Source organism: Giraffa tippelskirchi, chromosome X (genome assembly GCF_054371585.1).
Source record: "Giraffa tippelskirchi isolate mGirTip1 chromosome X, T2T-mGirTip1v1.2.pri, whole genome shotgun sequence".
NCBI lineage: Eukaryota > Metazoa > Chordata > Mammalia > Artiodactyla > Giraffidae > Giraffa > Giraffa tippelskirchi.
Window position 1 is genome coordinate 81,803,356 of NC_137289.1, and position 144,179 is coordinate 81,947,534.

General features: G+C 38.4%; 1 long non-coding RNA gene across 2 annotated transcripts; it reads left to right on the plus strand.

Annotated features, from left to right (window-relative positions):
* Positions 1 to 14,859: 14,859 nt before the first annotated feature.
* On the plus strand, positions 14,860 to 69,868 carry LOC145535562 (uncharacterized). Of its 2 annotated transcripts, none has more exons than XR_014075472.1 (3): positions 14,860 to 15,323; positions 49,090 to 50,239; positions 68,631 to 69,868. It is a non-coding gene; the product is annotated as an uncharacterized LOC145535562 (long non-coding RNA). The 2 variants fall into 2 exon arrangements; XR_014075471.1 differs by having other exon boundaries at positions 14,860 to 14,928.
* Positions 69,869 to 144,179: the final 74,311 nt, after the last annotated feature.

A 144,179-nucleotide genomic window follows, 5' to 3' on the forward strand; every position in this document is an offset into this window, starting at 1 on the left:
ATAGTGGCTGTACTAGTTTGCATTCCCACCAACAGTGTAAGAGTGTTCCCTTTTCTCCACACCCTCTCCAGCATTTATTGCTTGTAGACTTTTGGATAGCAGCCATTCTGACTGGTGTGAAATGATACCTCATTGTGGTTTTGATTTGCATTTCTCTAATAATGAGTGATGTTGAGCATCTTTTCATGTGTTTGTTAGCCATCTGTATGTCTTCTTTGGAGAAATGTCTGTTTAGTTCTTTGGCCCATTTTTTGATTGGGTCGTTTATTTTTCTGGAATTCAGCTGCAGAAGTTGCTTGTATATTTTTGAGATTAATTGTTTGTCTGTTGCTTTGTTTGCTATTATTTTCTCCCATTCTGAAGGCTGTCTTTTCACCTTGCTTATAGTTTCCTTTGTTGTGCAAAAGCTTGTAATTTTAATTAGGTCCCATTGTTTATATTTGCTTGTATTTCCAATATTCTGGGAGGTGGGTCATGGAGGATCCTGCTGTGATTTATGTCGGAGAGTGTTTTGCCTATATTTTCCTCTAGGAGTTTTATAGTTTCTGGTCTTACGTTTAGATCTTTAATCCATTTTGAGTTTATTTTTGTGTATGGTGTTAGGAAGTGTTCTAGTTTCATTCTTTTACAAGTGGTTGACCAGTTTTCCCAGCACCACTTGTTAAAGAGATTGTCTTTTCTCCATTGTATATTCTTGCCTCCTTTGTCGATGATAAGGTGTCCATAGGTGCGTGGGTTTATCTCTGGGCTTTCCATTTTGTTCGATTGATCTATATTTCTATCTTTGTGCCAGTACCATACTGCCTGACTTCAGGCTCTACCACAAATCCTCGGTCTTGTTTTTGCTGAGGGTATAGAGCTTCTCCATCTTTGGCTGCAAAGACGATAATCAATCTGATTTCGGTGTTGACCATCTGGTGATGTCCATGTGTAGAGTCTTCTCTTGTGTTGTTGGAAGAGGGTATTTGCTATGACCAGTACGTTCTCTTGGCAAAACTCTATTAGCCTTTGCCCTGCTTCATTCTGTACTCCAAGGCCAAATTTGCCTGTTACGCCAGGTGTTTCCTGAGTTCCTACGTTTACATTCCAGTCCCCTATAGTGAAAAGGGTATCTCTTGTGGGTGTTAGTTCTAAAAGGTCTTGTAGGTCTTCATAGAATCGTTCAAGTTCCGCTTCTTCAGCCTTACTGATCGGGGCATAGACTTGGATTACCGTAATATTGAATGGTTTGCCTTGGAAACGAACACAGATCATTCTGTCGTTTTTGAGATTGCATCCAAGTACTGCATTTCCGACTCTTTTGTTGACCATGATGGCTATTCCATTTCTTCTAAGGGTTTTCTGCCCACAGTAGCAGATATAATGGTCATCTGAGTTAAATTCATCCATTCCAGTCCATCTTAGTTTGCTGATTCCTAGAATGTCGATGTTCACTCTTGCCATCTTCTGTCTGACCACTTCAAACGTGCCTTGATTCATGGACCTAACATTCCAGGTTCCTATACAATATGGCTCTCTACAGCATCGGACTTTGCTTCTATCACCAGTCACATCCACAGCTGGGTTTTGCTTTTGCTTTGTCTCCATCCCATCAATTTTTCTGGAGTTATTTCTCCACTGATCTCCAGTCACATTTTGGGCCCCTACCGACCTGTGGATTTCATCTTTCAATGTCCTATCTTTTTGCCTTTTCATACTGTTCATGGGGTTCTCAACGCAAGAATACTGAGGTGGTTTGTTATGCCCTTCTCCAGTGGACCACATTCTGTCAATGCAAAGAAATAGAGGAAAACAACAGAATGGGAAAGACTAGAGATCTCTTCAAGAAAATTAGAGATACCAAGGGAACATTTCATGCAACGATGGGCTCAAAAAAGGACAGAAATTGTATAGACCTAAAAAAAGCAGAAGATATTAAGAAGAGGTGGCAAGAATACACAGAAGAACTTTACCAAAAAGATTTTCACAATGCAGATAATCACGATGGTGTGATCACTCACCTAGAGACAGATATCCTGGAATGTGAAGTCAAATGGGCCTTAGAAAGCATCACTACAAACAAAGCTAGTGGAGGTGATGCAATTCCAGTTGAGCTATTTCACATCCTGAAAGATGCTGTTGTGAAAGTGCTGCACTCAATATGCCAGCAAATCTGGAAAACTCAGCAGTGGCCACAGGACTGGAAAAGGTCAGTTTTCATTCCAAACACAAAGAAAGGCAATGTGAAAGAATGATCAAACTACCACACAAAGTAATGCTCAAAATTCTCTAAGCCAGGCTTCAACAATATGTGAACCGTGAACTCCCAGATGTTCAAGCTGGTTTTAGAAAAGGCAGGGGAACCAGAGATCAAATTGCCAACATCCGCTGGATCATCGAAAAAGCAAGAGAGTTCCAGAAAACATCCATGTCTGCTTTATTGACTATGTCAAAGCCTTTGACTATGTGGATCACAATAAACTGTGGAAAATTCTGAAAGAGATGGGAATACCAGACCATCTGACCTGTCTCTTGAGAAAACTGTATGCATGTCAGGAAGCAACAGCTAGAACTGGACATGGAACAACAGACTGGTTCCAAATAGGAAAAGGAGTACATCAAGGCTGTATATTGTCACCCTGCTCATTTAACTTATATGCAGAGTACATCATGAGAAATGCTGGGCTGGAAGAAACACAAGCTGGAATCAAGATTGCCAGGAGAAATATCAATAACCTCTGATATGCAGCTGACACCACCCTTATGGCAGAAAGCGAAGAACTAAAGAGCCTCTTGATAAAAGTGAAAGAGGAGAGTGAATACGTTGGCTTAAAGCTCAACATTCAGAAAACTAAGATCATGGTATCTGGTCCCATCACTTCATGGGAAATAGATGGGGAAACAGTGGAAACAGTGTCAGACTTTATTTTTTTGGACTCCAAAATCACTGCTGATGGTGATTGCAGCCATGAAATTAAAAGACGCTTACTCCTTGGAAGGATGGTTATGACCAACCTAAATAGCATATTTAAAAACAGAGACATTACTTTGCCAACAAAAGTCCGTCTAGTCAATGCTATGGTTTTTCCAGTGGTCATGTATGGATGTGAGAGTTGGACGGTGAAGATAGTGAGTACCGCAGAATTGATGATTTTGAACTGTGGTGTTGGAGAACACTCTTGAGAGTCCCTTGGACTGCAAGAAGATCCAACCAGTCCATCCTAAAGGAGATCAGTCCTGAGTGTTCATTGGAAGGACTGATGTTGAAGCTGAAACTCCAATACTTTGGCCACCTCATGCGAAGATTTGACTCATTGGAAAAACCCCGATGATGGTAAGGATTGGGGGCAGGAGGAGAAGGGGACGACAGAGGATGAGATGGTTGGATGGCATCTCCGACTTGATGGACATGGGTTTGGGTAAACTTCAGGAGCTGGTGATGGACAGGGATGCCTGGCGTGCTGCAATTTCTGGGGTTGCAAAGAGTCAGACTCGACTGAGCGAGTGAACTGAACTGTTTCTGGATCACATCCATGAAGCCATTTTCACGAGCAAAATTATGAAAACTTCCCTTATGTTTTCTCAATGATTTTTACAGATTCAGGTCTTTTAAGTCTTTAATATATTTTGAGCTGCATTTTGGTGTATGATTTAAGATTTCGGAGCATATTCATTCATTTGGACATAGTTATCCAGCTCTCCCAAAATCATTTGTTGTAAAGAATATCTTTTCTCTGTGATGTATTCTTGACCCCTTTGTAAAGTATCCATTGACTGTATATACATGTATTTATTTCTGGACTTTTGATTCTGTTCCAATGGTCTACATGTCTGTCTTTATGACACAGTTTACTGGGAAAGGTCAGTTTTAACTCCAGTCCCAAAGGAAGACAGTGCCCAAAAATATACAGACTACCATACAATTGTGCTCATTTCACATGCTAATAAGGTTATGCTCAAAATCCTTCAAGCTAGGCTTCAGCAGTACATGTACCAAGAAGTTCTAGACGTACAAGCTGCATTTAGAAAAGGCAGGGGAACCAGAGATCAAACTGCCATCATTTTTTGCATCATAGAGAAAACAAGGGAATCCCAGAGAAACATCTACTTCTGCTTCTTTGACTAGGCTAAATCCTTTGACTGTGGATCACAGCAAACTGTGTAAAATTCTTAAAGAGATGGGAATACTAGAACACCTAACCTGTGTCCTGAGAAACCTGTATGTGCATCAAGAAGCAACAGTTAGAGCCTTAAACAGAACAACTGACTGGTTCAAAATTGAGAAAGGAATACCACTAGGCTCTTTATTGTCATCCTGCTTATTTAACTTATATGCAGAGTCCATCATGCAAAATGCTGGGCTGGATGAGTTACAGACTGGAATCAAGATTGCTGGGAGAAATAGCAACAGCCTCAGATATACAGATGATACCACTTCAATGGCAGAAATTGAAGAGGAACTAAAGAGCCTCTTGATGAGGGTGAAAGAGGAGTGTGAAAAAGCTGGCTTAAAATTCAACATTAAAAAAAAAAAAGATCATGGCATCCAGTCCCATCACTTCAAGGCAAACAGATGTGGAAAAAATGGAAACAATGACAGATTTTATTTTCTTGGGGCCCAAACTCACTGCACATAAGGACTGCAGCCATGAAATTAAAAGGTGCTTGCTCCTTAGAAGGAAAGTTATAACAAACCTAGACAGCATATTAAAAAGCAAAGACAGCACTTTGCTGACAAAGGTCTGTATAATCAAAACTATGGTTTTTCCAGTAGTCATGTATGGATATAAGAGTTGGACCATAAAGAAGCTGGAGTGCCAAATAATTGATGCTTTTGAATTGTGCTGGTGAAGACTGTTGAGATTCCCTTGGACTGCAAGGAGATCAAACCAATCAATCCTAAAGGAAGTCAACCCTCAATAATCATTGGAAGTGCTGATGCACCAATACTTTGGCCACCTGATGGGAAGAGCTGACTCATTGGAAAAGACCCTGATGCTGGGAAAGATTGAAGACAAAAGGAGAAGAGAGCAGCAGAGGATGAGATGTTTAGATAGCATCACTGACTCAATGGACACAAATCTGAGCAAACTCTGGGAGATAGTGAAGGACAGGGAAGCCTTGTGTGCTGAAGTTCATGGGTCACAAAGAGGATATGACTTAGGAACTGAACAATAAAAATACTGTTCAATGTATTACAATTTGACATCAAGAGGTGATGCCTACAGATTTGTGTTTTCTCAAGGTTTATTATTATTATTATTACTTCGGGGCATCTTTTTTATGTGGTTCCATACAACTATTCGGATGATTTTTACTATTTATGTAAAAATGACATTGTAATTTTGGACGGATTGCTCTGAATCCATAGACTACTCTGTGTAATATGGACATATTAACATTAACATATTAATGTCATTAACTTAATGACATTAAGTCTTCCAATCCATGAACATGACAGTTCTTTTCATTTTAAGTATCTTCTTTAATGTCTTTAAATGTGTTTTGTAGTTTAGAGTGTACAAGTATTTCACTTCTTTAATTAAATATATCTTTAAATATTTTATTCTTTTTGGTGCTGTTACAAATAGAATCATTTTCTTAATTTGCTTTTTGGATAGTATGTTGCTTGTGTACAGAAATGCAACTTATCTTTGCATGATGATTTTATATCCTGCCAATGTACTGAAACTTTGTTTTATTCTAACATGGTTTTTCTGGATTTTTTGGTGAGATTTTTTGACTCTTTAGTGTTTCTACATATTTGATCATGACATATGCACAGATAATTTTGTTTTTTTATTTCTAGTTTGGATATTTTTATATTATTTTTCTTTTCTCAACTGCTCTGACTAGGGCTTACGGTACTACATTAAATAGAGTGGTCAGAATGAGCATACTTGCCTTATTCTTGATCTTAGAGGAAGAGCTTTCAGATCTTTACAGTTGAATATAATGTTAGCTGTTAGGTTATAATATATGGCTTGTTGTTGTTGCTGTTATAGCTGTTGTTAAGATATATCACTTCTTCCCTTCTTTTTTAGATATGTTATCACAAAAGGGTGTTGAAATTTGTCAAATGGCTTTTCTGTAACTATTGAGATAATCATGTGATTTCTCCCTTTCTTCTGTTAATATAGAGTAGTAAATTAGTTTATCTGCATATGTAGATCCATCCTTATAGCCTAGAAATAAATCCTACATGATGATGGTTTATGATTATTTTAATGTATTGTCAAATTTGACATGCAAGGGATTTTTCAGAATTCTGCATCTATAATTATCAGAATATATTTATTGGCTTATAGTTTCCTTTTCTTTTGTGTCTTTATCTGTCTTTGGTATAATAAGATAGTTTTAGTCTCATAAGATCAGTTTGTAAGTGAACCAATCTTTTTAATTATCTTGAAGAATATTAAGTATTTCCATCAATGCTTTTAACATTTTTAACAATTTTTATTTCACTTTGGAGTATAGTTGATTTACAATGTTGTGTTAGTTTTAGACGTATATCAAAGTGATTCACTGTGCATATATATATATATATATATATATATATACACACACATAAATAATATCCATTAATTTTCAGATTTTTTCCTATATATTTTATTACAGAATACTAAGTAGAGGTCCTGGGCTATACAGTAAATCCATGTTAATTATCTATTTTATATGAATATTAATATATAGTAGTGTGTATACATCAGTTCCAAAAACCTAACATCCTTCCTTCCTCACATCTTTCCCCTTTGGTAGCCATATACTAGTTTTAGAAGCTTGTGGTTCTATTTCTGTTTTGAAAATAAGTACATTTGTATCATTTTTTATTGGGTTTTTGCTGTTTGTATATTTTGGAAGTTAATCTTTTGTCAGTCATTTCATTTGCAAATATTTTCTCCCATTCTCTGGATTTTCTTTTCATTTTGCGTATAGTTTCCTTTGCTGTGAAAAAACTTTTGAGTTTAATTAGGTCCCATTTGTTTATTTTTATTTACATTGCACTATGAAACAGATCAAAAAAGATAGTGCAGCAATTTATGTGAGAGAGTGTTTTGCCTGGGTATTTCTCTAAAAGCTTTGTACTACATGTAGATCTTTAGTCCATTTTGAGTAATTTTTGTGTATAAAGAACATTTTAATATTATTTTTACATGTAACTTTCCATTTTTCTCAGTACCACTTATTAATAAAGTGACTGTCTTTTATCTATTGTATAGTATTGCCTTCTTTGTTGTATATTAATTGACCATAGGTGTGTGGGTTTATTTTTGGACTTTCTAGCCTGATCCATTGATTTATATTTCTATTTTTGTGTCAATACCATACTGTTTCAATGACTGTAGCTTTATAGTACAGTCTGAAGCCAAGGGGCCTGATTCCTCCAGCTTCGTTTTTCTTTCTCAAGTTTGTTTTGGTTCTTTAGGGTCTTTTATGTCTTCATTTAAATTTTAAGATTGGTTTTTCCTAGCTGTGTGAAAAATGCAATTGTTAATTAATTTTTTTATTTTTTTTAATAAATTTATTTATTTTAGTTGGGGGCTAATTACTTTACAATATTGTAGTGATTTTTGCCATACATTGACATGAATCAGCCATGGGCCCACATGTGTTCCCCATCCTGAAACCCCCTCCCACCTCCCTCCCCATCCCATCCCTCTGGGTCATCCCATTGCCCCAGCCCTGAACATAGATGCAAAAATCCTTAATAAAATTCTAGCAAACAGAATCCAACATCATATTAAAAAGATCATACATCATGACCAAGTGGGCTTTATCCCAGGAATGCAAGGTTTCTTTAACATCCGCAAATCAATCAATGTAATACACCACATTAACAAATTGAAAGATAAAAACCATATGATTATCTCAATAGATGCAGAAAAAGCCTTTGACAAAATTCAACATCCATTTATGATAAAAACCCTCCAGAAAGCAGCAATAGAAGGAACATATCTCAACATAATAAAAGCTATATTTATCCTCACTGGTGAAAAATTGAAAGCATTTCCCCTAAAGTCAGGAACAAGGCAAGGATGCCCACTTTCACCACTACTATTCAACATAGTTTTGGAAGTTTTGGCCACAGCAATCAGGGTGAAAAAAGAAATAAAAGGAATACAGATAGGAAAAGAAGAAGTAAAACTCTCACTGTTTGCAGATGACATGATCCTCTACATAGAAAACCCTAAAGATTCTACCAGAAAATTACTAGAGCTAATCAATGAATATAATAAAGTTGCAGGATATAAAATTAACACACAGAAATCCCTTGCATTCCTATACACCAATAATGAGAAAACAGAAAGAGAAATTAAGGAAACAATACCATTCACCATTGCAACAAAAAGAATAAAATACTTAGGAATATATATACCTAAAGAAACAAAAGACTTATATATAGAAAACTATAAAACACTGATGAAAGAAATCAAAGAGGACACAAACAGATGGAGAAATATACCGTGTTCGTGGATTGGAAGAATTAATATAGTGAAAATGAGTATACTACCCAAAGCAATCTATAGATTCAATGCAATCCCTATCAAGCTACCAATGGTATTTTTCACAGAACTAGAACAAATCATTTCACAATTTGTATGGAAATATAAGAAACCTCGAATAGCCAAAGCAATCTTGAGAAAGAAGAATGGAACTGGAGGAATCAACCTGCCTGACTTCAGGCTCTACTACAAAGCCACAGTCATCAAGACAGTATGGTACTGGCACAAAGATAGAAATATAGATCGATGGAACAAAATAGAAAGCCCAGAGATAAATCCACGCACCTATGGACACCTTATCTTCAACAAAGGAGGCAAGAATATACAGTGGAGAAAAGACAATCTCTTTAACAAGTGGTGCTGGGAAAACTGGTCAACCACTTGTAAAAGAATGAAATTAGAACACTTTCTAACGCAACTTTTAATTTAATAGGTATTGAATTTAATCTGTAGACTACCTTGGGTAGTATAGAAATTTTAACAGTATTGATTCTTCAAATCCAAGAACATGATATTTCTTTCCATCTGTGTTTCATCTTCAATTTCTTTCATCACTGTCTTTTAGTTTTCAGAGTACAGGTCTTTTGCCTCTTAGGTTTATTCCTCTTATTATCTTTGGTGTGGTGGTAAATGGGATTGTTTCCTTAATTTCTCTTTCTGATACTTTATTTCTAGTGTATAGAAAGGCAAGCAATTTCTGTGTGTTAATTTTATATCCTGCAAATTTACCAAAGTTATTGATGAACTCTAAGCATGTTTAAGATTTTCTATGTATAGTACCTTGTCATCTGCAGATGGTGAAAGTGTTACTCCTTCTTTCCAGTGTGAATTCTTTTTTTCTCTGTTTGCCCTGGCTAGAAATTTCAAAAGTATGTTCAATGAGTGTCAACAGTGGACATCCTTGGCTTCCTCCGGATGTTACAGGAAATATTTTCAGCTTTTCACCATTGATTATGATGCTAGCTGTGGTTTGCCATATATGGCCTTTATTTTGTTTAGGCATGTTCCCTCTGTGCCCACTTTCTGGTAAGCTTTTATCCTAAATGGGTATTGAATTTTGTCAAAGTTTTTGTGCATCGTTTGAGACGTTCATATGGTTTTTATTCTTTAAATTGTTTCTGTCATAACATGTTACAATCATACTGATTGACTTCTCGATATTGAAAGATCTTTGCATCCTTGAGATAAATCCCACTTAATCATGGTGTAATATCCCTTAAATGTAGCAAACCAAATGTTACAATACACAAAAAAATAGAGCTACCATGTGACCCTGCAATCCCACTCCTGGGCATGTATCTGGAGAAAAACATGAACCAAAAGGGTATATGCACCCTAATGTTCATTGTAGCACTGTATACAACAGCCAAAACATGGAAGCAACCTCAATGTCCATTGACAGAGGAATGGGTACTTAAAGAAGATGTGGTACATATATACAGTGAAATATTACTCAGTCATTAAAAAGAATGAAATAATGGCATTTGCAACAATATAGATGGACCTAGGTGTGGTACATATATACAGTGAAATATTACTCAGCCATTAAAAAGAATGAAATAATGGCATTTGCAACAATATAGATGGACCTAGATGTGGTACATATATACAGTGAAATATTACTTAGTCATTAAAGAGAATTAAATAATGGCATTTGCAACAATATAGATGGGCCTAGAGAGTGTCATGGGCTTCCCTGGTGGCTCAGGTTGTAAAGAATCTGCCTGCAGTACAGGAGACCTGGGTTTGATCCCTGAGTTGGGAAGATCCTTTGGAGGAAGGTTTGGCAACCCACTCCAGTATTCTTGCATGGAGAATCCCCATGGACAGAGGAGCCTGACAGGCTGCATTCCATAAGACTGCAAAGATTTGGACATGACTGAGAGACTAAGTACAAGAGTGTCATACTGAGTGAAGTAAGTCAGACCGAGAAGGAGAAATATCGTATGACATCTCTTATAGGTGGAATCTTAAAAAAAAAAATACAAATAAACTTACAAAACAGAAAGAAACAGACTTAGAAAATGAAATTATGGTTTCCAGGGGGAAGGGATAGTTAGGGACTATGGAAAGGTCATGTATACACTATTATATTTAAAATGGATAACCAAAAAAGACCTCTTTTATAGCACATTGAACTCTGCTCAATATTATGTGGCAGCCTGGATGGGAGGGGGAATTGCGGGAGAATGGGTACGCATGTATACATGGCTGAGTCTCTTTGCTGTTCACCTGAAACTACCATAACATTGTTAATTGACTATACCTCAATACCAAACAAAAAGTTTAGCTTGTAAAAACAAGAAATCTAGCTGTTAACTCTTCTCCAAATATTTGGTAGAATTCACCGTGAAGATGTCTGGTCCTAGAATTTTGTTTGTTGGCAGTTTTTAAATCACAGTTTACATTTCAGTACTTGTGATTGATCTGTTCATATTTTATGTCTCTTCTGGGTTCAGTCTTAGGAGACTGTACCTTAGTAAGGATTTGTACATTTCTTCTAGTTTGTCATTTTTATTGACATACATTTGCCTGTAATATATAATCCTTGTTATTTCTGTGCTCTCAGTTGTAATTTCTCCTTTTTCATTTCTATTTTTGTTGATTTGAGCTTTCTTCTCTTTTTCTTGGTGAATTTGGCTAAATGTTTGTCAATTTTTTATCTTTCAAAGTACCAGCTTTTAGTTGCATTGACCTCTTCTACTGTTTTGTCTCTATTTCGTTTATTTCTGTTCTCATATTTATGATCTTTTCCTTCTGCTAACTTCGGGTTTTGTTATTTTTTCTCTAGTTGCTTTAGGTGTAAGGTTAGGTTATTTCTTTGTGAATTTGCTTATTTTCTGAGAGAATAATATATTGCTATAAACGTCTCTCTTTGACTAGCTTTTGCTGCATCCCATTGGCTTTGGATCATCATTATTTCATTGTCATTTTTCTCTAGGTATTTTTTTCATTTCTTCAGTGATCTATTGGTGGTTTAGTAACATAATGTTTAGCCTTCACATATTTGTATTTTTTATAGTTTTTTTTTCTTTCTTGTAGTTGATTTCTAATCTCAAGTCATTATGGTTTAAATAGATGCTTCATATGATGGAATCCTCCCAGCCTGATCGAACCCAAGTCTCTTACATCTCCTGCATTGGCATGCTGAATCTTTACCACTGTGCTACCTGGGAAGCCCTTCTTAAATTTACCAAGGGTTATTTTGTGGCCCAGTGTGTAATCTATTCTGGAAAATATTCCATGTGCACGTGATAACAATGTGTATTCTATGCTTTCTGATGGAACGCTGTATAAATATTAGTTTACACCATCTGGACTAATGTGTTATATAAGTCTTGAGTTTCGTTATTGATTTTCTGCCTGGATGATCTGTTCATTGGTGTAAGGGGGGGGGTTAATGCCCCCTACTATTATTGTGTTACTGTTAATTTCCCCCTTTATGGATGTTAGCATTTGCCTTATATATTGAGGAGTTCCTATGTCGTGTGTGTGTGTGTGTGTGTGTGTGTGTATTTGTTATACCCTCCTATTGAATTTACCCCTTGATCATTATATAATGTTCTTCTTTGTCTCTTGTAACTGTCTTATTTTGAAACAGATTTTGTCTGATATAAGTATTGCTCTTCTATTTTTTTGTTTCCCTTTGCATGGAATATCTAACATATTTTCCCGTCTCCTCACTTACATTATGTGTTTGCCTGGATCTGATTCGGACCCCTTATAGACTGCATATGTACAGGTCTTAATTTTGCATTCATTCAGTCAGCTATGTCTCTTGCTTGGAGCATTGAATCTATTTACATTTAAGTTGTCAATCACTTCAGTTCAGTTCAGTCGCTCAGTCGTGTCCGACTCTTAGCGACCCCATGAATCACAGCACGCCAGGCCTCCCTGTCCATCACCAAAACCCAGAGTTTACCCAAACTCATGTCCATTGAGTAGGTGATGCCATCCAGCCATCTCATCCTCTGTCGTCCCCTTCTCCTCTTGCCTCCAATTCTTCCCAGCATCAGGGTGGTTTCCAAGGAGTCAACTCTTTGCATGAGATGGCCGAAGTATTGGAGTTTCAGCTTCAACATCAGTCCTTCCAATGAACACCCAGGACTGATCTCCTTTAGGATGGACTGGTTGCATCTCCTTGCAGTCCAAGGGACTCTCAAGAGTCTTCTCCAACACCACAGTTCAAAAGTATCAATTCTTCAGCACTCAGCTTTCTTCACAGTCCAACTCTCACATCCATACATGACCAATGGAAAAACCATAGCTTTGACTAGATGGACCTTTGTTGGCAAAGTAATGTCTCTGCTTTTTAATGTGCTATCTAGGTTGGTCATAACTTTCCTTCCAAGGAGTAAGCATCTTTTCATTTCATGGATGCAATCACCATCTGCAGTGATTTTGGAGCCCCCCAAAGAATAAAGTCTGACACCATTTCCACTGTTTCCCCATCTATTTCCCATGAAGTGATGGGACCAGATACCATGATCTTAGTTTTCTGAATGTTGAGCTTTAAGCCAACTTTTTCACTCTCCTCTTTCACTTTTATCAAGAGGCTCTTTAGTTCTTCTTCGCTTTCTGCCATAAGGGTGGTGTCATCCGCATATCTGAGGTTATTGATATTTCTCCCAGCAATCCTGATTCCAGCTTGTGCTTCTTCCAGCCCAGCGTTTCTCCTGATGTACTCTGCATAGAAGTCAAATAAGCAGGGTGACAATATACAGCCTTGACGTACTCCTTTTCCTATTTGGAACCAGTCTGTTGTTCCATGTCCAGTTCTAGCTGTTGCTTCCTGACCTGCATACCGGTTTCTCAAAAGGCAGGTCAGGTGGTCTGATATTCCCATCTCTTTCAGAATTTTCCACAGTTTATTGTGATCCACACAGTCAAAGGCTTTGACATAGTCAATAAAGCAGAAGTAGATGTTTTTCTGGAACTGATGCTTTTTAACTGTGGTGTTGGAGAAGATTCTTGAGAGTATCTTGGACTGCAAAGAGATCCAACCAGTCAATTTTTAAGGAAATCAATCATGAATATTAATTAGAAGGACTGATGCTGAAGCTGAAGCTCCAATACTTTGGCCATCTGTTGTGAAGAACTGACTCATTGGAAAAGACCCTGATGCTTGGAAATATTGAAGGCAGGAGGAGATAGGGGCGACCGAGGATAAGATGGTTGGATGCCATCACTGACTGGATGGACATGAGTTTGAGCAAGCTCTGGGTGTTGGTGATGGACAGAGAAGCCTGCAGTGATGCAGTCCATGGAGTTGCAAAGAGTTGGACACAACTGAATGACTGAACTGGACTGATTTTAGGTCTCTAGTCTCTTAACTTCAAATGCTTTTCCAATATCTTATGTTAGCTTTCTCCTCTTCTCACAATTTCTGGTTTTGATATCATGTTTGTGTATGGATGATTTACTCTGCTTACTGTATTTTTACCTTTACTGGTGAGCTTTCCCATACATAATTTTCTTGTTTTTAGTTGTTTCTGTATTTCCACTTACAAAATTTCCTTTAGCATTTGTGGCAAATCTGGTCTGGTGGCGCTGAATTATCTTAGCTTTTGCTTATGTGTAAAGATTTGGATTTCTCCATGAAATATGAAGAAAACTCTCCTGGCTAGAGTATTTTTGGTTGTAGGTTGTTCTCTATAATCACTTTAAATATATCATGTCACTCCTTTCTAACCTGAATGACTTTCTGCAGAATAATCAGCTGATAACCTTATAGGGATTCACTTATCTGGTGTTACTTTTTCCTTGTTTCTTTTATTTTCTGTTTATTTTTAATTTTTGCAAATTAGATTAATATGTTTCTTGGTATGTTCCTCCTTGGGTTTATCCTCTATGGAACCCTTGGACCTTCCTGGACTTGAGTGAGTGTTTCATATCCCATTGCTAGGGAAGTTTTCAACTGCTATTTCTTCAAATATTTTCTCAAGCCCTTTCTGTCTCTCTTTTCCTTATGGGACCACTATAATCCTAATGTTGGTACATTTAGTGCTGATCCAGAGGTGTCCTCAATTCTTTTCAATCTTTTTTCTTTATTCAAATTTGTGGCAGTGATCTCAACCCACGTGTCTTCCACTCACTCATTCTTCTGTCTCATTTATACTGCTATTGATTCCTTCTCATGTATTTTTCATTTCAGTTGCTATACTGTTCATCTCTGTTTTTTCTCTAGTTCTGGTTTCTTCTAGGTCTGTGCCTCAGTTACTTTTATGACATCTTGGATCATCTTTACCATGATTAGTCTGAATTATTTTTCAGGCAAATTGCCTATCTCTACTTCACGTAGTTGTTTTTCTGGAGTTTTATCTTATTCCTTCATCTAGAACACATTTCTCTACCATTTCAGTCTGTCTAACATCCTGTGTTTGCAAGCTCCAATCCACGGGCTTGCAGCATTTTAGTTCTTCTTGCTTCAGGTGTCTGTCCTCTGGTGAGTAAGATTGTTCCAATGGCTTGTACAGGCTTCCTGGTTGGGGAACCCAGTGCCTATCCACTGGTAGGTGGTACTTGATCCTGTCCCTCTGATGGGTAGGACAGTGTCAAAGGGTGTGTCTTGAGGTGTCTGTGGGCTCAGAGTGACTTTAGGCGGTCTGTCTGTTAATGAGCTGGGCTGTGTTCCAAATCTATTGGTTGTTTGGCCTGAGTTATCCTAGCACTGGAGCCTGCAGACTATTGAGTGGCACCAAGTCTTAGTGCTAAAATGGCAACATCCATGAGAGCTCATGCTGAGGAATATTCTCTAGGGACCTCTGCCAACAGTGTCATTGCTCCTTCAGTGGGCCACAGCCACCCCTACCTCCTCAAGAGACCCTCCAAAACTTACAGGTAGGTTTGGTCCAAGTTCCTATGTACACTGCTTTGCCCTGGCTACCAGTGTACATGAAACCTTATGTGTGCCATCCAAGAGTGGTGTTTGTTTTCCAGTCTTGTGGAGCTGCTGAACTCAAGCCCTGCTGCCTTCAAAGCCAAATGCTCTGGGGGCTTCTCTTCCTGATGCCTGACCCCTAGGCTGAGGAGCCTGACAGGGGGCCCAGAACTCATTCCTGTGGGGGAAAATCTGCAGTATAATTATTTTTCATTTTGTGGGTCACCTACCCACTGGATATGGAATTTGATTCTCTCTTAACATCTTATTTAGCTTCCTTGTCTTTGGATATAGAATATCTTTTTTTGATAGGTTCTAATCTTTTTGTTGTTGATAATTGTCCAGCAGTTAGTTGTGATTTTGATCTTTTCATGGGAAAAGGTGAGCTCAAGTCCTTCTACTCCATCATCTCATCGCCAAACCTCCATCGTTAATTATAGCAAATAGATGTGTGGGCAAATCTTAAATAAGCCACAGAGTTTTTTTTCCAGTATAATCAGAACCTCTGGCTTAATCATCAATAACCTTCATTGTGAACAAGCCAGTGTCCCTAATGCAGGATTCAGAGATTGGGTTGGCCTGGGCTCCTGCAACCTGGTGGAGTGGGGTTGAAAATCTAAAATTTTGTCATTTATATTTTTATTGAAATATGATTGATTTAAAATACTATATTTTGCTGGTGTACAGTATAGTGATTCCATGTTTTTATCGATTATACTCTAATTAAAGTTATTATAATATATTGACTATATTCTCTGTGCTATATGTTACATTCTTTTATCTCATTTATTTTATAGTTCATAATTTGTGCAGTTTAATCCTATTTCCCTCTCTTGACTCTCTGCCCGACTATCCCCAATTGGTAATGACAAGATTCTTCTCTGTATCTAGCAGTCATTTACTGTCTTGTTTTCTTTATTTGTATGTAATTATTTTTAGATATCACGAATAAGTGAAAATACACAGTACTTGTCTTTCTCTAACTTAACCTCACTAAACATAATATCCTCCATGTCTATCCATGTCATTGCAAATGGCAATATTTCATTCTTTTTATGACTAATATTCCATTGTTTTGTATATACATGTGTGTTTATATGTAGCTCACATATTCTTTATTCATTCATCCGTTAATGGACGTTTATGTTGCCTCATTATCTTGGATTTTATAAATAATGCTTCTTTGAATATTGGTATGTGTACATATTTTTGCATTAGTGATTTTGTTTCATTTGGATATATACTCAGAAGTGGAATTTCTGGTTTATATGGTAGTTCTGTTTTAAATTATTTTTTATACCATTTACTCATAAAGCAATTTGGTGTCAGACTTTTCTTTGTTAGGAAATTTCTGATGGCTGATTCACTCTCCTTACAAACTATAGGTCTTTTCAGACTATCTATTTCCTCATGTTCCAGTCTTGGTAAGTTGTATGTTTCTAGGAACTTATTGACTTCTTACAGGAGGATATCTTGTTGTTGGCATGCAACAGTTCATAGGGATTTCTTATGATGTTTTTTACTTTGTGACATCATTTGTAATGTCTCCTATGCTATTTTGATATTTTTAAATTTGAGACTTCTCTCTATTTTTCATAGTCTACATAAGATTTGTTAATTTTATTTGCTTTTTCAAAAACCCTACTATTATTTCCACTGATATCATTTTTCTCTTGATCCTCAATTCTCTATTTTGCTTATACCTGATCTGATCTTTATTACCCCGCTCCTACTTACTGTGTGCTTAATTTGTTATTTTTCCAGTTTCTTATTTTTATTAATTGAAGGATACTGGGTGTACCACATCATATAAATTACAGGTGTACAAAATAGTGATTCACAATTTTTAAAGGTTGTATTTCATTTACAGTTATTATACAATATTAACTATATACCCCTATGTAGTGCAATATATATTGTAGCTTGTTTTATACCTAATAGTTTGTACTTCTTAATCCCATACACCTATATGGCCCTTCACACTTCCCTCTCCCCACTGACAACCACTAGTTTGTTCTCTATACCTGTGAGTCTGCTTCTTTTTTGTTATATTCAGTAGCTTGTTTTATGTTTTATGTTTCACATATAAGTATTTTCACACATTATTTGTCTTTCTCTATGTGACATTTTTCACTTAGCATGTCCTACAAGTCCATCCATTCTACTGCAAATGATAAAATTTTTCTCTTTTTATGGCTAAGTACTATTCCATTGTCTACTTATAGAAACCACATCTTCTTTATCCATTTATCTGTTTATGGACATTAAGTACTTTCATATCCTGTCAATATAAATAATGTTGCTATGAATATTGGAGTGTATGTATTTTTTTGAATTAGGTTGTTTTTTTTTTTTTCTTTTTCAGACATACATCCAGAAATGGAATTGCTGGGTCAGCTGGTAATTTTATTTTTAGTTTCTTGAGAAACCTCCATACTGTTTTCCACAGTGCTGCAACAATTTATATGCCCACCAACAGTGTAAGAGGGTTCTTTTTCTCCACATCCTTGCCATCATTTATTGTTTTTGTTTTTTATGATAGCCATTTTTGAATGATATGAAGTGATATCTTATTGCGGTTTTGATTTACATTTTTCTGAGGATCATGGCGTTAAACATCTTTTCATGTGTCTATTGGGCATTTGCATCTCCACTTTGAAGAAATGTCTATCCAGTTCCTCTGCCCATGTTTTAATTGGGCTGTTTTTTTGCTTTTTTTTTAAATGTTGAGATGTATGAGTTATTTATATATGTTAAATATTAACCCCTTATCAGTCATATCATTTTCCAATGTAGTCTCTCAAGTTGTGTTTTCATTCCATAGATGGTCTCTTTGCTGTCCAAAAGCTTTTAAGCCTAATTAGGTGTCATTTGTTTATTTTTATTTTTGTTTCCTTTGCTTTAAGAGATGGGTCCCCCAAAATATTGCTCCAATTTATGTCAAAGAGTGTTCTGCTTATATTTTGCTCTAGGTGTGTTGTGATATTCAGTCTTTCATTTAAGTCTTTAATCCAATTTGGGTTTGTTTTTGTATATGATGTTAGAAAATATTCTAATTTCATTCTTTTCCATGCAGCTGTCCAGTTTTCTCATTACTACTTATTGAAGAGACTGTATTTTTTCCACTGTATATTCTTGCCTCCTTTGCCATAGATTAGTTGACCATGTATACATAGTTTTATTTCTGTGTTGATGTGTGTATGTTTTTGTGCCAGAATAATACTGTTTTGATTGCTGTAGCTTTGTAAAATCGTTTGAGATCAGTTAGCCTGATTCCTCCAGCTCTATTCTTTTTCAAAACTGTTTTAGCTTTTGGGGTCTTTTGTGTTCCCATTCAAAATTTACAACTATTTGCTTTGGTTCTGTGAAAAATGCCATTGGTATTTTGACAGGGAGTGCATTGAATTTGTACATTGCGTTGGGTAGTATGGTTATTTTAACGGTACTGATTTTTCCAATCCAAAGCCATAGTATATTTTCCCATCTGTTTGCATCGTCTTCAGTTTCTTTCATAAGTGGCTCATAGTTTTTGGAGTACAGCAATTTTACCTCCTTAGGTAGGTTTATTCCTAATTATTTCATTCTTTTTGATGTAATGATAAATGGGACTTTTCCTTAATTCCTCTTTCTGATCCATCAGTGTATAGAATGAAACAGATTTCTGTGTACTAATTGTCATTTTTAACACCATCTACAAAAAATAAACTCAAAATGAATCAAAGACCTAAATGTAAGACTGGATACTATAAAATTCCAGAGGAAAATAACCTAACTACTTTTTGACATAAATCAGAGCAATATTTTTTAATCTATTTCCTACAGTGAAGGAAATAGAAACAAAAAATAAACAAATGGAACCTGTGTGCTTAGTCACTCAGTCATATCTGGCGCTTTGTGACCCCATGGACTGTAACCCAACAGGCTTCCCTGTCCATTAGGATTCTCCAGGCAGGAATACTAGAGTGGGTTGCCATGCCCTCCCCCAGGGGGTCTTCCTGACCCAGGGTCCGAACCCAGGTCTCCTTCACTTCAGGCAAAGTCTTTACCGTCGGAGCCCGCAGGGAAGTTAAGTAAACTTAAAAAGTTTTGAGCAACAAAGGAAACCATGACACAACAAAAACACAAACAGAATGTACTGAATTAGAGAATATATTTGCAAATGATAAGACTGATATGGAGTTAATATCCAACATAGATAAACAGCCCATGAAATTCAGCATAAAAAATCTATTTAAAATGAGCAGAAGGGTAGTATAGACATATTTTTCATAGAGGAAATGCAGATAGCCAACAGGCATATGAAAAGATACATAATATCATGGGTCATCAGAGAAATGACAATCAAAATCAAGATGAAACTTCACCCTGCAACTGTCAGAATTGCTATCATCAGAAAAACCACAAATAACAAATGTTGGCAAGGATGTGGAGAAAAGGAAATGCTTTTACTCTGTGGCTGAGTATGTAAATTGGTACAGTCACTGTGGAAAACAGTATGGAGGTTTCTCAAGAAATTAAAAATATAAATACCATGATGTATCATTTCATTCCTGGATGTACATCTAATAGAAACAAACAAAAGAAGCACTAATTCAAAGAGATATATGCACTCCATGTACATTGTTGTTCAGTTGCTGAGTGGTGTCCAACACTTGGCAACCCCATGGACTGCAGCACGCCAGGTTTGCCTGTTCTTTACCACCTCCAGAACCTTTCTCAAGGTCATGTCCATTGAGTCAGTGATGCTATCCAACCATCTCGTCCTCTGTTGTCCCATTCTCCTGCCTCCAATCTTTCCCAGCACCAAGGTCTTTTCTAATGAGTCAGTTCTTTGCATCAGGTGGCCAAAGTATTGGAGCCTTAGCTTCAGCATCAATCTTTCCAATGAATGTTCAGAATTGATTTCCTTTAAGATTGACTGGCTTGAGCTCCTTGCTGTCCAAGGGTGTGTCAAGAGTCTTTTCCAATTCAAAAGCATAAATTCTTTGGTGCTCAACCTTGTTTATGGTCCAAATCTCACATTGATACGACTACTGGAAAAACCATAGCTTTGACTATATGGATATTTGTGGACAAAATATTGTCTCTGCTTTTTAATATGCTGTCTAGGTTAGTCCATGGTGTCACAAAGAGCCGGACACGACTTAATGACAAACCCTTTCACTTTCAGGTTAATCATAGCTTTTCTTCCAAGGAGCAAGCGTCTTTTAATTTCATGGCTGGTGTCACCATCTGCAGTGATTTTGGAGCCCAAGAAAATAAAATGTGTCACTGTTTCCATTGTTTGCCCATCTATCTGCCATGAAGTGATGGGACTGGATGCAATGACCTTAGTTTTTTGAATGTTGAGTTTTAAGCCAGTTTTTTCACTCTCTTATTTCATTTTCATCAAGAGGATCTTTAATTCCACTTCACTTTCTGCCATAAGAGTGGTGTTATCAGCATATCTGAGGTTATTGATGTTTCTCCCAGTAATCTTGATTCCAGCTTGTGCTTCATCCAGTCTTGTATTTCACATAGTGTACTCTGCATATGCATTAAATAAGTAGGGTGACAATATACAGCCTTAATGTACTCCTTTCCCAATTTGGTACTAGTCTGTTATTCCATGTCCAGTTCTACCTGTTGCTTCTTGATCTGCATACAGATTTCTCAGAAGGTAGGTAAGGTGATCTGGTATTCCCATTTTTTAAAGAATATTGCACAGTTTGTTGTGATCCACACAGTCAAAGGCTTTAGTGCAGTCAATGAAGCAGAAGTAGATGTTTTTATGGAATTCCCTTACTTTTTCTATGATCCAATAGATGTTGGCAATTTGATCTCTTGTTCCTCTGCCTTTTCTAAATCCAGCTTAAACATCTGGAAGATCTCAGTTCATGTCATGTTGAAGCCTAGCTTGGAGAATTTTGAGCATTACTTTACTAGCATGTTGAATGAATACAATTGTACCATAGTTTGAACATTCTTTAGCATAGCCTTTCTTTGGGATTGGAATGAAAACTGACCTTTTCCAGTCCTGTGGCCACTGCGTAGGTTTCCAAATTTGCTGGCATAATGAATGCAACACATTCACAGCATCATCGTTTAGGATTTGAAATGTCTCAGCTGGAATTCCATCACCTGCACATGCTTTGTTTGTAGTGATGCTTCCTAAGGCCCGCTTGACTTCGCATTCCAGGATGTCTGACTCTAAGTGAGTGATCACACCATCATGATTACCTGGGTCATTAACCTAGACAGCATATTAAAAAGCAGAGACATTACTTTGCCAAAAATGGTCCATCTAGTCAAGGCTGTTTTTTTCCCAGGAGTCGTGTATGGATGTGAAAATTGGACTATAAAGAAAGTTGAGCACTGAAGAATTGATGCTTTTGAACCATGATGATTGATGCTTTTGAACCATGGTGTTGGAGAAGACTCTTGAGAGTCCCTTGGACTGCAAGGACATCCAACCAGTCCATCCTAAAGGAGATCAGTCCTGAGTGTTCATTGGAAGGACTGAGGCTGAAGCTGAAACTCCAATCCTTTAGCCACCATATGAGAAGAGCTGATTCATTGGAAAAGACCCTGATGCTGGGAAAAATTGAAGGCAGGAGGAGAAGGGGACAACAGAGGATGATATGGTTGGATGGCATCACCAACTCAATGGACATGAGTTTGAGTAATCTCCGGGAGTTGGTGATGGACAAGGAGGCCTGGCGTGCTGCAGTCCTTGAGGTCGCAAAGAGTCAGACACGACTGAGCAACTGAACTGAACTGAACTGAAGATCTTCTATGTATAGTTCTTCTGTGTATTCTTGCTACCTTTTCTCCATCTCTTCTGTTAGGTCCGTACCATTTCTGTTTTATTGTGCTCATCTTTGCGTGAAATGTTCCCTTGGTATTTCTAATTTTCTTGAAGAGATCTCTAGTTTTCCCCATTCTATTTTTTCCCCTCTATTTCTTTGAATTGGTCACTAAGGAAGGCTTTCATATCTCTCCTTGCTATTCTTTGGAACTCTGCATAAAGATGGATATATCTTTCCTTTTCTCCTTTGCCTTTCATTTCTCTGCTTTTCTCTTCTTTTTCTATTTGTAAGGCCTCCTAAAACAACCATTTTGCCTTTTGCATTTCTCTTTCTTGGGGATGGTTTCTATCACCACCTCCCATACAATGTTACCAACCTCTGTTCATTGTTCTTCAGGCACTCTGTTTATCAGATCTAATCCCTTGAATCTATTTGTCACTTCCACCATATAATAATAAGAGTTTGATTTAAGAACAGCCTAGTGGTTTTCCATACTTTTTTCGTTTAAGTCTGAATTTGGCCATAAAGAGTTCATGATCTGAGCCACAGTCAGCTCCTGGTCTTGTTTATGCTGACTGTATAAAGCTTCTCTGTCTTTGACTACAAAGAATAGAATCAATCTGATTTTGGTGTTGACCATCTGGTGACGTCCATGTGCAGAGTCATCTCTTGTGTTGTTGGAAGAGGGTGTTTGCTATGACTAGTGTGTTCTCTTGGCAAAACTCTGTTAGCCTTTGTCTTGCTTCATTTTGTACCCCAAGGCAAACTTGCCTGTTTCTCCAGGTATCTCTTGACTTCCTACTTTTGCATTACAGTCCCTTATGATGAAAAGAACATCTTTTTCTGGTGTTAGTTCTAGAAGGTCTTGTAAGTCTTCATAGAAAAATTCAACTTCAGCTTCTTCAGCTTTAGTGGTTGGGGTATAGACTTAGATTACTGTGGTATTGAATGGTCTGCCTTGGAAACAAGCAGAGATCATTCTATCGTTTTTGAGTTTGCACCCATGTAGTGCATTTCGGACTCTTGTTGACTGTAAGGGCTACTCCATTTCTTGTAAGGGATTCCTGCCCACACTAGTCAATATAACGGTCATCTGAAATAAATCCACCCATCCCTGTCCATTTTAGTTCACTGATTCCTAAAATGTCGATGTTCATTCTTGCTATGTCCTGTTTGACCACTTCCAATTTACCTTGATTCATGGACCTAACACTTCGGGTTCCTGTGCAATATTGTTCTCTATAGCACCAGACTTTACTTTCACCACCACAGACATCCACAGCTGGGCGTTGTTTCTGTTTTGGCTCAGCCTTTTCATTTCTTCTGGATCTACTTCTCCGTTCTTCTCCAGAAGCATATTGGGAACCTACTGACCTGGGTAATTCATCGTTCAGTGTCGTATCTTTTTGTTTTTTCATACTGTTCATGGGGTTCTCAAGGCAAAAATACTGAAGTGGTCTGCCATTCCCTTCTCCAGTGGACCATATTTTGTCAGAACTCTCCACAATTGTCCATCCATTTTGGGAAGACATACATGGCATGACTCGTAGTTTCACTGAGTTAGACAAGGCTGTGATCCAAGTGATCAGTGTGGTTAATTTTCTGTGATTGTGGTTTTTATTCTGTCTGGCCTCTGATGGATAAGATTAAGAGGCTTGTGGAAGCTTCCTGATGGAAGTTACTGGCTGTGGGGTAGACTGAGTCTTTCTCTGAAGGGCGGAGCCATGCAAAATAAATTTTTCATCCAATTTTCTGCTGATGGGTGGGGCAGTGTTCCCTCTCTGTAGTTTGGTCTCAGGCCTAACTATGGTACTGGTAACTCCTTCAAAAGTACTTATGCTTGCTCACCATAACTCCCAGGATGTTTGTATTCAGTGTCCCTGACCTTGAGGCAGGCCACTGTCAACCCACTGATCTGCCAGAGATTCCTGGACACTCACAGACAAGTTTGGGTCAGCTTCCTTTGGGGGTCACTGTTCCTTTCTCCTGGGTCCTGATGTGCACAAGCTTGTGTTTGTGCCTTCCAAGAGTCTGTTTCCCCAGTCCTATGGAAGTTCTGTAATCAAATCCTACTGGCCTTCAAAGTCAAATTCCTTGTGGGTTCTCAGTCCCTTTGCTGGATCCCTAGGTTGGGGATCCAGCACATTGTTCTCAGTTTTTGGGTCCTCCGCTCAACGGCTCTATAGTAGGGCTAATGGCAACCTCCTCCAAGAGAACTTATGTCACACACCACACCTGCCAGGTCTGCTGCAGCCAGAGCCCCATCACCACAGCAGGCCACTGCTGACCCATGCCTCTGCAGGAGACACTCAGAGACTCAAAGGCAGGTCTGGTTCAGTCTCTTGTGGGGTCCCTGGATCCTTGTGTTCACAAGGTTTCTTTTGCGCCCTCCAAGCATCTCTAGTGGGTTTGAGATTTGATTCTAAACATGATTTCACCCCCTCCTACCATCTTTTGGAGCTTCTCCTTTGCCCTTTGATGCAGGGTATCTTTTATTGGTGGGATCCAGCAATCTCCTGTTGATGGTTGTTCAGCAGCTAGTTGTAATTTTGGAGTTCTTGCAGGAGAAGATGAGCACATGGATGATGAGCATAAATAATAATAGCAGTATTATTTACAATTGACAAGATACAGAAGCATTTAAATGCCCATCAACAGATGAAAGGGTAGTGAAGATGTGGTGGTGTATATATATATATATGGTGTATACATATGTATATATATATATATATATGCCTCCCTGGTGGCTCAGATGGTAAAGAATCTGCCTGCAATGTGGGAGATTCTGGTTCAATCCCTAAGTCAGGAAGATCCCCTGGGGAAGGGAATGGCTACCCACTCCAGTATCCTTGCCTATATACAGGATAGTACTCAACCATAAAAAGGAACAAAATTTTGCAATTTGCAGCAACATGGATGGGCTCGGAGAGTATTATACTAAGTAAAATAAGTCATACAGAGGATGACAAATACTGTATGACATTAGTGATATATGAAATCTAAAGCAAAGTAATGAATAAAACAAAAAAGCAGATTCATAGATGTACAGGACAAACTTATGGTTACCAGTGTGGAGGAGGTAGGGGAAATATGAGGAGGAGAATAAGAGATACAAACTATTGTGTGTAAGAGAAGCTCAATGATGTATTGTACAACATGGGGAACATAACCAATATTTTGTAATAACTTTTACTGTATAGTAATCTTTAAAATTTTTATAACAAACGTGCATTTCATTAAAAAAGAATATTTGCTTAACTAATGTTTAGAATTCTAAAAAATAAAACAATATCATACTTATGAACAAATTTAACTAAATAGGTGAAAGGACAATATCTTCTTAAATTGTAATACATTGATGAAAGAAATTGAAGATACAAATGAATGTAAAATATCCATACTCATGAATTAGAAGATTTAATATTGTTAAAATGTCCATACTACACAAAATAATCATGGATTCAATGCAATTCACATTAAAGTCCAATGGTATTTTAAAATATATAACCTTATTTTTTGGCCATGCTGTGCAGCATGTGGGACCTTATTTCCCCAACCAAGGATTGAACCCTTGCTCACTGCAATGGAAGTGTGGAATCTTAACCACTGGACCACAAGGGAAGTCCCCAGTGGCATTTTTTATAGGAAGAGAAAAAACAATCTTAAAATATGTTTCAAAATAAAAATAATGTCCCTGAATAGCCAAATTAATCTGAGAAACAAAAACAAAACTGGAAGTATCACAATTCTTGACTTAAACTATATTACAAAGTTATATTAATCAAAACAGTCTCATACTAACATAAAGACAAACACACAGACCACTGAAACAAATTTGAGATCCCAGAAATAAACTCAAGCATTTATACTTAACTAATGTTTGAAAAGGGAGTTAAGAATGCTCAGTAGGAAAAGTAGTTGTTTCAATAAATAGCGTAGAGAAAACTGAATATTCACCTTCATAGAAAAAGGAAAAAAATTGACCTTTATCTTACACAACTAACAAAAATTATCTCAAAATATATTGATGGCTTAAATTTAAGAGCTGAAGATCTAAAAATTCTGAAAGAATCACAGAGGAAAAGTTTCTTGATATTGCTCTCGGCAAAATTAGTTTGGATATGATATGGAAAGTGTAAGGAACTAAAGTAAAAATGAACTATATGAAATTAAAAGCTTTTACACAGAAAAAGAGTCAACCAACAAAATAAAAAATCAACCTATAGAATGTGAGAAAATACTTGCACACCATATACTGAATAAAGAGTTACTATCCAAAGTGTATAAAGAACACATACAACTAAATAGCAAATAAATAAATATATTTTAAAACAGGCAAAGGAACTTAACAGAAATTTTTCTAAAGAAGGTAAATGGCCATAAGGTATATGAAAAGATGCTCAACATCACCAATCATCAGGTTAATGAAAATCAAAATCACAATGATATGTCACTTTACACTTATTAGCATGACAATTATCAAAAAGCAAGATATACCAACTGCTGGCAAGGATACGGAGAAAAGGACCTTTTGTGCACTGTTGATGGGAATACACATTGGAATGGCAACAATGGAAAACAATATGAAGGTTCTTCCCCAAATTACAAATAGAATATGATTCAATAATTGTACCCAGTTCTGGGTACATTTCAGAAAAAATTGAAGTCACTAGCTCAAAGAGATATCTGCATTTCCATGCTCATTGCAGCATTATCTATAACGATGAAGAAATGGAAAATAAAAACTGTTCATTGATGGATAAATGATACACAAAATGTGAACATATATATGTATATATATTTACATTTATATCAGTCAGTTCAATGGTTTAGTCATGCTGACTTTTTGCAACATTTATATACTACATAGTAATAATGTTATTCAGCCACAAAATAGAATAAAATTCTGCCATTTGTGAAAACATTCATGGACCTTGAGTGCACTATGGTAAGTAAAGCTAGTAAAACAGAGAAAGACAAAAACTGAATAATTTCACTTAGATGTGAAACCTGGAAACAGACTAAAGTGGTGGTTACCAGGGACGGGGATGTGTGTGAAATGGAGAGATATGTGGAGATGTTGGTCAAAGGGTAGAAATTTCCAATTATAAGATGCATAATTTCTAGGGATCTAATATACAGAATGGTGATTGCTGTTAACAAAACTCTATTATATACTTAAAAATCATTAGCAGAATAAAACTCAAATGTTTTCACTACACACAAAAATATGGTCATTATGTAAGATGATGGATTGATGTGAGAAAATTCAAACACTTACGCCTTGTTAGTAGAAATGTAAAACAGTACATCCTGTATAGAAAACAGTAAGGTTGCTCCTAAAAAAATTAAAAAGAAAATTACCATTTGATCAAACCGTTCCATCTCTGGATATACAATCAAATGAATTAAAAGCAGGAATTCAAAAATATATTTATATGCCCATGTTCATCACAGAATAATTCACAATAGCCAAAATGTGAAGAAAGCACCTAAGCATACATAAATAGATGAACAGATAAACAAACTGTGGTATATAAATACAATGGATAATTTTTCAGCTTCAAAAATGAAGGAGTTTCTACCACATGCTATAGTATGAGTTAATCTTGACAATATTATCATACTAAGCAAAATAAATCTGTCACAAAAGCAAAAATAGCATTTCCACTTATATGAAGTATCTAGAGCAGTCAGATTCATAGAAATAGAAATTACAATGGGAGCAGAAGGAATTGAGAGTCATTTAATATGCACAGTATTTCAACACTGCAAGATAAAAAGAGTTCTGGAGGTGGATGGTGGTGATGATTGCATAAAAATGTGAATGGGCTTAATGCCATTAAAGTTCAGTTCAGTTCAATCGCTCTTTGCGACCCCATGGACTGCAGCATGCCAGGTCTCCCTGTCCATCGCTAACTCCCAGAGTTTACTCAGACTCATGTCCATTGAGTTGGTGATGCCATCCACCATCTCATCCTCTGTCGTCCCCTTCTCCTCCTGCCTTCAATCTTTCGGAGCATCAGGGTCTTTTCCAATAAGTCAGTTCTTCACATCAGGTGGCCAAAGTATTGGAGTTTCAGCTTCAGCATCAGTCCTTCCAATGAATATTCAGGACTGATTTTCTTTAGGACGGACTAGTATGATCTCCTAGCAGTTCAAGGGACTCTCAAGAGTCTTCTCCAACACCACAGTTCAAAAGCATCAATTCTTCAGCACTCAGTTTTCTTTTTTTTTTTTTCTTTTTAAATTATTTTCTATTTTTTAACTTTACAATATTGTATTTGTTTTGCCATACATTGACATGAATCCAACATGGGTGTACATATTTTCCCCTTCCAGAACCTCCCTTCCACCTCCCTCCCCATCCCATCCCTCCGGGTCATCCTGGTGTACCAGCCCCAAGCACCCTGTATCATGCATTGAACCTGGAATGGCGATTCGTTTCACATATGATAATTTACATGCTTCCATGCCATTCTCCCATATCATCCTGCCCCCGCCCTCTCCCATAGAGTCCATAATACTGTTCTATTTATCTGTGTCTCTTTTGATGTCTCGCATACAGGGTTGTCTTTACCGATTGACTAAATACCATATACATGTGTTAGTATCCTGTATTGGTGTTTTTCTTCCTGGCTTACTTCACTCTGTATAATAGGCTCCAGTTTCATCCACCTCATTAGAACTGATTCGAATGTATTCTTTTTAATGGCTGAGTAATATTCCATTGTGTATATATACCACAGCTTCCATATCCATTCATCTGCTGATGGGCATCTAGGCTGCTTCCATGTCCTGGCTATTATAAACAGTGCTGCAATGAACATTGGGGTACATGTGTCTCTTTCAAGTCTGGTTTCATCGGTGTGTATGCCCAACAGTGGAATTGCTGGGTCATATGGCAGTTCTATTTCCAGTTTTCCAGTTTTCTGAGGAATCTCCACAGTGTTCTCCATAGTGGCTTTCTTTATAGTCCAACTCTCACATCCATACATGACTACTTGAAAAACCATAGCTTTGACTAGATAGACCTTTGTAGGCAAAGTAATGTCTGTTTTTTAATATGCTGTCTAGGTTGGTCATAACTTTTCTTCCAAGGAGAAAGCGTCTTTTAATTTCATGGCTGCAGTCACCATCTGCAGTGATTTTGAAGCCCCCCCAAAAAAATAGCCTGTCACTGTTTCCATTGTTTCCCCATCTATTTGCCATGAAGTGATGGGATCAGATGCCATGATCTTAGTTTTCTGAATGTTGAGTTTTAAGTCAGATTTTTCACTCTCCTCTCTCACTTTCATCAAGAGGCTCTTTAGTTCTTTGATTTCTGCCATAAGGGTGGTGTCATACACATATCTGAGGTTATTGCTATTTCTCCTAGCAATCTTGATTCCAGATTGTGCTTCATCCAGTCCAGCATTTCTCATGATGTATTCTACATATAAGTTAAATAAACAGGGTGATGATATACAGCCTTGACATACTCCTTTCCTGATTCAGAGCCAGTTTGTTGTTCCATGTCCAGTTCTAACTGTTGCTTCCTGACCTGCATACAGATTTCTCAGGAGTCAGGTCTGGTATTACCATCTCTTGAAGAATTTTCCACTGTTTGTTGTGATCCACACAGTCAAAGGCTTTGGCATAGTAAATAAAGCAGAAGTAGATGTTTTTCAGGAACTCTCTTGCTTTTTTGATGATCCAACGGATGTTGGCAATTTGATCTCTGCTTCCTCTGCGTTTTCTAAATCCAACTTGAACATCTGGAAGTTCACGGTTCATGTATTGTTGAAACCTGACTTGGAGAATTTTGAGAATTACTTTGCTAGCTTTACGCCATTAAAGTGTACACTTAAAATGGTTAAGATGTTAAATTCTATATGTATTTTACTACACTTTTAAATAAATTCTTAAAATGTAAAAATAAACTAGAGAAGACAAAAAAAAAATAGAAGACAAAAACCCCACAAAGAACAAAGGCTAATAACAGATAACTATAACATATATTTTAGGTGTTAATTCTACTATATCAGTAATCACTTAAACATCAATGATCTAAACCACAAGTAAAAGACACCATTAAGAATGAATAAAAGAAGACCCAACTGTGTGTTGTCTGCAAGAAACCCATTTGAACACAAAGGCATAGATAAAATTAAAGAAATGGTGGAAGATATACCATGCTTCCCCTGTGGCTCAGTGGTAAAATATCTGCCTGCAATGCAGGAGATGCGGGTTTGATCCTGGGTCCGGAAGATCCCCTGGAGGAGTACATGGCCACCTACTCCAGTATTCTTGCCTGGAGAATCCCATAGACAGAGGAGCCTTCCAGGCTACAGACCATAGGATCGCAAAGAGTTGGACACGACGGAAGCGACTGAGCATACACGCAAACCATGCTAACACTAAATGAAATAAAGCTGGAGTAACTATAATGACTTCATACAAAGCAAACATTACAGCAAGTAAAAATATCAGGGAGAAAGAGAAACATTTCATAATAATAAAGGGATCCATACTCCAGCAAGGCTAAACAATCTCTAGTATTCATTTGCCTAGCAATCGAATGTCAAATAAGTAAAAACTGATAATATTTCAAGTAGAAATAGATGAATGTATTGCTAAAGTTGGAGACTTACACATCATTCTTTCAATAATTGACAGATTCTGCAAGCAGAAAATTAGTAAGGACATAGTTGAACTGAATAGCACCATCAAGAGAGTCTGATTGGTTTATTGACCATTTCATTCAACAACAGCAAAATGTATATTCTTCTGAAGCTGATGTGAAATATTCAACATGATTGACCACATTCTGGGCTGTAAAATACATCTTAACAATATTTAAAAATAGACATAATACAAAATATACTTTCAGACCACAATGGCATTAAACTACAAATCAATAATAACGGAAATATATGAGGAAAATTCCAAAATAGTTAGAGATTGAACATGCTTCTAGATTAAAGTACAGTCGTACATCAGAGATATTGAAGGTTCTGTTCCAGACCACTGCAATAAGTGAAATATTGCAATAAAGTGAGTCACATGAATATTTTGGTTTCCCAGTGTATATGAAAGTTGTATTTAAACTATGCTATAGTCTATTAAGCGTCCATTAGCATTGTTTAAAAAACAGTGCATATATAATAAAAAGTAGAAAAATAAAATTATTTTATTGCTAAAAATTGGTAATCATTGTGTGTGTGTGTGTGCGCCCAGTCGTTCTTTGAGACCCCAAGGACTGTAGCTCATCAGGCTCCTCTGCCCATGGAATTTTCCAGGCAAGAATACTGGAGCAGGTTACCATTTCATACATCAGGTGATCTTCCCAATACAAGAACTGAATCTGTGTCTCTTGCATCTCCTGCGTTGGCAAGCAAATTCTTTTCTTTTCTTTTTTTTCAATATTGTATTTGTTTTGCCATACATTGACATGAATCCACCATGGGTGTACATGGTTTCCCCTTCCAGAACCCCCTTCCACCTCCCTCCCCATCCCATCAAAAGAGGCACAGATAAGGGAATTCTTTATAACTGTGCCACCTGAGAAGCCCAGTCGTCATCTGAGAGTTCAGTAAACCATAATTTTTTGAGGGAAAAATCTGGCCTCAATGTTGATGGCTGCTGACTGATCAGGATGGTTGTTGATGAAGGTTGTGGTGGCTAATTTCTTAAAATAAGACCAATAAAGTTTGCTGCATCAATTGACTGTTTCACAAAAGATTTCTCTGTAGTATGCAATGCTGTCTGATTGCATTTCACTCACAATCAAACTTCTCTCAAAATTGGAGTTAATCTTCTCAAACTCTGCCACTGAATTATTAACTGAATGTATGTGATATGCTAAATTCTTTGTTGTCAGTGTAGTGATCTTCACAGCACCTTCATCAAGAGTTAAATCCATCTCAAGAAACCACTTTCTCAGCTCATCCACAGGAAGCAACTCCTAATCTGTTAGCTTTATCATGAATTGCAGCAATTCAGACACATCATCAGGTTCTACTCTTAATTCTAGTTGTCTATTTTCCCACATCTGCAGTTTCTTCCTTTACTGAAATCTTGAGCCTCTCAAAGTCATCCATGATGGTTGGAATCTACTTCCAAACTCCTGTTAGTGTTGATATTTGACCTTTTCAAATGAATCATGAATATTCCTAATTTCAACTAGAATACTGAATCATTTCCAGAAGATTTTCAATGTGCTTTTCCCAGATATAATAGAGAAATAACTATCTATGTCAGCTCGAGCCTTACAAAAATTTTTAAATAATGAGAATTGAAGTCAAAATTACTTCTTGATCCATGGGCTGCAGAATGGTTATTGTGACAGAAGTAATGGAAACATTAACCTCATAAATATCCATCAGAGCTCCTGGATGAACAGGTAAACAAACTGATATTTTGAAAGGAATCTTTTTATCTGAGTAGTAGGTTTCAACAATGGATTTTAAATATTCAGTAAACCATATTGTAAACAGATGTACTGTCATTCAAGCTTTGTTGTTTCATTCATAAAGTATAGGCAAAGTAGATTTAGCATAATTCTTAAAGGTCATAGGATTTTCAGAATGGTAAATAAGCATTGGCTTCAGCTTAAAGTCACCAGACTCATTAGCCCCCAACAAGAATCAGCCTGTCTTTCAAAGCTTTAAAGTTAGGTGTTGACCTTCTCTTCTCTGGCTGTCAAAGTCCTAGATGACATCCTCTTCCAACATAAGACTATTTTGAAATGCTATTGTTTAGCATACCCACCTTTATTAATTATCTTAGCTAGACTTGCTGGATTCTTGCTGTGCCTTTTGTATCAGCACTTCCTGCTTAACCTTGCACTTTTATGTTACAAAGATAGCTTCTTTCCTTAAAACTCATGAATCAACTTCTGCTTGCCTCAAACTTTTCTCCTGTAGCTTCCTTACTTCTCTCACTCTTTATAGAATTGAAGACAGAAACCTGTTCTGTATTAGCCTTTGGCTTAAGCAAATGTTGTGGTTGGTTTGATCTTCTATAAAGACCATTAAAACTTTCTCCTTATCAACAATAAGCCTGTTTAGCTTTCTTGTTATTTGAGTATTCACTAATGTAACACTTTTAATTTTCTTCAAGAATTTTTTCATTTCATTCATAACTTGGCTAATGGTTTTAAGCAAAAGACCTAGATTTCAGCCTATCTTGGCTTTTGACATGTCTTCCATATTAAGTTTAGTTACTTCTAACTTTTGATTTAAAGTGACATACCTATGATCTTCCTTTCACTTGAGCACTTACAAGTCATTGTAGGGTTATTAAGTAGCATAATTGTAATATTACTCTGTCTCAAGGTACAGAGAGTCCTGAGGAGAGAGATAGAGATGGGGAAACACTCAGATGATGGAGAATTCAAAAAATACACATTTACTGATTAAGTTCACTGTCTGTGGGTGTAGTTCATGGTGCCACAAAACAGTTACAATAGTAATGTCAAGGATCACTAATCAGAGATCACTATAAGAAATATGATAAGAATGAAAAAAAGCTTGAAATGCTGTAAAAATTATCAAAATGTGATGCAGAGACACAAAGTGAGCAAATACTGTTGGAAAATGGTATTGATAGGCTTGCTATGGCTGGGTTTCCACAAACCTTTAATTCAAAACAAATGCAACTTCTGTAAAGTGCAATTAGTTGGAACATGTATGCTTGTAATTGCAAGAGATTGTTTTCTTTTTATATTGAGCTAAATTTAAGTGAAGATAAAATATCAAAATTTGTGAGATTCAGCTAAAGGAACACTTAAGAAATTTATACCCTTAAATGAATATATTAAAAAAAAACATAAAATCGAATTATGGTGGTTTTCTGTGTGTTTGTGTCCCTGCATGTTGGCGAAGCAGGGGATATCTTTGTGTCAGTTTCTTTGGTGCTTGCTTTACATCGATGAATTGCAAATTGTCCTACAAAGCCCTCATATTAGACTGTAGTATTTCTGTAGCTACTGACAAAGAACCAGAGGTAGCTCTAGTTTCATCTTTTTATGATTGGAATATACATAAGAATTTCATTTGATTAAAATTTAATGATTTTAAATATTTTGAAAACCAGTATTTTTATTTTTGCTGTTGTTCAGTCACTAGGTAGTGTCCCACTCTTTGCAACCCCATGAACTGCAGCACTCCAGGCTTCCCTGTCCTTCACTATCTCCCTGAGTTTGCTCAAACTCATGTCCATTGAGGCAGTGATGTTATCTAACCATCTCCTCCTCTGCCACCCACTTCTCCTCTTACGGTCAATCTTTCCTAGTATCAGGGTCTTTTCCAATGGGTTGGCTCTTTGCATCAGGTGCCCAAAGTATTGGGGCTTCAGCTTCAGCACCAGTTCTTCCAATGAATATTCAGGGTTGATTTCCTTTAGGATTGACTGACTTGATCTTCTTGCTCTCCAAGGAACACTCAAGAATCTTCTCCAGCACCATTATTTGAAAGCATCAATTCTTCGGTGCTCAGCCTTCTTTATGATCCAACTCTCACACCCATATATGACTACTGGAAAAACCATTGATTTGACTATATGGACCTTTGTCAACTGCAGGCACTATCTGCAGTGATTTTGGAGCCCACGAAAATGAAATCTGTCACAGTTTCTACTTTTTCCCCATCTATTAGCCATGAAGTGATAGGACCAGATGCCATGATCTTAGTTTTTTGAAAGTTGAGTTTTAGGCCTCCTTTTTCACTCTCCTCTTTCACCCTCAACAAGAATCTCTTTGGTTCCTCTTTGCTTTCTGCCATTACAGTGGCATCATTTGGAGTATAATTGCTTTGCAATGTTGTGTTAGTTTCTGCTGTACAACAAAGTGAAGCAGCTATATGTATACATATATCCCTTCTCTCTTGAGCCTCCCTGCCAACTCCCTCACCCATCCCACTCCCCTAGGTCATCACAGAGCAATGAGCTGAGTTCCTTGTGTTATACAGCACCTTCCCACTGCTATCTATTTTACACATTGTAGTGTATATATTGGAGAAGGAAATGGCAACCCACTCCAGTATTCTTACCTAGAGAATCCTGTGGACAGAGGAACCTGGTGGGCTGCTGTCCATAGGGTCGCACAGAGTCGGAAATGACTGAAGCGACTTAGCAGCAGCAGCAGTGTATATATATCAATTACACTCTCTCAATTCATCCCACCCTCTCCTTTCCCATACCCCAATGTCCATAAGTCCATTCTCAAAGTCTGTATCTTTATTCCTGCCCTGAAAATAAGTTCATCAGTACCATTTTTCTATATTCCATATATTTGCCTTAATATACAATATTTGCTTTTCTCTTTTTGACTTACTTCACTCTGTATGATAGACTCTAGGTTCATCCATATCACTACAAATGACCCAATTTCATTCCTTTCTACGGCTGAATAATACTCCATTGTATATATGTACCACATCTTTTTTATCACTTTATCTGTCGATGGGCATTTAGGTTGTTTCCTGTCCCAGCTATTGTAAATACGGCTTCAATGAATATTGGGATATATCTAACTTTAGTATTATAGTTTTCTTAAGGTGTATGCCTAGTAGTGGGATTGCTGGGTCATATGGTAGCTCTATTTTTAGTTTTATAAAGCACCTCCTTACTCTTCTCTATAGTGTCTATATCAGTTTACATTCTCATCAATAGTGCAAGAGGGTTCCCTTTTCTCAACACCCTCTCCAGCATTTATTTTTGTGGTTTTTTGATGATGGCCATTCTAACAAGTGTAAAGTGATACCTCATAGTAGTTTTGATTTTCATTTCTCTAATAGTAAGGGCTGTTGAACATCTTTTCAATAGCACTTATACCATCTATTTGTTATATTGGTATGACAAACTTTTTTCTGTAAAGGGAGCAATAGTAAATATTTTAAGCACTGCAGGTCATTTCCAATCACTACTGTTATAACTTCTCAAATCTGCTGTTGTATCATGATAACAGCCATAGACAATATTTAAATAAATGAGTGTGGTGCTTCCTAATTAAACTTTATTTATGAACACTGAAGGAGAAGAGGACGTCAGAGGATGATATGGCTGGATGGCACCACTGATATAATGAACATGAATTTGGGCAAATTCTAGGAGATGGTGAGGAGAAGGAGGCCTGATGTGTCCATGAGTTCATAAAGAGTCGAACATGAGTTGGCAACTGAAAACAATATGAACACCAAAATTTGGATTTAATGTAAATTTAATATATAATAAAATCTATTATTTTGACTTATTTTCAACTCTGTAAATGTGAAAATGTAAAAACCAAGCTTAACTTGAAAGCCATGCAATAAACAGGTGGTGGGTTGGATTTGTTAGAGAAATGCAGGAAGTGATGTTTCTATGTTAAACAAAAAGTCATCTTTTAGACAAAGAAGACAAACACAGAGACAGTTCAAAATTAGTCCAAAGATTAGCACTATGAGGAGATGACTCTTTAGTTCCCATGGCCAACTCAAAGATAAACTTACAAGGCCTATGTTTCTACATTCTATATAGATTTTTCCACTTAGAGACAATGCTCAAGGCATGAGACAACTACACAGATCATAGAAGCAGATGTGATAAAGCTAGAAATTAAATTTACCAAGAAACAATATAAATATGACCAGATACACAATGACATATCAAAGGACCTTATTATTAAGAAAATAATATAAACCAAATGTTGAAAGTACTCAAAGAAATATCAGAGCTTGGTTCAGCAGGAACTTACTTCTCAGCTAAGAGCTGGTGGCATCTTGAATAGGTAGAGACACAGTGGTTTTCAGATGTGTGCACTATTACTAATTTGAGGGTCCTAGTCTAAGTCAGTGAGGGCTTTAACTCAAACTTAGTAGATCTTCTATTTCTGTCAATGTCCTCCAGACAAAGACCACTAGGGATACACCTGTAGCTGAAAACTTGGATTTGTTACTAGATGCAGCAAAGGAGAACACACATCATTGAGAATGGCATGGCATCTCAGTCAGAGGCTGTTAGAAAGGACTTTAAGGATTTGGGATTGTGTTAGAAGATTTTGGTGAGGTTTTAAGACAACAGTGTTTATTTTGGATTGGATGCTGTCAGGAAAAGGGGACATTCATCATTTCTGTGATTGACTTAATATTATCTAGAATGAGAAAAGATAAGTATAGGCTAAAGCTAAATTGGGTAAAGAAGCAGCAATCACTCATATTAACTAGGATAAGGGAATGTTTGGTATTTTGTGGCTTGAACGATGTTCACATTTTGTCTGCATACAGACATCTTTACAGAGGGATCTTGCTTTTTACTTGATCCATTATGGTCACAGAGTGGCCTTATCTGTGTAGGGGCTCTTTGACATTGTTTATATTCAACTAGATATGGCCTAACTGGGGTATCAGAACACCTACTAACAACATTAAAGCCTAGCTGAAGGTTTCAGGCCAGCTCCAGGATGTCAGGGGATGTTTTTCTCTTTCTCAAAATCATACCTATGCTAACATCTTTGTCAGTTCAGCGTACCATTAACTGGTGTTCAAGTCTTTGCTGATTCCAGAATAGAATTGCTTAAAATTGATGTTGTTTTGTTTTGTTTTTTTTTTTTTACTGTGATAGTTGAAAGTATATGAATAAAGATTCCATCTATTAGTCTGGTCATAAGTAAAGGCAACAACTTGAGGCTGAGGAAGGGAGAATAACAAGTTAAGTATCAATTATCCACACATCACTCTCCAGTCCACAAAGCAGTGTGAAATTTGGGGAAGGAAAATAAAAGGAGTAAAGATAATCCTGGGCTTCTCAGGTGGCACTAGTGGTAAAGAAATCACCTGCCAATGCTGGAGACATAAGAGACTCGGGTTTGATCCCTGGGTGGGGACAATACCCTGTAGAAGGGCATGGCAACCCACTCCAGTATTCTTGCCTGGAGAATCCCAATGGAAAGAAAAAGTCTGATGGGCTACAGTTCATAGGGTTGCAGAGTCAGACATGACTGAAGTGACTTAGCATTCACACACACAAAGATAGCTCTGAAACAAATATTGTGAAACCTTTATTGATTACCAATTGTAAGAGTCATGTAAGGGTATTACTTCAATATCAGGTCAGCAAATTTTTCCTTAAGGACCAGACAGTAAATATTTTTGGCTTTGTAGGTCATATGGCCTTGCTGTGTTCCAATAAAATTTTATGTATGGTTGTGGTCCCTCCCTGAAGTTTGGCCTGACGCCAATCTATGATATGAGTAATGGCTGTAATGGCGACCTCCTTGGAAAGGATTCATGCCAGAACTGTTGTATCAAGTGCCCCTGATCCCACAGCAAGCCACTGTAGATCAAAGTCTCTGCTGGAGACTCCTGGACACTCACTTGATTACAGAACTTCCCTAGGACTTGGGGAACAGAGTCTTTGAAGGCACAAGCAAAACCTTGTGCACACCAGGACCCAGGAGGAAGGAGCAGTGACCCCTTCTGTCAAGGCTTTGCCCAAAGTCCATCTATTTCATGACTTCCTTGTCTTTCATGACACCATCTCTATTCTACTTTACTTACTTTATTGGATAGGACTTTCCATTCTCTGAACTTTGACTACATTTAAATGTTTATATTACTTTTGATATTTTAATTTCAGGTATATTTGACTTACCTACTGTGTGTTTGTGCCCAGTGGCTCAGTCATGTCTGACTCTTTTTTTGACCTCATGGACAGCAGCCCTCCAAGCTCCCTTGTCCATAGAATTTTTCATGCAAAAATATTGGACCAGTTTGCCATTTCCTACTCTGGGGGATCTTCCTGATCCAGGGAATCAAACTTGTGTCCTCTGCATCTCCTTCATGGCAGGCAGATTCTTTACCACTTCAGCCACCTGGGAAGCCCCTTATCTACTGTACCTCCCACTAGATTTCAATTTCCTGTCATATGTGTGATATGTGTTCAATATTTTCTTTGAATTTAATTGATTGTAGTAGCCATCAAGTCAGGATCCATATGTATGTGGCGTTGGGAAACTTCTGTATTCATTTCATTATTACAGAAGAGATGTAAACCCAAAATGTCTGGAATCTTTGTCTCTGTTACTTTTATGGTATTATGGTATTATTCCAAACTTAGAAAACACTTTTGCTGTCAATTGGAGGTAACTCAGTTAACTCAAGGTAAATGGTCTGAGTTACTATTTTGTATATATCCTAAGATACTTTCTTATTTTATAGTCAAATTATGCAAAGCCTGCTTTTACAACTATAGTGTGATTGCCATGCCTCTATTCACTAAAGTTTTCTTCTATCTGTCTACAGTAAAGGACATGAGATAAATGAACGGAGCTCTAGTTGCAGCTCTGTGGTAAAATGTAGATAATAATCCTTGCCTCAGAGAATTGTTGCAAGAATCAAGGGCAAGAACACATGTGAAAGAAATGATTTTGAAATAAAAAAAAAAACAAGACATTGACATCAGCCATTGCTAAACATTTATCCTTAAGCAAAATATTAGATCATTATAATCCATCAAAGAGTGTACTTAGATTAGTTTATATAAAATTTTCATTTTCTTCCTTGATTGAAGAAGAATATATAGATCCCAGAACACTTGATATGATCAAGTTGTCTGAGCAACCAAAAGATAAGAAATAAACAATTCAGCTACAAAGTGATTAACCTGCCAAAAATCAGTCTGGCTTGCAAACTTGAATTCAGCTTTATCCCAAGTATATTCTCTAGTTTTTTGCATTTTAGTCTAATGATATTTTGAGTACGGTGAAACAGGAAGCAAGTAATGTTTATGCTGAGGTAATCTTTGGTCCTTTTCCTTGATCAGATCTCTTACAGCTGTGGGGTAACTTGTATCAGATTCTCATGGGAAAAAAATGCTTGCTGATTCAAGAAATTACTGTTGAATTTGGCAGCTTCAGATTGTTTTCCAGTAATTCAATCATTAATCTCATCATCTTTATGTGAATTAGGTTTGGTGCAAAAAATATAGAGATTTTAACGTTTATTCAGAATCTTTGAAAGTCAGAGAGAAGACAAGGATGCTGCCACTTTTATTGGTTATATGTGGAAACTGTTTCAAGGTACTTAAATGCTATTCAAGATAGGAGTTTGCTGATACTAAAATATTCACTATATTCCACAACAGCCATTTGAAATATATGGTCTACTTAGGTTCCAGAATGGAAGATTCATCCAGTCACATTCTTTTTTTTTTTCAGCAATGCTTGTTTTTTTTAATTAGTTTATTTATCTATTTTTTAACTTTACAATATTGTATTTGTTTTGCCATACATTGACTTGAATCCTGGTCAACCACTTGTAAAAGAATGAAACTAGAACACTTTCTAACACCATACACAAAAATAAACTCAAAATAGATTAAATATCTAAATGTAAGACCAGAAACTATAAAACTCCTAGAGGAAAACATAGGCAAAACACTCTCCGACATAAACCACAAATGGATCCTCTATGACCCACCTCCTAGAATATTGGAAATAAAAGCAAAAATAAACAAATGGGACCTAATTAAAATTAAAAGCTTTTGCAGTCACATTCTTAATAAAGGATCATCACTGCTTGCTGTCTTCCAAAGTCCTCAACAAGATTTAATTGTCATTCCCATAGAAATTGGTGAATTTAATGAAAATATTAATATGTAGAAAAAATACCAGATCACTAAATATTAATATCATATTGATAATACCCAGTATTGGTGAGGATGTGGGGAATAAACTCTACTCAAACTGTTATGAAGAGCAGTTTGGCAACATCAGGTAACATTTTAAATGCACAAACGCACTGACCCAACAATTCTACTTTTAGAAAATGTTCACTCAAGTGTTCATGAGTATAGAAATGAGAAGATATTCAATAAGATAGTCTTTTGTTGTTGCAAAACAACCTTGTGACAACTACTGCCAGTTTAAATTATTGCAGAATGTAAACCAATGGAACTAATTCAACAAAACTAGTGGCACAGCACCAGCAACTGTTGAAGCTCTTTACATCTATGAGTATATATGAGTCTAGAAACTACCAGATCATATGGGAAGATCAATTAGAAATATTTAATAGCTGCCCTTTTCTTTTATGAGGTTCTGTTTTACTGATAAAGAAACATATATCCAGAAAGTTGTAATTTGTCCATGTGAATTCATGAAAGACTTGGGTCATTTCTGTCCCCATTTTCCACAATGACTTCTGGCTGTGCTGAGAACACTAACACATATATTTTATCACCTGAAAGATCTATTATGGACTAAGGATTCTCAAATCCATATCTCCAGCCAAGAGTTCTTTTCCAAATTTCAAATTCATATGCAACAAGTGCCTGCTGAACAGCTCTACTTGAATGTTTCACACATACTGAAATTCAGTATGTTCAAATTTGAATTACAATCTTCTCCCCAAAACTTTTTTTCTCGTTGTGATCAGTGACACTACTCAGGTCAGAAACCTGAACCTTGATTCCTCTCTTTCTTTTGTTGCTGGTACCCAACTAATCATCATTTTTTATAATTATAATTTATTTCCAAAAAGTCTCTTAAATTCATCTACTTTTCTCCATCCCAACTAACACTACTCTACATCAGGTCACCATCATTCAGCCTGGATTACAGCAATTTTAATCATCTCTAGAGAGAGTCCAACCCAGAAATCTTATTCTTTCCTCTTCTTTTTTTAAATATAAATTTATTTATTTATTTTACTTGGAGGCTAATTACTTTACAATATTGTATTGTTCTGCTTCTGAACTTTCAATGGTTCCAAAATGCTTTTAGGATAAATCCATATTTCCTAATATGGCTTGTAAGGTTCTATATGACTTAAACCCATCTAACCTGTTCAGTTTCATCTCTTATGAATGCTGGTTTCATATACTCATATACAGCTGTAATAGAGACTCTAATTCCAATTCATAGGTTGGGTTGCATGTACCTCTATGCCCCTCTGGCAGCTTGAATCTTCTCTAGCACAGCACTTATGCTACTCTTTTGGCAGTATCTGCTCACTTCTCTGTGTTCCCCACTAGAATATTCAGCTGCATAAGAGAAAGAATCATATCAGTCTTGATATCCCTAGTACCTAGCCTTGTACATAATAGAAATTTAATAAATAGCTGTTGAATGAATAAATAAATTAACTTCAATTTATGGAGTCAGAATCTAATGTAAAGTTGATAGATTTCCAGTTCAAGGCCCAACTTATACATTCATCTATCACCTCCTCAAAAAAAAAATATCTCAGAAAAAAAGGATATCCTCTCCCTAACTTTGTTTTTGATCTAGCAGGCATAAATTGTGGGTATAACTGTTTTAAGGCTGGAAAGACTGATTAAAAAATGCATTTAAGCTCAAAAGAAACTTAATTTTGAGTGATCCACTGGCAAATTTACTGCAGATAAATTCAGACTGCCTCTTCTTTCCCCTTGATTCAAGTCAAGGGAATTTTGTGCATTTCTTTCTGAACTGACTGTGCCTAAGGAGACTCTGTTAGAATAAAGCAGTCTGTCTCTCCTCAAGGTGACTTATATTTCTACCATTTCCTCATAACTCTAGTTCTTTCAGAGAAGCTTCTCTAGTATTTGGTCAGAATTAAACAATAGATCTCTAAAGACAAGTCACTTTTGGCTCAGAGGTGAGTCTTCCAACATTCAAGGAACATCTTTAGGTAGTCAGTCATCCAGATAGAATGAGAGAATGCATTTTCAGCCATCTTGAAAAATATAGAACCAATTGCTCCTCAAAGACAGTTGTGTATAGATTTTTATTTCTGTTTTCTCTTCAAACTTGTAACTTTACCGGGGATTTTGAAGATGTAACATTTGCAGAAAAAAGAAAAAAGCATTGCTAAAAATCATGAATAATTCAGAGCACAAATAAGTCCTTTATACTGACTATATAACTTTGGAAAAAATCACTTAACCTTTTGAATCTCAGTTTCTTCATATATAAAGCAGATAAAAAATATCTACTTTAAAATATTGCAAAAGTAAATGAAACATGGATGTACCTGGTATATAATAGAGGCAGAATAGGTCATCGTCACCACTATCATCATTATCCAGGCATATATATCAGAAATCTTATAACTGTTTTTAATGCTTCTGCCTTCCTTATTCTACATACCACAGCAACCTCCAAGTCCTGCTGACTTTATCTTCAGTATATCTTTCTGATTCATCTCATCTGTTTCCACTGTTATAATCTATCTTCAGCTCCTCATCCTTTCTTTATGTTACAGCAGCCTCCAAAATGTCTTGTCTCCCCTCTAATGCTACCAAAGCCATTTCTGTAAAATTCATGTCTAATAAAATTACTCCCTTTCTTATAGTCTCTTTTTGCACATTGCCAAGCAGGCTTCTCAACTTTTATTCAAAGGACATAGTAAGAAGTCAATGTTTAATTCAGAAAACATGAAGCAGTCTGAACCACAAAACTGCATTTTACAAGTCAGTAAATATAAACTTCCTGAAACTCAATAGACTGTGGGATAGAAAAGATGTTAAGAGGATGACATTTTTAGCCTTTGTGTTATGTTTGTCTGCACAGTTTTGAGTGCTTCTCTCCCTATTTTCTATTTCTCCATTCAGAGCTTATTTACATTTTGTATGTCAAAAGCCAGAACAAAGGCTACACCCTTTGTGAATGTTTCCTAAGTCTCTCAGAAGAATTAATCAACCCTAAAAAACCTAGTTAATGTGTTCATTGTGGGTTTCCTCAAATATGCTTTATATTATGGTTCAATGTATACTGCCCCTTAGACTGTGAATCCCCTAAGGACAGGGACCACAGGAAGCCCAAACAGAATTCTACAGTTTATTTGTTTATATAGCTAATAAGAATAGCCTCACCCCCATATACCCAGGGTGTATATAAATGAATTGATTTGCATAAGAACACTTGTTTGATTGAGACAGAATTAGAGAAGTATTTGTGCATGAAAATTGCAGGAAAAGAAGTCAGAGGACTTGACTGTTACATAAGCTTTGGAATATGTCCCTGAACAAATCGTTAGCTAAGGATTTATTTTTGACACCAAATGTTGTGCCCTCACATGACCTCTGCTAAGCCTTAGTAATGGCGCCTGTATTCATAGTCATATAGTACTCCTAAGTAGGTAACTTATGGGTTTGAAGGCTGGATTGAATGGGATAATCAATTTTTTAAAATTTTCTTTGGATCCTCCCATCACAGAAAGTCCTAAACAACTCTAAGCAAACCATGACTCAGTTTGTCTTTCCATTTTGGTCTAGTAACTTTCCATTTCTTTGTTTCTTTGTGGCTGGCTACTAGTCTCGAGGCCAGATTGAGAACAACAGTAGAAGCTGAAGATTTAGCACTGCTGTGTCATTATGAGTCAATAGCTAGGAAATGAAGAAGCAGTTCATTGGAAAATAGAGAAGTAGTTCACAGGTTTTTCTGTGTACTGAACTCTAAGAAGATTATCTCCTAGAGCTAAGTCTTTGGGTGCTTTCTAAAGTGTAAATAAAGCTTGAGCAAGTGTGGAGGAGTTCCTCAACAAGGTTTCTAGACATAAATGGCTACTTAATGATATCCTTTTTTATAGTTCATGAGGTTCTCATGGTAAGTATACTGGGGTGGTTTGCCATTCCCTTCTCCAGTTAGAACCCTGTATGGAACAACTGATTGGTTCAAGATTGAGAAAGGAGTACAACAGGGCTGTCTGCTGTCACCTTGTTTGTTTGATCTGTGTGCTGACTACATCATGAAAAATGCCCAGCTGGATGAGCTACAAGCTGGAGTCAAGATAGGTGGGAGAAACATCAACAGCCTCAGATATGCAGATGCTACCACTCTAATGGCAGAAAAAGAAGAAGAACTAAAGAGCCTCTTGATGAGGGTGAAGGAGAAGAGTGAAAGAGCTGGCTTAAAACTAAATGTTAAAAAAAACTAAGACCATGGTCTCCAGTACTATTACTTCATGGCAAATAGAAGGGGAAAATGTGGAAGTAGTGACAGATTTCCTCTTCTTGGGCTTTAAAATCACCGCAAACGGTGACTGCAGCCACAAAATAGAAAACGTTTGTTTCTTGGCAGGAAAGCTACGACAAATCTAGACAATGTATTGAAAACCAGAGACATTACACTGCCGACAAAGTTCCCTACAGTCAAGGCTATGGTCTTCCCAGTGGTCACATACAGTTGTGAGAGCTGGACCATAAATAAGGTGGAACACCAAAGAATTGATGCCTTCGAAGTATGGTGCTGGAGAAAATTCCCAAGAGTGCTTTAGACAGCAAGGAGATCAAACCAGTAAATCTTAAGGGAAATAAACCCTGAATACTCATTGAAAGGACTGATGCTGAAGTTGAAACTCCAGTATTTTGGTCATCTGATGTGAACAGCTGACTCATTGGAAAAGTCCCTGATTCTGGGAAAGATTTAGGGCAGAAGGAGAAGAGGGCATCAGAGGATGAGATGGCTGGATGGCATCACGGATGCAATAGACATGAACTTGGGCCAACTTCAGGAGATAGTGAGAACAAGGAAGCCTGGCGTGCTTCAGTCCATGGAATCTTAGAGAGTCAAACATGACTGGGTGACTGAACAATGAAGGTCAGGTGCTGGATAAGTCGGTGAGTGGAATCAGTTCTCCAGGAAGATCAAAACCAAGTGGTCAGCCCAAGGCTAACATGATGCAGGAAAATTCAGAAGGGGGTCACTAAACTGCCATGAAGAGCCAAGGTAATTTAGAAAAAGATCTCAGTTGTAGAGTTAGCACTGATTGAAAGTTTATGACCTGGACTCTGCTTTTATGCTTAAGGTTTCTGTTCTAATTTTCTTTAAAAAAAAAAAAAAAAAGCATGAGAAATAAGGTTGACTCCTTCAGGGTACATTCTTTAACTAAACCTGGACTGGGCTTTGGCAGGCCATAAACAGCAAGAGGTATTGATTGCTTTAAAACAGACTTGATGTTTCAGATACCAGTTTTCTACCTCTTCTATTAGAAATAGTGTTTTAAAACATAAAACATGTTATGCTGAGAGAAAGATTTCTCTGTTTTGAGTATTTGTTTTACATTAATTTCTCTTTAAAAAGCTGAAAATTGTTTCTAAACTTCACATTATCCAAGTTGCTGAGTAACACATTTCTTTTTTTTTTATTTTCCTCATTGTCATGCTAAAAGAAGTGTTCATAATGATATTAGGATCCTTATTTACATATAAATAAGTTTCACCTAAATGAAGCTTGGATCTGGCATAGAAAAATGAGGTGTGACACCATATATGAGATTAATGCTGCCTGAACCTCGTATTCAAGGGGATGTCAAGTATTAGTGGCACTTTGTTGAGGAGATATGGTAGGGGAACTTCCGCTGGTAGAGAAGTGCATGTAAATGTGTGAACAATATAAGCTTGATTAACTTAAAGGAAAGGAAAACAGTAAAAGAGGAATAAAATGCATTTACAAAAAATAAATAAATAAAAAGGAAAAGAATAAGAGAATAATAAAGAAATGAAAAGTAAAGTGATAGAATAGGTATCAATAACTCTGCCTACCTGTGCTTGTTTGGTTTTGGAATTGGTTGCGGCCAGCTGTTCTCTGGATAACAAAGTTGGATGATTAAGGCTCATCCAGAAATCAGAATACCTGAAGGAGTACCATGGGTCCATAAAACTCTCCTCAACTGATCAGGGCTGCCACTGTGAGAGTATAAACTACCATACATTAAACTTATATAGCTCTAGAGATGAATATTTTCACATCTAATGCTAACAGAAAATTCTGGAGGGTTCTCTATGTCCAGGTGTCATCCTGCAGACCAAAGCACCATCAAATCTGGCAGACAAGCCTTGGACCCTACCTCCGCTACATGAGGCATCTTTTTGTTCCTTTCAATTTTATTGAGGTATATAATTGAGATACAGTACTATATAACTTTAAGATGTATATCATAATGACCTGACAAACATATTGTGAAATGATTACCATAATAAGTATAGTTAAATCCATCATTTCATGTAGATTAAAAGAGATAAAAAATGTTTTTCCTTGTGATGAGAATTTTATGACTTACTTTCTCAAAAACTTTCAAATATACTACAGTGTAGTGTTAACTATAGTCATTATGTTGTTCATTGCATCACCAATACTTATTTATCTTATAACAAAGTTTTTACCTTTTATTCTTTTGACATTCTTTATCTAATTCCATAATTTTCCACCCACCTCTGGTAAACCAAATGTCTGATTACTTCTTCTGTAAGCTAGGTGAGTTTTTCAGGGGAGCAGGAGGTTGTTTGTTTTTAAGATTTAATATTTAAGTGAGGTCATACAATATTTGTCTTTCTCTGCCTGACATATTTCATTTAGCATAATGTCCTCAAGATTCGTCCATATTGGCACAAATGACAGGATTTTCTTCATTTTATGAATAAATAGGATTCCATTATATATATATATATATATATATATATATATATATATATATATATATACACACACACACATATATATATCATGTTTCCTTTGTTCATACACTTGTTGATGGATGTCTAGGTTGTTTCTGTGTCTTGGCTATTAAAAATAATACTTCAATGAACATGGGGGTGTGGATATTACTTTGATAGTCATTTTGAGATGGGAATCTGAGTTCTTGTCCATGGAGCCAAAGAATGGAATCCACAAACACACAAGCATTCACTCCCAGTAGCAAGCAAATAGGATTTATTAAAGAGGAGGAAAGTACAAAGCACTCAGCATAGACACTAAGAGGGGGTAAAGAGTACCCACGGGTGGGACTTATAGCAGTTTTTATATCCTTCTTTAAATCACATTATTTCTAACCAATCAATTTAAAGGTCAAGATATTTAACTTAACATCATTATGGCTTCTCTAGATCCTTAGATTAAGTCACCAGCCTTTTTTATGCCCTCTGGCCATTTTATCATGGACCAGATGTATGGACTTAAGATTAATGATCACCAGTTGTTTTTCCATCAAGCATATGGAACAGAGATAAATTATTGCCTTTTCCTGGATCTGAGTGATGATAATTTTCAGACTATAGACACATTCCAGGAATTCAGAACAATGGAACAGGATGTTTACTGAAAACAAGACTGAGCTCTCAGAGTTCTACACTGACTGCCTAGTAATTTGTACCTCAATAAATCCTATTTCTACCTCAGATATATATCCAAAGTGAAATCACCAGATCATCGATTTCCTTTTTTTTTTTTTGGCCTCCAGCTTGCAGGATTTTAGTTCCTTAACCAGGGATCAAACCCAGGCTCCGGCAGTGAAAGTGCCAAGTCCTAACCCCTGGACCACAGGTGTGTGCATAATCGCACAGTCGTGGCCAACTCTTTGCGACCCCATGGACTGTAGCCTACCAGGCTTCTCTGTCCATGGGGATTCACCCTGGGATTGCTCCACAACCCTTATGCTCCACCTCCCACCTGCTGTGCTTCTAGGGGACCCACATCTCTGTCTGGGGTACGTATGGTTGTGGCAAGGATTTTCTGTGTGGTTCTCATTCCATTTAGACTGTCACTGATCAGCTATTTCACTCAGCCTCAAATGTTTCTCCTCTGTCCCAAAAAATTGCCCCAATATGGGGATCAGATCCCTGCTTCAGTTCTTCCACCTGCCAAGGGAAGGTCCAATCACACTAACTCTGCTCTTTACCCCCTACTTCCTTTATCCTACCAAGTTTTGTGTGGTTCTATTCCAGTCGTCAGGTACTCCTACCTGCTATCAGCTTATGTTCTGCAAACTCTTTTGTGTCTGAAGGTGTATTCCTGATGAATCCGTGGAAAGAGATGTATTCCACTTCCATCTACTCTTCCACCATCTTGTTCTCTTTCACATATCTTTTTGAATTACCATTTTTGGTTTTTTTCAGATACATACCCAAGAGTGGAATTGCTTTGTTTATATGGTAGTTATATTTTTAATTTTTTGACAAACCTTGTTACTGTTTTCCACAGTGAAAATTTACTTTCTTACAGAGGAGAATGGGACAACAGAGAACGAGATGGTTGGATGGCATCATTGACTCAATGTATATGAGTTTGAGCAAGCTCTGAAGATGGTGAAGGACAGGGAAGACTGGTGTGCTGCAGTCCATGGGATCACAAAGAGTCGGACATGACAGAGCAACTGAACAACAACAGCCAATAGTGTACAGTTTTCACTTTATCCTTGCCAACATCTATTATTTGTGTCCTTTTTGATGGTAGCCATAGCAAACACCCTCTTCCAACAACACAAGAGATGACTCTACAAATGGACATTACCAGTTGGTCAATACTGAAATCAGATTGATTATATTCTTTGCAGTCAAAGATGGAGAAGCTCTATACAGTCAGCAAAAACAAGACTGGGAGCTGACTGTGGCTCAGATAATGAACCCCTTATTGCCAAATTCAGACTTAAATTGAAGAAAGTAGGGAAAACCACTAGACCTTTCAGGTAAGTCAAACCCCTTACGGTTATACAGTGGAAGTGAGAAATAGATTTAAGGGACTAGACCTGATAAACAGAGTGCCTGAAGAACTATGGACAGAGATTCATGATATTGTACAGGAGGCAGTGATCAAGACCATCCCCAGGAAAAAGAAATGCAAAAAGGCAAAACGGTTGTCTCAGGAGGCCTTACAAATAGCTATGAAAAGAAGAAAAGCTAAAAGCAAAGGAGAAAAAAAAAGATAAACCAATCTGAATGCAGAGTTCCAAAGAAGAGTAAGGAAAGATAAGAGAACCTTCCTCACTGATCAATGCAAAGAAATAGAGGAAAACAATAGAATGGGAAAGACTCGAGATCTCTTCAAGAAAATTGGAGATACAAAGGGAATATTTCATGTGAAGATTGGGCACAATAAAGGACAGAAATGGTATGGACCTAACAGAAGCAGAAGATATTAAGAAGAGGTGACAAGAATACACAGAACTATACAAAAAAATATCTTCATGACCCAGATAATCATGCTATTGTAATCACTCACCTAGAGCCAGACATCCTGGAATGCAAAGTCAAGTGGGCCTCAAGCTCCAGAAGTTGATGATGGACAAGGAAACCTGGCGTTCTGCAGTCCATGGGGTTGCCAATGGACTGAGTGACTGACCTGAACGGAACTGATGTTAAACATTCTGACCTGTGTGAGTTTAAATCTCATTTTCATTTTAATTTACATTTGCTGATGTTAAGTGGGGTTGAGTATCTTTCATTTCACCATCTACATTTTCTCTTGGGAAAAATATCTATTCAGTTAATCTGCCAATGTTTTAAAATCAGGTTGTTTGTTTTCTTCATGTTGAGTTGCATAAAAAAAAACTATAAGCTTATAAAATAAATAGTTTAGAAGAAACTGACAAATTCTTTTTTAATTAATTTATTTATTTTAATTGGAGGCTAATTACTTTACAATATTGTGGGGCTTTTTGCCATACATTGACATGAATCAACCATGGGTGCACATGTGTCCCTCATCCTGAATCCCCTCCCACCTCCCTTCCCATCCATCCCATCCCTCTGGGTTGTCCCAGTGCACTAGCTTTGAGTGCCCTGCTTCATGCATCTAACTTGGACTGGTCATCTATTTCACATATGGTAATATACATGTTTCAGTGCTATTCTCTCAAATCATCCCACCCTTGCCTTCTCCCACAGAATCCAAAAGCCTGTTCTTTATATCTGCATCTCTTTTGCAGTATCACATATAGGGTCATCATTACCATCTTTCTAAATTTCATATATACATGTTAATATACTGTATTGGTGTTTTTCTTTCTGACTTACTTCACTCTGGATAATAGGCTCCAGAATCTGACAAATTCTTAGAGAAGGCACAATATCCCAAATTTGAATCAGAAAGAAATAGGAAATATGAGCAGAAATATTACCAGCAATAAAAATTGAATTAGTGATTTAAAAACTCCCAACAAACAAAAGTGCAGACCAGATGGCTTCACATGTGAATTCTACCAAACATTTAGAGAAGAGTTGACATGAATACTTCTCAAGCTATTCTTAAAATTTGCAGAACAAATTCATCCAAAATTGATCCAAACACTATCACTCTGATACCAAAACCAGACAAAGATATTTACCCACAAATGGAAAAATCCTGAACAAAATTCTAGCAAACCAAATCCAACAAAACATTAAGATCATACACCATAGCCAAGTGGGATTTATTTCAGGCATGCAAGGATTTTTCAATACCTACAAATCAACCAAAGTGATACATCACATTAACAAATTGAAGAATAAAAATATATAATCATATCAATAGATGCAGAAAAAGTTTTTGATAAAATTTAGCATCCATTCATGATAAAAACTCACCAGAATGTGTGCAGAAAGGGAACCTATCTCAACATAACAAAGGCCATCCATGAAAAACAAACAGCTAACATCATTCTCAATGGTTAAAAGCTGGAAGCATGACCTGTAAAGTCAGGTGAAGACAAGGATGCACACTCCTGCCACTTTTATGTAAAATAGTTTTGAAAGTTCTAACTACAGCAATCAGAGAAAAAATAAATAAAAGCAATCCAAACTGAAAAAGAAGTATCACTGTCACTGTTTGCAGATGACATATTATTCACAGAAATATCCTAAAAACACCACCAGAAAACCACTAGAGTTCATCAATGAATTTGGTAAAGCTACATAATACAAAATTAATAGACAGAAATCTGTGCCATCTCTATGCACTAACGGAAATATCAGAGAAAGATACTAAGGAAACAACCATATTTACCATTGCATTAAGTAGAATTAATACCTAGAAATAAACCTTCCAAAGCTGGCAAAAGAACTGTACTCCAAAAACTGTAAAATGTTAATAAAAGAATGTGAAGACAACAAAAACAGATAGAGAGATATACTGAGTTTTTATATTGAAAGACTCGACATGATTAAAATGAACATACTACTCAGGTAATCTACAGATTCAATGCAATCCGTGTCAAAATATCAAAGGCATTGTTCACAAATTTAGAGGAAGTTATTTTAAAATTTGTATGGAAACACAAAATAGCCAAAATAATCCTGAAAAATAAAATCAGAACTGAAGCAACCGTGTGCCATGATTTCAGACTATACCACAAAGCTATAGTAAGCAAAACAGCATGGTACTGCCACAAAAACAGACATATATATTAATGGAACAGAATAGAGTCCAGAAATAAACCTATATATGCATGGTCAATCAACCTATGACAAAGGAGGCAAGAATATACAATGGAGAAGAAAATGACTTCAATAAGTGGTGCTGGAAAAACTGAGCAATTATATGTAATAGAATGAAATTATAACATTCTTTAACACCAAATATAAAAATAAAATCCAAATGAATTAAAGACTTAAATGTAAGAAGGCATACCATAAAATTTCAAGAGGAAAACATAGGCGGAACACTTTTTGACATAAATCATAGCATTAGTTCTTTTGGATTCATCTCCTAAAATAAAGTAAATAAAAGCTAAAATAAGCAAATGAGACCTAATTAAACCTAAAAGCTTTTGCACAGCAAAGGAAACCATCAACAAAACAGAAATGCAACCTACTGAACTTTCTTGACGATCCAGTGGTTAAGACTCCGTGTTTCCACTGCATGGAGGACAAGTTTGATCCCTGATCGAGGAAGTTCCATATAGCATTATATATATAGCAACATATATATATATATATATATATATATATGAGGATAGTTACTTTACAATATTGTGATGGTTTTTGCCATACATCAACATAAATAGGCCATAGGCATACATGTGTTCCCTCTCTCCAGATGGCAGAAGAATAGGATGGGGAGACCACCTTCTCTCCCACAAATACATCAAAAGATCATCTGTATCTGGAACAGTTTCCACAGAATAACTTTTGAACACTGGTGAAGGATCCCAGATGTCCAGAAAGGCAAACCAATATATTTTTGTTATGTATTTATATATATGAGTGTGTGCTAAGTCACCTCACCTCAGTCATGTCCAACTCTTTGTGACTCTGTGGACCATAGCCCACCAGGCTCCTCTGCCAGGGCTTCTCCAGGCAAGAATACTGGAGTAGGTTGCCATGTCCTCCTCCAGGGAATCTTTCCAACCCAGGGAACGAACCTGCATCTCTATGTCTCCTGCCTTGGCAGACGGGTTCTTTACTACTAGCGCCACCTGTAAAAATATATATACAACCTACTAAATGGGAAAAAAGATTTGCAAATGATATGATCTATATGGGATTAAGGTATGTTTTATAAACTTCCTTGTTAGAAATGCTTTTGATGCATGCCATAAATGTTGGTATGTTGTGTTTCCATTTTTATTTGTTTCAAGATACTTTATTTCCCTTTTTATTTCTTCTTTGTTTTTTTTTTCTTTTTTTTTATAAATTTATTTATTTTAGTTGGAGGCTAATTACTTTACAATATTGTAATAGTTTTTGCCATACATTGACATGAATCAGCCATGGGTTTACATGTGTTCCCCTTCCTGGACCCCCCACCCACCTCCCTCCGCATCCCATCCCTCTGGGTCATCCCATTGCCCCGGCCCTGAGCCCTTGTCTCATGCATCGAACATGGAATGGTGTTCTGTTTCACATATGATAATATACATGTTTCAATGCTATTCTCCCAGAACGTCCCACCCTCACCTTCTCCCTCAGAGTCCATAAAATTGTTCTATGCATCTGTGTCTCTTATTCTGTCTCGCATATAGGGTTATCGTTACCATCTTTCAAATTCCATATATATGCATTAGTATACTGTATTGTTGTTTTTCTTTCTGGCTTACTTCACTCTGTATAATGGGCTCCAGTTTCATCCATCTCAGTAGAACCGATTCAAATGTATTGTTTTTTAATGGCTGAGTAATATTCCATTGTGTATATGTACCACAGCTTCCTTATCCATTCGTCTGCTGATGGACATCTAGGTTGCTTCCATGTCCTGGCTATTGTAAACAGTGCTGCGATGAACATTGGGGTACACGCATCTCTTTCAATTCTGGTTTCCTCGGTGTATATGCCTTCTTTGATTCATTGGTTTTTCAGAAGAATGTTATTTAATTTCTGTGCATTCATCTGTTTTCCAATTTTCCTCTTGTAATTGAGTTTTAGTTTCATACTCCTGTGATTAGAAAAGACACCTGGTTTGCTTTCAGTCTTCCTGAATTTGCTAAGACTTCTTTTGTGGACTAACATATGATCTGTTTAGAAAATGTTGGACATGTGCTTGAGAAAAATGTGTATTCCACGGTCATCCCAGACCAAATGCTCTGTATGTATCTGTTAAGTGCATTAGTTCTATATAGTTCAAATATGCTGTTTCCTTATTAATTTTTTGTCTGATCTATCCACTGTTGACAGTGAGGTATTAAATTCTCCACTATCATTGTATTGCAGTTTATTTCTCCTTTTATGTCTGTTACATTTTTTCTTTATGTATTTAGGTACTTCAATGTTGGGTGAAAAACACTGACATATTTTTGGTTGGTCTGACACCCTTATCATTATATCAGTTCAATTCAGAGGCTCAGTCATGTCCAACTCTTTGTGACCCCATGGACAGCAGCACACCAGACTTCCCTATCACCAACTCCCAGAGTTTGCTCAAATTCATGTCCATAGAGTTGGTGATGCCATCCAACCATCTCATCTTCTTGTATAATGAGCTTCTTTGTCTCTTTTTAAAATTTTAAGTTTAGAATATTTTTTGTATGATAGAAGTACAACTACTTCTGTTTTTCTTGGTTACCATATACTTGAAATATCTTTTTCCATCTCTTCCCTCTCTATGTGTGTCTTTAAAGTTTCAGTATAAGCATCTTGGAGGCAGCACCTAATTGGATTTTAGGTATTTTTAAAAAATCTATTCAGTCATTCTTATCTTTTGATTGGAGAGTTTAACATATTTATATCTAAAGTAATTGTTGGTAGATAATGTCTTAGTATTGTCATTTTGGTAACTATTTTCTGAATTTTTATGGATCCATCCTTCTTTCTTCTTATCCTACTGTCTTGTGTGTGTAGTTGTAAGAGGGAAGTTTATAGCAATAAAAACTTACCTCAATAAACAAGAAAATCCCAAATAAACAACCTATCCTTACACCTAAGTCAACTAGAGAAAGAAGAAACAAAATCGAAAGTTAGTAGAAAGAAATATATCATAAAGATCAGAGCAGAAGAAAATAGAGCCGAAAAAAACAAAAAGGAAAGCTCAATGAAACCAAAAGCTGGTTCTTTGGGAAGATACACAAAAGGAAAAAAGGAAATGGACTCAAATCAACAAAATTAGAAATGAAAAGGGAGAGGTTACAACTGACACCAGAGAAATAAAAATGATCATAAGATATTGTCGTTCAGTCGTTAAGTTGTGTCTGACTCTTCATGATCCTATGGACTATAACATGCCAGGCCTCTCTGTTCCCCACCGTTTCCTGGAGTTTGCCCAAGTTCATGCCATCCAATCATCTCATCTTTTGTCACCCTCTTCTCCTTCTGCCTTCAATCTTTACCAGCATTAGTCTTTTCCAATGAGTTGGTTGTCCACATCAGGTGGCCAAACTATTGGCCCTTCAGAATCACTTCCTTGTTGTGATGAAAGGGATTATATAATTCAATGAAGCTATGAGCCATGCCATACAGACCCACCCAAGATGGATGTGTATAGTTGACAAAATATGATTCACTGGAGGAGAGAATGGCAAACCACCCCAGTATACGTGCCATGAGAATCCCCATGAACTGTATAAAAAGGAGAAAAGATAAGAGATTACAACAAGCAACAATTTACCAATAAATCATATAACCTAGAACAAATGGACAAATTCTCAGAAAGGTACAAACTTCTAAGACTGAACCAGGAAGAAAGAGAAAATATGAACACATCAATCACAAGTAATGAAATTGATACTATGACTTAAATCTTCCATCAGAAAAAAGACAAGGACCAGATGGCTTCACAGGTGAATTCTATCAAATATTTAGAGAAAAGTCAACAGCTACTCTTCTCAAACTTCCAAAAAATTGCAGAGGAAGGACTACTACTAAGCTCATTCTATGAGGCCACCATTATCCTCATACCAAAATCAGACAAAGATACACAAAAAATAAAATTAGAGGCCAATACTGATGAGCATAGATACAAAAATCCTCAACAAAATGCTAGCAGAATCCAACAACACATTAAGAGGGTCATACATCATGGTATAGCAGGATTTATCCCAAGGATGCTAGGATTCTTCAATATATGCAAATCAACTAATATAATAGTTGATCCTCTCAGGAGGCGGGCAAGGTGGTCTGGTACTCCCATTGTTTAAGAATTTTCTACAGTTTGTTGTGATCCACACAGTCAAAGGCTTTAGCATAGTCATTGATGCATAACTATATGTTTTTCTGGAATTCTCTTGCTTTTTCAATGATCCAACAGATGTTGGCAATTTGATTTCTGGTTTCCCTGCCTTTTCTAAATCCAGCTTGAACATCTGAAAGATCTCAGTTCATGTACTGTTGAAGCCTGGCTTGGATAATTTTGAGCATTACTTTGCTAGCGTGTGAGATGAGTGCAGCTGTACAGTAGGCTGAACTTTCTTTGTCATTGCGTTTGTTTGGGATTGGAATGAAAACTGACTTTGTCAGTCCTGTGGCCACTGCTGAGTTTTCAAAATTTGCTGGCATATTAAGTGCAGCACTTTCACAGCACCATCTTTTAGGATTTGAAATAGCTCAGCTGGAATTCCATCACCTCCACTCGTTTTTTTGTAGTGATGCTTCCTAAGACCCTTTGACCTCACACTCCAGCTGGCCTAAAACCCAACATTCAATAAATGAAGATCATGGCATCTGGTCCAGTCACTTCACTGCAAATAGATGGGGAAACAATAGAAACAGTGACAGACTTTATTTTCTTGGGCTCCAAAATCACTGTATATGGTGAATATGGCCATGAAATTAAAAGATGCTTGGTCCTTGGAAGAAAAGTTTTGACAAGCCCGGAGAGCATATTAAAAAGCAGAGACATTACTTTGTCTGCAAAGGTTCATATTGCCAAAGTTGTGGTTTTCCCAGTAGTCATGTATAGATATGAGAGCTGGGCAATAAAAAAGGCTGAGCATAGAAGTATTGATGCCATTGAACTGTGGGGATGGAGAAGACTCTTGAGAGTTCCTTGGACTACGAGATCAAACTAGTCAATCCTAATGTAAGCCAACCCCAAATATTCATTGGAAGGACTGAAACAGAAGGTGAAACTCCAATACTCCAATACTTTGGCCACATGGTGTAAAGAACTGACTCATTGGAAAAGACTCTGATGCTGGGAAAGATTGAATGCAGGAGGAGAAGGGGATGACAGAGGATGAGATGGTTGGATGGTGTCATTGAGTCAATGGACATGAGTTTGAACAAACACTGGGAGATGGTGGATGATAAGGAAACCTGGCATGCTGCAGTCCATGGGGTCCTAATAAACTGCTCTTTAGTCTATGAAATTACCTAGCTCATAAACCATAAAAACTAACTATCCATATTTAGGGGCCTTCTGAGATGGTCCACATCCTATCTGTGGAGTGTGTTTCTCCCAAGGACATTTTTGTCTTTTGAGACAGACTGTGTTCCGCCTGTGAAACGTGTATCACTCTGAATAAATCCACTTCTTACCTTAAAAAAAAAGGAATAAATGAGGACAGCAAGACTGTAAAAGTTCAATATATAAAAATCAATTTTATTTTAATATGATAACAATGAATGGTCCAAAACTGAAATTAAGGGAAAAAAATATTCTATTATCAATAGTATCAAAAGAATAAAGTGCTTAGGAAGAACTTCAACAAGATGAAGATAAGACATATACACTAAAAAATATAAAGGATTGTTGAAGGACTGAAATAAATGGAAATTCAATCCACGGTAATGGATCAAAAATCAAAATTGTTGAGATAACAATATTGTCTAAATTGATCTACAGAATGGATATAATCCCTAACAAAATGCTAAATAACATTTTTGGAAAAATGGACAAGTTGTCCTAATATTTATATGAAACCCTGGCAGACTAAGAATAGCCAAAACAGCCATGAAAAAGAAAAAGAATATTAAAGGGCTCACACTTCTCAATTTGAAAACTTAAAACAATTCATTTTTCCCTTTTTTTAATTTATTTTTTGATTAAGATTTATTTTAATTGAAGGTTAATCACTTTACAATATTGTAGTGATTTTGCCACACACTGACATGAATCAGCCATGGATGATCCATGGGTGTCCCTCATCCTGAACCCACCTCCCATCCCATCCCTCAGGTCATCCCAGTGTACCAGCCCTGACCGCCCTGTCTCAAGCATTGAACCTGGACAGGCGATCTATTTCACATATGGTAATATACATGTATCAATGCTATTCTCTCAAATCATCCCACTCTCGCCCTCTCCCACAGAGTCCAAAAGTCTGTTCTTTATCTCTGTGTCTCTTTTGCTGTCTCGCATATAGGGTCATCGTTACCATCTTTCTAAATTACACATATATGTGTTGGTATACCGTATTGGTGTTTTTCTTTCTGACTTACTTCACTCTGTATAATAGACTCCAGTTTCATCCACCTCATTAGAACTAATTCAAATGTATTCTTTTTAATAGCTGAGTAATATTCCATTGTATATATGTACCACAGCTTTCTTATCCATTTGTCTGCCAAAGGACATCTATGGTGCTTCCATGCCCTAACTAGTGTAAACAATGCTGCAATGAATGTGGTGGTACACGTGTCTTTCAATTCTGGTTTCCTTGGTGTGTATACCCAGCGGTGGGGTTGCAAGGTCATATGGCAGTTCTATTTCCAGTTTTTTAAGGAATCTCCACACTGTTCTCCATAGTGGCTGTACTAGTTTCCATTCCCACCAATAGTGTAAGAGGCTTCCCTTTTCTCCACACCCTCTCCAGCATTTACTGTTTGTAGACTTTTTGATAGCAGCCATTCTGACCAGTGTAAGATGGTACCTCATTGTGGTTTTGATTTACATTGATCTGATAATGAGTGATGTTGAGCATCTTTTCATGTGTTTGTTAGGCGTCTCTATGTCTTCTTTGGAGAAATGCCTGTTTAGTTCTTGGGCCCATTTTTTGATTGGGTCGTTTATTTTTCTGGAATTGAGCTGCAGGATTTGCTTGTATATTTTTGAATTTAATTCTTTATCAGTTGCTTCATTTGCTATTATTTTCTCCCATTCTGAAGGCTGTCTTTTCACCTTGCTTACAGTTTCCTTTGTTGTGCAAAAGCTTTTAAGTTTAATTAGGTCCCATTTGTTTATTTTTTTCTTTTATTTCCATTACTCTGGGAGGTGGGTCATAGAAGATCCTGCTGTGATTTATGTCAGAGAGTGTTTTGCCTATATTTTTCTCTAGGAGTTTTATAGTCTTTAGTCTTACATTTAGATCTTTAATTCATTTTGAGTTTATTTTTGTGTATGGTGCTAGACAGTGTTCTAGTTTCATTCTTTTACAAGTGGTTGACCAGTTTTCCCATCACCACTTGTTAAAGAGATTGTCTTTTCTCCATTGTATATTCTTACTTCCTTTGTCAAAGGTGTCCATAGGTGCGTGGATTTATCTCTGAGCTTTCTATTTTGTTCCATTGATCTATATTTCTGTCCTTGTGCCACTACCATACTGTTTTGATGACTGTAGCTTTGTAGTATTGCCTGAAGTCAGGCAGGTTGATACCTCCAGTTCCATTCTTCTTTCTCAAGATGCTTTGGCTATACAAGGTTTTTTGTATTTCCATACAAATTGTGAAATTATTTGTTCTAGTTCTCTAAAAAATACCATTGATAGCTTGATGGGGATTGCATTGAATCTGTAGAACGCTTTGGGTAGTATACTCATTTTTACTATATTCATTCTCCCAATCTATGAATATGGTATATTTCTCCATCTATTTGTGTCCTCTTTGATTTCTTTCATCAGTGTTTTATAGTTTTCTATATATAGGTCTTTTGTTGTTTTCAGGTATATATATATATATATATATATATATATATCCTCCCTCTTGAATCTGCCTCCCACCTCTCACACCATCCTACTCCGTAGGTTGTCACAGAGTACCAGGTTAAGCTCCCCGTGTCATACAGCACCTTCCCGTTAGCTATCTATTTTACATATGGTAATGTATATATTTCAATGTTACTTTCCCAGTTTGTCCCACCCTCTCCTTCCCCCACTGTGTCCACAAGTTTGTTCTCTATAACTTCGTCCCTATTCCTACCCTCTAATAGATTCATCAGTACCATTTCTCTAGATTCCATATATGTTTGTTAATATACAGTATGTGACTTTCTCTTTCTGACTTATTTCACTCTGTATAACCATTTCTAGGTTCATCCATCTCAGTTCAGCTGGCTGAAATCTATTTCTTTTTATGGCTGAGTAACGTTCCATTGTATACATATACCACAGATTCTTTATCCATTCATCTGTTCAGAAACATCTAAGTTCCTTCCAGGTCCTGGCTATTGTAAATAGTGCTACAAAAACACTGGGATATATGTGTATTTTTCCATTATGGTTTCCACAGGGTTTATGCCCAGCAGTGGGATTTCTGGGTCATATGATAGTTTTATTCCTAGTTTTTTTTTTTTTTTTAAGGAATCTCCATACTACTTTCCATAGTTGATGTTGTTCAGTCACTCAGTCATGTCTTACACTTTTCAACCCCATGGACTGCAGCACGTGAGATTTCCCTGTCCTTCACCATCTCCCGGAGCTTGCTCAAACTCATATCCATTGAGTCGGTGATGCCATCCAACCATCTCATCCTCTGTTATCCCCTTCTCCTCCTGCCTTCAATATTTCCCAGCATCAGGGTCTTTTCCAGTAAGTCAGCTCTTCTCATCGGGTGGCCAAAATTCTCCATAGTGACTGTATCAATTTATATTCCCAACAGCAATGCAAGCCAGTTTTCTTTTCTCCACACCCTCTCCAGCATTTAATCATTGTAGATTTTTTGAAGATGGTCATACTAACCAGTGTGAAGTGATACTGTATTGTAGTTTTTATTTGCATTTCTCTAATAATGGGCAATGTTGAGCATCTTTTCATGTATTTGTTGGCCTTCTGTATGTCTTCTTTGGAGAAATGTCTATTTAGGTCTTCTGTCCATTTTTGTTGATTGGATTGTTTATTTTTCCAGTATTGAGCTGCATGAACTGCTTGTATATTTTAGAGATTAATCATTTGTAGCTTGTTTCATTTTGAATTATTTTCTCCCATTCTGAGGTTTCCTTTTCTTCTTGTTTATGGTTTCCTTTGTTGTGATGAAGTTTTTAAGTTTAATCAGGTCCCCCTTGTGTATTTTTGCCTTCATTTCCATTACTCTAGGAGGTGGGTCCATGAAGCAGTGGTAAATAATCTGCCTGCCAGTGCAGGAGATGCAAGAGATGCAGGTTTGATCCTTGGGCCAGAAAGATCCCCTAGAGGAGGAAATGACAACTCATTCCAGTATCCTTGTCTGAAATATTCAATGGGCAGAGGAGCCTGGTAGGTGTCAGTCCATGGTGTTTCAAAAAGTCAGACATGATTGAATGACCAAGGACACATAGGAGGTGGGTCAAGGGGATCTTGCTGTGATGTATGTCAAAGAGTGTTCTGCCTGTATTTTCCTCTAAGAGTTTCATGATTTCTGGCCTTACATTTATATCTTCAATCCATTTTGAGTTTATTTTTGTGTACAGTGTTAGGAAGTGCACTAATTTCACTCTTTTATATGTAGCTCTCCACTTCTCCTAGCACCACTTTCTGAAGAGACTGTCTTTTCTCCATTATATACTATTGCCTCCTTTGTCAAAGATAAAGTGCATAGGTGCCTGAATTTATCTCTGGACTCTCTTCTTTGTTCCATTGATCTATATTTCTGTTTTTATGCCATGCCATGCTGTCTTGATTACTGTCACTTTGTAGTATATTGTGAAGACAGAAAGGCAGAATTCCTCCAGCCCCATTATTCTTTCTCAAGATTTCTTTGGCTATTTAGGGTCTTTTGTGTTTCCATACAAATTGTAAATGTTTTTGTTATAGTTCTATAAAAGTTCCATTGGTAATTTGATAAAGACTGTGTAGTATCTGCATATTGCTTTGTGTAGTTTAGTTATTTTCACAATATTGATTCTTTCAATCCAAGACATGATATATCTCTCCATCTGTTTATGTTACCTTTGATTTCTTTCATCAATGTCTTATAGTTTTCTATAAGATTTTATAAAGATCTGGTATCTCCTTGGATAGTTTTATTCCTATGTATTTTGTTCCTTTTGTTGCAATGGCGAATGGGATTGTTTCCTTAATTTGTCTTTCTGATTTTTATTGTTAGTGTATAGGAAGGGAAGGGATTTATGTGTATTAGTTTCATATCCTACAACTATACTAAATTAACTGATCAGCTCTAGTAATTTTCTGGTGACATTGTTGGGGTTTTGTATGAATAGTATCATGTCATCTGCAAACAGTTAGAGTTTTACTTCTTCTTTTCCAGTCTGGATTCCTTTTTTTTTTTTTTTTCTTCTCTGGTTGCTTTTCTTAGGACTTCCAAAACTATGCTGAGTAATAGTGGCAAGACTGGGCACCATTGTCTTTGTTCCTGATCTTAGAGAAACACTTTCAGTTTTTCAACATTGAAAATAATGTTTGCTGTGGGTTTGTCGTATATAGCCTTTATTATTTTGAGGTAGGTTCCTTTTATGCCCATTTTTCTGGAGAGCTTTCATCATAAATGGGTGATGAATTTTGTCAAAAGCTTTTTCTGCATCTATTGAGATGATCATATGGTTTTTATCTTTCAATATGTTTATATATCACATTGATTGGTTCGTGTATACTGTAGAATCCTTGCATCCCTGGGAAAATCCCCATTGATCATGATGTAGTAGTAGTAGTAGTAGTAGTAGTAGTAGTGTGTGCATGCTTAATAGTGTCTGACTCTTTCTGAACTCATGGACTGTATGGTATATGATCCTTTCAATGTGTTGTTGGATTCTGTTTACTAGTATTTTGTTGAGGATTTTTTTGATCTTTCTTCATCAATGATATTGGCCTGTAATCTTTTTTTCTGTGATATATTGTCTGGTTTTGGCATCGGGGTGATGATGGCCTTGTAGAATGAACTTAGGAGTGTTCCACCCTCTGCAAATTTTTGAAGAAGGAAAGATGTTATCTCTTCTCTAGACATTAGATAGAATTGGCCTGTGAAGCCATCTGGCCTTGATCCTTTGTTTGTTGGAAGATTTTGATCAGAGTTTCTATTTCAGTGCTTGTTACTGGTCTGTTGATATTTTTTATTTCTTCCTGTTTCAGTCTTGGAAGGTAGAACTTTTCTAAGAATTTGTCCATTTCTCCCAGGTTGTCCATTTTATTGGTATATATTTGCTCATAGTTTTTTCTTATGATTCTTTATATTTATGCTTTGTCTGTTGTAAATTCTTTTTTGTTTTTAATTTTGTTGACTTGAATCTTCTCTCTTTTTTCTCAGTGAGTCTATCTAATGGTTTGTCAATTCTGTTCATCTTCTCAACCAACCAGCTTTTAGTTTTATTGATTTTTGCTATTGTTTCTTTCATTTATTTTTCATTTATTTCTACTTTGATGTTTATGATTTTTTTCATTCTACTAACTGGGGGTATTGTTCTTCTTTTCCAGTTGATTTAGGTGTAAGGTTAGGTTGCTCATTTGATGTTTTTTCTCATTTCTTGAAGTAGGCTTGTATTGATATAAACTTCCTTCTTAGAACTGCTCTTGTTGAATCTCATAGGTTTTGAGTCATCATGTTTTCATTGTCATTTGTCTCAAGGTATATTTTTTTTTATTTCCTCTTGGATTTCTTCAGTGACCTCTTGCTTACTTAGAAGTGCATTCTTTAGCCTCAATGTGTTGTGTTTTTAATTTTTTTCCCTGTAATTGATATCTAATCTCATAGAATTGTAGAAAAGATGCTTGGTACAATTTCAATTTTCTTAAACTTACTGAGGCTTGATTTGTGACCCAATGTGATCTATACTAGAGAATGTTCTCTGTGCATGTGAGAAAAAAAAAATAGTATTCTGTTGTTTTGGGATGGAATGTCCTAAAGATATCAATTATGTCCATTGGTCTAATGTGTGGTTTAATGCTTGTGTTTCCTTATTAATTTTCTGTGTGGGTTATCTGTCCATTGCTGTGCATGGAGTGTTAAAGTCCCTTAATATTATTGTCCCTTCCTTTTGAAGGAAGTCGCCATTATCTTCATTATCTCCACCATAGTTTGGCCACAGGTCAAATAACAGGGAGGGAACACAGCCTTGCCAATCAACAGAAAACTCCATTAAAGATTTATTGACCATGACCCTGTCCATCAGAACAAGACCCAGTTTCCCCCTCGGTCAGTCTCTCCCATCAGGAAGCTTCCATAAGCCTCTTATCCTTCTCCATCAGAGGGCAGACAGATTGAAAACCACAGTCACAGAAAACTAACCAATCTGATCACATGGACCACAGCCTTGTCTAACTCAATGAAACTATGAGCTATGCCATGTAGGGCCACCCAGAACGGACAGGTCATGGTGGAGAGTTCTGACAAAACATGGTTCACTGGAAAAGGGAAAGGCAAACCACTTCAGTATTCTTGCCTTGAGAAACCCATGAACAGTATGAAAAGGCAAAAAATATAGAACACTGAAAGATGAACTCCCAAGGTTGGTAGGTGCCCAATATGCTACTGGAGAAGAGTGGAGAAATAACTCTGGAAACAATGAAGAGACAGAGCCAAAGCAAAATCAAAACCCAGTTGTGGGTGTGACTGGTGATGGAAGCAAAGTCTGATGCTGTAAAGAGCAATATTGCATAGGAACCTGGAATGTTAGGTCCATGAATCAAGGCAAATTGAAAGTGGTCAAACAGGAGATGGTAAGAGTGAATATTGACATTTTAGGAATCAGTGAACTAAAATGGAGTGGAATGGGTGAATTTAACTCAGATGACCATTATATCTACTACTGTGGGTAAGAATCCCTTAGAAGAAATGGAGTAGCCATCATCATCAACAAAGAGTCCAAAATGCAGTACTCAAATGCAATCTCAAAAACAACAGAATGATCTCTGTTCGTTTCCAAGGACAATCATTCAATATCACAGTAATCCAAGTCTATGCTCCTACCATTAATGCTGAAGGAGCTGAAGTTGAATGGTTATATGAAGACATACAACACCTTCTAGAACTAACACCCAAAAAAGTTGTCTTTTTCATTATAGGAGACGGAAGTGCAAAAGTAGGAAGTCAAGAAATACCTGGAGTAACAGGCATATTTGGCCTTGGAGTAGAGAATGAAGCAGGGCAAAGGCTAACAGAGTTTTGCCAAGAGAGCACACTGGTCATAGTAAACACCGTCTTCCAACAACACAAGAGAAGATGCTACATATGACAATCACCAGATGGTCAATACTGAAATCAGATTGATTATATTATTTGCAGCCAAAGATGAAGATGCTTTATACAGTCAGTAAAAACAAGACCAGGAGCTGACTGTGCCTCACATCATGAACTCCTTATTGGCAATGTCAGACTTAAATTGAAGAAAGTAGGGAAAACCACTAGACCATTCAGGTATGAACTAAATCAAATCCCTTACAATGATACAGTGGAAGTGAGAAATAGATTCAAGGTATTAGAACTAAAAGACGAGTGCCTGAAGAACGATGGATGACATTGTACAGGAGGCAATGATCAAGAGCATCCCCAAGAAAAATAAATGTTAAACTGACTGTCTGAGGAGGCCTTAGAAATAGCTGTGAAAAGAAGAGAAGCAAAGGGCAAAGAAGAAAATGAAAGATATACCGATTTGAATGCAAAATTCCAAAGATTATCAAGGAGAAATAAGAAAGCCTTCCTCAGTGATCAATGCAAAGAAATAGAGGAAAACAATAGAGTTGGAAAGACTAGCGATCTCTTCAAGAAAATCAGAGATACCATGGGAACATTTCATGCAAAGATGTGCTCAAAAAAGGACAGAATTGGTATGGACCTAACAGAAGCAGAAGATATTAAGAAGAGGTGGCAAGAATACACAGAAGAGCTATACAAAAAAGATCTTCATGACCCAGATAATCATGATGGTGTGATCACTCACTTAGAGCCAGACATCCTGGAATGTGAAGTGAAGTGGGCTTTAGGAAGCATCACTATTAAAAAGCTAGTAGAAATGATGGAATTCCAGTTGAGCTATTTCAAATCCTAAAAGATGATGCTGCGAAAGTGCTGCACTCAATATTCCAGCAAATTTAGAAACCTCAGCAGTGGCCACAGGACTGGAAAAGTTCAGTTTTCATTTCAATCCCAAACAAAGGCAAGGCCATAGAATGCTCAAACCAATGCACAATTGCATTCATCTCACATGCTAGCAAAGTAATGCTCAAAATTCTCCAAGTCAGGCTTCAACAGTATGTGAACCGTGAACTTCCAGATGTTCAAGTTAGATTTAGAAAAGGCAGAGAAACAAGAGATTGAATTGCCAACATCCATTGGATCATCAAAAAAGCAAGAGTATTCCAGGAAAAAATCTAATCATTCTGTTTTATTGACTCTGCAAAAGCATTTGACTGTGTGGATCACAACAAACTGTGGAAATTTTTTAAAGGGATGGGAATACCAGACCACCTGACCCGCCTCTTGAGAAATCTGTATGCAGTTCAAAAGCAACAGTTAGAACTAGACATGGAACAACAGACTGATTCCAAATAGGAAAAGGGTACGTCAAGGCTGTATATTGTCACCCTGCTTATTTAACTTATATGCAGAATACATCATGAGAAATGCTGGACTGGATGAACCACAAGCTGGAATCAAGATTGCCGGGAGAAATATCAATAACCTCAGATATGCAGATGACATCACACTAATGGCAGAAAGCAAAGAAGAACTAAAGAGCTTCTTTATGAAAGTGAAAGAGGAGAGTGAAAAGCTGGCTTAAAACTCAACATTCAGGAAACTAAGATCATGGCATGTGGTCCAATCACCTCATGGCAAATAGATGGAGAAACAATGGAAATAGTGACAGAATTTAATTTGGGGGGCTCCAAAATCACTGCAGCCATGAAATTAAAAGATGCTTGCTCCTTGGAAGAAAACCTAAGACCAACCTAGACAGCATATTAAAAAGCAGAGACATTACTTTGTCAATAAAGGTCTGTCTAGTCAAAGCTATGGTTTTTCCACTAGTCATATATGGATGTGAGAGTTGTACCATAAAGAATGTTGAGCGCCAAAGAATTGATACTTTTGAACTGTCGTGTTGGAGAAGACTCTTGAAAGTCCCTCGGACTGCAAGAGGATCCAACCAGTCAATCCTAACGGAAATCAGTCCTGAATATTCACTGGCAGGACTGATGCTGAAGCTGAAACTTCAGTACTTTGATCACGTGATGCAAAGAACTGATTCCTTTGAAAAGACCCTGATTCTGGGAAAGCCTGAAGGCAGGAGGAGAACGGGATGACAGAAGATGAGATGGTTGGATGGCCTCACCGACTCAGTAGACATGATTTTGAGCAAACTCTGGGAATTGATGATGGACAGGGACGCCTGGCATGCTGCAGTCCATGGGGTCTCAAAGAGTCGGACTCGACTGAGCAACTGAACTGTACTGATTGGTTGTTACATTTTTCCTCTGATTAACTTTCTGTGTTCTTTTGATTCCTATAACAAAAAGAAGCTATTTATAATTTAAAATATTTTAAGGTTGAACATATTCTTCTTATCTTGAGTAACAAAATGTGGTTATGATGACTTGATATATTATTTTGTAAATTACTTCACTGCTTTTCAGAGGAAAGAAGATAGGGTGATTCTCTGATGACAGTCTTCAAAAAAATATCTAAATGGCTTTAAAGTGTGATATCTGGCTATAAATATGACAATTTTTTCTCACAAAACTTCATATTCCCCTTTGTCTACATTATGTTCTCTGAATCAAACAGAGCTTCTCTTCAACATCATATAGTGTTGGTTTAGTACATTCACTAAGCACCCATGTATGTAATTTTTGAAATTCTATGCTATATGGGAGATTATCCACAAATAAATATAAGACAATGTCATTGCCCTCCAGGAAAATATAATTGGGTGGAAAAATAAGACAAATACTCAAATGATACTAACGTACTGTTGCATTATCTCTGGTAGAGAGAATGCTTCTAGTTGGAATACTTGGGAAGTGCTTCCCAAAAGAGATGCAATTTTAGATAGAGTTTCAACCACAGAAGACAACAGGCACGTTAAAAAGGACATGGCATCTGCAATGGTTAAAAAAAAACACATAAATTATTTTTGAGGAACTGCATGGAGTGAATGTGATATTATAGGTCACCTGAACATAGAGTAAAAAATTAAAGATGATCTCAAGAATCTTAACCTTATAACCGATAAAACAATGTTTTATAGTTATAAATGTTTATAACCCATAAAACTGTGATAAATTCAGGAAGAGAAAGTAATTTATGGGGAAAGCTAATAACTTTAATTTTTATTTTTCTAAGATTTCAGAGGAGTAGGAGGATGTGAAGTTCATCTCTCCCTACAAACACATCAAGAATACATCTACAAGTGGAACAGTTCTCACAGAGCACCTTCTGAACACTAGCAGAGGACCTTGGACTACTAAAAGGACAAGAAAGATCCCCATATAACTGGTAGGACAAAAGAAAGAAGGGAAAAGGAAGAGGAGAAGAAGCAGGATGGGACCTGTGCCCCTGGTGGGGAGCAGAAGGTGAGGAGAGGTTCCTGCATCTGAGGAAACCCCTTCACCCATGAGGAGATTAACTGGGAGAGAAAGGGAGATTCAGGGAATATTTGAGGAGAATACATCAACTGAATTGTGGCAGGCAGAACAGAGTGAGACCTATACAGATGGTCCATGTCACAGTGCTGCATGCCCCAGTCTGCTGTGGGTGTCCACTGGTGCACAGCAGGGTGGGGTGCTGAAATGTGGCATTTGGAGAGCAAATCCTGGGAGAGGACTGCTGTTGGCTTCAAGTGCTCCAGCAACCTCTGAAGCAGACTCTGGTGGCAGGAACACGTGCAGAGATGGGCTGAAACCACAGCTGAGCCCCAGTGGTTGGATAACTAAAGAAGAACTGAAATCACTCCTCATGGATGTGTGAACGATGGAGTTACACTTATGCTGACAGCTTTTTAATTCAACACCTTCAAAACATCCAAAAGTACAAAGTGTTTCTGCAGCTGAGATAGGTCTGGCTTTAGCAGCCATGAGCTTTGTGGGCACATACATGAAAAGGCTAGTCCAGGCCAGAGACTGAGCTGCCTCCAGGTATGAGCTGTCTCCATACTTTCCACAGTGAATCCAGGTGCATGACTACTGAAGTCCTGGGGCCTGACCTCAGTGGAACTGCACCAGTGGCCTGGTGAAAACAATGCCTGAGAGCCACCAGGGCCAATTGCTGGCACACCCACAGTTAAGGTGGGACCAAGAGCAGCACCAACAACAGTGTACTTCGTGAACCTACACAATGGGCAAGAGGGAACACGATAGAACACATCTGCAGGTGAACAGGGAGTGCTACAATCTTGCCTAATTCATATTGCATATTATTATAGAAACACAGTTAAGAAACAGATCCAGGGCCTCTACTCCAACAACTAGGGAACACACCCAGCCTCTGACTAAGCAGTAACAACCACAAAGAAAAGGAGGCCTTGCTCACAGTTTTGGAAGTCCTAGCCATGGCAATCAGAAAAGAAAAAGAAATAAAAGAAATCCAAATTGGAAGAGGTAAAACGGTCACTGTTTGCACATGACATCATACTATACATAGAAAATCCCAAAGATGCTACCAGAAAACTACAAGAGTTCACCAATGAATTGTGTAAAGTTTCAGGATACATAATTAATACACAGACATCTTTTGCATTCCTATACACTAACAATGAAAGATCAGAAAGAGAAACCAAGGGGAGAAAACCCCACTTACCATTGCAACAAAAAGAATAAAATACTTAGGAATAAACCTACCGGAGGAGAAAAGGACTTCCTAGGTGAGGCTAAAGGTAAAGAATTCATCTGCCAGTGTGAGAGACATAAGAGATACAGATTCGATCCCTGGGTCAAGAAGATCCCCTGGAGGAGGGCATGGTAACCCACTCTAGTATTCTTGCCTGGAGGATTCCCATACAAAGCTATGGTCATCAAAACAGTATGGTGCTGGCACAAATACAGAAATATACATCAATGCAACAGAAATCCCAGAAATAAACCCCCACACTTATGATCACCTAAACTATGACAAAGGAGGCAAGAATATACAATGGAGAAAAGATAGTCTCTTCAATAAGTGGTGCTGGAAAAACTGGGCAGTTACAGATAAATGAAATTAGAACATGCCTTAACATCATACACAAAAATAAACTCAAATTGGATTAAAGACCTAAATGTAAGACTGAATACTATAAAACTCTTACAGGCAAACATAGGCAGCACATTGGTTCGCATAAATCACAGCAAAATTCGTTCCACCTTCTACTGCTGCTACTGCTGCTAAGTCGCTTCAGTCGTGTCCGACTCTGTGAGAGCCCATAGACGGCAGCCCACCAGGCTCCGCCGTCCCTAGGATTCTCCAGGCAAGAATACTGGAGTGGGTTGCCATTTCCTTCTCCAGTGCATGAAAGGGAAAAGTGAAAGTGAAGTTGCTCAGTCGTGTCCGACTCTTAGTGACCCCATGGACTGTAGCCTACCAGGCTCCTCCATCCATGGGATTTTCCAGGCAAGAGTACTGGAGTGGGGTGCCATTGCCTTCTCCATTACACCTACTAGGGTAATGAAAAAAAAAACAAAAATAAACAAATGAGACCTAGTTAAACTTAAAAGCTATTGGACAGTAAAGAAAACCATAAACAAAACTGAAAGATGACTCTCAGAATGGGAGAAAATATTTGCAAATGAAGGAAGCAACAAGGGATTAATATCCAAAATGTACAAGCAGCTCATACAGCTCAATATGAAAAAAACAAACAACCCAATAAAAAAATGGGCAGATCTAAATAGACATTTCTACAAAGAAGACATACAGATGGCTAAAAAGCACATGAAAAGATACACAATGTCACTAATTATTATAAAAATGCAGATCAAAGCTACGAGTTATCACCTCACACTGGTTATAATGCCTATTGTCCAAAAAACTATAAACAATGCTGGAGAGGTTGTGAAGAAAAGGGAACCCTCCTACACTGTTGGTAGGAATGTAAAATGGCATAGTCACTATGAATAACAGTATGCAGCTTCCTTAAAAATACTAAAACCAGATCTACCATTTGATCCAGCAATCCCAATCCTGTACATATATATATGGAGATAGCCATAATTTAAAAAGCTACATGCACAACCAATGTTCATTGTGGCAGTATTTACAACAGTCAGGACATAGAAGCAACCTAAATGTCCATCAACAGTGAAATGGATAAAGAAGATGATGTGCATATATACAATGAAATATATACTTGGCCATTAAAGAGAGCAAAATAAAGTCATTTCCAGCAACATGAATGGACTGTCATACTGAATGAAGTAAGGTAGAGAAAGACAAATACCATATATCATTTATATGTAGAATCTAAAAAAAAAGGGTACAAATGAACTTATCTACAAAACAGAAATTAAGTTACAGATGTAGAAAACAAACTTACAGTTTCCATGGTATAAGAGGGTGGGAAGGATGAATTGGGAGATTAAGATTGACATATACACACTACTATATATAAAATAGATAAGAGGAACCTACTGTATAGCACAAGGAACTCAAAGCTCTATAATGACCTATATGGGAAAATAAACTGAAAAAGAGAGGATGTATGTATATGTATGACTGATTCACTTTGCTGTACACCTAAAACTAACACAACACTGTAAACCATTTATACTCCAATAAAAATTTAATTTAAAACAAGGCAAAAATTAATTAAGAACAAACAGTATACACAGGCAGGTAAATGAAACTTGTTTCAACATGTTGTGGGGAGAGAGAAAATTAGCCAAGATAGTGTGTTCACACTCTATTTGCCCATGTTTTGTAAATAATGATTATGTAACAGCTGAGATCACTTATAGTACTGTGTATGCATGCCATGTGGTACTCACTTGATCATGAGCTACTTTGTGCTGTAGGGATATGTGAGCTCCACCTATAAAGTCTCGGCATTACTGTTGTGTCACGGCTGTGTCTGTTGGGTCAGTCACAACAGGAGAGAATATAGCATGTCTACTGCTATGGCTGCTGCATCAGCCAGGAGAGAATACTGTTATGGCTGTTGTGTCAGCCAGAAGAGAGGTTGTGCTCTGTTAGGTGATGCTATGGCTGCTGCTACAGCTGCTGTGTCAGCCAGGAGAGAATAAACATATTGTTTGTTCCTATGGCTCCTCAAGTCTTCTTCCAGCCTCTTAGCTCACAGATTTCCTACCCTGGGTTTAGTGAACAATGCAGAGTGTGAACAGCAAGACAATTGGCATCAAGAATAGGATGATCTGTGATACAATTGACATAGTTGGCAGGATATCCAGCAGGTAGAGGAGACTGAGGTACCACTGGATGGAGGAAGCCAGTGGCTACCACATAGCATGAGGTACCATGTGGCTGTGATCCTCTTGGCATGGGCTCTGATGGAAGACTGGGAAGCAATGGGATGGTTCACCAGATAGCATTAAAAATGCATTACAGGAAGTGCGTTCCCATTTGCTGAACAACGCAACACAGACTGCCACTGGCACTGTGGGGTGGATTTTCCTGACTGTCCTGAAAGTGAATATGGATCAAGCCTTATGCAATGCTGCACTGGTGAGCAATGTGCAGAGACATTTGGAAGAACTAGAGCAATGTATTTTGGTGTTTGTGAGAGCAAGAACCCAGTGGCCCTGAAGAACCCAGCATCTCAAACATTGAGGCGGTAAGTGATGGTGATGATGAGCATTATGAGACTAAGGATGGTGATGATGGACGTTATGAGACTGTGGGTGCCTGCTTGGCAGCGAGGCCTATTGTACAGAAGAAAGTGAAGCATGAGCAGCCTGTGGTCCAGCGAGGGGCATCCTCAAGGGGCCCCCAGTGTGAATGAGTTCACAACATATCAACTGTATATATTGAGGTGGAGTTGGTTGACTTGGGTAACCAGTTTCAATGAAAGAAAGGGGAACCTTTGGCAGCATGGCTTTTGTGACTTTGGGCACAGGGGTGGGCCCCATGCTTCTTGGGGGTTTTGTGGGTCCTTACTGGGATGCCATGCAAGATGCCATTTTGAAAGTGTGAAGAACCCAAAGGTGACCTGAGCTGGCAGGGTCCCACCTGGGTTATGTGGATGCAAATGTGGGCTGATTTGTGTGAAGGCATATTGTAAAGGCTGTGTCCCATACTATATGATGTAGATTTAGGCTATGCCCTATGATGTAGGTTTAGAGCAGCATACTTTAAAGACTGTGCCCTATGATATAGATTGTACTGTAAAAGTTGTGCCCTATGAGTATGCTGTAAAGGCTGTGCCCTATGATGTAGACTGTGTCCTCAGATTGAGAAAAGTGTAATCATGTGGGTGGACTGTGAATGCTGAAAAAAAATCCCCTCTTTGAAGGGATGGGGCCGGCACCTCTGGGGGGTTTTGCGTGTCCTTAAGGAGAAGCCTAAGGAGGTTGACCCTATGGAGGCTTTCTTGCAATCTCACAAGGACAGACTATGGGTTTGACTTGGCCAAGGAAGATAAAGGCACTCCACATGTGGTGGGTGGCTCTTCTAGACCTGTGAGGACAAGGACCCCAACATGAGTTCTAAGTGATACCTGGCACTGAGTTTTGCTATGTGTTGGGAATGTAACTGTTTGTTGTTGTAGCTACTGCTGTTGCAAGATGTAAAACCAAGGATCAGTGTTACTCACCAAGGGAATATTGCCGAAGATGGACTACTCAGAGAATGTGAGGTGAGAGACCCTGAAGGGGTGGAGTGTGGGAAAAGAGCAAATTAGTCAAGATGGCGTGTTCAGGCTCTCTCACATCACGTTTTGTAAATAATGGTTATGTAACAGCTGAGATCATGCCGTGAGGTACTTTTTTGGTCACAAGCTACTTTGTGCTATAGGGATATGTGTGCTCCAGCTATAAAGTGGTGGCATTACTGCTGCATCACAACTGTGTCCATTGGGTCAGCCATGAGAGGAGTGAATATAGTGTGTCTACCGCTATAGCTGCTGCATCAGCCAGGAGAGAATACTGTTATGGCTGCTGTGTCAGCCAGGAGAGAGGCTGTGTTCCATTAGGTCATGCAATGGCTGCTATGATTGCTGTGTCAGCCAGGAGAGAATAAACGTGTCTGCAGTGTCTATGGCTCCTAAAGTCTTCTTCCAGCCTCTTAGCTCATGACTTGCCTACCCTGGGTTCAGCAAACAGTGTGTATAGTGTGAACAGCGAGATAACTAGCATCACAAACAGGATGATCAATGATAAACATGCATAAAATGGAATCACATCCTTAGCTTTTATCACTGGCTTTAATTAATGACATTGAAGTAGTCAAGACTATATTGCTTGTTGTTTAGTCACTAAGTCATATCTACTCTTCTGCAACCCCGTGGATTGTAATCTGCCAGGCTCCTCTGTCCATGGGATTTCCCAGGCGAGAATATTGGGGTATGTTGCCATTTCCTTCTCCAGGGAAGTCTAAATAATGTGATTGCAAAATACAATATCTATGAAGTGTAACCATATAGACTGATTTTCCAAGGAATTTTGGTAAATAAATGAGCAATATTACCATCCAAAAATCCAATTTCAGTTTTAAACCTGCCTGTGATCAATTCAAGTAGATATAGTGAAGTATATATAGGCTAATGTTAGTGGTTAGGGCTAGACATGAGGATTTTACAGTTATAAGCAAAGATGGATTATTTGTATCTATTTTATTTATTGGGCTATCTATTTATTTGTTGGATTATTTTATTTATTGGATCATTGAGAATCTTGGAGAATAAAGATGTTGGAGTAGGTGGAGAGTGGTGAAAAAACAGCATTAGAATAGAGTTTAGATATAGTAATGGGAGGAAAATGATTTAGCAGAGAAAAATAAGAGGTTATAGTCATGGAAAAAGAGGAGAAACTAGGATATATGATTTATAAGAAACATAAGGAAGAAGAGGGTTTCATAAAAACAAGGGTATTCAGCTTTGTAAAGTGAAACACAAAGGTCAAAGAGCGTGAAGATAAATGGGAAGAGTAACATGGAAACTTATATTACCATATGTAAAATAGATAGCCAACGGGAATTTGCTGTATGTCTCAGGACATACAGGGGCTCTGTATCAACTGAGAGGGGTGGGATGGGAGGGAGATGGGAGGGAGTTTCAAAAAGGAAGGGATGTATGTATACCTATGGCTGATTCATGTTGAGGTTTGACAGAAAGCAGTAAAATACTGTAAAACAATTATCCTTCAATAAAAAATAAATAAATTTTTTAAAAAGTTAAAAAAACTGAATACCACAGGAGAGGAAAAGTATCTTTTTAATGTCAATCTGTAGGGAACATTCAACTGTTTATTGAAGACATTTTCTTTAAGACCTATTACTTATTCCCACCATTTTATTATCCTAGGTTTCTATTACAGACATTTTAAAACACACACATAAAAGTATATCAACCCCCACATAGTCATGACCTAGTTATCAACATTTTGCTAGTCTTGATAATATCTGCTTGGCTAAAGTGAATCCCAAAAATAAAGTCATTTTTATAATGGTAAAAAAAAAGTAATTGGATTTATCTTAAATTCTAGACATGAAGGAAACTTCAGGGAAGTGATTAGGGCAAAAATGATACTATGTTAATGATAGTATGAGTGGTAAAGAAAGAAAAGCAGTAGCTATAGTCTCCAGTATCTTTACAGTGGTAGAGAAAAAAAAAAAAAACATGCTGACAGGAAGAAACAACAGACTCATGAAAACTATTCATTATTGTAAATAAGAGAGATTTGTGTGCACTGAAAGAAATGAGAACAAAGGTCTTCAGAATGATGAGATACAATCTCATTACTTTCAAATAAACTTGAGAAGAAAGCTAAAAACAAAACCAAAACAGGTTTTGGCTTCCTGTTTTGAACAAGCATGATTCACTTTAAAATCTTGACTTACTCCTTAAAAGAAAACATCCTTGAACTGGAAGTCTCCTCGTTGAGCCTCCAACATACCAGCTAAGCTAGCTCACTTTTCCCTTAACATAACACTGCGTCCAAATATGAGGAGGTCCAAAGTCTTGTGAGCTTCCTTAGTGCATCATACTACACTCATTCCGTAAACTTATTTTTTCATTTTTTTTGAGTTGCACATTTTCAAAGAATGAAATTTATTCAAATGTTTATGCTATTTCTTTGGTATCCTTAGTCTCCACCTGACCTTAGTCAACACTGGAGGTTTTATAGTGAATTTTTTATATTTTATTTTTTAAGAATGCCTTTTGATGTATTTTAAAAATTAATTGTATTGGAGGGATGATTTGGGAGATTGGGATTGAGATACATAAACTATTGATACTATATATAAAATAGGTAACTAATAAAAACCTGCTGTATATCTCAGGTGACTCTCTTCAGTGCTCTGTGGTGACTTAAATGGGAAGGAAAGCCTTTTGTTGCTTTGTTCTCATTTCATTTGCTTGTCTCACTTTCTTTAACTATCATCTGTCCCGCTTTATCAATATAGGTAGAATAAATGCCACTCACTAGGGAAGAAGATGATTTGAAAAGGCTTTACGGTTCAAAGGTATGCTCCCCAACCTTTTTAAGTCATTCAAAATTTCAACATTAGACATTGATTCTTTTGGATCTTCAGAGAGGGAATATCTGAAATTATTTTCCTCTCATATTCAGAAAGAGAGCCTCTCTTTGAGTAGAATTGATGCCTGGGAAAAAGACGGAACACAGGATTCATGAGAAGGAAGATATCCCTGTAGGATAAAAGCAATAAAAGATTGGAAAAGTTTGAAATAAAACGCATCCAGCTCTGTCTTTACTTTTCTATGAACATACTAGGAATTTTTATTTTCTTAAATTACTCCTTTATATATACTTTCTTCTATATTCTTTACGTACACTAGATGGCAGTGCAATGACAAGAGGAGAAAGCAGACTCTGAAAAGGACTTTAATAGAGTTTATATCTTCAAGCATATTCATTTTAACAAAGAAACTGAGCCTCATTAAGGAGATGACTTGTTTAAAGTTACAAGGTATTTAGTGCTAGAGCCCAGTCAGTCATTCATCCATGCTTTTCAGCCTACCATTTCTCTCCATTCCCTTAGCCCCTCTGTCTCTCCCAGTTCAACCTAGGGGTTTCACTTTCTCCCCCAAACAGCCAAATATCCTTTATTGGAAATACCATATAAACCCTCATCTCGTTAACCCTTCTGCGCTACTATCCTTTCTCAGAATCTACATTGGAACTACGTAAACATTACTGAAGAAAACCATCTATATTACAAATGTTTGCCTTTAAAAATTTGTAGTCTCCAACTTTACCTTGAAGGTCACTGTTAAATGGGGGTTATCTTCACTCTCTTGTGTAAGTTCCCACCACGCTCTTCATAATGGGAATCCACAAATACTCCACCAAGCCCCAAAACCCCTGCTTTCTTCAGACAATTTGACTTCATACTTCACAGAGAAAAATAAAACCATCATGAAAGAACTTTTCATTATAATCACATTTACTTATCTGTGTCTATGCTCACTTCACTTCCTTCCCCCCAGTCTTAAACAGCTCTCCTCCACAGTTAATTCTCCAGTTGTACTTTTCACTCCTTCCATATCAATTCTCTACCAGAAATTGGATCTAACTTAATTAGTATTCCTCATCAAGCCTTTATTCTCAACCTTTCATTTAGTTCATTCTCTTACAATGAGGCCTATAAACATACTCAAGTTTTTGTAACCGCTATTTTTTTCTCCCTCAATATATTTAATATTAATATGTGATAAAACACATAGAGTACTTACAATGTGCCAGGAATCTTTTTAAGTGATTTACATAACCTAACTAATTTAACCCTCACAACAACCTTATAAAGTAATTAACTACTATTATCATTACTTTGAACGTGACAAAGGAGAAAGAAGTACAGTGGGGTCAAGTAACGTGCTCAAGATCATAGAGCTGGTAAAAACCCAAAGATAAGTTTTGAAATCTATTTGAATCTAGACTTTCAGGGTCCAGATTATGTAGCTGTGTACAGACTATATATCACAGAAAACTAGCCAAACTGACCACATGGATCACAGCCTTGTCTAACTCATTGAAAAGATGAGCCATGCTGTGTATAGAGCCACCCAAGATGGACGCGTCATGGTGGACAGTTCTGACAAAACGTGATCCCCTGGAGAAGGGAATGGCAAACCACTTCAGTATTTTTGCCTTGATAACTTCATGAACAGTATGAAAAGGCAACAAGATATGATACTGAAAGATGAACTCCCCAGGTTGGAACATGCCCAATATGCTACTGGAGAAGAGTGGAGAAATAGCTCCAGAAATAATGAAGAGATGGAGCCAAAGCAAAAACAACACCCAGTTCTATATGTGACTAGAGATGGAAGTAAAGTTCGATGCTGTAAAAAACAATGTTGCATAGGAACCTGGAATGTTAGGTACATGAATCAAAGTAAATTGGAAGTGGTCAAGTAGGAGATGGCAAGAATGCATAAAAATTTTAGGAATCAGTGAATTAAAATGGACTGGAATGGGCAAATTTAATTCAGATGACCATTATATCTATTACCGTGGGCAAGAATCACTTAGAAGACGTGGTATAGCCCTCATAGTCAACAAAAGAGTCCAAAATGCAGAATTTGGTTGCAATCTAAGAAAGGACATAATGAACTCTGCTTGTTTCCCAGGCAAACCATTCAATATCAGAGTAATCCAAGTCTATGCTTCAACCATTGACGCCAAAGAAGCTGAAGTTGAATGGCTCTATGAAGATAAGAACATCATGAACAGTATGAAAAGGCAAAAAGATATGACACTGAAGGATGAACACCCCAGGTCGGTAGGTGCCCAATACGCTACTGGAGAAGAGTGGAGAAATAACTCCAGAAAGAATGAAGAGACAGAGCCAAAGTGAAAACAACACCCAGTTGTGGGTGTGACTGATGATGGAAGTCAAGTCAGATGCTGTAAAGAACAATATTGCATAGGAACCTGGAATGTTAGGTCCAAGAATCAAGGTAAATTGAAAGTGGTCAAACAGGAGATGACAAGACTGACCATCGAAATTTTAGGAAACAGGGAACTAGAATGGACTGGAACGGGCAAATTTAATTCAGATGACCATTATATCAATTACTGTGGGCGAGAATCCCTTAGAAGAAATGGAGCAGCCCACATAGTCAACAAGAGAGTCCAAAATGCAGTACTTGGGTGCAATCTCAAAAACAGCAGACTGATCTCTGTCTATTTCCAAGACAAATCATTCAATATCACAGTAATCCAAGGCTAGGCCCCAACTAGTAATGCAGAAAAAGCTGAAGGTGAAAGATTCTACGAATACTTAAAAGAACTTCTAGAACTAACACCCCAAAAGGATGTCCTTTTCACCATAGGGGACTGGAATGAAAAAGTAGGAAGTCAAGAGCTACCTGGAGTAACAGGCAAATTTGGACTTGGAGTACAAAATAAAGCAGGGTAAAGGCTAACAGAGTTTTGCCAAGAGAACACGCTGGTCATAGTAAATACCCTCTTCCAACAACACAAGAGAAAACTCTACACATGGACATCACCAGATTGTCAATACCAAACTCAGATTGATTATATTCTTTGCAGCCAAAGATGGAGAAGCATCATAAAGTCAGAAAAATACAAGACTGGGAGCTGACTGTGCTTCACAGCATGAACTCCTTATTGCCAAATTCAGACTTAAAATGAAGAAAGTAGGGAAAACCACTAGATCATCCGGGTATGAAGTAAATCAAATCCCTTATGATTATACAGTGGAAGTGAGAAGTAGATTCAAGGAATTAGATCTGACAGACAGAGTGCCTGAAGAACTACGGAAAAAGGTTCATGGCATTGTACAGGAGGCAGTGATCAAGAGATCAAGATCATCAACAAGAAAAAGAAATGCAAAAAGGCAAAATGGTTGTCTGAAAAGGACATGCAAATAGCTGAGAAAAGAAGAGAAGCTAAAGGCAGAGAAAATGAAAGATATACCCATTTGAGTGCAGAGCTTCAAAGAATAGCATGGAGAGATAAGAAAACCTACCTCAGTGATCAATGCAAAGAAATAGAGGATACTATCACATATATATGGTATTTAGTCAATCGGTAAAGATAACCCTGGTTGCGAGACATCAAAAGAGACACAGATAAATAGAACAGTATTATAGACTCTATGGGAGAGGGCGAGGGCGGGATGATATGGGAGAATGGCATGGAAGCATGTAAATTATCATATGTGAAACGAATCGCCAGTCCAGGTTCAATGCATGATACACGGTACTTGGGGCTGGTGCACCGGGATGACCTGGAGGGATGGGATGGAGAGGTAGGTGGAAGGGGGGTTCTGGAGGGGGAAAACATGTACACACATGGTGGATTCATGTCAATGTACAGCAAAACAAATACAATATTGTAAAGTTAAAAAATAGAAAATAAACTAATAAAAAAAAGAAATAGAGGAAAATAACAGAATGGGGAAGACTAGAGATTTCTTCAAGAAAATTAGAGATCCCAAGGGAATATTTAATGCAATGATGGGCACAATAAAGGTCAGAAATGGTATAACCTAACAGAAGCAGCAGAGAAGGCAAAGGCACCCCACTCCAGTACTCTTGCCTGGAGAATCCCAGGGACAGTGGAGCCTGGTGGGCTGCCGTCTATGGGGTCGCACAGAGTTGGACATGACTGAAGTGACTTATCAGCAGCAGCAGCAGCAACAGAAGCAGAAGATATTAAGAAGAGGCGGCTGGAATACACAGAAGAACTATACAAAAAAGATCTTCTTGACCCAGATAACCACGTCTGTGTGATCACTCACCTAGAGCCAGACACACTGGAATGTGAAATCAAGTAGGCCTTAGGAAGCATCACTAAATACAAAGCTAGTGGAGGTGATGGAATTCCAGTTGAGCTATTTCAAATCCTAAAAGATGATGTTGTTAAAGTGCTGCACTCAATATAACAGCAAATTTGGAAACCTCAGCAGTGGCCACAGGACTGGAAAAGGTCAGTTTTCATTCCATTCCCAAAGAAAGTTAGTGCCAAAGAATGTTCGAACTACCGCACAATTGCATTCATCTTACACACTTGCAAAGTAATGCTCAAAATTCTCCAAGTTAGGCTTCAACAGTACATTAACCAGGAATTTCCAGATGCTCAAGCTGGATTTAGAAGAGGCAGAGGAACCAGAGGTCAAATTGCCAACATCCGTTGAATCATAGAAAAAGCAAGAGAGTTTCACAAAAACATCTGCGTCATTGACTACGCCAAAGTCTTTGACTGTGTGGATCACAACAAACTGTGGAACATTCTTAAAGGCATGAGAATACCAGACCACTTTACCTGTCTCTTGAGAAATCTGTATGCAGGTCAAGATACAACAATTAGAAACAGACATGGGACAAGAGATTAGTTCAAAATTGGGAATGGAATACGACAAGGCTGTATATTATCACCCTGCTTATTTAACTTACATGCAGAGTACATCATGCAAAATGTCAGGCTGGATGTAGCACAAGCTGGAATCAAGACTGTCGGGAGAAATATCAGTAACCTCAGATATGCAAATGACACCACCCCTAAAGCAGAAAGGGAAGAGGAACCAAGAGCTTCTTGATGAAAATGAAAAAGGAGAGTAAAAAAGCTGGCTTAAAATTCAAAATTCAAAAAATGAAGATCATGGCATCCGGTCTCATCCCTTCATGTCAAATAAATTGAGAAAAAAATGGAAACAGTGACAGAATTTATTTTCTTGGGCTCCAAAATCACAGCAGATGGTGACTGCATCCATGAAATTAAAATATCCTTGCTCCTTTGAAGGAAAGCTATGACAAACCTAAACAGCATATTAAAGAGCAGAGACATTACTTTGCTGACAAAGGCCCATCTAGTAAAGGCTATGATTTTTCCAATAGTCATGTATGGATGTGAGAGTTGGACCATAAAGAAAGCTGAGCACTGAAGAATTGATGCTTTTGAACTGTGGTGTTGGAGAAGACTCTTGAGAGTCCCTTGGACTGCAAGGAGATCAAACCAGTCAATGTTAAAGGAAATCAGTCCTAAATATTCATTGGAAGGACTGATGTTGAAGCTGAAGCTCCAATTCTTTGGCTACCTGATGCGAAGAGATGACTCATTGGGGGAAACAAACAAACAAACAAAAAACCAAAAAAAACCTGATGTTGGGAAAGATTGAATACAAAAGGAGAAGAGGGCAGAAGAGAATGAGATGGTTATATAGCATCACTGACCTAATGACCATGAATTTGAGCAGATTTCAGGAGATAGTAAAGGACAGGAAAGCCTGGTCTGCTGCAGTCCATTGGTTCACAAAGAATCAGACAAAACTGAGAGACTGAACAACAGGGTACTTTGAATAACACATTTTTGTGGCCCTGATGACTTCTCTTTTTCTAAGATAAAAATTTACAAATCGGATAGTCTCAGAATATCAAACCCTTGAAATAATTTGTAGAATGTGCCCTTTTCTGGCAAGAGTCCACTAATTTCCATCATATTTTCATAGGAGTAATTGACTCAAAAAAGTTGAATAGTCACAGCTCAAAATCAAATGATAGGGATTACTAAGATAATTTTGTGAGTTTTGCATCACTTTGTTTCAGTTCAGTTTAGTTCAGTCACTCAGTCGTGTCCGACTCTTTGTGACCCCATGAATTGCAGCATGCAGGCCTCTCTGTCCATCACCAACTCCCGGAGTCTACCCAAACCCATGTCCATCGAGTCAGTGATGCCATCCAACCATCTCATCCTCTGTCGTCCCCTTCTCCTCCTGCCCCCAATCCTTCCCAGTATTAAGGTCTTTTCCAATGAGTCAACTCTTTGCATGAGTTGGCCAAAGTATTGGAGTTTCAGCTTCAACATCAGTCCTTCCAATGAACACCCAGGATTGATCTCTTTTAGGATGGATTGATTGGATCTCCTTGTAGTCCAAGGGACTCTCAAGAGTCTTCTCCAACACCACAGTTCAAAAGCATCAATTCTTCAGCGCTCAGCTTTCTTCACTGTCCAACTCTCACATCCATACATGACCACTGGAAAAACCATAGCCTTGACTAGACGGACTTTTGTTGGCAAAGTAATGTCTCTGCTTTTAAATATGCTGTCTAGGTTGGCCATAACCTTCCTTCCAAGGAGTAAGCGTCTTTTAATTTCATGGCTGCGATCACCATCAGCAGTGATTTTGGTCACTTTATTTATCCTCTACTAATTTTTTACCCCAACATCTGCCAGAGTACATACCATGGAGAATGGACCCATGTGCTCTATGCTTGAAGAATTGCCTACATTACCAATATACTGAGAAGGGAGTCAGTTAGTGTGATTGAGATGAGCACTAAGAAGAAACATCCGAAATTCTATTTCTGATTTTGAAACTCACTGTAGCAATTCACTAAATTTCTCTGGGTTCCACTTTATGAAGATAATAATCTCTACATGCTACTTCACAGAGTTGCTTTTAGAATTCAATGAGTTTGTATGGAAATAAAAGGAAAGAACTCAGGCTTGAAAGTCACCCTTTCCTGGGGTTGAATCCCAGTTCAGACATTCTCATGCTTATTAGCCTTGGGCAAAATAATTATCTGAACCTTCACTTCCTAATTTATAAAAAAGGCATATTATCTCTTACTTAGTAAAATTTCGTGGGAATGGTAAGGTAATATATGTAAAGAGCCTAGGACTGTGCTTATGTTTAATAATTGCTTCATGACTATGTTCCCTAACCTCAGTTCTGCCTCCTAGCCCATTGAAACCTGCTCTTAGGAAGAAGAACTATCTGCCATTTATGTCTGTTTACAAATGAGAATCAGTCTTCGAATTTTATATATAGTATATATGGAGTGTGATCTCCATTATAAGCCTAGATATGGAGGGAATAGGTTTGGAAAAATAACTGCATAAAATCTAACCGCTTAGGGCTGAAACAACAGAGAACTAACGTTTGTGAGATAATTACTATTTTCACCCTCATTTAACAAATAAGAACACAGAGACTCAGTGTGATGAAGTGACTTGCCCAAGGTCACACAGCCAGTTAGTGAGATGGGCAGAATTCAAATCCAGATCTACTTGACTTCTAATTTCTTTATTCCCTGTATTTATAAGTTATCTATTATAATGACTTATCTTGAACAGATATCTCCTCCATGATACTCCCAGCCTTGACTTGAATACTCCTTGGAAGTACTTACTCTTTCAATAGTGCCCTTATTCCTCCTTGTTTGCTTCTCCTACTCTCCCTTTTCCTTGCCCATATTTTGGATGAGCCTCTGTTGGAAAGCTCAGTTGCTTGAGCCACCACTATTAATCTTTAAGTTTTAGTTTTATAGAGTAGCACAGCTAAGACATCTTTTTTCAAGACAAACAAATAAGCAATGATCATAAGGAGGCACTTTGGCGACCTCAGTCAATTATGTTGGTCATATATGAGAATCATTGTGTGTACTGTAACTGGTGATGATTCAGTACCCCCAATGTGCTAGGTTTCTCTTCTTAGTCAACCAAAACTATCACAGCACTGAATAATGAAGATTTCATTCCTTACCTGAGTTCACTATTTTACATGAAAATTAAAAAAAAAAAAGTCTCAAGCATCTTAAAGACTCATCTCAAATGCCTGGAAATATGTTTTGAGCTCAAACCCAGAAACAAAACCCAAATGGTTTTCACTGCAAACAGTTCTCTCATCTTCACTTTTCCAGACCATAATTTGGCTCATAGCTGTCAGAGATACTACTTCCAACTGACAAAGCAGAGGCACCTGGATACATTTTCTGGCTGGTCTTTAGTTGACTATTCTTGTCATGTACTTGATCTAGTTGATGTAAGGGAGAGAGTTACCTCCAGAAATCATGATGATCTCTACTGACTATGTTAACCTCATCTGTACAGAAATACTATTGCCTAAATGTCACTTGAGCTCTTTTCCCAGTCTTAAAGATGAGCAGCCCTTCTATTGAAACTTGTATTGGTAAAATGATTGGAAGGGAGATGGGGGAAGACTGTTAAGATATAGGCTGCAGCCAAGAAACAAACAAAACTAGCTGGCCCGTATGGTAAATGACTCTTATGACCTTGGCCTCATTAACTCCACACTCTGAATTATAACCCAGAAGAGCCAGCATGCCTTCAGAAAGAATGAAGAAAACCTTAATCCCTAAAAATAAAGCAGCTCACCCCTACAGTTTGTGGGGATTTTGTCACCATGGATAACCAATACACAATGATGTCAAGCCAAGGCAAACTCAATCAATGATCCATCCCACTAGAACCCCAGAATGTCAAGTTGGAATGGAGTTTGAAGGATTATCTATTCCAAACCCCTTACTTTACAGATAGAGAACTGAATCCCAAGAAAAAGAAATAGCTTGTTTATACATTTAGTTAGTGGTAACACCAGGAAAAGGCCCAAATCTCTTGACTCAAGGTTCAGTACATACACTATCCTACATTTCAATACAATGATGCTTATTCTCAGAGGACAGAGAGTAATTTAGAAACATGTGTTAAGTCTAACAGTGCCTAGAAGAGAAAAACATATCACAGAAGCCAATTTGGAGCCTATTGTAGGCAGCTGCCTCACAGATCCTGAGGAAGTTTGTATTTCATTGCCCTCTAATTCATGTAAAATGAGTTACATGGCACTTGAGAGAAAAAGCTTCAGACTAACTTCAAGTCCAATATTGTTTTTACAAGCAAGAGCAAGTAAACCAGGGATAAAAGTAAGAGATGCTGAAAACAGAATATAATCAATATTATACCTTTCCGCATAAAAGGGACAGTCCAACATCATCATTTGTCCTCTCATCATGTTCTCTCAGCTAGACAAAAATAATGTTATCTATCTCAGATGCCATAGGAAAAATAGCTCTGTTATTATATTGAAAATAACCTCCTCCTGGCCTGTTTTCAGAGATTTATGGCCATAAACCACCCAAAATAGCTTGCTGACCCTCTTCATTCACTATAAATTAAGACACATTCAGACAAAACAAGAAATACATTTTCTTTCACAGTTACTATTTAAGCCATGTTGTTTCTTTTTGGTGTATCTCCAGCTTAGTTGCCCTATACCATAAAATCATCCTATATCTAGCTGAGGGCTCTTAGAAAAGACCCTCCTACGAGGCAAAAAGTGAATGCAAGAAGCCATGTAATGTCCACGTTCTTTGAAGGACATGATTTTATTAATTCTATTCACTGTTTTAGCACCTAGAACAGTGCTTGGCAGAGAGTAAGTACTCAAGAACAGTTGCTAAATGAATGAATGAGTTAAATGGATTAAAGAGAAATTGACCTAGATCTATGCTGTAGTCCTGCCACACGTATGTTTGACAGGCAAAAAAATAGACCACCTTGCAAAAGCTGAGAATTTATAGAGGAAAATAATGAGTTAAAGGGTAGGAAAAAAGTGGGATGAGATCACTGAGAGCCTTTTGGTCATGTCATATATTTTGTTGTTATTGTCAGTGAGGCAATATTGGAGTCACTTGATTCTGGAAGCAATACTATCAAGTCTCTATTTGGGAAAGATTTGTCTGGTTCTAACACAGGTGATGTAAAGAAGAGCAGCCAGGGGGAGAGAGACTTTAGAATTATGCATTCCTAGAGTTGGGAGTTCAGTATTATCTAGTTCAGCCTCCCAACGACTGCTAAAATTGTATTTACCACCTCCATGATCAAAACAGTTACCTTTTCTAGATAATAATCTCCATGAACACAAAGACATTTTATATCTTTTTTATTTGTGTATACCCACAGTCTAACACAGAGCTTGAAAATGGTAGGCACACAATAAACATTTGTTACATGAATGAATGAATGAAGCTGATCAGTGTTTACATACTTACAATGACAGTGTGCTAACTAGTTCAAAATCATTCTGTCAGAAGAGGTACTTGTTGAAAAATCAATCTACACTAATTGACAAAAAACCTGTCTTCCCTGTAGTTTACAACCAATGACTTTACTTCTGCCCCTTTGAACCTAAATAAACAGCAGTATGGATCGCCATCATCTTTGAATCTACAGAATACTTCTAGCTGTGAAATCACTGAAACCTGAAAAAGGCTGTTAGTAAGGAGTACGGCAAGAGATTTCAGAGGTATTTTAAGCCTTATGAAGGCAATAAACTTGTTAACAGTTATATGTTATATCCCCAGTATCTTGCACAGAACCTGTAACATAGTAGAAGCCCAATAAGTATTTGTTAAGTGCTTATTTATTGACTAAATTAATGGGAGAACCAAGAAGCAAGTAAGTACGAGAATCACTTCAAGGTTTGGGGTTTTGATAAATGAAGTACCATTGCAAAAAAGAAAAAATCATGAGGAGGAAGATAAAAGTGTGGGGAGGGAGTTATTACTCCCACTTTCTGAAACTCTTCTGTGATGGTAACATGATATCCCTAGCTCACAGTTCAGTTTAGTTCAGCCACTCAGTCATATCTGACTCTGCGACACCATGGACTGCAGCACGCCACACTTCCTTGTCCATCACCAACTCCCAGAACTTGCTCAAACTCATGCCCATTGAGTCGGTGATGCTTTTCAACCACCTCATTCTCTGTCATCCCCTTCTCCTCCTGTGCCTTCAATCTTTCCCAGCATCAGGGTCGTTTCCAGTGAGTCAGTTCTTCACATCAGGTGGCCAAAGTATTGGACCTTCAGCTTCAGTATCAGTCCTTCTAATGAATATTTAGGGCTGATTTCCTTTAGCACTGACTGGTTGGATCTCTTTGCAGTCCAGGGGACTCTCAGGAGTCTTCTCCAACACCACAGTTCAAAAGCATCAGTTCTTCAGAACTCAGCTTTCTCTATGATCCATCTCTCACATCCATACATGACTACTGGAAAAACTATAGCTTTGACTAGACGGATCTTTGTTGGCAAAGGTCTCTGATTTTTATTATGCTGTCTAGGTTTGTCATAGCTCTTCTTCCAAGGAGCAAGTGTATTTTAATTTCATGGCTGCAGTCACCATTTGCAGTGACTTTGGAGCCCAAAAATATAAAGTCTGTCACTGTTTCCATTTTTTCCCCATTTATTTGACATGGAACCAGATGCCATGAATTCATTTTTTGAACAGTGAGCTTTTACGCCAGCTTTTTCACTCTCTTTTTTCACTTTCATTAAGAGGCTCTTAAGTTCCTCTTCACTTTCTGCCATAAGGGTGGTGTCATCGGCATATCTGAGGTTACTGATATTTCTCCCAGCAGTCTTGATTCCAGCTTGTGCTTCATTCAGCCTGGCATTTTGCATGATGTACTCTGCATATAAGTTAAATAAGCAGGATGACAATACACAGCCTTGACGTACTCCTTTCCCAATTTGGAACCAGTCTGTTGTTCCATGTCCGGTTGCTTCTTGATCTGTATACAGATTTCTGAGGAGGCAGATAAGGTGGTCTGGTATTCCCATCTCTTTAAGAATGTTCCACAGTTTCTTGTGATCCACACAGTCAAAGGCTTTGGCATAGTCAATTAAGCAGATGCTTTTGTGGAATTCTCTTGCTTTTTCTATTTTTCAACGGATGTTGCCAATTTGATCTCTGGTTCCTCTGCCTTTTCTAAATCCAGCTTGAATATCTGGAAGTTCTCAGTTCATGTACTGTTGGAGCCTAGCTTGGAGAATTTTGAGCATTACTTTGTTAGCATGTGAGATGAGTCCAATTGTGTGGTAGTTTGAACATTCTTTGGTATTGCCTTTCTTTGGGATTGGATAGAAAACTGACCTTTGCGGGCGGGGCTAAGATGGCGGAGGAATAGGACGGAGAGACCACTCTCTCCTCTACAAATTTATCGAAAGAACATCTGAACGCTGACCAAACTTCACAAAACTACTTCTGAAGGCTGGCTGAGGACGTCAGGCTTTCACAAAAACTGCGCACTATCTTCAAAAGAGGTAGGAGAAATTATAAAAGATAAAAAGAGAGACAAAAGAGTTAGGGACGGAGACCCGTCCCGGGGAGGGAGTCGTAAAAGAGGAGGAATTTCCAAGCACCAGGAAACCCTCTCACCGGCGGGTGTGGGGGAGGATTTTTTATCTCGGAGGGCAACGTAACTGGGAGGGAAAAAATAAATAAAATCCACAGATTACGTGCCTAAAGCAACTCCCAGCAAAGAACCCCAGACGCTCGCATCATCCGCCACCAGCAAGTGGGGGCTGAACGGAGAGGAGCGGGCGGCATTGCCTAGGGTAAGGACCGGGCCCGAGTGCCCCGAGGGCGATCTAAGGGAGCTAACGTGAGATAGTAACCTAAACTGTGGGACAGCGAGAGAGAGAGAACTATCCCGCGAAAAGCCCAACTCTAAGGCACTGCCGGCCCGCTCACAGAACAAAGGACTGAGCGATACCAGAGGAGAGCTAGCCGGCTGCGGACCGCCCCATCCCCCGCGGGACGCAGCGGGCAGGCGGGGCCCGCCAGAGCCGGAAAGGGGCAAACTCGGCTCCAGAGAGGGCACCCCCTACCAAACTGCAAACAGGCTCTCAGTTTCTAAGCAAAGACTGCCTGAGATCCCGGAGGGTCGACAGCCGCCGGGAGGGTCGCAGCCAGAGACCAGCTCCCCAGAACCGACACAAAGCACACCGGAGCCGGGCGCGCCCGTAAACCGAGGCGGGGACCAGGGTGGTGATAAGCCGCACCGCCCCAACAGGGGACAGCGCCCTCGCCAAACTTCTGGCCGCCTGGGCAGCGCCGACCGGGAACGGCACAAGCCGCGGGCGAAACCGAGTCTGCGCCTTTGTGGAGTAACCGGGAGCCTGAACCTGAGCGGCTTAGACCTGGGAAGTGCACGCAGCTCAGGGCCCGCTCCCCGGCCGAGTAACCTGAAGCCTGAGCAGGGTAGACGGGGAAAGCACACACGCCGTGAGCGGAGGCGAACCCAGTGCGGCCGAGACACTGCGAGCTTACCACACACACGCCAGAATTGCAGTGTTCCTTCCTCCCCACAGCACGATTGAACAAGCGAACCTAAAGAGATCACCTCCACCGCTTTGTTGCAGGGCGGAAATTAGATACTGAAGAGATCTCCAAACAGAAGCCAAATAAACAGAGGGAAGCGCTTTGGAAGAGACAGGCCAACAGATTAAGATCCCTGTAGTTAATACCGACTGCATTAAAAAGGACCTATAGATCTTGAAAAGTATAAGCAGGAATAAGGATCTATCTAAAACTGAGCAGATCCCACACTGCTCACAACAGCTCCAGAGAAAGTCCGGGATATATATATTTTTTACTATTATTATTATTTTTTTTTTAATTTTTTTTTTAATTAAAAAAAAAATTTTTTTTTCTCTTCTTTCCTTTTTCTTCAAGTCCTCTATTACACCTTTAACTTTCATTTTCATAACCCACTATTAACTTGCAAAAAAAAAAAAAACCCCTATTTTTGAAGCAAACTACATACATATATCTTATACCCTTTGTGTTTTCTTTTTTTTAACGTTTTTTTTCCTGTTCTACATTTTTTTACTGTTTCTTTTTTTATGGTTTTACTGTTTTTTTTCTTTTTACACTGTTTCCTTTTTTCTTTTTTTTTAGATTGTAAGTTTTATAAGAGTCTAACCTCTACTCTAGATTTTTAATCTTTGTTTTACATATTTGATATCAACTTTGTACATTTAAGAACCCAATCTTTAGGACCCATTTTTACTCAGGAGTGTGATCACTGGCCTGATCACTCTCTCCCCCTATTGATGCTCTTTCTTCTCCCCCAGGGAACCTCTATCTCCCACCCTCCTCCTTCTCTTCTCAACCCAATTCTGTGAATCTCTGAGGGTGTTCTGGGTACCGGAGAACACTTCAGGAACAGGATACTGCCCAGATCTCTCTCTCCCCTCTTAATTCCTCCCTTTCTACTCATGCTCACCTCTATTACCTTCCTCCCCCCTCTCTATGTATCTCTGTGAATCACTCTGAGGGTTCCAAACTGTGGAAAGCACAGAAGGAAGTTCTTACTGGCTAGATTGCTCTCTCCACATTTGAATTCCCCTCTTCCCCTCCTGGTCACCTCAACCCACCCCCCCCCACCTCATCTCTCCATGTAACTCAGTGAACCTTTCTGGGTATCCCTCACTGTGGAGAATCTTTTCACCATTAACCTAAAAGTTTTATTATTGAGGCTGTATGGAAGGAGAAGTCTTGAGGCTACTGCAAGAATAAGACTGAAAGCCAGGGGAAACATTAATTAATAAGAGACCATCCAATAGCTTCCATAAATTCACTGAAACCAAGCTCCACCCAAGAGACAATAAGTACCAGAGCAAGACATACCACACAAATTCTCCAGCAACGCAGGAACATAGACCTGAGCATCAATATACAGGCTGCCCAGAGGCACACCAAATCCATAGACATCTCAAAAATTAATACTGGTCACTCCATTACACTCTAGAGAGCAGAAATCCAGCTCCACCCACCAGAACACCGACACAAGCTCCCCCAACCAGGAAGCCTTGACAAGCCACCTGTCCAACCCCAACCGCAGTGAGGAACCTCCACAACAAAGAGGAACTTCATACTACCAGAATACAGAAGGGCCACGCCTAACACAGCAATCTAAACAAGATGAAAAGGCAGAGAAATACTCAGCAAGTAAAGGAAAATGAGAAATGCCCACAAAGCCAAACAAAAGAGGAGGAGATAGGGAATCTATCTGAAAAAGAATTTAGAATAAGGATAATAAAAATGATCCAAAATCTTGAAAGCAAAATGGAGTTACAGATAAATAGCCTGGAGACAAAGATTGAGAAGATGCAAGAAATGTTTATCAAGGACTTAGAAGAAATAAAAAGGAGTCAATATAGAATGAATAATGAAATAAAGGAGATAAAAGACACTCTGGAGGGAACCAACAGTAGAATAACGGAGGCAGAAGATAGGATAAGTGAGGTAGAAGATAGAATGATGGAAATAAACGAAGCAGAGAGGAAAAAAGAAAAAAGAATCAAAAGAAATGAGGAAAACCTCAGGGACCTCTGGGACAATATGAAACGCCCCAACATTCGAATCATAGGAGTCCCAGAAGAAGAAGATAAAAGGAAAGGCCATGAAAAAATACTCGAGGAGATAATAGTTGAGAATTTCCCTAAATTGAGGAAAGAAATAGTCACAGAAGTCCAAGAAACCCAGAGAGTTCCAAACAGGATAAACCCAAGGCGAAACACCCCAAGACACATATTAATCAAATTAACAAAGATCAAACACAAAGAACAAATATTAAAAGCAGCAAGGGAAAAACAACAAATAACACACAAGGGGATCCCCATAAGGATAACAGCTGATCTTTCAATAGAAACCCTTCAGGCTAGAAGGGAATGGCAGGACATACTTAAAGTAATGAAAGAGAATAATCTACAACCCAGATTACTGTACCCAGCAAGGATCTCATTCAGATATGAAGGAGAATTCAAAAGCTTTACAGACAAGCAAGAGCTGAGGGAATTCAGCACCACCAAACCAGCTCTCCAGCAAATGCTAAAGGATCTTCTCTAAACAGGAAACACAGAAAGGATGTTTCAACACGAACTCAAAACAACAAAGTAAATGGCAACGGGATCATACTTATCAATAATTACCTTAAATGTAAATGGGTTGAATGCCCCAACCAAAAGGCAAAGGGTTGCTGAATGGATACAAAAACAAGACCCCTATATATGCTGTCTACAAGAGACCCACCTCAAAACTAGGGACACACACAGGCTGAAAGTGAAAGGGTGGAAAAACATATTCCATGCAAACGGAGACCAAAAGAAAGCAGGAGTCGCAATACTCATTTCAGATAAAATAGACTTTAAAATAAAGGATGTGAAAAGGGACAAAGAAGGACACTACATAAAGATCAAAGGATCAATTCAAGAAGAAGACGTAACAATCATAAATATATATGCACCCAACATAGGAGCACCACAATATATAAGGCAAATACTAACAAGTATGAAAGGGGAAATTAACAATAACACAATAATAGTGGGAGACTTTAATACTCCACTCACGCATATGGATAGATCAACTAAACAGAAAATTAACAAGGAAACACAAACTTTAAATGATACAATAGACAAATTAGATTTAATTGATATTTACAGGAGTTTCCACCCCAAAACAATCAATTTTACCTTTTTCTCAAGTGCACATGGAACTTTCTCCAGGATAGATCACATCCTGGGCCATAAATCTAGCCTTGGTAAATTCAAAAAAATTGAAATCATCCCAGCCATCTTCTCTGACCACAATGCAGTAAGATTAGACCTCAATTACAGGAAAAAAACTATTAAAAGTTCCAACATATGGAGGCTAAACAACACGCTTCTGAATAACCAACAAATCACAGAAGAAATCAAAAAAGAAATAAAATTATGCATAGAAACGAATGAAAATGAAAACACAACAACCCAAAACCTATGGGACACTGTAAAAGCAATACTAAGGGGAAGGTTCATAGCAATACAGGCGTACCTCAAGAAACAAGAAAAAAATCAAATAAATCAACTAACTCTACACCTAAAGCAACTAGAGAAGGAAGAAATGAAAAACCCCAGGGTCAGTAGAAGGAAAGAAATCTTAAAAATTAGGGCAGAAATAAATGCAAAAGAAACAAAAGAGACCATAGCAAAAATCAACAAAACTAAAAGCTGGTTTTTCGAGAAGATAAACAAAATTGATAAGCCATTAGCCAGACTCATCAAGAAACAAAGGGAGAAGAATCAGATCAACAAAATTAGAAATGAAAATGGAGAGATCACAACAGATTCCACAGAAATACAAAGGATCATAAGAGACTACTACCAACAGCTATATGCCAATAAAATGGACAACTTGGAAGAAATGGACAAATTCTTAGAAAAGTATAACTTTCCAAAACTGAACCAGGAAGAAATAGAAGATCTTAACAGACCCATCACAAGCACGGAAATCGAAACTGTAATCAGAAATCTTCCAGCAAACAAAAGCCCAGGACCAGACGGCTTCACAGCGGAATTCTACCAAAAATTTAGAGAAGAGCTAACACCTATCCTGCTCAAACTCTTCCAGAAAATTGCAGAAGATGGTAAACTTCCAAACTCATTCTATGAGGCCACCATCACCCTAATTCCAAAACCAGACAAAGATGTCACAAAAAAGGAAAACTACAGGCCAATATCACTGATGAACATAGATGCAAAAATCCTTAATAAAATTCTAGCAAACAGAATCCAACATCATATTAAAAAGATCATACATCATGACCAAGTGGGCTTTATCCCAGGAATGCAAGGTTTTTTTAACATCCGCAAATCAATCAATGTAATACACCACATTAACAAATTGAAAGAAAAAAACCATATGGTTATCTCAATAGATGCAGAAAAAGCCTTTGACAAAATTCAGCATCCATTTATGATTAAAACCCTCCAGAAAGCAGGAATAGAAGGAACATATCTCAACATAATAAAAGCTATATATGACAAACCCACAGCAAACATTATCCTCAATGGTGAAAAATTGAAAGCATTTCCCCTAAAGTCAGGAACAAGGCAAGGATGCCCACTTTCACCACTACTATTCAACATAGTTTTGGAAGTTTTGGCCACAGCTATCAGAGCTGAAAAAGAAATAAAAGGAATACAGATAGGAAAAGAAGAAGTAAAACTCTCACTGTTTGCAGATGACATGATCCTCTACATAGAAAACCCTAAAGACTCTACTAGAAAATTACTAGAGTTGATCAATGAATATAGTAAAGTTGCAGGATATAAAATTAACACACAGAAATCCCTTGCATTCCTATACTCCAATAATGAGAAAACAGAAAGAGAAATTAAGGAAACAATACCATTCACCATTGCATCAAAAAGAATAAAATACTTAGGAATATATCTACCTAAAGAAACAAAAGACTTATATATAGAAAACTATAAAACACTGATGAAAGAAATCAAAGAGGACACAAACAGATGGAGAAATATACCGTGTTCATGGATTGGAAGAATTAATATAGTGAAAATGAGTATTCTACCCAAAGCAATCTACAGATTCAATGCAATCCCTATCAAGCTACCAATGGTATTTTTCACAGAACTAGAACAAATCATCTCACAATTTGTATGGAAATATAAGAAACCTCGAATAGCCAAAGCAATCTTGAGGAAGAAGAATGGAACTGGAGGAATCAACCTGCCTGACTTCAGACTCTACTACAAAGCCACAGTCATCAAGACAGTATGGTACTGGCACAAAGATAGAAATATAGATCAATGGAACAAAATAGAAAGCCCAGAGATAAACCCACGCACATATGGACACCTTATCTTCGACAAAGGAGGCCAGAATATACAATGGAGAAAAGACAATCTCTTTAACAAGTGGTGCTGGGAAAACTGGTCAACCACTTGTAAAAGAATGAAACTAGAACACTTCCTAACACCGTACACAAAAATAAACTCAAAATGGATTAAAGATCTAAACGTAAGACCAGAAACAATAAAACTCCTAGAGGAAAACATAGGCAAAACACTCTCCGACATAAATCACAGCAGGATCCTCCATGACCCACCTCCCAGAATATTGGAAATAAAAGCAAAAATAAACAAATGGGACCTAATTAAAATTAAAAGCTTTTGCACAACAAAGGAAACTATAAACAAGGTGAAAAGACAGCCTTCAGAATGGGAGAAAATAATAGCAAATGAAGCAACAGACAAACAATTAATCTCAAAAATATACAAGCAACTTCTGCAGCTGAATTCCCGAAAAATAAATGACCCAATCAAAAAATGGGCCAAAGAACTAAACAGACATTTCTCCAAAGAAGACATACAGATGGCTAACAAACACATGAAAAGATGCTCAACATCACTCATTATTAGAGAAATGCAAATCAAAACCACAATGAGGTATCATTTCACACCAGTCAGAATGGCTGCTATCCAAAAGTCTACAAGCAATAAATGCTGGAGAGGGTGTGGAGAAAAGGGAACCCTCTTACACTGTTGGTGGGAATGCAAACTAGTACAGCCACTATGGAGAACAGTGTGGAGATTCCTTAAAAAACTGGGAATAGAACTGCCATATGACCCAGCAATCCCACTGCTGGGCATATACACCGAGGAAACCAGAATTGAAAGAGACGCGTGTACCCCAATGTTCATCGCAGCACTGTTTACAATAGCCAGGACATGGAAGCAACCTAGATGTCCATCAGCAGATGAATGGACAAGGAAGCTGTGGTACATATACACAATGGAATATTACTCAGCCATTAAAAAAAATACATTTGAATCGGTTCTACTGAGATGGATGAAACTGGAGCCCATTATACAGAGTGAAGTAAGCCAGAAAGAAAAACAACAATACAGTATACTAATGCATATATATGGAATCTGAAAGATGGTAACGATAACCCTATATGCGGGACAGAATGAGAGACACAGATGCATGGAACAATTTTATGGACTCTGAGGGAGAAGGTGAGGGTGGGCCGTTCTGGGAGAATGGCATTGAGACATGTGTATTGTCATATGTGAAACAGAGCACCATTCCATGTTCGATGCATGTGACAAGGGCTCGGGGCCGGGGCAGTGGGATGATCCAGAGGGATGGGAGGGGGAGGGAGGTGGGTGGGGGGTTCGGGAAGGGGAACACATGTAAACCCATGGCTGATTCTTGTCAATGTATGGCAAAAACTATTACAATATTGTAAAGTAATTAGCCCCCAAGTAAAATAAATAAATTTATAAAAAAAAAAAAAAAAAAAAAAATGATACAATAGACAAATTAGATTTAATTGATATTTACAGGACTTTCCACCCCAAAACAATCAATTTTACCTTTTTCTCAAGTGCACATGGAACTTTCTCCAGGATAGATCACATCCTGGGCCATAAATCTAGCCTTGGTAAATTCAAAAAAAATTGAAATCATCCCAGCCATCTTCTCTGACCACAATGCAGTAAGATTAGACCTCAATTACAGGAAAAAAACTATTAAAAGTTCCAACATATGGAGGCTAAACAACACGCTTCTGAATAACCAACAAATCACAGAAGAAATCAAAAAAGAAATAAAATTATGCATAGAAACGAATGAAAATGAAAGCACAACAACCCAAAACCTATGGGACACTGTAAAAGCAATACTAAGGGGAAGGTTCATAGCAATACAGGCGTACCTCAAGAAACAAGAAAAAAATCAAATAAATCAACTAACTCTACACCTAAAGCAACTAGAGAAGGAAGAAATGAAAAACCCCAGGGTCAGTAGAAGGAAAGAAATCTTAAAAATTAGGGCAGAAATAAATGCAAAAGAAACAAAAGAGACCATAGCAAAAATCAACAAAACTAAAAGCTGGTTTTTCGAGAAGATAAACAAAATTGATAAGCCATTAGCCAGACTCATCAAGAAACAAAGGGAGAAGAATCAGATCAACAAAATTAGAAATGAAAATGGAGAGATCACAACAGACTCCACAGAAATACAAAGGATCATAAGAGACTACTACCAACAGCTATATGCCAATAAAATGGACAACTTGGAAGAAATGGACAAATTCTTAGAAAAGTATAACTTTCCAAAACTGAACCAGGAAGAAATAGAAGATCTTAACAGACCCATCACAAGCACGGAAATCGAAACTGTAATCAGAAATCTTCCAGCAAACAAAAGCCCAGGACCAGACGGCTTCACAGCGGAATTCTATCAAAAATTTAGAGAAGAGCTAACACCTATCCTACTCAAACTCTTCCAGAAAATTGCAGAAGATGGTAAACTTCCAAACTCATTCTATGAGGCCACCATCACCCTAATTCCAAAACCAGACAAAGATGTCACAAAAAAGGAATACTACAGGCCAATATCACTGATGAACATGGATGCAAAAATCCTTAATAAAATTCTAGCAAACAGAATCCAACATCATATTAAAAAGATCATACATCATGACCAAGTGGGCTTTATCCCAGGAATGGAAGGTTTTTTTAACATCCGCAAATCAATCAATGTAATACACCACATTAACAAATTGAAAGAAAAAAACCATATGGTTATCTCAATAGATGCAGAAAAAGCCTTTGACAAAATTCAGCATCCATTTATGATTAAAACCCTCCAGAAAGCAGGAATAGAAGGAACATATCTCAACATAATAAAAGCTATATATGACAAACCCACAGCAAACATTATCCTCAATGGTGAAAAATTGAAAGCATTTCCCCTAAAGTCAGGAACAAGGCAAGGGTGCCCACTTTCACCACTACTATTCAACATAGTTTTGGAAGTTTTGGCCACAGCTATCAGAGCTGAAAAAGAAATAAAAGGAATACAGATAGGAAAAGAAGAAGTAAAACTCTCACTGTTTGCAGATGACATGATCCTCTACATAGAAAACCCTAAAGACTCTACTAGAAAATTACTAGAGTTGATCAATGAATATAGTAAAGTTGCAGGATATAAAATTAACACACAGAAATCCCTTGCATTCCTATACTCCAATATTGAGAAAACAGAAAGAGAAATTAAGGAAACAATACCATTCACCACTGCATCAAAAAGAATAAAATACTTAGGAATATATCTACCTAACGAAACAAAAGACTTATATATAGAAAACTATGAAACACTGATGAAAGAAATCAAAGAGGACACAAACAGATGGAGAAATATACCGTGTTCATGGATTGGAAGAATTAATATAGTGAAAATGAGTATTCTACCCAAAGCAATCTACAGATTCAATGCAATCCCTATCAAGCTACCAATGGTATTTTTCACAGAACTAGAACAAATCATCTCACAATTTGTATGGAAATATAAGAAACCTCGAATAGCCAAAGCAATCTTGAGGAAGAAGAATGGAACTGGAGGAATCAAGCTGCCTGACTTCAGGCTCTACTACAAAGCCACAGTCATCAAGACAGTATGGTATTGGCACAAAGATAGAAATATAGATCAATGGAACAAAATAGAAAGCCCAGAGATAAACCCACGCACATATGGACACCTTATCTTCGACAAAGGAGGCAAGAATATACAATGGAGAAAAGACAATCTCTTTAACAAGTGGTGCTGGGAAAACTGGTCAACCACTTGTAAAAGAATGAAACTAGAACACTTCCTAACACCGTACACAAAAATAAACTCAAAATGGATTAAAGATCTAAACGTAAGACCGGAAACAATAAAACTCCTAGAGGAAAACATAGGCAAAACACTCTCCGACATAAATCACAGCAGGATCCTCCATGACCCACCTCCCAGAATATTGGAAATAAAAGCAAAAATAAACAAATGGGACCTAATTAAAATTAAAAGCTTTTGCACAACAAAGGAAACTATAAACAAGGTGAAAAGACAGCCTTCAGAATGGGAGAAAATAATAGCAAATGAAGCAACAGACAAACAATTAATCTCAAAAATATACAAGCAACTTCTGCAGCTGTATTCCCGAAAAATAAACGACCCGATCAAAAAATGGGCCAAAGAACTAAACAGACATTTCTCCAAAGAAGACATACAGATGGCTAACAAACACATGAAAAGATGCTCAACATCACTCATTATTAGAGAAATGCAAATCAAAACCACAATGAGGTATCATTTCACACCAGTCAGAATGGCTGCTATCCAAAAGTCTACAAGCAGTAAATGCTGGAGAGGGTGTGGAGAAAAGGGAACCCTCTTACACTGTTGGTGGGAATGCAAACTAGTACAGCCACTATGGAGAACAGTGTGGAGATTCCTTAAAAAACTGGGAATAGAACTGCCATATGACCCAGCAATCCCACTGCTGGGCATATACACCGAGGAAACCAGAATTGAAAGAGACGCGTGTACCCCAATGTTCATCGCAGCACTGTTTACAATAGCCAGGACATGGAAGCAACCTAGATGTCCATCAGCAGACGAATGGATAAGGAAGCTGTGGTACATATACACAATGGAATATTACTCAGCCATTAAAAAAAATAGATTTGAATCGGTTCTACTGAGATGGATGAAACTGGAGCCCATTATACAGAGTGAAGTAAGCCAGAAAGAAAAACAACAATACAGTATACTAATGCATATATATGGAATTTGAAAGATGGTAACGATAACCCTATAAGCGAGACAGAATAAGAGACACAGATGCATGGAACAATTTTATGGACTCTGAGGGAGAAGGTGAGGGTGGGACGTTCTGGGAGAATGGCACTGAGACATGTGTATTGTCATATGTGAAACAGAGCACCATTCCATGTTCGATGCATGTGACAAGGGCTCAGGGCCGGGGCAATGGGATGATCCAGAAGGATGGGATGGGGAGCGAGGTGGGTGGGGGGTCCGGGAAGGGGAACACATGTAAACCCATGGCTGATTCATGTCAATGTATGGCAAAAACTATTACAATATTGTAAAGTAATTAGCCCCCAACTAAAATAAATAAATTTATAAAAAAAAAAAAAAAAAAGAAAACTGACCTTTTCTAGCACTGTGGCCACTGCTGAGTTTTCCAAATTTGCAGACATGTTGAGTGTGCACTTTCACAGCATCATCTTTTAAGATTTGAAATAACTCAACTGGAATTCCATCATCTCCACTTCTTTTTTTCATAGTGATGCTTCCTAAGGCCCACTTGACTTCACACTCCAGGATGTATGGCTCTATGGGAATGGTCACACCATCGTGATCATCTGTGTCATTAAAATCTTTTTTGTATAGTTCTGTGTATTCTTGCCACCTCTTCTTAATATCTTCTGCTTCTGTTACGTCCATAACATTTCTGTCCTTTATTCTGCCCATTGTTCCATGAAATGTTCCCTTGGCATCTCTAGTTCAGAGTGGTTGGTTCCAAATGACCCTTAACTTTTTTTGGACTTGCTGAGTCTATGTAAACCATGAGACCGCAATTTGGGATTTGTCCACATGAATGATAATCAAACTGTGAAATTAAACATGTCATTCAAAGGGCAGAATTATTAGAATTGGACACAGAGGGCTTCAAACTGAATGTAGAGAAACAGAGGTAAGAAGAACCAACAAATAAGACCAAGAACAATGATAGAAATAATGGAAAACCTAAGATAGTGTTGAGTCAATGGAACCAAGTGAAAAGCTGATTTCAAGTATTTCAAGAACAGATGCAAAAGCACTAAATAAACACTGAAAGGTTGTATGGACTAAAAGGTCATTGATCTCCAAAAGTGTTACTGGGAGACAATATAGCATGATGGTTGTTGCTGTTGTTCAGTCGCTAAGTTGTGTCTGATTCTTTGTGACCCCATGGACTGTAACCTGCCAGGCTCCTCTCTTCATGGGATTTCCCAGGCAAGTATACTTGAGTGAGTTGTCATTTCCTTCTTCAGGGGATTTTCCTGATGGTAAAAACCATCAACTCTGGAGTCAAATAGCCTGAGTTTGAATCCAGGCTTTACCACTTATTATTTGTGTGAACTTTGGCAAGTTTCTTGACTTCATCATGAGTATATGTCTTCATTTGTAAAACTGGAAGGGTAATAAAAAATAGTACCCACCCCATGTAATTATTGTGAAAATTAAATGAGTTAAGGTACATAAAGTACTCAGTAAACTAACTATGATTACTATGTGGGCAGAGAGGAGATGGAGGCAGTACTTTGGTAATGAAAGAATAACACAGCTAACAAGAAAAGCAGGAAAAGCAAGAAAAGTGAAATCTTTTCAGGATGTGGAGTAATTGAGCACATACATAAGGTAGAGGCTAAGAAGTCTGTGTTGATGGGAGAGGCGGAATCAAATAGGGGATGAGATTGAAAATGTAGTTCAATAGATTATTCTAGAAGAGGAGGACGAAGAGAGAGAGAAGAAAAAAACCATAATTCTGGGGTTATTTATAAAATGATGCATCTATTGAAAGACCAACAACAAAGTTTATATCGAATGGCCTCAGTCTTCCTAGAAAAAACAGTCAACTATCAGAGGGAAGAGGCTGTTCCTGGGTGCCAAGTGTCTTAGAATAAGTAAACAACCACAGAAAGGCAGGTATATACTACAGAAGCGAAGGACCTTATTGGTACCCATAACTTACAATGAGTAGGTATCTACTCACTTATTTTTGGCTCAAATGGAACTCTGGTTTTGTCTGTCTGGGAAAAAAAGAGCTATCCAAGTACTTGGATTCATATAAAAGGACACAATTTATAAAGTTTCTCTAGGTAGTGAATCATTACATGTGCCAAAGAGAATCTCAAGCTAGATTTCTTCCCAAGAAGACTCAATTAGAACCATATGGCTCTGGCAGTAAGGAAAACTTGGCACACTGTCTAACTGAAATGAATGTGTGTAATTCACTTTTCTTGAATCTGTGCCAGTGTAGACAATACCTGAAGGAGCACTTTGGAGGAAAAGCTCACTGCTGGAAAATAAGTCTATTTGTTGTTGTTATTGTTTTAATTTACTGATTATTAGTGACTTTTGCTATTATTTTTCATTTCCTAAATCTGATTTTTCCACCTGGGTCATCTCCTTTCACTCAAACTTAGATGAAAAGACACAACAAATATGAAATTATACTGCCATAATTTTACAGAAATCAATATCAAGATATGCTTAGATAGGTGTTGGAATACACTGCAAATGTTTCTACCAGGAAATGATTTTCATTAGGCTGCACCAACATTCAATGGTAGGATAGATTACAGTTAGTGCACACACTAACTTCCTTCATTTTATAATGGGCATACTCAGTGGCTCGTCATTCTCAGTTTAACCCGACTTGATGAAAATAATCTTTCTAGCCCTTTCCCTGCTCAAAGACATTTAGTGGCCCTCTATGCCCAAGGACCTTAGTCTGGCAATCAGAGGCCTTCAGAATGTGATCCCAAATACTGCTAAATATTTCCTTCCAATGCTCACTCTTATCCTGTAAACAACCTTTTCTAAACCAAGTATTCACTCTTTTTCATACATTCTCCAAACTTTTGATCCCACATGACTTTACTTGAGCTATTCCTTCTGACTCAAATCTCACCCCACCCCTTCAGAACTGTTTCTGCATGCTCAAACTCTGCTATTATTCTCTCTCTCCATATTTCTCTTGCTACACATTCTTTTCCCTTTGCATTATATGGTTTTTCATATATGTCTCACATGTGACATTGTTACCATGCTTGCCACATATAAAACTTTATGCCACTGAGAGAGGCTGGGGTGCTTCTTAGAAAAAGAGGGAAGCTAGAGACAAGCAAGAGACCTTGGAACTACTCAGACTAACTCCGATCATACATAGCATATGGGTATATACTTCCCTGAAGGCAACCTAAGAACTGGGCAGACTAATCTGGAGCAAGAGCATACATTAAAGATAATAAATCAGTTAGTTCAGCTCAGTTCAGTCTCTCAGCCATGTCCAATGCTTTGCAACCCCATAGACTGCAGCACACCACACTTCCCCATCCATCACCAACTCCCGGGGCTTGCTCAAACTCATGGCCATCTAGGCAGTGATGCCGTTCAACCATCTCATCCTCTGTCATCCCCTTCTCCTGCCTTCAATCTTTCCCAGCATCAGGGTCTTTTACAATGTGTCAGTTCTTCACATCAGGTGGCCAAAGTATTGGAGTTTCAGCTTCTGCATCAGTCCTTCCAATGAATATTCAGAATTGATTTTCTTTAAGATTGACTGATTTGATCTTGCAGTCCAAGGGATTCTCAGTAGAAGTGGGTAAATCTCCTCAGTAGGTAAAATATACAAGTCTGACTATAGAAACTTATGATTAGGCCCAGGGAAGAGATTTATGAAATGGCACAAATAGGATTTAGTTAGTCAACCTACAGATCCCTACTGTCATATATGTTTGATGTTAGATGTCGAGGAGGACATAGATGTTAAGAATCATCCCTTGTTGCAGTAATTACATTGGAAAGACAGTAATAGCAGAGGGAAACTATTAGTAAGTACCACTAGAATCCTGATGACATGTTCAGTGGTTTACTGTATGGGGATAAATACAAGCAACACTGGAGTGTGGATTAAATGTCTTTGGAAAGACAGAGCCTGATTTAAGTCTTAAAGGCTAGATTGGCTTGGGTTAAATAGAAAGAACTGCATAGGGAATGAAAAGGCACTTGGTGGGAGGAGACAAAACAACTTAGAGAGACCCTCAGAACCAAAGCTAGAAAAACTAAAAAAGTTGGAGCAAACTAGAGCTGCAAACCAGTTCCTACTGGGAAATAGTGAGTAAAGGATAGAATTGCTCCTTGTGTCCCCATGGTCTTTGGTTTAGCTCACTCTCCCATTTTTGAAGACCCTTTATTTCTCCCTGGGTTTCTGAAAGGCAACAGTGAACAGTTTGTAATATCCATTAGTATGCTGGGTAAATATACTGCTTCTCACACAAAACACTCAGAACAGAGATAATGAATAAATTCTAAAATCTTCTGAAGAAAGGTAGCAAACTTCTCATCAGTAGCCTTTATGTAGTCCCAACCAGCATCAAGGCATGAAGAATTCCTCAATTCCAAATGCACACTGTAAGTGATATTCTCACAAAGAGCTCTAGTACTCAGGCAAGAATCCCACAGGGTTTAGTGGTGTTAGGAACCTAAGCCCAAGGTGATCAGGCTTGCTTAAAATAACATGTTATGGAGTTGAGAGCAGTAATCAAGTGGTAAGAGAAAGGGAACCAATATCTTTTGAAGGCCTACTCCAGGACAGGTACAACATTCCCTATCTTCACAGCCCAACATCTCATTAACTCATAGAATTGTGAGGAAGGTGATATAATTCTAATTTTATTATTTGATATAACAAAAATGAGAGATTTTGCTGGGAGAAGTTGACTAACTTGACTAAGATTCAGTTCAGTTCAGTTCAGTCGGTCAGCCGTGTCCGACTCTTTGTGACCCCATGAATTGCAGCACGCCAGGTCTCTCTGTCCATCACCAACTCCCGGAGTCTACCCAAACCCATGTCCATCGAGTCAGTGATGCCATCCAACCATCTCATCCTCTGTCGTCCCCTTCTCCTTCCGCCCCCAATCCTACCCAGCATTAGGATCTTTTCCAATGAGTCAACTCTTTGCATGAGGTGGCCAAAGTATTGGAGTTTCAGCTTCAACATCAGTCCTTCCAATGAACACCCAGGATTGATCTCCTGTAGGATGGATTGATTGGATCTCCTTGCAGTCAAAGGGACTCTCAAGAGTCTTCTCCAACATCACAGTTCAAAAGCATCAATTCTGTGGTGCTCAGATTTCTTCACCGTCCAACTCTCACATCCATACATGACCACTGGAAAAACCATAGCCTTGACTAGACGGACTTTTGTTGGCAAAGTAATGTCTCTGCTTTTAAATATGCTATCTAGGTTGGCCATAACCTTCCTTCCAAGGAGTAAGCGTCTTTTAATTTCATGGCTGCAGTCACCATCAGCAGTGATTTTAGAGCCCAAAAAAACAAAGTCTGACGCTGTTTCCCCATCTATTCCCCACAAAATGATGGGACCAGATGCCATGATCTTAGTTTTCTGAACGTTGAGCTTTAAGCCAACTTTTTCACTCTCCTCTTTCACTTTCATGAAGATTAAATTCCTAGAAAACTGCATATCAGAAACTAGATTTGAGTCCAAGCCTGTTTGGTGAAGATTACTAGGGGGACCAACTCATATTGCTTTGCCCTGAACTATTCTGGTTTTATAACTTAATTTTTTTTTTTTTTTGCAAAATATTTCTTTTTTTAAATTCATTTATTTATTTTAGTTGGAGGCTAATTACTTTACAATATTGTAGTGGTTTTTGCCATACGTTGATATGAATCAGCCCTGAATTTACATGCGTTCCCCATCCTGAACCCCCCTCCCACCTCCCGCCCCATCCCATCACTCTGGGTCATCCCATTGCCCCAGCCCTGAGCATTTGTCTCATGCATCAAACCTGGAATGGTGTTCTGTTTCACATATGATAATATACATGTTTCAATGCTATTCTCTCAGAACGTCCCACCCTCACCTTCTCCCTCAGAGTCCATAAGACTGTTCTATGCATCTGTGTCTCTTATTCTGTCTTGCATATAGGGTTATCATTACCGTCTCTCAAATTCCATATATATGCATTATTATACTGTATTGGTGTTTTTCTTTCTGGCTTACTTCACTCTGTATAATGGGCTCCAGTTTCATCCATCTCAGTAGAACCGATTCAAATGTATTGTTTTTAATGGCTGAGTAATATTCCATTGTGTATATGTACCACAGCTTCCCTATCCATTCGTCTGCTGATGGACATCTAGGTTGCTTCCATGTACCGGCTATTGTAAACAGTGCTGCGATGAACATTGGGGTACACGCGTCTCATTCAATTCTGGTTTCCTCGGTGTGTATGCCCAGCAGTGGGATTGCTGGGTTGTATGGCAGTTCTATTCCCAGTTTTTTAAGGAATCTCCACACTGTTCTCCATAGTGGCTGTAGCTGTACTAGTTTGCATTCCCACCAACAGTGTAAGAGGGTTCCCTTTTCTCCACACCCTCTCCAGCATTTATTGCTTGTGGATTTTTGGATGGCAGCTATTCTGAGTGGCATGAAATGGTGCCTCATTGTGGTTTAGATTTGCATTTCTCTGATAATGAGTGATGTTGAGCATTTTTTCATGTGTTTTTTAGCCATCTGTATGTCTTCTCTGGAGAAATGTCTGTTTAGTTCTTTGGCCCATTTTTTTGATTGGGTCGTTTATTTTTCTGAAATTGAGCTGCAGGAGTTGCTTGTATATTTTTGAGATTAATTTTTTGTCAGTTGCTTCGTTTGCTATTATTTTCTCCCATTCTGAATGCTGTCTTTTCACCTTCCTTATAGTTTCCTAGTTTGGGTGCATATATATTTATAGTTGTTATATCTACTTTTTGAATCGATCCTTTGATCATGATGTAGTGCCCTTCTTTGTCTCTTTTCACAGCCTTTATTTTAACGTCTATTTTATCTGGTAAGAGTGTTGCGACTTCTGCTTTCTTTTGGTCAGTGTTTGCGTGAAGTATTTTTTTCCAGCCCTTCACTTTCAGTCTGTATGTGTCCTTTGTTTTGAGGTGGGTCTCTTGTAGACAGCATATATAGGGGTCTTGTTTTTGTATCCATTCAGCCAGTCTTTGTCTTTTGGTTGGGGCATTCAACCCATTTACATTTAAGGTAATTATTGATACGTATGGTCCTGTTGCCATTTACTTTGTTGTTTTGGGTTCGAGTTTATACACCCTTTCTGTGTTTCCTGTCTAGAAAAGGTCCTTTAGCATTTGTTGAAGAGCTGATTTGGTGGTGCTGAATTCTCTCAGCTTTTGCTTGTCTTTAAAGCTTTTGAATTCTCCTTCATATCTGAAGGAGATCCTTGCTGGATACAGTAATCTTGGTTGTAGGTTATTCTCTTTCATTACTTTAAGTATGTCCTGCCATTCCCTTCTAGCCTGAAGAGTTTCTATTGAAAGATCAGCTGTTATCCTTATGGGAATCCCCTTTTGTGTTATTTGTTGTTTTTCCCTTGCTGATTTTAATATTTGTTCTTTGTGCTTGACCTTTGTTAATTTGATTAATGTGTGTCTTGGGGTATTTTGCCTTTGTGTTCATCCTGTTTCAGACTGTCTGGGTTTCTTGGACTTGTGTGACTATTTCCGTCCCTATTTTAGAGAAGTTTTCAACTATTGTCTCCTCAAGTATTTTCTCATGGCCTTTCTTTTTGTCTTCTTCTTCTTGGACTCCTATGATTAGAATTTTGGGGCGTTTCACATTGTCCCAGAGGTCGCTGAGGTTGTCCCCATTTCTTTTCACTCTTTTTTTTTACTTTTTCCTCTCTGCTTCATTTATTTCCACCATTCTATCTTCTACCTCACTTATCCTATCTTTTGCCTCCATTATTCTACTGTTGGTTCCCTCCAGAATGTTTTTGATCTTGTTTATTGCATTGTTCATTATATATTGACTCTTTTTTATTTCTTCTAGGTCCTTGTTAAATATTTCTTGCATCTTTTCGATCCTTGTCTCCAGGCTATTTATCTGTAACTCTATTTTGTTTTCAAGATTTTGGATCATTTTTATTATCATTATTCTGAATTCTTTTTCAGGTAGACTCCCTATCTCCTCCTCTTTTGTTTGGTTTGGTGGGCATTTATCCTGTTCCTTTACCTGCTGAGTATTTCTCTGCCTTTTCATCTTGTTTAGATTGCTGTGTTTGGGGTGGCCTTTCTGTATTCTGGTAGTCTGAAGTTCCTCTTTATTGTGGAGGTTCCTCCCTGTGGGTGGAGTTGGACAATTGGCTTGCCAAGGTTTCCTGCTTAGGCAAGCTTATGTCGGTGTTCTGGTGGGTAGAGCTGGATTTCTTCTCTCTGGAGTGCAATGGAGTGTCCATTAGTGAGTTTTGACATGGCTATGGGTTTGGTGTGACTTTGGGCAGCCTGTATATTGAAGCTCAGGGCTATATTCTTGTGTTGCTGGAGAATTTGTGTGGTATGTCTTGCTCTGGAACTTATTGGCTCTTAGGTGGTGGTTGGTTTCAGTGTAGGTATGGAGGCTTTTGGATAATCTCTTATTAATTAATGTTCCCGGGAGTCAGGAGTTCTCTGGTGTTCTCAGGTTTGGGGCTTAAGCCTCCTGCCTCTGGTTTTCAGTCTTATTCTTACAGTAACCTGAAGACTTCTCCACCTATACAGCACTGATAATAAAACTTCTAGGTTAATGGTGGAAAGATTCTCCACAGTGAGGGACACCCAGAGAGGTTCATAGAGTTACATGAAGAAGAGAAGAGGGAGGAGGGAGAAATAGGTGATCCCGAGGAGAAGAGGGAGAATCAAAGGGGGCAAGAGCAAGCTAGCCAGTAAACAATTCCCTATGTGTTCTCTACAGTCTGGAACCCTCAGAGAGGTTCACAGAGTTACATAGAGAAGAGAGGAGTAAGGAAGGAGATAGGGGTGAGCAGGAGGCGAAACGTGGGAATCAAGAGGAAAGAGATAGCTCTAGGCAGTACTCTGTTCCCTAAGTGTTCTCCGCAGCCCAGAACACCCACAGAGATTCACAGAATTGGGTTGAGAAGAGAAGGGGAGGGAGGAGATAGAGGTGACCTGGGGGAGAAAAATGAAAGTCAGAAGAGGGAGAGAGTAATCAAGCCAGTAATCACACTCTTGAGTAAAAATGGGTACTGAAGATTGGATTCTTAAATGTAAAAAATTGATATCAAATACTATAAAACAAAGATTAAAATCTAGAGTAGAGGTTAGACTCTTAAAAATACAATATTGAAAAAAAAACCAAAATCACAAAAAGTATAAGAAATATATATGAAGTTTGCTTGAAAAATAGGGTCTTTTTTTTGCAAGGTAATAGTGCATTATAAAAATGAAAATTAAAGGAGTAATAGAGGCCTTTAAAAAAAGAAAAAACATTTTAAAAATTTAACCAAAAATGATAATAGTAAAAACATATCTAGGAATTTCTCTGGAACTGTTGTGGGCAGTGTGGAGTCAGTTCAGTTTCAGATAGTTCCTTGTTCCATGTTATACTTCTCAATATCTGTAGGCCCCTTCCAATGTAGCCAGTGTTAACTACTGGGATTTTAATCTGTTGCACCTGTCACTTCCAAAGTGGTTCCCTCTGTTTATTTGGCTTCTTCTGTTTACAGGTCTCTTCAGTGTCTAAATTCCACCCTGACACAAGGGTGCGGAGGTGGTCTCTTGTTTAGGTTCACTTGTTCCGTCGTGCTGTGGGGAGGGAGGAACACTGCTAACAAATATCACTGGCATGTTTGGGGAGTGCTCGCAGTGTCTCGGCCACCCTGGGTTTGCCCCCGCTCACAGTGTGTGTGCTTTCCCAGTCTACCCTGCTCAGGCTTCAGGTTACTCTGCCAGGGAGCAGGCCCTGAGTTGCGTGCACTTACCAGGTCTAAGCCACTCAGGTTCAGGTTCTTGGGTACTCTACAAAGGCACAGACTTGGTTGGGCCTGTGGTTTGTGCCTTTCCCCGGTCATAGCAGCTCAGGAAGCCAGGTGCTTGGCGAGCGCACTCTCTTCAGGTGCAGTGTGACTTATCAGCTTCCTGGTTCCAGCCGCTCGGTTTCCAGGTACGCTTGTCTCCAGTGTGCTGTGTGTCTCTTCTAGGGAGCTGATCTCTGGCTACGACCCTCCCGGTGGATGTCAACCATCCAGAATCTCAGGAAGTCTTTGGTTAGAAAGTGGAAGCCTGTTTGCAGTTTGGTAGGGGATGCCTTCTCTGGTGCCGAGTTTGCCCCTTTTCCGGCTCTGGCTGGCACCTGCCTGCCTGCTGCGTCTGGCGGGGGATGGGCTGGTCTGCAGCTGGTTAGCTCTTCTCTGGTATTGCTCAGTCCTTTGTTCTGTGAGCGGGCCAACAGTGCCTTAGGTTTGGGCTTTTCACAGGATAGTTCTCTCTCTCTCTGGATATCTCACAGTCTAGGTTGCTATCTCACATTAGCTCCCTCAGATTGCCCTCACGGCATTCAGGCCTGGTCCTTACCCTAAGCAATGCCACCCGCTCCTCTCCGTTCAGCCCCCACTTGCTGATAGCGGATGCGAGCGTCTGGGGTACTTCTCTGCTGGGAGTTGCCTTTAGGCACGTAATCTGTGGGTTTTATTTATTTATTTTTCCTCCCAGTTATGTTGCCCTCCGAGATTTGAAAACTTCCCCCAGACCCACCAGTGAGAGAGTTTCCTGGTGTTTGGAAACTTCTCCTCTATTAAGACTCCCTTCCCGGGATGTATCTCCATCCCTAACTCTTTTGTCTCTCTTTTTACCTTTTATATGTTGTCCTACCTCCTTTCGAAGACAATGGGCTGCTTTTCTGGGTGCCTGATGTCCTCTGCCAGCGTTCAGAAGTTGTTTTGTGGAGTTTGCTCAGTGTTCAAATGTTCTTTCGATGAACTTGTGGGGGAGAAAGTGGTCTCTCCGTCCTATTCCTGTGCCATCTTAGGACCGCTTCTGTAACTTAAAGTTTTGAGTACTAGAAATTCCCTTGTTCACAGGTAAACTGGGATTGTTGGTCATTCTAAGAGACACAATATCATTTACTAACCATGAACAAGTCACATAATTTTTTCAAATCTTAGTTTCCACCTATATAAAATACTGATAACAGTTGCTGTCCTACCTAAATCAATAAGACTGTCATGAAAACCCCATGAATAATGAATGTGAAAGAACTTTAGGAATTATAAAGAACTATTTTCAGATATGATGAAAAACAACTATTGGACTTAAAAGATTCTGAGTATATATATATATGTTTTTAAAATACTGACATTGAGAGCTAATATCCAATTTATAGCCTTAGATGTTGAATAAGGTTCTATCCATATAAAATTATATTTAGGGAAACATGAAGGCTATAAAAATAAAGATCTTTCTGTGTGTGATTTATGCTCCCATCCCAGCTTCACTTTTTTTTTCTTTTCCTAACATTTTGTTGAAATTCAAACAACTGGACAATGAGAGTGAGATGTCAGAGAAGGGTGTGCCTTCAGCTTCTCATGCAAGATCACTGAAATTGCAACAAGCTGTTGAACAACCATCAATGAGAAGACACTGGAACCCACCAAAAAGATACCTTATGTCCAAAGACAAAGGATAAGCTTCAGTGAGTTGGCAGGAGGGGTGCAATCTTGATAAAAATCAAATCCCAGCCTATGGGGTGGGTGACCCACAAATTGAAGCTGGAATCAAGATTACTGGGAGAAATATCAATAACCTTAGATATGCAGGTGACACCACATTTATGGCAGAAAGCAAAGAGGAACTGAAAAGCCTCTTGATGAAAGTGAGAGTGCAAAAGATGGCTTAAAACTCAACATTCAAAAAACTAAGATCATGGCATCTGGCCCCATCACTTCATGGCAGATAGATGGAAATCATGACAGATTTTATTTTCTTGGGCTTCAAAACCACTGCAGATGGTGACTGCAGCCATGAATTTAAAAGATGCTTGCTCCTTGGAAAAAACCTGTGACAAAACTAGATAGCATATTAAAAAGCAGAGACATTACATTTCCAACAAAGATCCATCTAGTCAAAACTGTGGTTTTTCCTCAGTCACGTTTGGGTGTGAGAGTTGGACCATAAAGAAAGCTGAGCACCTAAGAATTGATGCTTTTGAACTGTGGTGTTGGAGAAGACTCTTGAGACAGTAAGGAGATCAAACCAGTCAATCATAAAGAAAATTAGTCTTGAATATTCATTGGAAGGACCGATGCTGAAGCTAAAGCTTCAATACTTTGGCCACCTGATGTGAATAACTGGCTCATTGGAAAAGACCCTGATGCTGGGAAAGACTGAAGGCACAGGAGGAGAAGGGGATGACAGAAAATGAGATGGTTGAACAGTATCACTGACTCAATGGACATGAGTGTGAGCAAGCTCTGGGAGTTGTTGATGGACAGGGAAGCCTGGCGTGTTGCAGTCCGTGGGGTTGCAATGAGTCAGACATGACTGTGCAACTGAAATGAACTGAACAGAATATCAAAGAAGTTCCCCCACTGTTGTAAAGGTTCTGAGCCCCATGTCAGGCTTGCTAACCTAAGGATCCGGCAAAATAACTAGAAATTCCTGGGGAATATGACTTTGAAGTTCACTGGGATTTTATTACAGGACTTCCATAGGATTAGAGGAAAAAGAAACTCCACTCTTGGAGGGCACAGACAAAATCTTAGGTGCACCAGGACCCAGAGGAAAGGAACAGTTCCACCACAGAAGACCAAACCAGGCCTATCTGGTAGTGTTGGAGGGCTTCCTGTGGAGTCATTGATTGGCAGTGGCTCACCATAGGGATGGGGACACTGGCAGCAGCAGTCCTGGGTGTGCCCTCCTGGAGGTTACTATTAACCCTATCATAGAGCCTGTAGACTTCAGTGCTGGATGGCCTCAGGCCAAACAACTAACAGACTGGTACCTCAGCCCCACCCATCAACAGGCAATTGAATTAGTTTTAGTGAGCATGGCCCTGCCCACCAGAGCAAGACCCAGCTTTTCCCATGTCAGTCCCTCCTATCAGAAAGCTTACACAAGCCTCTTAGCCTCATCCATCAAAGGGCAGGCAGAAGAAGCAAGAAGAACTACAGTTCCATAACTGCCAAAATGAAAAACACATCACAGAAAGTTAATCAAAATGAGAAGGCAGAGGGTTATATCTCAGATTAAGGGATAAGAAAAGACACCAGAAAAACAACTAAATGAAGTGGAGATAGGCAAACTTACAGAACAAGAATTTAGAATAATGATAGTGAAGATGATCTAAGATCTCAGAAAAAGGATGGAGAAGATATGAAATGTTTACCAAAGATCTAGAAGAATTAAAGAAACAAACAGAGATGAACAATAGACTAGAAGGAATCAGTAACAGTAACTGAGGCAGAAGAATGGATCCGGAAGACAGAATGGTGAAAATCACTGCCACAAAGAAGAATATATAAAAAGTAGTGGAAATTAATGAAGACAGCCTAAGAGATCTCTGGGACAACATCAAATGCACCAACATTTGCATTATAGGGGTCCCAAAAGGAGAAAGAAAAGACTGAAGAAAATATTTGAAGAGATAATAGCTGAAAACCTCCCTAACATGGGAAAGGAAAGAGTCAACCAAATCCAGGAAGCAGAGAGTCTCACATGGGATAAATCGAAGGAGGAACACACTGAGACATATAGTAACCAAACTGACAGAAATTGAAGGCAAAGATAAAATAGTAAAAGCAAAAAGGGAAAAATGGCAAATAACATATAAAAGAACTCCCATAAAGGATATCAGCTGACTTCTCAATAGAAACTCTACAAGCCAGAAGGGAATGCCACAATATATTTAAAATGGTGGAAGAGAAGAACCTACAACAAAGAATACCCAGCAAGACACTCATTCATGGCTGCTCTTTACATATAAATGAGCAAGGTTCTTGAGGGCATTTATGGGTTGAGTAAGGTTAAATGTGGTCTTTATTAAGTTTAAATGCCATTATCTTCATTCTTAAATTAACTATAGACTTGTATCATGTGTTTTTCTTTTTCTACTTCATTTTCAGTGCTCTTATTTTATTCAGTTTATGTTTTCCAATTTTCCATCTCTTTTGTTGTTCTTTCTCCATCCTTTATCAGGTAAAGTAGAAAAGCTTTAATGTACATGTACATACATACATACTTACTCTAGACTTAGTTCACTAATAGGCTGTGACTTGATCTTCTCTCTCAGACTGCATCCATTCTCCCCAATGGGTCTACCATCATCTACAACAGTAGGAGAGCTGTTGTGCTTCTTTTCAATACATTAATCTTTGTCAGAAACTTTTTGTCATTGTGGCTTGGAATATAAAGCTCTGACTGGAATTTTTGTTGTTGTGTTAGTTGCTCAGTTGTGTCTGATTCCTTGCGACCCCATGGACTGTAGCTAGCCAGGCCCCTCTGTCCATGGAATTCTTTAGGCAAGAATACTGATTTGAGAGGGTAGTGTTGAAACGTGTATATTATCATATATGAAGCAGATTGCCAGTCCAGGTTCGATGCATGAGACAGGGTGTTCAGGGCTGGTGCACTGGGATGACCCTGGGGGATAGGATGGGGAGGGAGGTGGGAGGGGGGTTCTGGATGGGGAACACATGTGCACCCGTGGCTGATTCATGTCGATGTTTGGCAAAAACCACTACAATATTGTAAAGAAATTAGCCTATTAAAATAAATTAATTATTTTTTTTAAAAAGAAAGAATACTGGCGTAGTCCCTTGACTTGAATACTTGAGAGTCCCTTGGACTGCAAAGAGATCCAACCAGTCCATCCTAAAGGAAATCAGTCCTGAATAGTCATTGGAAGGACTGGTGCTAAAGCTGAAGCTCCAATAATTTGGCCACCTGACGCAAAGAACTGACTCATTGGAAAAGGCCCTGATGCTGGGAAAGATTGAAGGCAGGAGGATAAGGGAATGACAGAGAATTAGATGGTTGCATGGCATCATCAGCTCAATGGCCATGAGTTTGAGCAAGCTCCGGGAGTTGTTGATGGACAGGGAAGTGTGGTGTGCTGCAATCCATGGGGTCACAAAGACTCGGACACGACTGAATGACAGAACTGAACTGAACTGGAGCGGGTTGCCATTTCCTTCTCTGGGAGCTTCCCGACCCAGGGATGGTCTAGGGTCACAAAGAGTCGGACATGACTGAAATGACTTAGCACACATCCCTAAAATAAGTTCCTCAGACATTCAACTCACCCAAAGTTTTCCAACCCAGAAACCTATTGTCCCCAGGACACTGTAACCGTCCCTAATTTTCATACTTTACAAAAGACCCTAATTTAGACTGATATATACAAAACTCTGAATGGAGTCATCCTAGCCCCTTTGTCACTCTACTAGAGGCCCCCTTCCTTTCATTGCTATTTTGAAAATCTGACTGCTTTGGGGGAATCTGTATGTTCCTAAGTGTGAACAAGAAGAAAAGAAAGAAAGAAGTTATGAAAAGAAGGAACAGCTTAAGGGAGTAGATTGGTGCCCTCTCCCAAGCAGAATTGCCTCTGGTTATAACCCAAACCAAAAATATCTACTTCCACATTGTTCCATGGGCTTTTCTGATAGCTCAGTTGGTAAAGAATCCACCTGCAATGTGAGAGACCCCAGTTCGATTCCTGGGTTGGAAAGATCTGCTGGAGAAGGGATAGGCTACCCACTCCAGTGTTCTTGGGCTTCCCCTTATGGCTCAGCTGGTAAAGAATCCACCTGCAATGTGGGAGACCTGGGTTATACCCCTGGGTTGAAAAGATCCCCTGAAGAAGGGAAAGGCTACCCACTCCAGTATTCTGGCCTGGAGAATTCCATGGACTGTATAGTCCATGTGGTTGCAAAGAGTTGGACACAGCTGAGCAACTTCCACTTCACACTGTTTCATTGTTATTGTTTTCACTACATCTTGTCACCACAGTCAGAAAGTCTACCAACTGAAAAGTCATATGTTTTAACAAAATATACTCTTGCATTTACTTCTGGGAAGATTCGGGAACTATTTGTCACTTACATTTCTGAAGGCATTAAATCACATTGCTTTCCTCTAAACCCCTCTTCACTGAGCTCTGCAACCCTGAGGGAATAAAAGTTAAGGAAATGTGGAGGAAGTTCTGAAATTCAAGAGAGGAGTAGGTGCAATTCTGGAATATAGAAACTTTAAGTTTGGACAGAGATCTGTTTCCCCAAACTCTATACCTACCTACCTTATGGAGAATAGCACAAAGATAAAAGATTCCTGAGGAATGAGACAGATAATCATGGGAGAGAACTTCAAAAAGGGAGAATACCGAACTTCTCACATAGAAAAAGTTTGTTGAAGCCAGCCTTCCCACCAGAACAGGGAAAATGACTATCTACTTGTCTACTTTTTAAGTATGCCCTTACTCCTGCCAAAGTCCAGATGAGCAATGATAACCCTAAAATATGATGGGGGCTAATCAGACTTGCAAAGTGTAAACCGGGAGCATTAAAGAGAGTACAAAACACTGTTCTTAAAAGAAAATACGTTTTAAGTTTTGAGCTTTTAAATTAAACATGCAGTCAACTTTCCAAATGCTGTCCATGTGTTTGATTTTTGGCTTCCTCTCTGTGCTCTTCTTCCTTCCCCCATTTCATTTTTAGTTTTTCAACTAATCTAATCTTCAACACTATTCTCCATACCCTGCAGTGTGGTGAGCTAAAATCCACTCATTTGATGTACATTTCTCTGCTCTTGAAGATTAACACTAATCTAGTGCTAGTTTTGGAATTATTGTTGAGATGTAACATCTTTCTATATTTTCCTTATCTGAAAAAGTATTTTGTCACATTTTTGCTATTAACATACAAAGATATGTTGGAACTTGATATTTTGTAACTTTAACACAGGCTTTCCTGGTGGTTCAGATGGTAAAGAAGCTGCCTGCGATGCAGGAAATCCGGGTTCAGTCCCTGGGTAGGGAAGATTCACCTGGAGAAAATAATGGCTACCCACTCCAGTATTCTTGGCTACGTTTGCCATATGAGGCTTTTACTTGAATAAACACCAGTAAAGCTTTCTCACTATAGGGTTATATTTTCTCCTCCTGTCTGAAAGTAGTTTGGTAGGGGAAAATTTGGGGACTTAATACATCTTTCGTTCTAGCCTTGACTCTGTTACCAAGGAACTGTGCCATCTTCAGTAAATTGTCTAATGTCTCTGGGCCTCAGTTTCTTCATCTATGAAAATCAGTGTAACAGTCTCTATCTTATCTTGTTCCTGAGTTAATTGTAATAGCCAAAGGAGATAATTTACCCAAAAGCATGCATTATAAATATAAGGTATGATTATTATAGTTTGTCCTCAACTTTTGAACTGGCTGCATCCCCAAAATTTGTTACTGTCTTTTGGAGATAGAAATTTATCACTAATATGGAGGGGAAAAATTCTTGCCCTAACTATCCCCACAGGGATGTTATACTGATCAAATGAGATACTGGGTATGAAAGTATTTAATAAACATTAAAGTTCAATTGAAAACACATGGTTTTTGTTTGATTTGTTTGTTTTTGTTCCCGGAGTTGGAGAAAAAAAGCCCACTGTGTAAGCTGGTTGTTTGAACTCTAGGGAGTATTTCCCATAGAAACCAGGCTGTTAGTCATGACTAGGGTCCTAATCCAGTCCATCAGCTCACTAATTTCTCAGTCTACATATTCTCTCTAGGTGATCTCATCACACATATAGCTTCAGCCACCACTTATATTCTGATTATTACCAAATATTTATCTCCAGCTCAGATCTCTCCCTTGACTTCAAATCTGTATTTATATCTGCTGGAACTTTCTATCTGGTTATTATCCTACAGACAATTCAACCTTAATATGTCCAGAAATGAACTCTTTCTCACTCTGCTTCTACTTTCTCTCCATTCCAACTCCCTTCTCTCCCTTTTGGAAGACACCAAAAAAGTCCTCCTTCTGCATTTTTCAATGAACTGAATTGCAGCTGAATTCTTCTTTTTCCTTCACCTTTCCTGCCTAAGAGGTTAGCAATAAATCCTGTAACTTTTGTCATTTCTATCTCTGAAACTTTATGTCATGTCCATCTACCCTCTCCACATCTAGTTAGTTCAGGTACTTAACATTTCATTCTGCTGTCCAAATGATCTAAACATGGCATTCCTCTGTCCAGGTGCCTTAAATGACTTCCCATCCTCAAAATGACATGTTAAGTATTTTATGAGTTGATTCCTGCTTTCCTATACAGCTTCACATTCTGTCATTTTTCTGAATACAACGTGTTGTTTTATAATTCATTTTATGCATTTATGCTCTTTATATACTGATCCTTCTGTCCATAATGCCCTTTCCACTCACTTGACAGGCAAATCCCTACTTATCCTTCCAGATTCAATGTCAACATTTACCTCTTTTGTAAACTTACTTTGACTCTCTTGATCCTCAAAACAGAGATGATTGATTACTCTTTAGTGTTAACATAGAACAAGGAAGTTCTTATCATCATTTTCTGGTTTTTATATCCTAGGAATCTGTGATTTCCTTGAGTGAAAAGACTTTCTTGATTACCGTTCATCATTAGGGCCCACTAGAGTAGTTGGGACAGAGTTTATCCCTGGTGGCTCAGACGGTAAACCATCTGCCTGCAATGCAGGAGACCCAGACTTGATCCCTGGGTCAGGAAGATCCCCTGGAGAAGGAAATGGCAACCCACTCCAGTACTCTTGCCTGGAAAATTCCATGGACGGAGGAGCCTTGTAGGCTACAGTCCATGGGGTTGCAAAGAGTCGGACATGACTGAGCAACTTCACTTATGCCTAGTAGATATTTTTATTTTAACTTAAATTAAAAATAATATACAGCATTGTTTCAATGCAAGAGTGACCATAAAATTCCAACTTTAAAAGTTGGAAGTATAACTTCATCCCAACCTTGACATAGGACTGGGAATTCCCAAGACTCCTCTTCCAATAGAATAGTGAGTAGCTTTCTTGTTAAATAAGTGCAGGAGTGCCATTAAGTGGGCCAAAAGAGCAAATATTCCAAGACACACACTCATGTGATCTTTTTCCGTCTAAAGTGTACAAGTCACCTCTAAAAATCAGTCATTTTTGGTGTTCTAAACTGGAGAATAAAAATAGGCAGTTTGAGGAGCATTTAGATCTGGATCACAGAATCAAAGGGGCTGCCACAATCACTATTGGCTATCGGATGAGATTGGCTTGATGTCTATATTCTATGATTATGATTGAAATTATATTTTGGTCTCAGGTGAGGGTTTATCCACTCATTCCAATAATAAATATTTATTGAGTGACTTTTACGACAAACTTGCATTCTAGTTGATGATTCTGTAGATTCCCTAGTGGCTCAGACAGTAAAGAATTTCCCTGAAATGCAGGAGACCTGAGTCTGACTCCTGGGTCAGGAAGATCCCCTGGAGAAAGTAATGGCTACCCACTCCAGTATTCTTGCCTGGAGTATTCCATGGACAGAGGCGCCTGGTAGGTATGCAGTCCATGGGGTCGCAAAGAGTCAGACACGACCAAGCAACTAACATTTTCACTTCTCAGCAAAGAAGAAAAGAAATTTTCCTTCATGTAACACATATTTCAAGCATAAGGAACAAAGGATGGAAACAGATATGAAAGCTCCAAAATTATTCCCTAGTGTCCATAGACATTATGCAACACCAGAAAATAATTCCCTTCTCTTTGAAAGGGCTATGGTAGTCAAAAGAAAATGAAGAGGCATTAATAGTATTGTAGTCCAGCACTTGGATTTTGGCATTTTTCTGGATTCCTGGCCCTCCAACGTTTATTAACTGTGCAACTTTTGTGGATAGTCACTTTATCTCTCCAAATTTTAAATTTCTCTTTAATAAAATCCAGGGAACAGAATCTGACCAGTTTGTTGTGAAAATTAAATAAAATAATGCTAACATTTGAAAGGAAAGAGTCTTTTTTAATTTTTTTAAATCTATTTATTTTTTTATTGAAGGATAATTGCTTTACAGAATTTTGTTGTTTTCTTTCAGACATCAGCGTGAATCAGCCATAGGTGTATGTATGTCCCTTCCCTCTTGAACCTCCTTCCCATCTCCCTCCCCATCCCACCCCTCTAGGTTGATACAGAGCCCCTGTTTGAGTTCCCTGAGACATATAGCAAATTCCATTGGCCATCTATTTTACATATGGTATAGGCTTACAAGGATTTGACATTTTGTCAAATGGACCAACCATATAACATTACCACCCTTTAATTTAATAAAAAGAAAAATGTTGGCAAAAATTATTGTCAGAACCTCAGATTTTAAACATCAAATAAATTTATTCTCAGTTTTGTTTATTTTAGATAATTTTAATTGACATGTCTTCAAATGTACAGATTCTTTCTTCAGCTCTGTCCAATTTGATGGTAAGTTCATTGAAGGAATGAATCTCTAATAACATGAGTTTGTTTTGTTTTCAGCATTTCACCTTTATACTTTCCCTCTCTCCACTAAGCTTCCCTTGTGGCTCAGCTGGTAAAGAATCTGCCTGCAATGTGGGAGACCTGGGTTTGACCCCTGGATTGGGAAGATCCCCTGGAGAAGGGAAAGGCTACCCACTCCAGTATTTTGGCCTGGAGAATTCCATGGGCTGTACAGTCCATAGCATCAGAGCCAGACATGATTGAGTGACTTTCAGTCTCACTCACTCTCTCTCTCTACTAAAATTTGCCACCTGTTGATGCATGCTGTTCATCACTTTAACCAGGCAACTTAAAACATATTCACAGTTATTTTTCTTATACAGTCTTATACTTGAAATATAAAAACTTAAAATGCATTCTTTTAAGGTATACAACTCAGTGGTTTCTAGTGATCATTAATCACTATTTAATTCCAGTACATTTATATCACCTCAAAAATAAACTATAATGTTCAGCAGTTACTCCCCAGGCCACCCTACCCTTAGCACCTGACAATATCTATCTCACTCATTATACAGAAATGCTTTGTATTACTTGGTAACAGGCAAATTTGGCCTTGGAGTACAGAATGAAGCAGGGCAAAGGCTAATAGAGTTTTGCCAAGAGAACACACTGGTCATAGCAAACACCCTCTTCCAACAACACAAGAGAAGACTCTACACATGGACATCACCAGATGGTCAACACCGAAATCAGATTGATTATATTCTTTGTAGCCAAATATGGAGAAGTTCTATACAGTCAGCAAAAAAAAAAAAAGACCGGGAGTGGACTGTGGCTCAGATCATGAACCCCTTATTGCCAAATTCAGGCTTAAACAGAAGGAAGCAGGGAAAACCAGTAGACCATTTGGGTATGAAGTAAATCAAATCCCTTATGATTATACAGTGGAAGTGACAAATGGATTTAAGGGACTAGATCTGATAGACAGAGTGCCTGATGAACTATGGACAGAGGTTCGTGACATTGTACAGGAGACAGGGATCAAGACCATCCCCATGGAAAAGAAATGCAAAAAAGCAAAATGGCTGTCTGAGGAGGCCTTACAAATAGCTGGGGAAAGAAGAGAAGCGGAAAGCAAAGGAGAAAAGGAAAGATATTCCCATCTGAATGCAGAGTTCCAAAGAAGAGCGAGGAGAGATAAGGAAGCCTTCCTCAGTGATCAATGCAAAGACATAGAGGAAAACAACAGATTGGGAAGACTAGAGATCTCTTCAAGAAAATTAGATACCAAGGGAACATTTCATGCAAAGACGGGCTCGAGAAAGGACAGAAATAGTATGGACCTAAGAGAAGCAGAAGATATTAAAAATAGGTGGCAAGAATACACAAAAGAACTGTACAAAAAAGATCTTCACGACCCAGATAATCATGATCGTGTGATCACTCACCTAGAGTCAGACATCCTGGAATGTGAAGTCAAGTGGGCCTTAGAAAGCATCACTATGAACAAAGCTAGTGGAGGTGATGGAATTCCAGTCGAGCTATTTCAAATCCTGAAAGATGATGCTGTGAAAGTGCTGCACTCGATATGCCAGCAAATCTGGAAAACTCAGCAGTGGCCACAGGACTGGAAAAGGTCAGTTTTCATTCCAATCCCAAAGAAAGGCAATGCCAAAGAATGCTCGAACTACCACACAATTGCACTCATCTCACACGCTAGTAAAGTAATGCTCGAAATTCTCCAAGACAGGCTTCAGCAATACATGAACCGTGAAATTCCAGATGTTCAAGCTGGTTTTAGAGAAGGCAGAGGAACAAAAGATCAAATTGCCAACATCTGCTGGATCATCGCAAAAGCAAGAGAGTTCCAGAAAAACATCTATTTCTGCTTTGATGACTATGCCAAAGCCTTTGACTGTGTGGATCACAATAAATTATGGAAAATTTTTAAAGAGATGGCAATACCAGACTATCTGACCTGTCTCTTGCGAAACCTGTATGCAGGTCAGGAAGCAACAGTTAGAACTGGACATGGAACAACAGACTGGTTTCCAAATAGGAAAAGGAGTATGTCAAGGTTGTATATTGTCACCCTGCTTATTTAACATATATGCAGAGTACATCATGAGAAACGCTGGGCCGGATGAAGTGCAAGCTGGAATCAAGATTGCCGGGAGAAATATCAATAACCTCAGATATGCAGATGACACCACCCTTATGGCGGAAAGTGAAGAACTAAAGAGCCTCTTGATGAAAGTGAAAGAGGAGAGTGAAAACGTTGGCTTAAAGCTCCACGTTCAGAAAACTAAGATCATGGCATCTGGTCTCATCACTTCATGGTAAATAGATGGGGAGACAGTGGAAACAGTGTCAGACTTTATTTTTTGAGGGCTCCAAAATGACTGCTGATATTGATTGCAGCCATGAAATTAAAAGACGCTTACTCCTTGGAAGGAAGGTTATGACCAACCTAGATAGCTTATTTAAAAACAGAGACAATACTTTGCCAACAGAGGTCCGTCTAATCAGACTATGGTTTTTCCAGTGGTCATGAATGGATGTGATAGTTGGATGGTGAAGAAAGCTGAGCGCCGAAGAATTGATGCTTTTGAACTGTGGTGTTGGAGAAGACTCTTGAGAGTCCCTTGGACTGCAAGGAGATCCAACCAGTCCATCCTAAAGAAGATCAGTCCTGGTTGTTCATTGGAAGGACTGATGTTGAAGCTGAAACTCCAATACTTTGGCCACCTCATGTGAAGAGTTGACTCATTGGAAAAGACCCTAATGCTGGGAAGGATTGGGGGCCGGCGGAGAAGGGGACAACAGAGGATGAGATGGTTGGATGGCATCACTGACCCGATGGGCATGGGTTTGGGTAGACTCAGGGAGTTGGTGATGGACAGGGAGGCCTGGCGTGCTGCGATTCATGGGGTCACAAAGAGTCGTACACGACTGAACAACTGAACAACAACTTGGTATATTATTCAAAATATACTTTATGTCTATGAATTAGGCTACACTAGATATTTTCTACAAACGGAATTAAGCACTATGTGGTGTTTTGTGTCTGGCTTCTTTCACTTAGCATAAATTAATTATAGCATGTACCAGTACTTCATTCAGTTTTATGGCGGAAAATGATTATATTATATGCACATACCACATCTTGTTTATTAATTCATCTGTTGATGATAATTTGGATTGTTTCCAATGTTGGCTATCAGAAATAATGCTGCTATAATATGCATGTTTTTAGGATTTGTCTGGTGTTATGTATTGAATTCCTTGGGAATATACCTAGTAGTGGAATTGCTAAGTCATATGATCACTCTTATGTTTAACTTTTTGAAGAGTTTCCAAATAGATTTCTAAAGTGGCTGTATGGATTGGCCACAAGATGGCAGAGGAGAAGGACCTTGAACTCACCTCCTCTCATGAGTACACCAAAATCACAACTAACTGCTGAACCACCATTGATTGAAAAAAAAAAAAAAGGCTGGAACTTAGCAAAAAAGATATTCTACCTCCAAAGACAAAAAAAAAAGAAACCCAATGAGATAGGATAAATACCAAAACCCCTGGGTGGGCAGCTCACAAACTGTAAAACAATTATATCACAGAAGCTCTCCAACAGGGAGTTCTGAGCCCCACATCATGCTGGTATCAGGAGGAGGAATGCCCAGAGCATTTGGCTATGAAAGCCAGTGGGATTTGAGTACAGGAGCCCCACAGGACTGAGGGAGACAGATTCCACTCTTGGAGGGTGCAAACAAGTTCTCGTGTGATTTGGGACCAAGGGCAAAAGCAGTGACTTCACAGGAGCCTGGGCCTACCTGTTGGTCTCGGAGGATCTTCTGGAGAAATGGGGGCCAGCTGTAGCTCACTGTGTGGACAAGGACACCGGTGGGAGAGGTATTAACTGATGTGAGCTCTCCTAGATGCCTCCATTTTGGCACTAAGCCCTGCTGTTCCAACCAACAGCCTGTAGGTTCTAGTGCTGGAATGCCTAAGACCAATCAACCAGCAAAGCAGGAGCACAGTCCCACCCATTGGCAGACAGACTGCTTAAAGCCTTTCTGAGCCTACAGCCACCTCTAGATATACCACTTGATATGGTCCTACCCACCAAAAGGTCAAGACACAGCTCCACCCGCCAGTGGGTAGGCACCAGTCCCTCCCACCAGAAAGTCTGAACAGACTTCTCAATCAGTCAGACTAACCAAAGGGAAAACACTAGAAGCAAGAAAACTCTAATCCAGGAGCTTGTAGAACTGAGTCCACAAATGCAGTTCAGAACATACGTTGGTACCAGCTGGTCCCTGGACTTTAAATAAAGAGAGCAGAATGCACTGCTGGGATTCATAGGACATCCCCTATAGAGAGCCGCCTTACAAGGTTAAGAAACATAGCTAACATTCCACATACAGAAAAATATAAGTAGATATTTAGACAAATGGAGAAGAGTATGTTCCAGAAAAATGAGTAAGGTAAAACCCCAGAAGAACAACCAAATAACATGGAGATAGGCAACCTACTCATGAAAGAATTCAGAGTAATGATCATAAAGATGATCCAAGAACACAAGAACAGAATGGATACACAGAGACAGAACTTATAAGAAGTTTTACAAAAAGTTAGAAAATATAAAGAACAACCAAACAGTTGAAGAACACAATAACTGAAATGAAAAACACAATAGAAGGAATCAATAGAAGAATAAATGAAGCAGAGGAACGGATAAGTGAGCTGGAAGACAAAACAGAACAGCACAAAGAAGAAACAATAAAAAGAAGTGAGGACAGTTTTACAGACATCTGGGAAAATGACAAATGCACAAACATTCACATTATATTGGTCTCAGAAAGAGAAGAGAGAAAATGTCTGAGAAAATATTTGAAGAGATAATACCTAAAAACTTCCCTAACATGGGAAAAGAAACAGGTGCTCAAGTTCAGGAAGCTCAGAGAGTCCCACACAGGATTAACCCAAGGAAGAACATGCCAAGACACACAGTAATCAAATTGATAAAAATTAAAAATAAAGAAAAATATTAAAAGCTTCAAGAGAAAAGCAACAAACAAAATAAATAGGAATCTCCACAATTTCCTCAATGGATTTTTCAGCAGAAGCTGCAGGACAGAAGTGAGTGGCACAATGTATTTAAAGTGATTAAAGGGGAAAACCTATAACATAATGCTCAAACCAACAAGGTTTTCATTCAGATTTGACACAGAAATAAAAAGCTTTGCAGACAAGCAAAAGTTAAAAGAATTCAGCTTCACCAAATCAGGTTTACAAAAAAATGTTTAAGGAATTTCTCTAGGTGGAAAGAAAAGGACATAACTAGAAACAAGAAAATTATGAAAAGGGAACTCTCACTGGTAAATAAAATCATATGGTAAAGGTAGAAAATCATCCACACAGAATTATGATATCTAAACCAGTAATGGTGACGGGCCAAGAGAACAAACAAGACTATTTGAAATTAAGAGACAAACAACGTGAAACCATCATGTATGTGTATATCTATCTATATCTGTATCTATGTATCTATATATACATATATACATATATATATATATATATATATATATATATAGAGAGAGAGAGAGAGAGAGAGAGATTGCTATATCAAAACCCCATTGTAACCACAAACCAAATCTCTATAATACATATACACACAAAAAGAAAAAGGAATCCATATATCACACTAAAAATAGTCATCAACCACAAGAGAAGACAACAAAAGAGAAGGCAAGAAAAAAGACCTACAAAAATAAACGCAAAGCAATTAACAAAATGGAAATAAGACATACATATGGAGATTTACCTTAAATCTAAGTGGATTTAATGTTCCAAACAACCACATAGACCGACTCAGTTCAGTTCAGTTCACTTCAGTCTCTCAGTCGTGTCCAACTCTTTGCGACCACATGGACTGCAGCATGCCAGGCCTCCCTGTCTATCACCAACTCCAGGAGTTTACCCTAACTCATGTCCATTGAGTCAGTGATGCCATCCAACCATCTCATCTTGTGTTGTCCTCTTCTCCTCCCGCCTTCAATATTTCCCAGCATCAGGGTCTTTTCAAATGAGTCAGCTCTTCCCATCAGGTAGCCAAAGTATTGGAGCTTCAGCTTCAAAATCAGTCCTTCCAATGAATATTCAGGACTGATTTCCTTTAAGATGGACTGATTTGATCTCCTTGCAGTCCAAGGGACTCTCAAGAGTCTTCTCCAACACCACAGTTCAAAAGCATCAATTCATATGTGCTCAGCTTTATAGTCCAACTCTCACATCCGTACATGACTATTAGAAAAACCATAGCCTGGACTAGACAGAACGTTGTTGGCAAAGTAATGTCTCTGCTTTTTCATATGCTGTCTAAGTTGGTCATAACTTTCCTTCCAAGGAGTAAACATCTTTTCATTTCATAGCAGCAGTCACCATCTGCAGTGATTTTCGAGCCCCAAAAAGTAAAGTCTCACACTGTTTCCACTGTTTTCCCATCTATTTGCCATGAAATGATGGGACCAGATGCCATGATCTTAGTTTTCTGAACGTTGAGCTTTAAGCCAACTTTTTCACTCTCCTCTTTCACTTTCATCAAAAGGCTCTTTAGTTCTTCTTCACTTTCTGATATAAGGGTGGTGTGATACATGTATCTGAGTTTATTGATACTTCTCCTGGCATTATTGATTCCAGCCTGTGCTTCATCCAGCCCAGCATTTCTCATGATGTACTCTGCATATAAGTTGAATAAACATGGTGACAATATGAAGCCTTGACATACTCCTTTTCCTATTTGGAACCAGTCTGTTGTTCCATGTCCAGTTCTAACTGTTGCTTCCTGACCTGCATACAGGTTTCTCAAGAGACAAGTCAGGTGGTCTGGTATCCCCACCTCTTTAAGAATTTTCCACAGTTTATTGTGATCCACACGGTCAAAGGCTTTGGCACAGTCAATAAAGCAGAAATAGATGTTTTTCTGGAACTCTCTTGCTTTTTTGATGATCCAGCGGATATTGGCAATTTGATCTCTGGTTCCTCTGCCTTTTCTATAACCAGCTTGAACATCTGGAAGTTCAGGGTTTACGTATTGTTGAAGCCTGGCTTGGAGAATTTTGACCATTGCTTTACTAGTGTGTGAGATGAGCTCAACTGTGGAGTAGTTTGATCATTCTTTGGCATTGCCTTTCTTTGGGATTGGAATGAAAACTGACATTTTCCAGTCCTGTGGCCACTGCTGAGTTTTCCAAATTTGCTGTCATATTGAGTGCAGGACTTTAACGACATCATCTTTGAGGATTTCAAATAGCTCAACTGGAATTCCAACACCTCCACTAGCTTTGTTCGTAGTGATGCTTTCTAAGGCCCACTTGACTTTGCATTCCAGGATGTCTGGCTCTAAGTGAGTGATCACACCATCGTGATTATCTGTGTCATGAAGATCTTTTTTGTACAGGTCTTCTGTGTATTCTTGCCACCTCTTCTTAATATCTTCAGCTTCTGTTAGGTCCATACCATTTCTGTCCTTTATTGTGCCGATCTTTGGATGATATTGTCTCTTCATATCTCTAATTTTCTTGAAGAGATCTCTAGTCTTTCCCATTCTATTGTTTTCCTCTATTTCTTTGCACTGATCACTGAGGAATGGTTTCTGACTAAATGGATAAAAAACAAGACCTGTGTTTATGCTGTCTATAAGAGACCAACTTCAGATCTAAAAACTCATACAGACTAAAAATAAGGGGATGGAAAAAGTTATTTCCCACTTACCTCAGTGGACAGATCATCCAGGAAGAATACACAAGCCTTAAATGACACATTATACCAGATGGACTTAACTGTTATTTATAAAGCATTCCATGCAAAAGAAGCATAATATACATTCTTTTCAAGTGCACATGGAACATTCCCCAGAATACATCAGATGTTGGGCCACAATGCAAGCCTCAGGAAATTTAATAAAACTGAGACCATCAAGCATCTTTTCTGACACCAACATTATGATATTAGAAATCTGCTGCAAGAGAAAAAACTGAAAAAAACCCCACAAACACACAGAGGAGAAACAATATGATACTAGACAGCCAATGGATCACTGAAGAACTCAAATAAGCATTCAAAAAATATCTAAAGATAAATGAAAGCATGGTAATTCCTATCTTATGAAAGGAAACAAAAGCAATTATAAGAAGGAAGTTTACAGTAATAAAAGCTTACCTCAGGAAGCCAGAAAATTTACAAGAAAATAGCCTAGTCTTACACTTAATCAACTAGATAAAGAAAAACAAAACCCAAAGTTAGCAGAAGGAAAGAAATCATATACATTAGAGAAGAAATAAAGGAAATAGAGGCAAAGAAAACAATTGAAAAATGGATGAAACTAAAAGTAGGTTCTTGTTTTGCCATACATTGACATGAATCCACCATGTTAAAAAAATAGACAAACTACTTTAAAATGAAAAAATAAAAAATAAAAGTAGGTTCTTTGAAAAGATAAACTAAATTGGTAAACCTTTAGCCAGACTCATTAAGGAAAAAAAAGGGAGAGGGCTCATATTGATAAAATTAGAAAGGAACAAGGAGAAGTTACAATGAACAAAAAATACCAAAGACCACAAGAAACTATTACAGGAACTGACTGTCAATAAAATGTACAACCTAGAAAAAATGGACAAATTTTGAGAAAGGTGAAATATCCCAAGACTAAACCAGGGAGAAATAAAAATAGAAACAGACCAATTAGAAGTGCTGAAACTGAATGTGAGATTTAAAAATTCCCAATAAACAAAAATCAAAGACCAGATTGTTTCACATGCAAATTCTACCAAGCACTAAGAGAAGAGTTAACACTTATACTTCTGAAACTGTCCCAAAAAATTGCAGAGGAAAGAATACTTCTGAACTCATACTATGAGGCGATCATCACCCTTCTATGAAAACCAAAGATACCATTAAAAAAAGAAAATTACAGGGCAATATCACTGATGGACATAGATGCAAAAATTCTCAGAAAAACTCTACCAAACAGAGTCCAACAACACCTTCAAAGGATCATATCTTCCCCTGTAGCTTGACAACTTATCTTTCGTGTTATGTCTGTACTCCCTTTTTTTTTTTAGCTTGTGTGTATCTACTGTAGGTTTTTGATGTGTGGTTACTATGGGTTCATACATGTCACCTATAACTATGTCTAATTGATTTAAACTGGTAGTGCTTTAAGTTTAAACACATATTAAAAGATTTTTATTTTTTATTCTCATTTCTCATGTTTTGTTTTCAATGTCATATTATGCATCTTCATGCTTATGCCTTAACTATTTATAGTAGTTATAGTTGATTTTACAATTTTCATTTTTTTACATTCCTACTCTTATTTATATTGTTGATCAACAGTTTTTACTAAGTATTACCTTCAACAGTCAAAATTTCCCCATTATATAATGTCTTACATCCTGTGGTAAACATTTCTTTTTTACTTAAAAAAGACCCTCTGCCACTTCTTGTCATCTCAGTTTAGTATTGATGAGCTCTTTTAATTTTTGCTTTTCTGGGAAGCTCTTAATCTTTCCTTCATTTCTGAATGATAACCTTGCTGTGTTCAGTTCAGTCGCTCAGTCATGTCCGACTCTTTGCGACCCCATGAATTGCAGCACGCCAGGCCTCTCTGTCCAACACCAACTCCCGGAATCCACCCAAACCCATGTCCATCAAGTCAGTGATGCCATCCAACCATCTCATCCTCTGTCATCCCCCTCTCCTTCTGCCCCCAATGCTACCCAGCATTAGGGTCTTTTCGAATGAGTCAACACTTCGCATGAGGTGCCCAAAGTACTGGAGTTTCAGCTTCAACATCAGACCTTCCAATGAACACCCAAGATTGATCTCCTTTAGGATGAATTGATTGGATCTCCTTGCAGTCCAAGGGACTCTCAAGAGTCTTCTCCAACACCACAGTTCAAAAGCATCAATTCTTCGGTACTCAGCTTTCATCACCGTCCACCTCTCACATCCATACATGACCACTGGAAAAACCATAACTTTGACTAGATAGACTTTTGTTGGCAAAGTAATGTCTCTGCTTTTAAATATGCTATCTAGGTTGGCCATAACCTTCCTTCCAAGGAGTAAGCATCTTTTAATTTCATGGCTGCAATCACCATCAGCACTGATTTTGGAGTCCAAAAAAATAAAGTCTGACACGGTTTGCACTGTTTCCCCATCTATTTCCCATGAAGTGATGGGACTAGATGCCATGATCTTAGTTTTCTGAGTGTTGAGCTTTAAGCCAACTTTTTCACTCTCCTCTTTCACCTTCATCAAGAGGCTCTTTAGTTCTTCTTCACTTTCTGCAATAAGCGTGGTGTCATCTGCATATCTGAGGTTATTGATATTTCTCCCGGCAATCTTGATTCCAGCTTGTGTTTCTTCCAGCCCAGCGTTTCTCATGATGTACACTGCAGAGAAGTTAAATAAGCAGGGTGACAATATACAGCCTTGACGTACTCCTTTTCCAATTTGGAACCAGTCTGTTGTTCCATGTCCAGTTCTAACTGTTGCTTCCTGACCTGCATACAGGTTTCGCAAGAGACAGGTCAGATGGTCTGGTATTCCCATCTCTTTCAGAATTTTCCACAGTTTATTGTGATCCACACAGTCAAAGGCTTTAGCTTAGTCAATAAAGCAGAAATAGATGTTTTTCTGGAACTCTCTTGCTTTTGCGATGATCCAGCAGATGTTGGCAATTTGATCTCTGGTTCCTCTGCCTTTTCTAAAACCAGCTTGAACATCTGGAAGTTCATGGTTCACGTATTGCTGAAGCCTGGCTTGGAGAATTTTGAGCATTACTTTACTAGCATGTGAGATGAGTGCAATTGTGTGGTAGTTTGAGCATTCTTTGGCATTGCATTTCTTTGGGATTGGAACGAAGACTGACCTCTTCCAGTCCTGTGGCCACTGCTGAGTTTTCCAAATTTGCTGGCATATTGAGTGCAGCACTTTCACAGCATCACCTTTCAGGATTTGAAATAGCTCAACTGGAATTCCATCACCTCCACAAGCTTTGTTCATAGTGATGCTTTCTAAGGCCCACTTGACTTCACATTCCAGGATGTCTGGCTCTAGGTGAGTGATCACACCATCGTGATTATCTGGGTCGTGAAGATCTTTCTTGTACAGTTCTTCTGTGTATTCTTGCCACCTCTTCTTAATATCTTCTGCTTCTGTTAGGTCCAAACCATTTCTGTCCTTTATCGAGCCTATCCTTGCATGAAATGTTCCTTTGGTATCTCTAGTTTTCTTGAAGAGATCTCTAGTCTTTCCCAATCTGTTGTTTTCCTCTATTTGTTTGCACTGATCTCTGAGGAAGGCTTTCTTATCTCTCCTTGCTCTTCTTTGGAACTCTGCATTCAGATGGGAATATCTTTCCTTTTCTCCTTTGCTTTTCACTTCTCTTCTCTTCCCAGCTATCTGTAAGGCCTCCTCAGACAGCTATTTTGCTTTTTTGCATTTCTTTTCCATGGGGATGGTCTTGATCCCTGTCTCCTGTACAATGTCCCGAACCTCTGTCCCTAGTTCATCAGGCACTCTGTCTATCAGGTCTAGTCCCTTAAATCTATTTGTCACTTCCACTGTATACTCATAGGGGATTTGATCTAGGTCCTATCTGAATGGTCTAGTGATTTTCCCTACTTTCTTAAATTTAAGTCTGAATTTGGCAATAAGCAATTCATGATCTGAGCCACAGTCTGCTCCCGGTCTTGTTTTTGCTGACTGTATAGAGCTTCTCCAACTTTGGCTGCAAAGAATATAATCAATCTGATTTCGGTGTTGACCATCTGGTGATGTCCACGTGTAGAGTCTTCTCTTGTGTTGTTGGAATAGGGTGTTTGCTATTACCAGTGCGTTCTCATGGCAAAACTCTATTAGCCTTTGCCCTGCTTCATTCTGTACTCCTAGGCCAAACTTGCCTGTTACACCAGGTGTTTCTTGACTTCCTACTTTTGCATTCCAGTCCCCTATAATGAAAAAGACATCTTTTTTGGGTGTTAGTTCTAGAAGGTCTTGTAGGTCCTCATAGAATCGTTCAACTTCAGCTTCTTCAGCGTTACTGGTCGGGGCATAGACTTTGATTACCGTGATAGTGAATGGTTTGCCTTGGAAACGAACAGAGATGATTCTATCATTTTTGAGATTGCATCCAAGTACTGCATTTTGGACTCTTTTGTTGACCATGATGGCTACTCCCTTTCTTCTAAGGGATTCTTGCCCACAGTAGTGGATATAATGGTCATCTGAGTTAAATTCACCCATTCCAGTCCATCTTACTTCGCTGATTCCTAGAGTGTCGACATTCACTCTTGCCATCTCCTGTTTGACCACTTCCAATTTGCCTTGATTCATGGACCTAACATTTCAGGTTCCTATGCAATATTGCTCTTTACAGCATCGGACTTTGTGTCTATCACCAGTCACATCCACAGTTGGGTATCGTTTTTGCTTTTGCTCCATCCCATCATTCTTTCTGGAGTTATTTCTCCACTGATCTCCATTGGTATATTGAGCACCTACTGACCTGGGGAGTTCATGTTTCAGTGTCCTATCTTTTTGCCTTTTCATACTGTTCATGGGGTTCTCAAGGCAAGAATACTGAAGTGGTTTGCCATGCCCTTCTCCAGTGGACCACATTCTGTCAGACCTCTCCACCATGACCCATCCGTCTTGGGTGGCCCCACACGGCATGGCTTCGTTTCATTGAGATAGACAAGGCTGTGGTCCTTGTGATCAGATTAGATAGTTTTCTGTAATTCTAGTTTCAGTGTGTCTGCCCTCTGACGCCCTCTCGCAACACTTACCGTCTTACTTGGGTTTCTGTTACCTTGGGCCTTGGGTAATTCCTCTCGCTGCCGCCGCTGGCGCCCAGCCCCCATCCCGGCCTAGCCCCTTCGGCCGCCACCCCCAGCCCCCGGCCCGGCCTAGGCCCTGTCGGCCGCCGCCCCTGGCCCCCGGCCCGGCCTAGCCCCTGTCGGCCGCCGCCCCTGGCTCCCGGCTCCCGGCCCGGCCTAGCTCCTCTCCGCCACGCTTCTGCTCCGAGCCGTTTCAGCCGCCTCGCGCCCCCGGCCCCTGGCCTGGCCTAGCCCCTTTAAAACGGGTAAAACAAACGGTTGTCTCCTAGGCCCTTTAAAACGTTAAAACAAAGCCACATCTTGCTGTGTAGAGGATACTAGGTTGTAGTTTTTTCCTTTAAGGTTTTAAATATATCAAGTACTTTTGGCCTACAATGTTTCTGTTTGGAATTTAACTGATAGCCTTATTGGATTTCTTTGTGTACATGACATTATGTGTTTCTTTTACTATCTTTAAAATTCTCTCTTACTTTTAACATTGGCATTTTCATTATGGGATATACTTGTGTGAGTCTCCTTAGGTTCATTTTGTTTGGGACTCTCTGTGATTTCCATAACTCAATATCTGTTTCTTTCTTAGAAAATTTTTCCATCATAATGTCATCAAATACATTTTCTACTCATTTTTCTCTTTTCTCCTAAGATTGCTATTAAGCGAATGTTGGCATGCTTGATGTTGTCCCAAAGATCCCTTAAATTATTCTCATGTTTTAAAATTTGTTTTTCTTTTTGCCATTCTGATTGAGTGATTTGCATAATTCTGTCTTCCAGATTCCTTATACAGTTCAGTTCAGTCACCCAGTCATGTCTAACTCTTTGCAACCCCATGGACTGCAGCATGCCAGGCTTCCCTGTCCATTACCAACACCCAGAGCATACTCAAATTCATGCCCATTGAGTCAGTCCTGCCATCCAAACATCTTTTCCTCTGTTGTCCTCTTCTTCTCTTGCCTTCAATCTTTCCCAGCATCAGGATCTCTTCTAATGAGTCAGTTCTTCGCATTAGGTAGCAAAAATATTGGAGTTTCAGCTTCAGCATCAGTCCTTCCAATGAATATTCAGGACTGATTTCATTTAGGATAGACTGGTTGGATCTCCTTGCTGTACAAGGGACTCTCAAGAGTCTTCTCCAACACCACAGTTCAAAGGCATCAATTCTTCGACACTCAGCTTTCTTTATAGTCCAACTCTCACATCCATTCATGACTATGGGAAAAACCATAGTTTTGACTAGATGGACCTTTGTTGGCAAAGTAATGTCTCTGCTTTTTAATATGCTGTCTAGATTGCTCATAGCTTTCCTTCCAAAGAGCAAGCGTTTTTTTAATTTCATGGCTGCAGTCACCATCTGCAGTGATTTTGGAGCCCCCAAAAATAAAGTTTCTCACTGCTTTCTTTTTTTGGCCATCTATTTGCCATGAAGTGATGGGAACAGATGCCAGGATCTTAGTTTTCTGAATATTAGGTTTTAAGCCAGCTTTTCCACTCTCTCACTTTCATCAAGAGACTCTTTAGTTCTTCTTCGATTTCTGTCTTAAGAGTGGTGTCATCTGCATATCTGAGGTTACTGATATTTCTCCTGGCAATCTTGATTCCAGCTTGTGATTCCTCCAGCCCAGCATTTAGCATGATGTACTCTGCATATAAATTAAACAAGTAAGGTGACAATATGCAGCCTTGACGTGCTCCTTTCCCAATTTGGAACCAGTCTGTTGTTCCATGTCCAGTTCTAACTGTTGCTTCTTGACCTGCATACAAATTTCTGAGGAGGCAGGTAAGGTGGTCTGGCATTCCCATCTCTTTAAGAATTTTCCATGGTTTCTTGTGATCTACACAGTCAAAAGCTTTGGCATAATCAATAAAGCATAAGTAGATGTTTTTCTGGAACTCTTTCACTTTTTCAATGATCCAACAGATGTTGGCAATTTTATCTCTGGTTCCTCTGCCTTTTCTAAATCCAGCTTGAACATCTGGAAGTTCTCAGTTCATGTACTGTTGAAGATTGGCTTAGAGAATTTTGAGCATTTCTCTGATAGTGTGTGAGATGAGTGCAATTGTGTGGTAGTTTTAACATTCTTTGGCATTGCCCTTCTTTGGGATTGGAATGAAAACTGACCTCTTCCAGTCCTGTGGCCACTGCTGAGTTTTCAAAAAACGCTGGCTTATTGAGTGCAGCACTTTAACAGCATCATCTTTTGGGACTTGAAATAGCTCAAATGGAATTCCATCACCTCCACTAGTTTTGTTCATAGTGATGTTTCCTAAGGCCCACTTGACTTCACATTCCAAGATGTCTGGCTTTAGGTGAGTGATCACACCATTATGGTTATCTGGGTCATGAAGACCTTTTTTGTACAGTTCTTCTATGTATTCTTGCCACCTCTTCTTAATATCTTCTGATTCTGTTAGGTCCATATCATTTCTATCCTTTATTGAGCCCATCTTTGGATGAAATGTTCCCTTGGTATCTCTAATATTCTTGAAGAGATCTCTAGTCTTGCCCATTCTATTGTTTTCATCGTTTTCTTTACATTGATCACTGAGGAAGTCTTCCTTATCTCTCATTGCTGTTCTTTGAAACTCTGCATTCAAATGGTTATATCTTTCATTTCCTCCTTTGCCTTTAGCTTCCCTTCTTTTCTCAGCTATTTGTAAGTCTTCCTCAGACAATTATTTTGCCTTTTTCATTTCTTCTTCTTGGGGATGGTCTTGATCACTGCCTCCTGTACAATGTCACAAACCTCCATCCATAGTTCTTCAGGCACTCTGTCTATCAGATCTAATCCCTTGAATCTATTCGTCACTCCCACTGTATAATCATAAAGGATTTGATTTAGATCATACTTGAATGATCTGGTGCTTTTACCTACGTTCTTTAATAATTCTGAATTTGGCAGTAAGGAGTTCATGATCTGAGCCACAGTCAGCTCCCAGTCTTGTTTTTGCTGACTGTATAGAGTTTCTACATCTTTGGCTGCAAAGAATATAATCAATCCGATTTCAGTATTGACCATCTGGTGATGTCCATGTATACAGTCTTCTCTTGTGTTGTTGGAAGAGGGTGTTTGCTACAATCAGTAGCAAAGTTATTAAAAAACCAAAGCTTTGACTACATTGACCTTTGTCAGGCAAAGTGATGTCTCTGCTTTTCAATATACTGTCTAGTTTGGTCATGGCTTTCCTTCCAAGGAGCAAACATCTTATAAATTCATGCCTGCAGTCGCCATCTGCAGTGATTTTGGAGTCCAAGAAAATGAAGTCTGTCACTGTTTCCATTGTTTCTCCATCTATTTTCCATGGAGTGATGGGACCAGATACCGTGATCTTCATTTTTTGAATGTTGAGATTTAAGCCAGAATTTCCACTCTCCTCTTTCACTTTCATCAAGATTCTCTTTAGTTCTTCTTCACTTTCTACCTTAAGGGTGGTGTCATCTGTATATTTATCAAGAGGCAGGTCAGATGGTCTGGTGTTCCCATCTCTTTCAGAATTTTCCACAGTTTATTGTGATCCACACAGTCAAAGGCTTTGGCATAGTCAATAAAGCAGAAATAGATGTTTTTCTGGAACTCTCTTGCTTTTTTGATGATACAGAGGATATTGGCAATTTGATCTCTGGTTCCTCTGCCTTTCCTAAAACCAGCTTGTACATCTGGAAGTTCAGGGTTCACGTATTGCTGAAGCCTGGCTTGGAGAATTTTGAGCATTACTTTACTAGCATGTGAGATGAGTGCAATTGTGCGGTAGTTGGAGCATTCTTTGGCATTGCCTTTCTTTGGGATTGGAACAAAGACTGACCTCTTCCAGTCCTGTGGCCACTGCTGAGTTTTCCAAATTTGCTGGCATATTGAGTGCAGCACTGTCACGGCATCACCTTTCAGGATTTGAAATAGCTCGACTGGAATTCCATCACCTCCACTAGCTTTGTTCGTAGTTATGCTTTCTAAGGCCCACTTGACTTCACATTCCAGGATGTCTGGCTCTAGGTGAGTGATCACACCATCGTGATTATCTGGGTCATGAAGATCTTTTATGTACAGTTCTTCTGTGTATTCTTGCCACCTCTTCTTAATATCTTCTGCTTCTGTTAGGTCCATACCATTTCTGTCCTTTATCGAGCCTATCTTTGCATGAAATGTTCCTTTGGTATCTCTAATTTTCTTAAAGAGATCCCTAGTCTTTCCCAATCTGTTGTTTTCCTCTATTTCTTTGCACTGATCGCTGAGGAAGGCTTTCTTATCTCTCCTTGCTCTTCTTTGGAACTCTGCATTCAGATGGGAATATCTTTCCTTTTCTCCTTTGCTTTTCGCTTCTCTTCTCTTCCCAGCTATCTGTAAGGCCTCCTCAGACAACCATTTTGCTTTATCTGAGGTTATTGATATTTCTCCCAGAAATCTTGATTCTAGCCTGTTCTTCATCCAGCCCAGCATTTCACATGCTGTACTCTGCATATAAGTTAAATAAACTGGGTGACAATATATAGTCTTGATGTGCTCCTTTCCCAATTTGGCACCAGTCTGCTGTTTCATGTCTGGTTCTAACTGTTGCTTCTTTACCTGCATACAGATTTCTGAGGAGGCAGGTAAGAAGGCCTGGTATTCCAATCTCTTGAAGAATGTTCCACAGTTTGTTGTGATCTACACAGTCAAAGGTTTTGGCATGATCAGTAAAGCAGAAGTAGATATTTTTCTGGAATTCTCTTGCTTTTTCTATGATTCAATGGATGTTGGCAGCATGATCTCTGGTTCCTCTGCTTTTTCTAAATCCAGCTTGAACATCTGGAAGTTCCCTGTTCACGTACTGCTGAAGCCTGGCTTGGAGAATTTTGAGCATCAATTTGCTGACATGTGAGATGAGTGCATTTGTGCAGTAGTGTGAGCATTCTTTGGTGTTGACCTTCTTTGGGATGGAAATGAAAACTGACCTTTTCTAGTCCTGTGGCTACTGCTGAGTTTTCAAAATTTGCTTATACATTCCTTGTATTAATTACAAATTCCTTTACATTATTCCATAAATCCTATTTTACTGTTAATATTTCCTAGTGCATTTTTTCATTTGTTATTGTTTCCTTCAGCTCTGAGTAATTCTTTTTTATATTTTCTAGTTCCTCTTTTAAATTCTCATTTAGCTTATCTATTCTTATCCCCAGCTCAGTTTACATTCTTGTTACTATTGCTTTCATTTTTTAATCAGCTAAATTATTTATCTGTCTTTTTTTTTTTTAAAAAAACCACAGTTTATTTATCTTTTAGTTTTTCCAAAATTGAAAATATCAAGTCTTACTGCTAAGGAGAAAATAAACAAACAAATGAACAAAATCCGAGACCCCTCCCCCCTCTTCTCTTAAAAGTCACAGAACACAGAAGGAACTGCTTGCTAGGGCAAAACAGTTTCACTGAGGAATTCTAGGAAACAATTTTACCATACAAATAAGAATTTATACCTATCTTTCTCAAACTATTTCAAAAACTTGAAGAGGAATGAACATTCCCAAATTCATTCTATGAAGCCACCATCACCTAGATATCAAAACTAGACAAAGGTGCTAAAAAAGAAAGGAAAAGAAACAAAATTCAGGCCTATATCTTGATGAATAGCAATGCAAAATTTCCCATCAAAATATTAGTAAACTGAATTCAAGAATACATAAAAAGGATCATACACCCTGGTCAAGTTAGATTCATTCCAGGCTCACAAGAACAGTTCAACAAACACAAATCAATCAATATGATACACCATATTAAAAAAAAGAAACAGAAAAACCACATTATCATCTCAATAGACACAGAAAAAGCAAATTTTCACTAAAGTGAAAAATAAACACGATTAGACTTTAAAGTTTTTCCTCTTACATTGTCTCATTTAGTATATATCTCAGATTCTAATATGCTGCTGGCAAAATCTGGAAGATTCCACATACTCAGTTGGGTGGCAGAAATTCGTTTTCACATAGAAGGGGGAATTATCTTACTCTCTGAAATCTTTCAAAGCTCTTTGAAGACCTCAGATGATATCAGATCTACAGAGTCCCAATTTCAGTAGTATTAGGGCACCTTATTTTCATTATTCTTTTGCCAGGACATACGGTAATTTGTACTTCTTGGAGATAACAGGTTATTACCTGAGAGTAAAGAAAACATTATGGATGCCACTTCTCCATGATGGAAGCCTTGTTTTTGTTGTTTGGTTGCTCAGTCATGTCCTATTCCTTATGATCCCACAGACTGCAGTACTCGAGGCTTCCCTGTCTTTCACTATCTCCAAGAGTTTGCTCAAACTCACATCCATTGAGTCAGTGATGCCATTCAACCATCTTATCTTCTGTCACCCCCTTCTCCTTCTACCCTCTAACATTTAGAGAAGAGATAACAGTCGACCTTCTGAAACTGTTCCAAAATCTTGCAGAGGAAGGAAAACTTCCAACCTCATTTTTTGAGTCCAGCATCACCCTGATACCAAAACCAGACAAAGATACTACAAAAAAGAAAACTACAGGCCAATGAGTGATGAATATAGATCAAAAATGCTCAACAAAATACTAACAATCCATATTCAACAATGCATTAAAAAGATCATACAACATGATCAAGTGGGATTTATCTCAGGGATGCAGAATTTCTCAACCTCCACAAATCAATAAACGTGATACACCACATCAACAAATTGAAGAATATAAACCACATGATCTTCTCAAAAGATACATAAAAACTTTTGACAGAATTCTGCACTCATTTATGATAAATACTCTCCATAGAGGGTACATACCTCAACATGATAAAGACCATATATAAAAAACCTGAGCTAACATCATATTCAATGGTGAAAGCTGAAAGCATTTCCTCCAAATTCAGGAAAAAGACAAAGATGTTCACTTTCACTACTTTTAGTCAACATAGTTTTGGTAGTGCTGTCTAAGCCAATCAAAGAAGAAAAAGAAGTAAAAGAAATTCAAATTGGAAAAGAAGAAGATAAACTGTCTCTGTTTGCAGGTGACCTGATACTATACATAAAAGATCCTAAAGATGCTACTAGAAAACTACCAGAGCTCATTAATGAATTTGGTAAAGTTGCAAGTCACAAAATTAATACACATAAATCGGTTGAATTTCTATATACTAACAATAAAAGAACAGAAAGAGAAATTCAACTAATGATTCCATTGTCATTACATCAAAAAAGAATAAACCTACCTAAGGAAACAAACAAACAAACAAAAACTCATACTCTGAAAACTATGATATGCTAATGAAAGAAATTGAAGAAGAAACAAACAGATGGAAAGATACATCATGATTGTGAATTGGAATAAACTATATTGTCAAAATAAAAAATTACTATACTACCCAAGACAATCTATAGATTCAATACAATCCCTATAAGATTGCCAATGGCCTTTTTCACAGAACTAGAACAAATCTTAAAATTTATAGAGATATGAAAGACTCTGAATAGCCAAAGCCATCTTGAGAAAGAAGAATGGAGCTGGAGGATCAGGCTCCCTGGCTTCAAATTATACTACAAAGCTACAATCATCAAAACAGTATGGTACCAGCACAAAAATTGAAATATAGATCAATGAAACAGGATACAAAACACAAAACTAGAGGTGGTCCTAAGATGGTGGAGGACTAGGACGGGGAGATGACTTTCTCTCCCACAAATTCACCAAAAGAACATTTAGATGCCTAGCAAATTCCACAAAACAACTTCTGAATGCTGGCAAAGGACATCAGACACACAGAAAGGCAGCTCATAGTCTTCAAAAGGAAGTAGGACAAAATATAAAAGATAAAAGAGAGACAAAAAAGGTAGTGACGGAGATCTGTCTCGGGAAGGGAGTCTTAAAAAAGAGAGAAGTTTCCAAACACCAGGAAACACTCTCTCCGGCGGGTCTGTGGCAAGCCTTGGAATCACAGAGGACAAAATAACTGGGAGGAAAAATAAATAAATAATTAAAACTGACGGTTTACGTACCTAACAGCAACTTCCAGCGGGCACACAGCCCAGACGTGCATATTCCCAACTAGCAAGCAGGGGCTGGGCAGGGAGGGGAGGGCTGCATTGCTTTGGGTAAGGACTGGGCCTGAATGCCCCGAGGGCAATCTGAGGGAACTAGATTGAGACAGCAACCTAGAACATGGGATAGCTTTCCCGTGAAAAGCCTTAACCTAAGACACTGCCAGGCCTGTTCACAGAACAAAGGACTGAGCAGAGCAAGCCTGCTGCGGACCAGCACATCCCCCGCCAAAGACAGGCAAGCAAGGTCAGCCAGAGCCAGAAGGGTGGAATTGCAGCCCCAGAGAGGCATCCCATATCAAACTGCAAACAGATCTCTTTGCTAACCAGGACTTCTTGGGACTCTGTAGGGTCGACACCCAACGAGAGGGTCGCAGCCAGAGATCAGCTCCCCAGGGGAGAGTGTGGCACACCTGGGAAGCTGTGCCCATTGTACACCCAGAAAACCAAGCAGATGGGAGGGGGGAAGGGGAAACAGGCGCAGCCCCCGACCATGCTAGCCATAAACTTGGTCACTGGAGCTGCTCAGGCCTGGGAAGGGCACAAAACCCAGGCTCAACCAAGTCTGCTCCTTTGTGAAGTACCCAGGAACCTGACCTTAAGTGGTTTAAACCTGGGAAGTACAGGCAACCCTAGGGGCCACTTCAGAAACTTCCTGGCAGTGCAGCCTAGAGCCTGAGCAGTGTAGATTGGGAAAGCACACACACCGTGAGCGGGGAAAACCCAGTGTGGTTGAAACACTGTGAGCACACGCCAGTGAGATTTGTTTGCAGTGTTCCTCCCTCCCCAAAGCACGACTGAACAAGTGAGACTAAAAAATAACAGTGACCACCACCACCCACCTTGTGTCAAGGTGGAAATTATACACTGAAGAGACCAGCAAACAGAAGAAGCTAAAAGAAACAGAGGGAACCACTTTGGAAGTGACAGATGCAACAGATTAAAACCCTGTAGTTAGCAACGACTACATAGGAAGGGGCCTAGAGACCTTGAGAAGTACAAGCTGGACCAAGGAATTATCTGAAAATCAACTGACCCCACACTGTCCATAACAGCTCCAGAGAAAGCCCTAGATATATTTTCACTCATTATCATTTTTTAAATTTTTAAAGCTTTTTTATTATTTTTTTAATTTTATTTTATTTTCTTATTATACTTTTCCTTTTAAGTCCCCTATTACTCCTTCAATTTTCATTCTTATACCCTACTATTGCCTTGCAACAAAAAAAGACACTATTTTTGTTTGTATTTTTTAAGACCTTATTTTTAAAGCAAACTTTATATATATATATATTATAATTTTAGTGACTCTGGTGTTTTTTTTTCTTTCTTTTTTCTCTTTTCTTCTTTTATTTCCCTTTGTTTTTTCTCTCTTTTTAATATTGTATTTTTGAGAACCTAACCTCTACTCTAAATTTTTAATCTTTGCTTTTTAGTATTTGTTATCAACTTTGTATCTTCAAGAACCCAATCTTCAGCACCCATTTTTACTTGGGAGTGAGATCACTGGCTTGATTGCTCTCTCCCCCTTTTAACTCTCCTTTTGCTCCACCAGGTCGCCTCCATCTCCCCATTCCCCTATCCTTCTCAACCCAACTCTGTGAATCTCTTTGTGTGTTCTGGGCTGTGGAGAACACTTAGAGAACTGACTACTGGATGGATCTGTCTCCCCCCTTTTGATTCCTCCTTTTCTCCTCCTGGCCACCTCTGTCTCCTTCCTTCCTCTTCTCTTCCCTGTGTAACTCCGTGAACATCTCTGAGAGATCCAGACGGTGGAGAGCACATAAGGAAGTGATTACTGGCTAGCTTGCTCTCTCCCCTTTTGGTTACCCGCTTCTCCTCCCGGTCACTTCTATCTCCTTCCTCCCTCTTCTCTTCTCCATGTAACTGTGTGAACCTCTCCAGGTGTCCCTCACTGTGGAGAAACTTTTCAACGTTAACTGAGACGTTTTATCATCGGTGCTGTATAGATGGAGAAGTCTTGCAACTACTGTAAGAATAAGACTGAAAATCAGAGACAGGAGACTTAAGTCCAAATCTTGAGAACACCAGAGAACTCTTGAAACCAGGAAGCATTAAACGATAGGAGCTCATCAAACACCTCCATACCTACACTGAAACCAAGCATTACCCAAGGGCCAACAAGTTCTAGAGTAAGATATATCACGCAAATTCTCTAGCAACACAGGAACATAGCCCTGAGCGCCAATATACAGGCTGCTCAAAGTCACACCAAACCCACTGACATCTCAAAACTCATTACTGGACACTTCATTGCACTCCAGAGAGAAGAAATCCAGCTCCACCCACCAGAACACCGACAAAATCTTCCCCAACCAGGACACCTTGACAAGCCACCTGTCTAACCCCACCCACCACGAGGAACCTCCACAATAAAGAGGAGCCACAAACTGCCAGAAAACAGAAAGGCCACCCAAAACACAGCAAAATAAACAAGATGAAAAGGCAGAGACATACCCAGCAGGTAAAGGAACAGGATAAATGCCCTCCAAATGAAACAAAAGAGGGAGAGATAGAGAATCAACCTGATAAAAAATT